This window comes from Epinephelus fuscoguttatus, linkage group LG8, assembly GCF_011397635.1.
Source record: "Epinephelus fuscoguttatus linkage group LG8, E.fuscoguttatus.final_Chr_v1".
In the NCBI taxonomy this organism is placed as follows: domain Eukaryota; kingdom Metazoa; phylum Chordata; class Actinopteri; order Perciformes; family Serranidae; genus Epinephelus; species Epinephelus fuscoguttatus.
The window spans coordinates 28,163,083-28,307,261 of record NC_064759.1 but is presented as its reverse complement, the minus strand read 5'-3'; the positions used below and the strand labels follow the sequence as shown (position 1 = coordinate 28,307,261).

Genomic DNA, 144,179 nt, shown 5'->3' with positions numbered 1-144,179 from the left:
ATGAAGGCAAAAATGTCAATTTATATATATATATATATATATATATATATAAATTAAAAATAAAAAAAAGAACTGGCGTCCATCTATTCAAGTAGGCTAATAGAGGAGAGGGTCAAAATGTACTGCAAAGTAGATTGCATTATCCACAAGGGCTGTATCTGTATCTCCCTTGTGGACGTGTGTGTGTGTGTGTGTGTGTGTGTGTGTATGACTGAGTGGATGTAGTGTTCCAGTATTTTTTATTCTGAGATGTTGCCCTGGATGTAATGTGAGGATTTTACCACTAGAGGGAGGCATATAATCAGTTATCAAGAGACATTCAATCCAAACCAGACACAATACTAAAAATGAGTAACATGTCAGAACGTATCAGGTCTCTGTATGAGATGAGTGCACATTGTCAAGTTTCCTATACACTATATGTAATATATTAATCAATCAGTCATATAGTACTGAATGCATCCATACTTTCATAAAGCTTAGATTAAAGTTTCAGGGATAGTTTTTTTTTTTTTTTTTTTTTTTTTTGCTGTGAAACATTTATGCAAAAGACCAAAGTGAAATGCCCTCATATTTGGACTTACTTATTTCTCTTTAAGTTTACAGGTTTCATTTAATAATTGAAAAAAAGAGGGGTTTCCTCCAGTGCGGCTATAACTTCATTACTCCCAGGGCCCATATCAATTAAAAATAAAGGGACATGGATCTGTATTAATTGAGATTAAAATAAGAAACATTTGGACATAATAAAATGTATATTGCCTACTGTCACTTACATCGTTGACTGCTAACTTAGCATCCGTCTACAATTTATAGCTCCACACAATTATGCAATGATAACACATAATTATATATGATCTTTGAATATATTATTCATGATGTCATGTTGCATCTGGTTGTTGTGAGTCATTTCACAGAGCCTGTGACTGCACTCAGCGCATTACACCCACTCAATTACTTATGTGTGCGTTCACACACACACACACACACACACACACACACACACACTAGGGGCAGATATAGCTCTTGTTGACCATACAACCCACTTTATAGCACATTTACACCTGGCCATCCAATAATAGACACTAACTTTTATGACTCCCACTCATCTGCTCCATGAAAGCCAGTTCTAGTTCACTAATAATAGGTCTGACTTTTCCTTTGGTCCTAAGTTAAGCAGACAGTACTGCCTCCTCATTAACAGCATCAGCCAAGAATAGTAATTGAGTAGATAGATAGATAGATAGATAGATAGATAGATTCACAAATGTATGGACGAATATATATAATTATGAAATACTTACTTTTTATCTTATTGTCTGATTCAAGTTATATTTCAATTGGTGCAATGGGGGAGGTTTTAATTAATTCAATTTATTTATTTATTTTTATCAAAAACACTGCTCAAAAATATTTTAAACATAAGCTTTGCATATGTGTTCATTACAGGGCTATTGTTTTGGTTTACATAAGCCTATCTGTTCATGAGTTGCTTCTGTCTTGTCCATGCCCCCAGCCAGAAGTAGGAAAGAATTCCAAATCTAAGTTGCAATCTTAAAATTACGATATTTTGGAGTTTTCTGAAGGCACCATCACATCTTTGTAAGGACAATACGAAGGATGTGCTGCGCATGCGCCCTGTCCGCAGAGCGGAATCGTGGCTCCGTTAGCATCCAGAGCTAGCGGACTGGTTGGGGGGAACGCGGTGTGGAGGAAGGCGTCCTGCGCACTGTAGGCAGAAAGATATCGGCGACTTCAAATATCCCCAGCTAATCCTCGAGCTAACCATTATCCCTCCATGCTGTCCGCGAAAGGAAGATAACGGTAATAACCCTGCACTGCCACCAAAATTAGCCACCGTGCGAGACAGATTAAGGGGAAACTGCGTTTTGCGCGAGGAGTCTTCCTTTGAAGCAGCAGCAGTTTTCTGCTCGGAATATTAACAAAATATAGCTTCAACCTCAACCAACGTGACTTACTGTGAGAATGAGGTTACCGAGGCATTTTGCGATGGAGGGAGACGGGAAGAAGATGGACCAAGCGCCTCCGTTCAGAAACCCTTTTGTGCACGTCTTGAAATTCACCCCTCTGGAGAAGGCAAAGGTAACGTTAATGTTTAAATTACGCTCACAGGCAAATGCTTTTCTCTGGTACACATACGTTAACATGCTGTTCTAGTAGTTTCTAGTACGTTAACACTCCGGTGCGACACAGTGGAGAGGCTGTCACCATCATTTAACTTGGTTTTTCCTGACTGCATGTAGTCAGCTGAGCTAGTGTTAGCTAGCCAGCTAACTGTAACGTTAGCCATATACATGTTGCTTTCTTCCTCCTGTCTTGCTGCCTTTACTGCCTCGCTTTCATGCCGCTGGAGAGGGATGAGTCCCTTTTAAATAGATGCTTTGCTCCAGCTATGAAGTGCATTTCACATACGAGTGTGTAAAACATATACATCAACACCTCTCACTGAGGAATCCGCTAACAAACCATAAGGATTGAATAGCGTTACAGCAATTTGAGCATGGCCGCCTGTCTAGGATGGGCCTATAGCTTGTTGCTCTTTAATTGTCATCAGTAGCTTTCAGAGACGATCATGTTGTGTGGTAGCTGTTACGAAGATGTCATTTGGTAGAAACATGCCTGTAGCAGCACACATGGTACCGTTTACTGGCTTCCCTTGCATTTTTTTTCATGCTTTATTGCTTATCACTGTGCGTCCCTCTCAACCAGCAACCAACACGTGTGGCTGAGGAGGCTGGAGGATGGCATGGAAAACTGACAGTCATGTCCTCCTCCCATCTATAACTTAGATGTATTTCCCCCAGCTGTTAGAGTTCACAGGTTTCTGCTATTAATTGGCTGTTAAGATTTTATGGTTCTGCAGCATAAAGTAGACAAGCAGACCAGTTACCCATCACTGCTACTGATGATCAGATTTGCTTCAACCTTCCAGCCATTGGTTTTATATCATTGAGCTTCATTGCTCCAAAACTGTTAAAATGCATAATTGGGGATGCAGCCTGCAGAGACGTAACAAGACAGCAATTTAAAAGGCTTCTTAATCTCATTGTTATTGTACACCTGACATTTAAAATTGTCTTTTCGTGCAAATTTTGCAGCATGTGGCAGCGGGCACTGATGAAGGAAACCCCAAGTCATGTGTTCTTGTGAGCATAATATTATCTGGGGCTGCTTATAAATTTGGAGGCACATGTGGGACCTATGCAGTTCACCTCACATGACCTCTCTGAATACCTTAAATAGTTTGGTGTGTGTGTGCGCGCGTGTCAGCCCTGAGCCATGGGTTTGCATTAATCAGTGCACTGAGTAATAGATCCTGCTGTGTTGAAAGAAACATACATTGATACAGCAACATAGGGATTTAGATGAGGTTTAAGAGACTTTTAGAAGCTGTGTCCCTGTTGAAAAAAGTATAATATTTCATATCATGTTTAAGTACGAGGTAGCTGACATTCACACTGGAGAATAGTCTAATATGAAAGTATAAAAAAGCCAGCATGCATTCTAAAATTGTTCGATACAAGGGTATTGTTTGTGTACTCTTATCACCCATAGCTCCAAGATAAACAAATAAATTATTAAATCTTGGCAAAACTAGTTTGCTTCCTCTTTGTAAAGCTTCCAGATTTGAAATTGGCAGCAGCTCCCTAAAGTTTGATTGACGTCCAGTTGTGTTTTTTTTGTTTTTTCCCTGTAAGAACAAAACAGTAAAGCACATTAATTTCTTGCTCAGGCTATTAAATGGTTATCATATAGATTGTTACATAGGGTATACCGTAAAGTATTAGTAAACATTGTGGAATTGGGACACAGCTGTGAGGTATTTTCAGTAACAGAGTTCAGTCCGATGGGAGAGCCTCAGTTTTATGAATGGCGCTACTCTGGCATAGCAGGCATAAGCGAGTATCTTGTTACAAGTAAGAATAGTGACCGAGGGAGGTTCACACGTGTTCTTCCTGGCTCTTTTGATAGAACAGATAAAGGGAGAGTGTCAGGCGGATGCAAGCCAAGTGAATAAGCAGGTTATCACTTTCTTTTAAAGCTAACATAATATCATATACGCTTGGCATATATTTAGATCACCATACGTGGTGATTATGCGCAAATTACAGTAGCAGTTGCAAAATAATTAATTTTGACACGCTGTGCCAAAAATAAAAAGCCATATACTGCACACAACTCTCTTATTTTTCCCTTCAGTGGCACGTGCTTGGTAACAGATCCTTTTCTTGCATAAGTAAACACTAAATTCTGTAACAAAAGTGGGCCATTAAATGATGAAAATGAGTTTCGTAGTTGTTCTGATGTAACTGAGAACAACTGTTTTCGGCATGTTGCCCTGGTCTTGCTTTCACATCCGCAGAAACATGAGGAAGACACAACCTGAACTGAAAAATTGAAGACTAGAGCAAAAAGCCACAGTTCTCTCTACCAGTTAACTAGCTGACAGGTAGATGGTCTCACAGAATCCTTTTATGGGTTCAAGTAGAAAAGGGATTGTTGTACGTGCCCCTTGTCTATTGTGAAATTACAGTGATGAATAACAGGCCGTTACTGAATAGCATGAGATGACTCAGGATTGTTTTCACTAGCATCATAATTACTGTAATGACACCTTTGCCAATAAGGTTTTTTGTGTGTGTTGCAGTAGTTGGTTGGAGGTGGATAGCATTGTCTTTTGATGAGCAAATCGGTTTTGGCATTTAGAAGATCCTCCATATTGCCCACTGATGGGGATTACAGATTATAATAGGAACAGATGAGTTTTCTTTGATTAACCCATGCCACAAGAATATGGTTGGTGTTAGACCATAAAGCTACATTACTGCCTGTAAGAGCAGGCTAAAGGCCTGAAAGCTAATTGGCTGTACCTGAATTAAAAGCGATCCTGTTTGCAACAAGCCAAATTGGCATTGTTGCTCACGGTTTAAGTTTGTGCAGTGTAACCCTACAACTGAGAGGAGCTGGGGACGTCTTTGCTAATCTGCGAGTTTTAGTTCTTCTGTGACAAAAAGGGTTGCTGTCCAGAAAAGGCCGCACAAGTGACTGACTAGCTCTCAAATCTTGTAGCAACTGTGGAGACAGTAGGCTATACTGTAATTCAGTGGCATGACCTTTCAATCCATATAAAGATGCTCTTGCAGTTTTGCACCTTGGTGAGCTCATTAATCGATCTACAGAGCTGATTGGTTTACACCTAATGTGAGAACTCATTGCAGTGTTTTTGTTACAGAGTTTAGAAGCATCAGCAAACATTCCAACCGTAAAGCCTAAATGTTGGTATGGTGTTAGAAGACAAGCTACTAATGTTAAAGTTGATTTAATTCCAGGCTTAGGTTTGACACGCCCAGTTTCTTTGTGTGATTCACTGGGGAACCCCACAAAGACCCAAATCTGTTTTTGATCCTGCCAAAGCAGCCATGAGTCAATAGCTTATTCCCACACTATATAGATCAGTAATTCCGTGGATTGGCGTCATAAGTGGGCAACCGATTTGTTCCTCACCAGAATAGTCATGCATATTTATCAGGCCGAATTTTAAGGCTCAGTTGGCTTAGTGTAAGGCCCAAGGTTGAAAAGGTTAACTCCCAATACAGCAATTATAAGTATTTCTTGTTATTGAGACCTGAGGATGAGGTTAAAGCGAAGCCTAAAAGGTCTCCTATGAATTTGTCTCTTCTATTGTGTTGTATTAATTTTCATCATCCATTCCATACTCTTTCAAAGTCATGAATGTATTACTATTTTTCCCCCACCGCTACCTGAAGCAACGCCCACACCAACACAGATCCTTGCTTTTTTTTTTTTTTAACAAAGTGCTATTTTTGGTCTGAGTGCCCACTAACAGTGGAGTGACTGGCATTGATCAGTAACTGTTGTGAACCCCTGCCCACAAACAACAATTATTCTTTGCAAAAGCACAGAAAAACATCACTAATGGCCCTCTTAAGTGGCCAGAATGAGGGGGGCATTCCACACTGTTGTTTTTCTATGTATATGGGCAAAATCTGTGTTTATATGGCCCACCACCACCACACACAACAACCTTACCAATGAGCTTGAGAAACTAAACACTGTCCTGCCGCTTCTCTCTGACCTTAAACTGACTACAATGATTGAAGAAGTGAAACATCTGCATTATAAAAACAGAAAGCTTGTACACAGGTAGATCTTCTTTGCTTTTGTTAACATGACTTCCTGTCAAGTCAAAGTGTGAATCAAGTCAAGAAAAGACAATAGCTCCTTTTACACTGCTAGATGTTTCTGCGAATGTTGGGCCGCGAGCTGCGAGTGTTTATACACACAGTGGCGGAATGGCGAGTTGATCCACGGGCGCCCTTTCCGCCTTGTAGGGTAGTCATATTGGCGGAACCTTTTGAGTTTAAACAGACCGAGGTGGCCTTCCACAACGGGAGGGGCTGTTGAAGACTTGTGGGAGGAGCTGTTGATGACGCCGCATGTCTGACCCACTGGCGGTGGATAAACAGGAAACAGCTGATAGCAGGAATTAGCGAGCAGCTAGTAGCAAGAGGGAAACACAAACCTGACAGACACTGTAAAGATGAGCAACTGGGGAGACAAGGAATTGCACGCCCTCCTTGCCCTCGCAAGCGAAGAGGCCATGAACCGTGAGATGACAGGGACGGTGAAGAACGGGTCGATATACAAAAGAATTGCCAAAGGACTGACCAGCCGCGACTTCCCTCCCACGTCACTGTTTACGTCACACGCTGAGCTACGGGTTTTGTTACTTGCTCACGCCCCCCATTGCCCCGAAAAAGGCACATTCTGTAAAAACAAAAGTAGGCACTCCCCGATTTTGTTTTTATACTGCCAATGCTGAAAAAAGACTGATTGGGCTTTCCTGCAAATGTGCACAATTCCTGTTTAAAAAAAGGCTATTGAGACATAGATCTGGTCACACTTTAAAGAGGGGGGGGGGGTAAATGGCTATCAGCTACATGATGGGTCTATGAGTCAGAATTAAAGAATACACCTTTTATAGTACTTAAGTTAGTGTGAAACTCCAATGAAATGGTTGCTTGTGTTTGCACACACACAGTCCACTTTCCCAGTGTTTGGTTGCGTATTAATGGTTACAACTGCAGACAGGTTTCAACCTTGCAGGATCTTCTTCATCAGTGCAGAGATAATAACACCAGACTGGTAACATCTGGTTTACAATCCACTGCAATCGCTGGTTTGCATTTTGATTCTAATATGGCTACACTGTGAGCACAAAGTAGAGTTCTGCTGTTTTAGACCAGTCCTTGATTGTGATACGAAGAAGCCCAAGTTAATTTAGTATATTTACAGTGTTTTTACAATGTGGACCACTCTTGGCAGCTCCAATATAATTCCCAACTTGCATCAGCCCAAATGAATGTTTATTTTGTTCTCACATCCCCCTTTAAAGACTGAGACAAGCCTTTATTGCATGAATTTAAAGATGCCTTAGCACAATGCCTGAATTCACTCTAAACCCTTAATGCCTTTACTTTAACTCTAAGTGACATTCATGCATTCTCATGCTTTGGGTCTGAATAAATCTTTTAACAAATGCATTATACAGTGGCTCTCAAGCATTCCTGGCAGGGCCCCTTTTATTATAGGGAAAAAGTACCAGTTGTTTGTTCTTTCGTGTGCAAAACTGTATGCTTAGTATTTGTATAAAAAGAGAACTGTGTGGTAGACATATTTAATTAATTCATGTATCTTCAGAGGATCTTGGGAAAGTAAACAGTTTGGAAGACTGTGAAAAGAGAAATAGAAATGAGGCTGGTGTGTCAATGTGATAACAGTGGTGGGATTAGTTTGTCATGTAATTTTTCAACTCACTGAAAACGGAGCAAAACAGATCTATAATGTAGATAATACCATCATAATGTAGACGCGAATATTTCTCCGATCAGTGTTATGTTTTTGGGAAAGAAAAAATGACTAACGAGTCTCCATTTAGACTCCAACATTTGATTGCTGCTCACTGTCCGTAATTAAACAGGCAAGTTTTAAAATGATTGATTTAATCTGACCAAGCTGTCAGACAAGAACTCTCCCCAGATAAGATAGCGCAGACAGACTCCATGCTCCTGAGTTGTGGTTTGCTATCAAGACAAATATTGACAGAAGATAAGCGCTGCTATCAGGGAGTCATTAGAGGCTGTAAACAGTCACCATTACAAACTATGTAAGGTTTTGTCAGAACCTTTAAGAATCAAGAACATGTGTTACATGTAGCATTTTCATGATTAGGATGTAAGCATATAAATAAGGGCCATATTGTGACCTGAGGGCAGACACAACATCTGATTTAAATTGTCTAACATAACACAGAGCTCTTTATGCAGGATCACTGGTGTTTCAGATTGCTAAGTTGCCATTGACCACTATGATCAGAGGCTGTGCTTCAGGCATGCTGCCCTGTGTACTGAATAGGAAGGGACAAACAGCTCTCAGCTTCATAATACATTGGATGTTAAACTACATATGCTTTTTTTCCCTTTACACCAGATGTTAACAGTTAATTGGTTCTCATAAATTGAAGGCATCATTGTTTTCTGATGGGCTGTCTTTTATTTTGCTTCGGCAAAGAAGTAATATAATCAATTATGTTCTTGTCTCTTCCCTCCTGACAAAAAGTGCCAACCCGTCAGGCTGTTTTTAGAGTAAACTTTTTTTTAAACTTTTGATTTTTGGCTCTGACTTGCAGACAAAGCATTTATCGTAAAGCAAATGGAAAAAAGTTGTTGAGTTGGCATTAACAAAGGCTAAATACTGCATAGACTTGGGTCCAGCTGAGACGTTAATGGTACCGAGATGACTGACAAAACATTACGGGTGTAAATCACAAGCAACAGCACAACTTGATATAGCGATTCTTCGGACAACAGTACGCTTCAGTTCAGGGTCCTGCAATCATTATTAGTTGCTAACAGTCTTGTCTTTTTCCTGGTTGCTTGCCATTGTCTGCCTGGTGCTAGACTGTTAGCACTGTTTGAATGTTTCGGAAAGAGGTGTGCTTGAACAGAGGTGGTGACACAAAGGTATCTTAAAGGTGATGATACATATTGATGCTTTCACTTTACAGTGATCATATTTGTTCTATGATTCAGTGTATTGTTGCACTCGTGTATAACATGTTGTTGTTTGATCTGTTTCTTTAACCCTTGTCCTTTTCTCTTGTCCCAAATCTCTTCCAGATTGCATTAATGACAGTCACACTGTTCCCCATCCGTCTACTCATAGCTGCATTCATGATGCTGTTGGCTTGGCCTTTTGCCTTCCTGGCCTCAGTAGGGCGCTCAGAGACCACCGTCGAACCCCAGTGCCTCTGGAGGAGGTGGGTGCTTTGTCACGCACTTGTGTGTCTGTCTGTTTGATGGTGAATTTCAGGAAGCACTATAATTCTTACAAACATGTTATTTACCACATCAGCAACAGTAGAATGCTATGGGCAGGGCATTCAGTATGAAGAAAATCACAAGGGTTGAAAATGCTACTTCAGTCAAGTTTTCAAACAGTTACACTAAAATGCCTTTTGCCTTTTTTGTGCAGGAGCATCTATTGATAAATTAATTGTAGCATTGGTTTCTAGTAGTCCTTCACGCCTATCTCACTTTATTCTGAGTAACTCTTAAGATTTGATAGTTCAGATGGCCCACCCTCTATGTCAGTCTTACTTTCATTGCTCCTTGATTGTGCAGTAGTTTGTCAGATAAACCTCTGCAGAAACTGCAGGACTCCTTTTTAACCACTTGTCTAAAACTAAAGACTGAAAATACCACCTCAAAGGTTAATTAACACGCAGTAGGGTTTCCCACACATTGATTTATTTATGGTGTACTGCCATAATATGAGCATTCGCCGCCACATATAAATTTTCTGTTTTTGGAGCTGCGTCTCTCTCGTAGCCGAGAATACTCTGGCCACAGACAGAGTAGCAGAGCAGAGAGTGCAGTGAAAGTGAAACTTAACTGTCCGTCAATTTATATAGTTTTAGTTTAGTCTATTAATTTTCCAGCCCTACTTTTAGATGAAACTGGCTAAGTTCCCACGGAACAGAAAGTTTGCTTTCACTCACGTCTGCAGCAACTACTTTTTATATCCACTGATGTGATTTGATCAGGTTTGATCGCTGCGACCACAGACTGATTGAAAGGAAGTCTAGAGTGTTATGGTCAAACAGTATGTTCCTCACTTCTCCATCTCACAACTCAAACTCAGCAAACTGCTCCTGAGAAAGAGAAAATCGTTTGTGAAGTGGTCTGTCTATGCTGCGTTCATGGACCCGCAAAAACCAGAATGAACACAAAGGGACACTCGCGCACACAGGGGAAAAAGGAAAGAAATAAAACAATAAACAGAAGGTTTGCTGATCAAGTGTAGCTCAAATGTGGCCATAAAGAAAGAGGAGTGTTCAGTGGGCTAGAGGCAGAACAGGGTAATCTACACTTATTCTACGTATGCACTGGAGAAATGCCTCACAGGGTGTAACCAGGGTTATTTTTGCCATTAAATAGTGCTGTTTTCACTCTTGTCACTACTCACTTACCCTATTTAATTCCTACCACATCAAAGTTCTAAAACTACAGAGCCTTAATCATTTATGTGAACTTTGTCATGTCATTGGACATATGCATCTGTCACATTTTCCAGTGTTATAGATTTTATGTCCATTTGCAGTTTCAAGGAAAAGTGCCCCTCACACTTGCATGCTCTTGTTTCCAGAGTGGTGGACATAATTCTGAAGATCATCATGCGGGTCATGTGGTTTGCGGGGGGTTTCCATTGGATGACCGTGAAAGGACGAAGGGCACTGCCCGCAGAGGCACCCATCCTCACCCTGGCGCCCCACTCGTCTTACTTTGACGCCATCCCAGTCACTATGACAATGGCCTCAATTGTCATGAAGGCCGAGAGCAAGGATATACCTCTCTGGGGCAGTAAGTTACAAACACATACCAGGATGTATTATCGTTGTTACATCTATGACTATGGCCTAAATTGGAAGCGAGAGAACAGGTGCTCTAAGGAAATCTGGAAAAAAGTCATCTCATTCTCCATGACAGCGTTACAGAATCTTTTTCGACAAAGTACAGAGTCTCCATGCAAAGGCTCAGTTGTTACCCAAACTTGTTCAGTCACATGTGGGTACCAGGGGAAGGTATATACAGTTACAGTATGCGCCTTGTGTTGTGATGTGCTACTTTGTAAAGGGCAGGTCACAACAGCTTCTATGATTTGCAGAGAGGATTGCCCAATCCACTTTGCAGTGTTGAAGTTCAGTACAGTTTAGCTAATGTTCACACAGCAGTGGTATACCATAAACATACATGCCAAAAATACACATGCCATGCTGTAGTATATATCCAAACATAGAAACATTGACTTGTCAACACTGACTCAGAGTTACTTCTGTAAATCATTATGACTTTTCAGTCTTATGAGTCCTTATGACAATGTTAAACTCATAAAACTGTCCATGACACAAGGAAGCAAAAATTGAACTTTCTTGTCCAGATAAATGACCACACTCAGACTAGGAAAGGAAACAACACTTAATGCTATGGATCTGAAGACTTATGGTTCGTCTATTCGACACAGTAGCCAATAATAACCATGAATGATTTTTGGTTTCAACCTGCTCTCAGTTCTTACTTTCAATGAATAATTTTTGGGAATAGATATGTCAAATGAAATCATTCACCTGCTGTTAAAGGAGGACTTTATTATGACTTTGTTGTAACACTACTGCCAGTGATGGATCCCACAAAGCAGCAGGACCATCCAGATAGCTAACTGGAGCACCAAACAATACTGACTGCTCAGTTGCAGTCAGGACACACAAGTGTAACAGCAGATCCCATTAACTAGCTTATAAGTTCAGTTACCTTTCCAGTTGCCAGTTTAGGCATTTGTTCTCATGCCCCTGGCAGCAGTACATGCAGTAAAAGGCCTAGGTGTGTGTTATTTTAGCCGCACTCTCTCCTCCTCCTGCTCTGCCTACAAAGTTGGTAATTAGCCACTTAGCTACCTCCAGACTGAGCGCAGCTCGCCAAGTTACTGCAGCCTTACTTGATTGTATTACAGGAATGAAACCTTAATGTGAACACCTTTGCTCATAAGCAAAGTGTCATTATTTGTAGCATGATGTTTGGAAGAAGCCTGAGTAGCATTAGCAATGGTTAACATTTCAGGTTTCATTTATAGTATTATTTTTGGTTAAAGGTATCTGCTAATGGTTCAACTGTAGTTTGACTAGTCATGCTGGCCTTGTGGTAGAAACCAGGCACCAATGCCTGGCCAAGCAAGTGGAATCCAGAATAGGCATTAAGACCTGATCAGCCATGGTGACGTGTGTAGAGTGACTCTCTGGGTACCAGCTAGAGGCCTAATCCCTTCCTGTCGGCAGACAGCTCACAGTTGGAATCAATTTCTTCTCCTCATGGCCTCACTTCATTCGTTCCTCATGTTGAGTTAACCCCACTCCCTGACTTGTGTGTTTCTCTTTCTATTTGACTCTGTCTCAGGGCTACTGGAAAACATTGCTTTTGCTAACTTTTGTATTTTGGGTATTATTAGAGATGGGATGTAAAGGAAAATGCTTCCACCATCTACCCACCCCCTTGCAAATCTAACTTAGAATGTTACCACCCAGTTTTTGTCTGATCACAGTTCCTCTTTCATTTCCTTCTACAGTCTTCTTTTGTAGTTCATCTATGCTTTACAGTTTTCACATGATGGGGACACCCGCAATCTTTGCTCTGCAAATTGTACACTATGCAAATATATTTCAGTTGAGTTCTCCCCTCATCATACACAGCTTTCTGTTAACTGCATTACATTCTGTGTGACCTTTAAGACTGTTCTCTCGGTCTCAATTAAGTCGCTGTGCTACAGGAAGTGAAATTGACAGTAGTGGTGTCACCTTGGTGAGAAACCTTTTCTCAGGTTGCTACATTGTTCTTCAGAAAAATGGAGGTTGAATAGTGGTGAATGGACTATGGTGTGTAAGGTTATTTTCAACATTCAGAGTTAGAAATCTGATGTAAAATAGTCAGACTTTTTGAAGCAAACACAGTTTGGCTGTGTGGCAAATATCACAATACAAATCATGTTTTTGTCGTGTCAGTATCAATCATGCTTTTTGAAATAACACTGTAGCTGCCACTACGTCACACCTCGCCTGTAATCAGATAGGGAAGCCAGAGTCTGTCTTGCATTCATGATTAACATGTGAGACTCATCTGACTTATGAAACCAGCATCAAGGAACACATGATTCTGTGTCAAGTGTAGAAAATACAGCATTTTTGTTAACATTTGTGGTGAGGCTTTGCCTTCACCGACAGAAGTTTCTGGTAGCTATACAGATAACAGGCTTTTTATTCATCTGTGTTTTACAGTCACATGGATGTCACAGAAACAGAGAGGAATGTTTCAGGACAATCACATTCCTCCACTCTTCACCACTGTGCATCACTGTTGAAAAGTGATTTGGATTTAAGTGCTGTGTTTATGGACACCATTAGAGTTGTGGTTGATGTAAGGAGGAACTACGCTCTCTTCCCTTGCTGGCTTTTCTTAGCCTGTACAGTCAAGTGTTTGTGCCACCAGGTGTAGCAGATTGTTTTAAGGATGTGATCATGATGTAAAAAGCAAAACTATCTACCATATTAGGCAATACAGACATATCCTGTATTGTAGGGGTTAAGTGAAAATGATGGTGTGACTGACTTCTTGCACATTTTACAAATTCCAGTTAGAACCACAACTCATAGTTCCTCTTTCTCACCCCACTAAACACCTAAATGCAGTAGATACAGATAATGCAGAGGAGCTTTAGTTGCTCAGCTGTCAGAGGAAATAAAAAAGAATAACTGTTTCTGTACTCATTTGCATTTTCTCCACTCTGTGTCTGCTTTCTTGCTCCCAGCTTTGATTAAGTACATCAGGCCAGTGTTTGTATCACGGTCAGACCAGGACTCAAGAAAAAAGACTGTGGAGGAGATCAAACGCAGAGCCCACTCTGGAGGGGAATGGCCTCAGGTAAACGGATGGAAAGTCTTGCGCACACTTTGTGAGCTACATACATAACAGCACCTGATTTTAACTATAACAGACTTTATTTGGAATTTTTTCTCACATCTGTGCCTAATGGCGAATGGCAATATCAGGCAACAGTTATTGTGGCCATTTTAAACTTAAATGATTTACTGACTTTAATGAATCCAAGTTTAAAAACAAATATGTCTGTAGAAAAATACAGTTTATCTACAAAAACACCCTTAAGTTTACAACTGTAACCTCCATTCTCTGATAGCATGACTGACATAGGATATACTCCATGGTGAAATACTGAGCGAATACTTCAAAATAAGATGGACATCACTGAAAAACACAGAAAATGGCCGTTTGGCCAGTAAAATCTAGCGTTACAGAAAACACAGCTATAACTAACTTCCTATCTGCCTTACAGCAACTTCAATATAATGCATGCTAATGTTTCTCCTTTGTAACATTTCCAAAATGCTTCTCCTTGCTGTTTAGGATATGTCCGCTTTTTATAATGTGTGAACCATTTCTTCTTTCCTACAGATTATGATATTTCCAGAGGGAACATGCACCAATAGATCCTGCTTAATCACCTTTAAGCCAGGTAAAGCTCTCCCGTCATCATTTTTTTTTTCTTATTCAGCTTTCCTTCCCTTTTTACCTTCCCTTCCTTTGAAGTCATGCTGCCAGCTCGTGTGAATGCGCTAATATTTCATACTTAACCGAGTGGGCATATTGACACATTATTTAAATTAAATTACACATTGAATTAATGTCCGGTTTAGCTTTAAGTGTGATGTGTGGTCTCAGTCGTCGAGGAACAAGGCTGGGATTTGAATTATGGTGTGAAAGTGTAAAGGTTGTGTATGCAACAGAGCATTAATATGGCTGCACACCACTATGTGCTATGTGCATTTGTAGTGGAGTAATGGCATCCTGAGCAGAGAATTAAGTCACACTACCTCTCTGTGTGTTGTAATCTGAGTTTCACCATGCTTTGTTTTGGGAGATGATTTGGCTGTGCATTCATGTAAGAGCATGTGTGTATCCCACTGGCAAACTCATTGCTTGCTGCTTCGAACTGTGCTTATTCAGCGGTTGCGGCTGATATCAGGGTGGCAATGTCATGGAGTGAGTAGCACCCACCCTCTGGTTCCCCCTTAATTAACACTGTTGGCTCTGTCAGCTCTGTTGATATTGTTTAGCTCTGTTTATGAAGTTAGCACTGTCAGTTGCTACCTGCTGGCTCTGCCTCCTCTATGTTGAGATTCATGTCCAGACAACTCATACACTCGGAACGTTGCAGAGAGCCCATTTGAATCTAACTTTAACCCTGACATTTGCCTTGCGACTGTGATTTTCTGGAAAACAAACATCTCTGATATGCAAATAAGTAATATTTTTGAAATAGGATTGGGTAATTGGCTGTATCTGTGGCTGATGGACTTAACTTGGCAGATGGTTAAATCGCCAAATTATGTATATTTCTGCATTTGTCACTGTGGTGTTTTTGTAATTATCAAGTGCACTTTTTCAAACATACTACTGATATTCTAATGTGTATGTGCCCTTGTTTTCTACCCAATGAATTGTTTATGCAGATCTGTCAAATTGAAATCTTTCTTACTCTTGCAGGGGCCTTCATCCCAGCTGTACCAGTGCAACCTGTCGTGATTCGTTACCCTAACAAACTGGTAAGATTATTTATAGATACATTACTTACACAGCTTAGTGGCACGGTTATTTTTACAAAAAAGATTGTGAGTGACTCTCCACCTATCTCCTTAATCACAGCTTAGCATTGTGATAAATTGCAAACATGATCGGTCTAACGCTGGTTTCTCTGAACATCAATCAGTGACCTGCTCACCTCATCTATTCCCATCAGCAATCTTATGAAGTCTATTCTTCAAGTACATGTAGCAGATAGTAGTACTAAGAGATTGTATCAGGTATCTCAACTGTGTCAACATACGATAAGTGCATGTTATTTAAAGTATAAAGTAAAAGCATAATTGTGGCAGTGGTAAGATTTAAATTACATGAAATGCTTGCAATGCTAAAATCTTAGCGCTCTGTGTTAGCTCTATGAGGCATTTGCATGGCCCATATTGTGTGTGACTGTATGTATACTATGTATGCCCTGTAGCCGGCTTGGCACTTTACCAGAGTCTCACTCAGTAGGTAGGTAAAGATCTTGCCGGTCACGTGGTGGGAAGAAAGATATTGTAGATATATATAGTATCATGAAGGAGAAAATGTTCTGTGTAATGCAGAAAGATTAGCAAACTCAGCAGAATCCTGCATGGTGCTGTGAAATTATCCTCAAGTCAGTGCTTGATGTCATGGTCATATAGTGTAATTTTTTGAGATTGTTATGCTCAACAGAGCTAGTTCCTATAATGTGTTATCTTACCTTGTCAGAAATCATAAGTGCAATGCTCCACGGCTACAGTCCACAGATGTTATGTGGGTCTGTCTTAAAGGCAACGTGCTGAGGGCATATGGGACTCGCAGCCACGACGGCAATGACTTTATTATTTCGTTTTATTTGTGAATCAGTAATTTACATCTGTTTATTTAATTTATGATTCAAATTTACACAACATTGTGCTTTACAAACAGCCCATGGCAATAATGATATAAGCTTTCATTGGGAAAGAAGTGAGTTTGCCCTGTTTAAGTTCTTGATGCTAAGATGAGTTTGTCAATTAACTAATTTGTGGCTGACTCTGTTGAATAATGGACTCTTGACAGTCCAAAGAGGCTGATTTAGCTGAAGTCTTTTAAGTCAGGTTATGAGAAGGAGTCGGTGAAGCATGCAGAGCCACTGAAAGCTTCACTGGGAATCTGGCTAATCACGATATGACTCAGAAGGCAAATCCAATGCATTGCTCAGGCTTGTTGTTAGTGAGGCTGCATGAGGAAAACTAACTGAGGACATTGTTGGAAGGAGTTGTTAGGGGATCTCATAAATCCAGTAAACCTGCACTGTCTTCTGCAGAAGGAGGTAATAGTTAGATGTTCTGCAATATTTGAGGTCAGTTGCAGAAATCACGAATGTATTTGCAGAACTTAGGTGTTGTCAGTTCTGTAAGTGTGGTTAGACTATTGTAATCAAAGGAGTCACATGGTTAACACATTGAGTGTGTAAAAAAAAAAAGAAATAAGATTTTGCTGAGTCACTGTATTAACATGCTTTTAGTAACTTCTCGCTTTTTGCAGTAACTTGATTTTGGAAACGTCTGTGTAAGCGGGACATTTAAACCTGGTTAACCCAAGTACATCCCTGTTTAGGAAACCTGAGTAGAGTTTGGCCATGTCCACCCTGGGCTTGGATTTTTCATGTCCACATTTGTATTTGAAATAACTCAAAGATGAACAACTCATTTTCAGAATACATCCATGTTTTTCCAATGGTCCAAAAATATTAGCATACATGATCAAGTCTCTCTGTAAATCCAAAAACTAGAGTGCTAAAACTCCAGCTTTGTGATGTCATAGGGTATAAAGTCTGTAACTGCTCCAATCAGACAATTGGGTAGGATGTTATAGATGACATTAAGAGCACCCAGGGGATTATTCTGAGTATATGGGTACATTGTCTGTCTTAGAATGAAGGACACTTGAACAGAATAAAGCTCATTTGCGTATAAAAAAAGATAACAAACATTCTGTGGGTCTGAAACATCAGGCGCTCATCCATTTGTCAATGACAATGGATGTCAATTGTCACGCTTTCTACTTGATGACATCACAAGTTGGAGACTTAAGCTGCGTTCAGAGGGCTTGGAGGTTTCCGAGGACGTGACGTGAAAAGCCCGGAAAAGCCCCTACTTCCGCAAAAAGTGCATTCATCGCCTCACATCGGACCTTGGACGTAAACAAACACAGCTGTACAAGGCTATCTTTGCTGTAGCCCAATGGTGCTGGGCTGGTGTTGTTAGCCTTTTTGTCTAAATGAAGAGGTCAAAGACGTTTTGCTAATGTATGGTGTTGGCAATGTTACCAATTCTGCGTATAATTATACACGGAATGTTCAAATTATGTGTAGCAGTGGAGAATTTGCTTAAAGACGTCTTTGAGATGTATTTTTTTTTTTACCTAAGAAAATTATCTGACTTGCCGGTAGCAAAGGGGGCCGCTATTGCTGTAATGTCATGCCACGTCAACTCAGGGACCTCGGGTTGCTACACTTCCGCATGATGTTCCAAGCGAAAAATTCTGTTCCGATCACGTGTTCAAAGCACTTTTCCCCCAAGTTATTGGTCGGGACCTCGGACCTTATGAACACCGCTAAACTTCTCTGGTTTCTGGCTTTGAGAGAGAGCAGCTCGTGTTCATAAAATATTGATTGAATTGTCCCAGGCCCTGGAAATAACATCATAATTCTTCATTTAGGTGGTGTTCCCCTTTTAAATACCTTAAATATACCAAAAATGGTATAACGTTTTCATAGGTGGCTGAGGAATGTGATTGTCCAGACTACATGTAAAGCAGTGTTTTTAATGGATCAGACAAAGGAAGTAATGGGAAGTGATTTTGTGGCGTAACCTGATTAGGGCTGCAGCTATCGATTATTTTAGTGATCAAGTATTCTACTAATTTTTCTATCGATGAATTGAGTGATCGGATAAGAGACTACTTAACCAGGTGGAGAGTGAGTTGTAGCTCTGGTGACAGACCTTCAGTTAGCAGCTGTAGCAATTCCTATTCAGCAGGTGCAAACCCTAGCGCTGGGCAGCCTTCATCTCAGCTAGCAATCATATCCATTTACGTTTAATATTCGCAATAATGTGGTTAGCTAGTTAGGTTTTATAGTAGGGGCACTGTACAGAGTTCGCGTTGTGTTTCAGCTTGAAATGAAACCTCTTCCTCCATTTTGCACCACTAAATCACGTCTTCTTCACGTCACCTGTCCACAGTGTAAGCGTGTTGTGTGATAGTTATGCATATTGAACGAAACTACATTGATGAGTTGTAGTTATCACGGTAACTCAAGTTTCTTTGATAAGTCGTTTCAGCCCTAAACATGATTATACAATAATCTGTTTTTGGTCTGCAAATAGGATAAACAGTTTAGTGCAAGAACAGCTGCAGGAAAGAAGTCAACAATTTGTCTTAAAATGCACGCAGAAAATATTGTAATTGGTTTTTAATAATGTATTTGCTTCATGTACTTTTTACAGGACTCAATCACATGGACGTGGCAAGGACCTGGAGCGTAAGTACAGTTTCTTCATCTCACATATGCTGCGACTTGCTGTTAAAGTACAGAAGAAAATGTGTTTACTTTTTTAAAGTAAAAGTTAAAGTGTTAGTAAACAAACCTCTATATAAGTTCAAATATACAGAAATTGTCTAAACTACTACTACTGCTACTACTACTACTGTTTTGTGTTCCTCCAGACAGAAAAAAAACACCAAAATTATTGTAAAAAAGACCTTATTTTAACCAAAGCACAATATATGATTCTAAAATTACACTGACTGTCATGTATCACAGTAAAGCTTGTCATTTATTACTCTCTAAAACTGAAGTGCAGGCTACTATTTTGGAGATGAAAATTATAGTCTGAACCAGAATCTCTGCAATGAGATCTCAGTGGAGGCAGATTAGTTATGGCTAGAGGAAAAAGACTGCCCTTGTTATCCGTCTCTGTAGCGTCCTCAGAATACCATGTCCTGTTTTGGTTCAGCTTCCATCAATATGGTGTGTCTTTGAATGTAGTTGGCTGTCTTCCCAGCTCATCTGAGCAGAACTACGCTATAGATTATTTGACTTAATCTCTTAACACACACACAACCTTGAACGTATGCACAGAAAGTATTAAGTGACATTTCCCTCCAAACATGTCATAGTAAGTTTAAGAGTAATACCACATTTACATATGTAGTCGTACTACTTGGAAATATCTTGTTCTTAATTTATTGGACACATAAAAATACCTGGAGATCTCTGTCTAGATCCAGATGTGCACAGCTGTAAGAAACACTGCCCTAAAAGATCAGCATGTATTCACAGGGGCAGTTTTGGTTGTGAAAGTAATAAATTAACGATGTGAATAATTATGCAAAACTGTTTCATCTAAATTTGCAGAAAACAAATATTTGTTGCTGATGATGCCCTCTTATCATCTAGGTTTGAAATCTTGTGGCTGACACTCTGCCAGTTGCACAACGAGTTTGAGGTCGAGGTAAGCATGAAATTATCTCTCCATAGTGCTGTCCTTCATGTTGTGAAGATGTTGCCTGTACAACAGTACAACAGCACAGACGGTACAGATTCTGTTTCTCCTTTCTGTGTTTTATGATGATATAGTTTTCTTTTCAGTTGTCCACAATAAATGAGAATGTTTTTGTGAATGCTTACTCACATACAATAATAAAATCTCTTGTGATGTCTGAGATTTGGCTAATTAGTCTTTTCTGCCTCTCTCTGCAGTTCCTCCCCATCTACACACCCTCAGAGGAGGAGAAAAAGAACCCTGCTCTCTTTGCTATTAACGTGAGGCGTGTCATGGCCAAGTAAGTAAAAATGTATTGTTCACTAGGGCTGGGCAATATATGTTCAATATATTTCTATATTTTCAAGCAAGATATAGATTTAGACAACACAGTTTATATCATTTATATCCATATAGGCTCAAGTTACTTTACATAACACATACCAGTGTGCAATCTCTCCTCACTCACTCACTCACTCACTCACTTGGGAGACACAGAGCTGCTACTCTGTTTAATCTGTCTGTTAATTAGTTAATCGATCTATAAATTGCAGGTGCTACGCTAAATCAGTCTTGAGGCCAATGAAATGAGTGCAGTAGCACACGTGCAGTACAGCGGTGCACTGCATATGCGTGAGACCGAGCTGCTTGATTGTGTCAAGTGAGCGTTTGTTTGCTAGTTTGTGTGTGAGCTGGATCATAGCGCATCGTCGTTTTTCTTGGTAGTTGTAGTCTATTGTGTGACACTGAGACAGTGTCTGGATGCAGGCTAGAGATGTGTTTTTAAAAATGCAGCAACAGCACAGACATTTCATATAAAAACATATATATCCGGGACAGTGTCTCTCGTTCCTGGCCGTCCTTCGCCATAGATTAATAGCCTAAGTAAAGCCACGGAAAATGACTTTAACACAACCACAAAAATATTTATTTGTTTCACACAACATGGATTTAGGCCTACTTGATACTAATATTACAGTTTTGTGTCCTGTGCTGCAAACCTTTAAACCTCTGTAGCCCCAGTGCTACATGCAAAAACGTTAATGTACAGTCCGGTTATTTATTTTATGTAGTTTATTTCATTTACATGTTGTGCAGCTGTATATTTTTAAACAGAAAAAAAAATCCCTGTCTTTGCATTTTATTTTGATCAGCCTGTTTTTAGAAAAGTGCTTGTAACATCTTAAATGTGACTTTGACTTGCAACTGAAAATTAGAAAATACCGAGATATATTTTGTATCACCATTTGGCCTGAAAATACAGAAATATACATTTTTGTCCACATCGCCCAGCCCTATTGTTTACATAATGTGTGGCAGTTCATCCTTTGAATGTACAAAAAGCAAAGTTAACCAAAATAAATGAGTTATCAAATAATAACTCTCAACAGTTGTTATTAACTTAGTCGCTTTGTCTTGCTGGCCATCTGCCAAATGAAGTGAAGGGGGTGAGCCATGAAGTTAGAGAGCAAGGTTAGCCTTCCTTAAGGGCTGGTAAGGTGGACCAGCTGTTCTAATTGTAGTGAGCCTCTCCGAAGCAGATGATTGAGGAATGTTTCTCCTGATTTAACGAAAAAATGATATTGATCTGAACTCCAACTTTATACATTTATATCAAATATTTGCTGTTATTTAATGTTCAGTTATCTCAGTTTAACTCTGATACCAGAAAAAAAAAAAAACGAACAAGACCGAAGTGCTCAGGTTTTACCGGCTATACTTGCAACTTGTGTCCTCATTCACTCCCACACTGTGTGCTTCACTTCTTGAAGCCAGAGATGGGAGACGTAAGTTTTGCAGATGGACAAAAAAACCTGTACACATTGTTCTCAACATCAAAGTCGCCATATCGGCTACTACATTGGCCTTTATGAGCCTCCAGCAAAGTTCGTATTGATTTGCACACACTGATGTCCCGTCATTGTCTCCTCTGTGCCACGCTCAGAGCCCTGGGGGTACCCATCACAGACTATTCATTTGAAGACTGCCAGCTGGCCATGGCAGAAGGCCAGCTGAGACTGCCAGTCGACACCTGTCTGCTGGAGTTTGCCAAGCTCGTCAGGAGACTGGGGTGAGTCACTCAAACCTTCCTATGCAATGCTCCCATCAAAGACAACCAAGTAAGGGGCAAAAGGGTGAGACAGGGGCAAAATACTCACCACGCGCCGCAGGGATCCGGATTCAATTTCTGGCGGTGGTACCTTCTGCATGGCTTGCATTCCAGCAAACGCAACTGGTCATGTGCACAGGTGGGAAGGCAGTTTGGGATTGTGTCCTTGTCGCTGTGCTGTTGACTCCCATTGGTTGGTCTGGTGCCTGCGCAGGAGGGGATCTGGAGGGGGTTAGTGTCATTTCTACACAGGGTCTGGTTTTGTGGTGAAAACTCCTCTGGCAGGTGAAGGGAAGCAATTGGCAGCACCATGCGTATTGGTGGAGGCTCATGATTACCTACTCCCTCCCCAGTCCAATAGTTGGCAGCAACAAGGACCACTGACAGTGCAGGCTAGAGAAAAGGGAGAGTGGTAAAAACAGGGGAGGGTAACATGTAAATAATTTGGACAAAATATTGGAAACAAATGGAATGCATCCCAGCAAACTACAGATAAAAGAGTCAAAGGAGTGGACACAACTCCATGGTACAGTCTTTGTTTGGATCATACAAATACATTGCATATTTTTTACCATATTTTCAAAAAATAGGCAAAAGAAAATGCTAGTTTATGTGCTTTTTTATCTACTACTTTCCACCTTCCTTTAAGCGTAAAAACATATTTGCGATATATTTTAAGATTTTATCGATTATAAGTTGTTTACATTAAGGTTTTTTTAATGCACAAATTGAAAATGCACATATAAACAGATGACTGGAAATGCACCTAGTGTCTCTGCTGTACTGACTGTACTATTTGATTCTTGTTTTTCTTTATGACTGTGGTTTTTCTAAATGACCTGGTTCACACTATTGCCAAGTTATTAATTAACATAATATTTCCTCCTCTTCCTGCCTCAGGCTGAAACCCAGGAACACTGAGAAGGTTCTGCAGGATTATGGAAACAGAGCCAGGAAGCTGGAAGGTCAGAAGCTGGACTTGGACGCCTTTGCTCAGTTCCTCGATGTGCCAGTGTCAGAGATGCTGCGAGACATGTTCGCTCTTTTTGATGAGGTAGAGACTGTGGAGATTTCTCATTCACAACCATGATAGCGCTACACACTTCCTCAGTGGCCACTAATACATAACCTCTTGCATTTAGTCTGATGATTATGAACTGCAATACAATAATATAGTTACAATATATTACTACAAATGTGATATGTGTGTAGTAAGCAACATATTATTCAGTTTAGGGCATGGACGAACTCCAAGCGTTCAGTTAACAAAGTGCTTCTGTAAAAACACAGCTAAGACCGGAGGCTGGATCCAGTGCCAGATGTTTTTTTGAAACTAACCACAGCACCTTGGTTTCCATCCGAGGATACATTTGCAGTATAGTACCCAAACAAACAATAAAGGTTTTATTGCAGCAATGTGTTCACGGCCTTAACAACAATCACCCGCAGCTACTCGTGTGAAATAAATAAACAAGTAGCCTTGCTCACATCCTCTGTCTTCATCTTTTGCAATGCATTGTTTTCTCTCGTTTTCCCCAGCACGAAGATAACTGCATGGATATCAGAGAATACGTGATAGCCTTATCTGTCGTATGCAGACCTGCCAAAACTCTGGAAACGATGAAATTGGCCTTCAAGGTACGTTCTTGTTTCAAGCTCTCCGCTTATCTAACCAGCAGGCAGAATAGAGTTCTCTGTGCTCGCTTAGGATCAGCATGACATTTGCAATGTTAAAATGCCACTTATACTGTAGGTCGTCTTGTGTTTGGGTTACAGAGTAATGAAATGGCTCTTGCATACTGAGATGTTTACACTGTTTACCTCCCCATGTTCAAGCTCAGATCTGTGTTTCGCAACCTCAGATGAAATCTGCAATAAGGGGTTATCATTATGACCGATCTATTGCTGCAACTGCACGGAAACTAAATGGCTTGAGTTTCAGTCATCTTAATGATTTCACTTGAATTGCTTTTCATAAGTCTTGAAGTTGACCACGTTCTGTGACCTTCGGGCTCATGAAAGCCATTGAGTATAGTTTTAATATTTACAGTATCATCAGTTATTTAAGAAAAAGGGAACTCACTTAATGAACAGTGTCACTGGCTCCTAATCTGACAACCCCGTCAGAGTGGCATGCCTAAGAGAGATGACACCTGCATTTCTCCCATTGCTTCTTCTCCAGATGTTTGAGGCAGAGGAGGACGGCGCCATCACAGAGATGGAGTTGGCAGTTATCCTGAAGACAGCTTTAGGGGTGACTCACCTCAGCGTGTCACGTCTGTTTACCGCCATCGATCCTGAAGACAAAGGGAAGATCACATTCGGTAAGAGACTGGTAAAAATAAACCACTCCTGGTCAGCAATTGGTCTAAAAATCTTGTCATCAAATCTTTGTTTTAACGTTGCTTGGTTATCAAAGCAGTGTTCTTCGTCTCAGGTTTTTTTCCACCCTCCTGTGAGCAGTAGACTCAACAACCAGGCCACTTGAGTTTAAATGCAGTCTGGCTCTGGGCTTTTTTTTAGGCCCTTGTCTCATGTTGTCTTTGTCTCTGGTGCCCTCCTGTGGTCTCTTTACAGATAACTTCAGATGCTTCGTGGAGCAGCACCCAGACTTTGCTAAAGAGTACCTGTACACAGAAAACGCAGGCCTCCACAGTCACCAGACAAATCCCAGCCTGTCTTCCCAGGACCTGCAAGGCACTGCCACCACCAAAACAGCTAACGGTATCTGCCCCGACTTCAGCCCCAACGACCATGACGGCACAATAGATGGACTCCTCAAGAAACACAACTGAAAGGGTTTAAAATTATAGAGGGAGGAAACTAACATCTCTCCTGGTGAGAGTGTGTTGTGCGTTAGGGCAGAGGGTAGTTGTAAGGAACTTGTTTGAACAGTAAGGGACTACATTTCAGTAACCACAACTACAAAAATGAAGAAGTTTACCTTACCCTTTTTTTATTAGTATTGTATCCATGAAATTTTTGAGGTTATTTTCAGCCCGGTAACGAGTTTATTTTATTATTAATTCCTATTTCTTTTTTTTTTTTTTTCTTTTTTCATAGCAAGGATCGTCAAAATGCCAAACTTGGCCGTTTCAGAAATAATGCTTGAATACTCGAAGGGCAAGCACTTGTGTAAATTCCTGGGGCAAATTTTATTTTCTTTTATTTTTCTTTTCTCTCCAACATAGTGCTAAATGTGCATGTTTTTAACATGAGGTAAGCAAGACAAAAACAAAAGCCCTGGACAGTCAAGTGAACTAATTTTTAGTGAAATCAGTGTTGGATTTTCTTTTCTTTGTAACTTTTATTTGTTTCCTCTCTTTAATGGTAGCTGCCTTTTTAACTGAAAGTGCAGAATGCATGGGCTCATGTTATTTTGAGCAGTAGCCTACTGAGGATTATTTATCTAAAGAAGGGAGGCCTGAAGGTACCGGTGACAATTGTGTGACTGCTTGAAGCGTAACACTCCAGCAGCCACGTTTGAGGTGAACTCGGGCCTCTTGTGAGTTGACGGTCATAATTGCTATGAGCCTGTTACATATACAATGATATATTTGATTTAGCTCAGGGTTCAGTGACAAAAATGAAAAATTTAACTCGTATGATGTCATCATTTTTGGCACTCACTGGGTTACGTGCATGTCTTCGTTTCTTACGACATCAGTACTCTTCTGCCCAGTCATTCCTCACTCACATCAACGTCACATTTCTTTCAGGTCGGCAAATTCAAGTGTCTTTTTTTTATTGTTGAAATTACACAACGTGGACCAAAAATACATTTGGGTGATTTAACGTCACCTGTCATGTTTTGTACTGTCCTTTTCAGTCAGTGGTGTAATGGCTGTAAGCAGGCGGGATTCACAATGTGTGGCCAGTGAAAGCACATTCAGTTAGGTGGCTTTGTTGGATTTTCTAAAGGCAAGGTCATACTACTTCCCTCTCTATCATACACTGCAACATTGTTATTCATTCCCACTGTTTTCACAGCATATCCTCAGCCGGTCTGAAACTCCTACTGTTGAGATGTTAAAGGATTTAATAATTAAACATTCATCATTCACTGTCAGTGATGGTTTAAAAGAGACCCAAGCGTCTTTGCATATAATCACAGTCAAGGGACCAGTAGAATTGGAAACTATCGACCTTTAGTAATATGTACGCCTTGTTGTTTTCTCTAATGGTTGTCGAATTGGCACACAGATATTTAGTCACTGACAGTGATTTAAACTTCTCAGTGCATTGATACACCTATAATCACAGGTCAGGTAGGCCTGTTTAAGATTACAAATTTTTATCGTAAATTGGTAAACTAATGGAGTTGTTCATTAGCCCTTTGTGGTCTTAATATTGCAACCCTGATTCCAAAAAAAGTTTGGACGCTGGGTAAAACATACATATAAACAGAATGCAATGATTTGCAAATCCTTTCAACCCACAGTGGGGGAAATTATTCAACAAGTCTTTTATTTTTTTATTAAACACGTTTTTAATGCAGCTATAATACCAGACAATGGTATTAAGTCAATAAAACTATACCAATAAAGAAATTGTAACATTTCAATCCACAAAAAATTATGTGCAATAAAGTGGAATGATGCAGGAAAAAAGTTTTGAACGCACTAACTGAAATTTATTTAATACTCTGAGAACGTTTCCTGTATGGAAAAACTAATCTCTCACATTGTATAGGATATTTGGCCAATTCTTCCACACGGGCAGTCTTCAAGTCAAGATTTTGAGGGGCCCTCTTGTCAATCTTAAAGAAATGTCACTTTTAAAATGGCAACAATTATCGTCCTTAGTCCCCGAACACAAAGGAAATGTGCTGCAACACAGCGATAAACAGTGTGTTGCAGCATTAATTTCAGAATTATTGCATACTTATAAAAACAAAAGTTCATCAGTTTGATCACTAAATAGCTTGTCTTTCAAAAAGGGATTTGCAAATCATTACATTCACTTCTTATCTACGTTTTACAAAGCATCCCGACTTTTTACAGTATCTGGTTTGTCTTAATATTTTAGGACACAGTTATCTTGATTATTACTGGAAAGAAAGTCGTATTAAAACCTTGCAACACCCCCCTAACATTTTTGAATTTGTCATATAAATATATATATTTGTAACTTATTTCAAGAAACTATCTAATTACAATCAAGCTTTGGATGTATCAGCAAAATCTTCACACAATGATGCTCATTTCAATCATTTGCCAACAATTAATTGGCTGTCTCTAGAAACATGCAAAATAACCAAACTTAAAAAAAAACACACAAAAAATTAAAGTTACATTATGCTGCAGCGTCGTACGTCATGTCATTTTTACAGCACAATTGTTAAAGGGAATACCTCTCGTGAGCAGATGAAATGGAACACATTGGAATCTGTTTGTGGCCAGTTACACTTGGGATCTTTGCATTCATGGTTCGATTCTGTTGACTCTTTGTTTATGGATATCACACAAACACGTACTACTTTCTAAGTGTTTTTTTGTTTTCCTCAAATCCCGTAAGTTCATCGTGTCGGTGAGCCTCACATTCCCATCACATCCACGACCATACTGCAAACTGTACATGTGTATTTCCATTACGGCTTTCGGTGAAGCAATATTTCACATCTCTTAAGCCTTCTCAAGATGTATGCTTTTGAAGAGTTCTGATATGTATTTTGAATATTCCAAATGCAGGACATTTTGTGAATTTTTGATATACGTATATGAATGATTTTTATTTTCACTGCCATGACAAAGATCTGTGATCTTCTCTCCTCTGCAGATTGTATTGATGGTGAAAAATGAGCCACATTTTTCTTTTTTTGTTCCTTTGTATAATACTGCAGTTGTTTTGTGCTGTATTCCTCCTACACAGTGTAAAGTTTTATTGTTGTTATATTATTACTATTATCGCTGAGTTGACTGCTTAGAAACAAAAATGCAGATTTCTTATGGAAACCGATAGCCTTGAATCTATAGAATTTTTATGCGAAAAAAGAGAATGTATAGACAATCTTGTCACAATCAGAAGCTCCTCAAAGAGCTGATCTCCAGTGGACATTTTCCGAAGAAATCATGGTTTTCAGATGTACACTTTTTATCCTGTTTGAGCCCTCTCTCCATTGACTTTTTTATGTTTTCTGTTTAAGGCATGCAGGTTGAAATAAGCAAAGTGGGAGTGTGTAAGCGCGCCAGGCCTTGAGGTGATGTCTGCCACCACATGACGGGCCACATGGCACAAACACTCCAGACTGTGTACGCACATATAAACTAACATTATGTCAAATTACAATCTTTTAGTATTTCCCCCTTACTACTTTGTCCTTTTTAAATTATACGTATTTGTGCTTGCACTTTAGATTATTTTCTTTATTTTTTAAGAAATATCACATTGCTGTAAAGCATGATAAGTTTGTAGGTTACAGTATTGTAGCTCAAATTTTGTTAATATGAACAGTTTTGGCATTCATATATTTGCTGCAATAATGGGAGCACAGAGGAAATTAGGGATCACACATTAAAGGAAGCTGTCCCTTGTCCCACATTTCGTTTTTGTACTGTAAGAAAGAGCTGGGTTAGTTTAAACATCCGAAACACTTTTTAGACCTACTTTTCTGCCTTTTCTCAGGATTGTGGAAATTTTGTAGCTTGAAACAACTTTGTAAACTTGTAAGACTTGGCAGCAACGTACTGATTTGAATGACTGTAAAACTGCACGGTGGAATGGATAAGTATTAAATGTACTCCTAAGTGATGTGAATTTACAGCAGGTGGATGGTTATACAGTTCACTCTGCGTGTATGAGGGAAACCATACTGTTTTTGTACATAGGTGGAGAATTTGATTGTGAATTTCAACTGAGACAAAGCATTGATATTTAAGACTTGATCCAGAATGAAATGTATTGAGCCACTGTAACCCCTCATGCATTTTTGTTTGTTTATTTTAAACCAATATTTCCATGTGAACATCTAAAGGATGATACTGTATTTCATCAGCAAGTCAGATATGTACATTTATATTTAATAGTTACATCCAAAACGATTTGGCATTGGGGCTATTTGGCAAAAAAAGATGGGTCCATTTCTTTTCACACTTGTTTCACTTCCCTTTATTTCAAATACCTCTGCAGAGGTGAATTTCCATCTTTTCTACTTGCTATCAATCTGATAAAAATGTAAACCTGCAAGAGATAAACTTGTATTTATGCTACTGCTGCCTGCTTACCACAGTTTGTCCAGCAGTGAGCCTAAGACGAAAGACTTGTGTACTCCGATGGAGCGATAGTGTCTTTCTGATGGCTTATTGTCGTGTGGACCAAGAAACTGAACTCTGTTTTCTCTGTAGCTTTACTTCCTGTCTTTTTCTATACTGAACAGGTTTTATTTTATTAATGCATTTTGATGATGAAGAGTCATTACCGCAAGCTACTTTGAAATCGTCTGTTCAGGACTGCTATGATATAACTTGTTAATGTGACTCTTGGATTGAATTAAAAAAAGAAATGTTAACACACAGTTGTGTCGCTGTTACAGTGGTAATTGATGATGTGTGTGTGTTTGGTTGAATGTATGTGCATATGAGTGTGCTGCATGTGAACGAGTCCGTACTGCATCCTCAGTTTTTCCCCCCTCATTTGCTGCCTTATTGTAGAAATGTCTCCCTCTTGAAGTAACTTAGGGGCAGTGCAGTCTTGAGTGCACTTGCTTGTGTGTTCACGTTTGTCGCAGGAGTCATATCCAAATTATTAGTGTTATTCCTGTTTCACAAGACCCTTGCAGCAGGACTCCACCTCATCAATATTAGTGGACGTGACAGTCAATACCATTTTTATATACAGTCTGTGGTCAATACCTTTTACATAAAATGTCGATGATATATGATGTGGACCTCAATAGTCAGGTCGAGTTAACCGTCATTAAAGCTCTCCTTTACTAGCACTGTGTTTGCTGTCACTGATTACATGTTGATGTCAATAGATGATTAGTCTCACTGGCGTGCAGAAGACTACTGTGTGGATTTATTTTATGACAGTGACTTAAAGTGATTTTTCAACTGGCTATGTAGTATATTATTTCTCTTTTGTGTTGGTCTCTTGCATGCCTGGCTGTTTTTCATTTGTGTTACACTCCTATTTCTCTCCCTGCAGGTTTGAGTGACTGGCAGACTACATGGCAATATATTCTGGTCCTTTCATTAGCTGTGCTACCTCGGGGCAGCTGGTCCACCACTTTGGTCCAGACTGTCTCAACAACTACTTGATGGTTTGTCATTAAATTTTGTCCAAGCATTCATGGTCCCCAGAGGAGGACTGTGGTAAACCCCTGACTTTTCCTTTTGTGCCATCAGCAGGCTAGAGTTTTCATTTATCCTGGGAAATATCTACACATTTACCCCATAGATTGTTACAACATTGTGTACAAATATTCAATTTGTGGTTCCGAGATGATGTATCTTAACAACTTGGACAGGACAACAGGGGAGATACCCGCACACCAATGCAACTGGGCTGGACAGCCACAAAAAAAGTCCACAGCCTGAGATCAATGCAAAAAATAGTCAATTTATGTAGGACATCAGTGCAGAAAATAATGAAAAGTGAATAAAAACAGCAAACATTTCAGTCCTTGGCTATCAGTGCTTCTGACATGAGTGCTTCACAGAACAGACATAGACACAGACAGATTCCTACCAGGTGTGATGAATAAATCAGCTGGTGCCACTAATTAGGTGAGATCAACTCTGAGGAGCAGCCCAACTGCAATGGTGTGTGGGTATCTCCTCTGCTGTCCTTTCTTGTCTATTGTATCAACACATCCAAGACAAACTTCCATGTTGTCCTTAGTAGGTGCAGTTTCACAACAGCCCTAAGTCCCAACAACTTTGGTCATCACCTGCGCTACAATTAGTGTTCCTATTTGTTGTCCATTTGAAATATCTCTACAATTATTTGTTTGTTGTATAGCCATTCATGGCCTCCAGAGGATGACACCTGATGAACCCCTGACTTTTCCCTCAGTGCCATCAGCAGGTCAATTTTGTTTTCACTAATCCTGAGAAATATCTAAACATTTGCTACATGGATTGTTACAATATTTTGTAGAGACACTGAAGGTTCCCAAATGATGTATCCTAATAAATTTGGCCATCACCTGACTTTTCCTGTACCGCTACAATTAGTGTTCCTGTTTGTTGTTGAATTGAAATTTCTCTACAATTACTTGATTGTCATGATATGTTTGACAGCCATTCATGGTCCCCAGAGGATTACTCTTATTGACCATTGCAATCCCCTGACTTTTCCTCCTGTGCCACCAGCAGGTCAGAGTTTTCACTTATCCTGAGAAATATCTGCTCATCTATGACATGGATTGTTACAACACAGACATTCATGGTTCCCAGATGATGTATCCTGACAACTTTGGTCATCACCTGACTTTTCCTCCAGTGCTACAAGTAGTGTTCCTATTTGTTGTTCATTTGAAATATCTCTAAAATTATTTGATTGTTTGTCACGAACTGTTGCACAACCATTGATGGTCCCCAGAGGATGACTCCTGGTGAACCCTTGACTTTTCCTCCTGTGCCATCAGCAAGTCAGAGTTTTCAATTATCCTGAAAAAATGTCTACATATGTACTACATGGATTGTTACATTTTGTACAGCCATTCATGGTCCCCAGAGAATGACTTCTATTGACCTTTGTGATCCCTTTCTTTTCCTCATGTGCCACCAGCAGATCAAAGTTTTCACTTATTCTGAGAAATATCTGCTCATCTGCTACATGGATTCATTCATTCATTCATCTTCTAACCACTTCATCCTCTTGAGGGTCGCGGGGGGGCTGGAGCCTATCCCAGCTACATCGGGCGAGAGGCAGGGTACACCCTGGACAGGTCGCCAGACTATCGCAGGGCTGACACATAGAGACAAACAACCATTCACGCTCACATTCACACCTATGGACAATTTAGAGTTATCAATTAACCAAGTCCCCAATCTGCATGTCTTTGGACTGTGGGAGGAAGCCGGAGTGCCCGGAGAGAACCCACGCTGACACGGGGAGAACATGCAAACTCCGCACAGAAGGGCTCCCACGCCCGGGATCGAACCGGCAACCCTCTTGCTGTGAGAGTGCTAACCACCACACCACCGTGCCGCCCTGCTACATGGATTGCTAAAAGTAATTTTTTAGAGCCATTCATGGTTCCCAGATGATGTATCCTAACAACTTTGATCATCACCTTGCCCTCTAGCGCTACAATGAGAGAAAACATTCTAATCAGTAGCCTCACAGAGCTGTATGCATAAGATGTATACAGGTGGAGGGTGATTACCCTCCTGAGACCTTAGCTGTTGTTTGGTATGCATTTTTAATTTCTCCTGGCTATTTAGGATTAGTAGGATCTGGATTGTATAAAAAACTAAACATTGTCAATAGTAATAAAGTCCCCATATCCTCAAACCCGATGATAATAAATTCCCAATGTCTTCAAATGACTACTTTTTAATCAATAGTAACATTTGTTGGCATATCAAACTACTATCAACTATTAATCACAAATAAACAAGTTTGAACTATTTAATGTGATCAGGTTATGTGCCTTGCGCATGGGCGGATCTACCGGGGTGGCATAGGGTGGCAACTGCCACCCTAAAAGAAAGCCATGCCACCCCTGCTGCCACCCCAGTTGGCAGCAATGAATTCAAAGAAAAGTTATGGCCAATTTGTCTTTTTACGAGCGCGAATCTCCAATGTCCGACTGCAGTGAATGCAGCACGAGATAACGCCAGAGCGGCAAGCGACTGCTTTGTTTGGAAAACTGAGTGCAGCCAGAGGCGCAGCCTATTCCAGAAAGCGGGTTTAGTGAAAACTCTGAGTATGTTAACCCTGAAATGAGGGAAACTCTGGGTCTTCAGTTCCAGAAAGAGAGGTAAATCAAACTCTGAGTCAATCACCATGGCAACTGAGTCTGTGAACAGGTTAGGTTTTTCTCTGTCTCCTCCCTCTTACACGCTGTTTCATTTCCTCATTCATTCAGTCCGTGTCAAAGCGCATTAATTAGCGGAGATTTACCGTCTGTCACAGTCTAAATCCTGCTGGATATTAGTTTGTTACTCAGGACTGTCTGAAGTTACTGAATTTATGCACATCAATCACTTCTTTGGACACCAGTTTTTGTCTTTACATTCAAATATTACACAGCGAGGATTCATCCTCAGCCCAGAATCAAACCTGTCTTTTTTATATTCATTATTTTTTATAACACTGTGCACAAGGATCAGACTGTCAGTCTGTTAGAGCAGCTCCCAAATGTTTATTGCACATAATGTGTAGGCCTAATTATTTAAATTTTAAAAATCGGTATGAAGCTTTAGACACGTAGTATCAATGACTAATGATCTCTATCACTGATGTCATTGGTCGCACCGATGGAACATAATTCCTATAGCCTAATATTGGGGATTATATGTTCATATTTCTGAGTGAGCAATGGTGCAGCATTTCAGTGTCTTTAAATTTACTACATTTGTAGCTGAAATAAAGTCACTGAATGCTGTTGAGTCAAGATACAAATAGATGTGCAGCATTTTAAAATCTACTGTATTTTAACCTCAACGTCTTTTCAAGTGCAAATCACCAAACATATTATTACTGGGTCAGACTGTGAGTTTACAGTCATGTCTTTATGTCTTTGATCTATAGCCTAGCCTATATGTTTTAAATCTTCTGCCTCCTGTGTTTTTCCCCATCAGATTCAATCTGAACAAATATATTATTATATATTATTAATATAATGTAATGTATCTACAGCCTGATACACAGTCAGATTCCACCACTTTATCTTCATTAAGGAAATGTAAGTCTGATAAATGATGAATAAACGGACAACACTGAATAAAACTTTTTTATTAACTTTATGGTTAACTTATTTACACTTTCCTCGCTCTGACTCAGGCTCTTCTTTTAAAGATAAACATGCACCGTCTGCTACACATGCATTAATATCTCTGCATCCACTGGATTAAAATGGAGGCGCTGTCTTTTATTTGTGAGTGAACATACTCAGAGTTGACTAACTCAGATCAGCTGTTCTGGAACCGCTAACTCAGAGTTTCCCATCTCAGGGTAAATCAACTCAGAGTTCAGGGTTAGACTCAGAGTTTGTTGAACCTCCTTCAACACTTATTCCTAATATGAACTGTATCACATGAAACCTCAAACGCAAGACATTGATTGCATGAGATTAAGTTTGTCTGTATGAGTTTGTAAATGGCAGCCCGTGCCCTTATGTAGTGTGAACATACTATTTCTCATCAAACTGTGATAACTGTGATTAATGGTGCGTTCCAGGCAGGCTTCTGAACTCGTAAGTCAGGACTTCAAGTCACGAGTTACGACTTTGTAGCGTTCCAGGAAAGTTACGGCAAACTGCCAGTTACTTCCTGTTTAACGTTGAACATATTATGTTAACATATTATGATTGCAACATGCGAATTTATTTTATATTGTCCTAAAGTCTATTTTTCACCGTGTATCAGACGCAGCATCACCGCATCCACAGGGGCTGCCACATTTGTTTGTGGGTTATGTGACGTCAGAGGTCGGAACTGGGAGTACATCGATTTGGTACGAGTTCACGGGTGGGAAGTTACGGGTTTGGCTGCCGTTCCAGTGCACTTTCACGGGTTACAGGTTGTGAAAACACAAGTTACGGGTTGCCTGGAATGCACCATAAATACGTCTGCCATATGTTGCCACCCCTCAAAAATTCCTGCCCCCCTCTTGCCACCCCATAAATATTTTTCTAGATCCGCCCCTGGCCTTGCCCACTTATATTTTGGGGTTGGCTTCAGACTGACTTGGCAGTGATGTCTGCCATCTTGTTTTTATATGGATTTGTGTATTGTGGTCTTACTACCACTAGATGGCACAAAGAAGTGTCCATGAACGAGGACAACAGGTCTAAGTTAAGCAGAATGGAGTATAAGATGCAGTAAACCCCAAATGTATTGTCCTCACATGAGGACCCAGGGTCTCATGAGGTTACTGATATTGCCTTGTGTGCAATGGGGTCTTCGCTGCTCTTATTCTTGGTATGTAACTTCAAACAAAGTATTTTCTCATTACCTCCACAGATGATGTAGTGAGCACCAATGAAATGTTTTCCTCTAATCAAGAAATATTCTCTCTTGCAGATCGTATTATGCATCATTTATGACTGAATGAGACTTCATTAATAGTCCCCACTGCGTTGCTCAGCAGGTAAAATGGTCATCTGTGTTTGGGGGGTAAGTTCTAATTGTCTAGAATCACTGGTTATGGTCATGACTCAATAGACAAAGAATTTGCCCTCATTCCTCCTTTGTGTCTTTTTTTCTTCCTGCAGGAGTAACCTCACACACAAAGCAAGACAAGTGGAAGGAAACCATGTGGTACACTGATTCTTAAAGTATATGTTCTGCCTTATAAGATTCAGATCCAACAGCTTCAACAGAGCAGAGCAGCAGAACATTCTTGTTGCCAGCTAGTATGCAGTGTGTGTGCATTTCCCTTCTATCTCAGGACAGCAGGTATTAGAGGAGGTATTATATGAGCAAGCTAGAGCAACTGTTAGTTATTCACATTAATTACAGCAGCTTTCATTTAGAAAGACAGGTGATCCTTAAAGGCCCAGGGTTACATAATATGCACAATATACAATGCATTCACTTTTGCCACCACTTTTTGTCCTCCCCTTTGTTTCCCCTTGCACCATTCCTCCACCCTCTCCTATCTCTCTTCCTCCCCTGCCTCACCCATCTCCTGCTCTTCCCCCCTCCTCCTCTTTACCCTTCTCCTCTGGGTCTCAGCTGTTGCATTTATGAAAACAAGACACTCGATTATGTTCACCTCATCGTTGTCCAAGCTCCATCGGAAACCTCATACATTCAGCGCGGCCTACATCGACCCAACAGTTTCTGATATGTGGCCCAAGGCTTGATGGATGATTGCACTTTAGAGGTGTGTGTGTGTGTGTGTGTTGTGGTGCCGGCGTTGGTGTTTGGGATTAGTGGCCGATTGATTGCTACGATTGGCTTGCAAACAACAAGCTGTCATTCTGGACACGAGGGTCATAAATCTGTCCGTGGGGAGCGGGCTGATTGGGTTATTTAAAGCCCCGGCCCTGTTTTGGTTGAGTTGAAATGGGAGAGGTCTGGGTGACAGGGTGATTATGTTTAGGCCTGTTGGACATTACAGGTAATGAGATTTCGGCCTATTGACAAGGTGGGCTGGTGGGTCATTGGGGTCTATTGAGGGGTGGGAAAAGAAGCAAGGAAAAGAAAAAGGATAAGGTGGCAGGGAGGGATTTGTTTTTGTTTTATAGAGTTAACACTGAAATTAGAGGCCCTGGAAACTTATTTGCTCAGTCAGCGCCTACTACTGGTGATGGCGTTCTACTGAACTGCCACAGCTCAGGCTTTTTCTTTTTCAATTGAGAGAGTTCTGCATTTGTGTTCGAATTAGGGCTTTTCTGGGCTTGGCGGGAAAATGTTGATGTCACTTGATCCTATGAAATAATCGAGATTTAACCATATGTGAATCAGACCCTGATCATAGTTGGGATCAAGTTGCTAGGACATAGTCAGCCAAATCCTAGCACACCATACTCAAACAATCCAGATCCATATTTTTATGTTAAATGACTGAACTTGCTTTTTTTTTTAACCCCAACTGTGATCATTAGTCAGAAATGTATAGAGCTATTGAGAACAGCTTAAGACAGGGATGTCAAACATAGGTGGGGGGCCAAAGGGTCCAATCCGGCACACGGCCTCAGAGGCTTTTCCACCCTGCTTGGGAAAACAGTTCTCTAAAATAACAATGAATGCTGACTGTGGTTGTATCTAAACGATACTAAACATTGTGCAAAATATGTCAACCAGCAGCTTCAGTACAAAAGAATCTGGATCAGACTTCTATCTTAAAGCAATATGGGTGAAACCCCATTGCTAAGGCACTGAAAAAACTTCAGATTTGTTCATGAAATTTGCACATATTTTTCTTCACGTATCATCGTTTGTTTTGTAAATGGATGAAAGTTTTTATAATGCACTTGAACATCTTTCAATGGTGGATTGGCCATCGGGAAGTTCGCGACGAATCCCGCGTCCCTCCCATGTTGTTTGACTGCTGTGAGATATTCAGAGGGAACGTAGATGTCAATCTTGCTTGAAGGAGGGGATAAAAGCGGTCTCCTCCAATAGGAAAGAGGCCCTCGTTTTTCTTGAAATCTGATTGGCTCAGCCGCTGTGATCAATTATTACTCACGGCAGACCAGGCTAGTGTGACCGTTAGTGCTAGCTACTGAGAAAAGAGAAAGAGAAACAACATGGATAAAGCCGGTGAAAAAAACTCCAATAAAAAAAAACATAAATCTTTACAAGAACAGGCAGTAAAGTGCTCCAACATTACCGACCTATTTGGTTGGTTGACGGGCTGCTGGATGGAGCTGGAGCCGACGGCGCTATTATAGCAGGTGCATTAATGTTAGCTAATGTTCCTGAGTGTGTAGGTTGCAAGGTTAGCTTTGGCAAATTACTATTTCTTCTAGGTGTCTACTATTATTAGCCTACTAGGTATTGCATTAAGTCATTATAAATATAATTTAAACCTGAACTAAAAGAAAATATGTGCTTGCTTTTTTTCCCTGTGGATGCATGCAATTGTCCTTAGGTGGTGCTCCCAGTCCTAAGGACAATGAAGCTGAGGGACAGACTAACCCCAGCCGTGATGAGGAGGAGGGTAAGACCAGAAATATGACAGGTGCAATGTGAAGGCATAGCTTAAGCCTACTATGCATTACATTTTAGCCAGAGGAAAACCTTTTTAGTAGTATTAAGTGGGATTTGTTTGTTGTGGTAATAACTTGACTTAAAGTCGACTATAGGGCCTATTGCCCAATTTATATCTCCTTAGTTCACGGCTGTGAGCCATGGAGATATAAATTGGGCTTATGTAATACAAGAGCAGGGCTGGGCAGGGCAGGGCAGGGCAGACAATTATATTGTGCATAAAATTAGATGCATTAGGATAGAGTCATATGCTCTTATTTTCAGTTAAATAATAAGCACATAGCCACTTGTGGCCAATTCATTATTGCATTTACTTTATAGTCTGGAATTAAACAATAACTGCTGATTTTCTTATGCAGTTGATTCTGAGGACAGTGTTTGTGTAGTGTGTACAAGCATATAGAGGATTATAGGTAGAAACGTGTGGGCCGGTGCTGAATTTGTGTCCCAGTCCACCTCTGACTTCTTTACACTATAAAGGGGGAATATTTTGAAGGGATTGTTATTTATAGGTTATTATGCAGTGGTTTTACTGGTTTGGCCCACTTGAGATCAAACTGGGCTGTATATGGCCCAAATGAGTTTGACACCCCTGGTGTAAGATTTCAGACCAAGTTCTCAGGGGCTTTAAACAGTGTTCACATCTTTTCTTGCAGACATAACTTATCACAAACAACATCCTGCTGCACTGATTACTGGTTGAGGAGTTTACAATGATTTACTGCCAACCCTGCTACAGTTACACACATTACTTAAGTTACTTTAACATAATAACAAGAAGCTTTAGCCACAACTGTCACACTGTTGCACCACCCTCAGGGTTAATTGGAGAACGGATGCAGAGTTAAGATCTCCATTCGAATCAATAAGACAATTAATAATAACTTTAAAAAAAAAATTCACATGTTTGAATCAAAATACAGAAACAAATGTCACTATCTTTTTATTTGGGATGATTTTAGAGGTGAAAGAAATGCAGTAACAATCACAGTTTGTATTTGCATAGGGACAGTGCAAGATTTATTTATTTATCTTTCATCTTCCCAGAGGCAAACTCTACAGGTATCACTTTTATTTATTTATTTATTTATTTATTTAACATAACGTGGTTCATTTTCATGTCATGCCTTGTTGTGACAACCTTCAGCTGCTCTTTATGTTATGACTTGGAATCCTCAGTCCAATGAAGACTAGATCATACTGGAGGTCAACTACCTTAAAGCTACTGCCTCAGCAGTTGTATTCTTGGGCGATGGAAGATCCATAATGTTCTTACATTATATACCAGTTACTTTAGCATCAGGTGGATGATAGTCAAGGCAGACACAATATTTCAAATATGGCACTTACAAGAAATTTCATTGTATCTGTGTGTTCATGTTGCAATATTTAATTTGTTTATGTTTGTGTTTACTTAACAGATTAACATTCAAAAAGACATCCGGAAAAATGCTTAAATCAAGTGAGAAAAAAATGCAATGACTGGAGAGAGAGGAGGAGGAACAGACCAAGCTTGGGTGAGGTGGGAGGGAGGAGAATGACGGCGATGGGGGGGAGTTGTTGATTGATTCTCATACAAGAGTGGTAACGCAGACAGATCTCCATACCAGACCACAGGGTACTCTGGGCTCTGTGTGTCTGTCACTGGTGCCAAGGAGGGTGGGAGGGTTTTCTTCTACTCCTCTTAGATTACCAGTTCCTCTCATCTTTTTCTGTTTTACTGTGACTCCATCTCTTAATATCTTTTTTTGTTCTGTCAGCTTCCCTCAATATTTTTGCCTCAGTCTGGATCCGAGTCCAACTTGTCAAGGACGGTCTGCGTAAATATGATCAGCACCAGTTTGCAGCGCAGTGAAGACTATCAGCGCGACTGGAATTAAATTGTCCAAACTGAAAACAAGAGGAGCTTTCACCTGTCATATTTCAAAGGTGAGTGTTTTATTCCCTAGAAACAGTTTTTTTTCTTTTATGAAATGTTCCTTGAGTCATTTTATTTCTAATAATGTAGCATTTGACCTTAAACTACGGTGTTATCTCTTATCTTATGCTGACAGGAAATTTACAGAATACATTATTTGCAATTTGCCATCATCTCTAGCAGTTCAGTGGAGTAAGAGAGGTTTAAATTATATTGAAATGCTCACATAAGCCTTGCAAAATCAGATGGATATTCAGTTTTCAAAACAAATTTTAGACTAAGTCAAAAAAACAAACAAACAGAAATATGTTACAGCAAAAAAAACATATTTTCAGTTGTAGAATTTTAAAACAGTGTTTTTATGATCACTTTCTTACAGTTGAAAAAGGAATAGGGCCTAATACTGGTACTTTTTCTACTAAAGATCAATTTAGTGAAAAGTTTGGAGTGGGAATCTGAACAAAATGTGGTGGACAACATGTTGCGGGGAGATGGGGTTAGTAGACACTGGGCCAAATCTGTGTGCAAAATGGCGATCAACAAGTGTGAAATTAAATGAGCACATTGCGATCGCGTGGTGGAGACACTACCCCCGACGCTCTCCTGTTGCCGTCAGCCTGGATCCCACTTTCTGTTGCCTTTTCTGTATTTTATATAGCAACCTGAAATCTTGATATGAAGTAATATATTTAATGACCCATAATCCTTGTGTATTTATCTCCCATACAGTCTGCTTAACATGTTGAAAGATTAATCAGATTTTTTAACAGTTTTTAGTGCTGAATTTCTCCCTTACTGTTGTGTAGAGCCCCATTAAGTCTGATTATATTTGCATAATAACCCATTTCCCAAACAGGGAATAATAAAGTTCCACCTTGTGTTTTCTCCAGACTCTACAGCTGCACTTACTGTCATCTCTCCTCCATAACTGCCGGCATTTCACTCCCGAAGGCTGTGCACCCCTCCATGCTGACAGAGAGAGTCCCTGTCGGCCTCATGTCCTCGGTTGTAGCCCCAGAGAAGCCCACCTCCAACACCATGGGCCCCAAAGAGGTAAGTGCAGATCTGACACACATGTAGTGGATTAATGGAATACAATTCAGTCTGATTAGGAAAACCCAATTGAATCACAGCACGGGGCGAGCTTCTTAATTAAGAGCATTTCTTTCTGATTTGGTGTGTCTGACTCAATTTATGCAGACCTAAAAAGCATTGGGTTGAAAAAGAACCATAATCGTAAAGAAATTTGAATTTCCTGGAGACTAAAATGAACTTAGTGACTTCTTGAAGATAATTCTTAAAATCTACATTTAACTTTGTCAGAGGACAGAATATAAAGCCTCGACTATTGCATGAAGAATTGATGAAATGAAGGTGACTGTCTCCATCTGTCATGTGTGGGTAGCAGGAGAATGAGACTTTGGCCACTAAATGAGTTTTTAAATCACCCTAGTGTGTATTCAGCTCCTACTGCATCTGATTGAGTATTAGCTCCATGACTTCTAACTCATTAGGTGGAGCTGATCCTGGTGAAAGAGCAGAATGGGGTCCAGTTCACCTCAACCACCATAGTGGCTCCGACTCCTCCTCAGACCAACCAAGAGGAGGAGAGGGAGACCTGGGGGAAGAAAATCGACTTCCTCCTGTCTGTGATTGGGTTCGCAGTGGACCTCGCCAATGTCTGGAGATTCCCCTACCTCTGCTATAAGAATGGAGGAGGTGAGCTAGATTGAAGGGGTGAGGGGAAGAAGCTAATGTTGGCCCATGTCTAAAGATGGTGGGTGGATGGTGAAGGGAGTAAGAAAGTAAAGGAAGGATGTAGGATGTGCTTTATGTGAGAACAATATCATCCTCCTCTCCTACAAAAGTACTGAAGGAATGGTTAAAGGAGTGTGTGTGCATGGTATGTTGAAAAGAAGGTGAAATGAAGGTGGAATTTATTCACACATGTTTGCATGCTTTATATTTTCAACTGCATGTATACGTGCATTCATGTGCATACACATTACTTGCACATGTACACAGGTGTTTGTGTGTGTGTGTGTGTGTGTGTGTGTGTGTGTGTGTGTGTGTGTGTGTGTGTGTGTGTGTTTTTCAGCTCCATGTGCTCACTGGTTGTTGTTTGAGATTTTTTTTCAGCCCCTTCACAGAGATCAAAATAGGGGAAAAACCACCACAGCTGTTCCGAATAGATTAGCTCTAACAATCACTGCCACTAATTATGGCTGTTTAACATAGAGCTCTCATTATGTTTAAGAGCTATAAATGACACTGTGGCCTCCGTCGAGGCTGACCGTATGTCCCTATATTTCACAGAATGTCGCATGTTGTCATACCTGTATGTAGGGAAAATATTACTGAGTTAACCCACAATATTATTTTTACTTGGCGGGGGGGCATTTTCTGCTTATATTGATAGCTGACAGCAGAAATGACTGTAAATTAAAGGAGAGAGATACAGGGAATGACATGCAACAAAGGTCCCTGGTTGGATGTAAACCAGCGGTGTTTTGGTTCATGGTCAGCACCTTAAAGCTGTAGTTGGTAACTTTTATGAAAAATAGCTTTTATTTTATTTGCTGCAACTGTTTCAGTATTCACACAGCACTAAATGAGACTGATAATTTGTCAAAACAAATAAAAAAATCATATTTATATATATATATATATATATTTTAGTGTACTGTTCAGCTGTAGAATGAGAATGTTGGTCCAGCTGGTGAGCTGTGCTTGGTACTTTCCAACATGGTGGGCAGGTCACAAAAGTTCTCATTTTACAGCTAAACAGTACACTAAAATATGTTTCTGAAAAGATTTAAGGTGAGATTTAGGCAATGCAGTAACGGAATCTTGATTCAAATTTGATCAGCGCTCCTTGGTTTGACAGTTTGACCACACAAGAGTAGTACAGCTGCGTTAGAGACTCCTCGGCTCTGATTGGCTGTTGTTAGTGTGCTGCGGTAAATTCCAGCAAAATTCACTAGAGGCAGTAGGAAGAAGGGGAAGGGCATTAACCTCCAAGCCACCAAGGTGCTCTGAACCCAAACTATTTTTAAGAGTGTTGATAATCACCATATTCCCTACCCAATGACTGTACAGGTGCTCTGTAAGCCTATCATTTTTGGTAGATTATAATATCTCCAAAAACCTTGCAAAGGCTGTTTATACCTTATTTACAAAAGGGCCCTAAACAAATGTCACTAAAGTACTATCCACTTGCATACTTTATAATTGATATGGAGTCATTAAACTTTTCATTTTCTCCTGAATGTAATTTTTCATCTCCAGATGAAGTTTTACTTGTCTCTTTATGTGTGCAGGTGCGTTCCTGGTGCCATACCTGTTCTTCATGGTGATAGCAGGCATGCCTCTCTTCTACATGGAACTGGCTGTGGGACAGTATAACAGAGAGGGGGCTGCAGGCGTGTGGAAGATCTGTCCTATATTTAAAGGTAGGGAGGACACATATTCAGATATCAGGGTTTCTGGAAAAGTTTTGAATGTATATTGTTTTGTCCATTGTTTAAAACATGTTTATAAAAATCCCAAAACATGTCGAATGTTACATAAAATATGTTACTTGTTTTACTAATGTAAAATCTAGTGCTGCGTGACCATTGAGATGTAACCGGTATCAAGTAATACACACATGGCATCATAGTCAAGGCCAATGCCCCCTTTCGGGGGAAAGAAACACGCTGTCACATCAGGACTGAAACATGACAATTCTTAAAGCTGTTATGTAGCAAGTTAACCAAGGCTTCATACTGAGATGCGACCCACTTAAGATTCGTGAATATCCACTGTCAGTGTAGTAAATGGCTAAATGATGCTGCTGACAGATACTACTGATGGATAGCTAATGCTAGTCTGTGTGGGAGGCTGCTGCAGTACAGTCATGCAGTGTAGCAACATCAGACTGTCATCTCCAACTAAATCTTAACTTAGATCAAACAGTTGGCTGTTAAGAGTCGACAATACCTGGTGATTCAATCAAATATAGGCTGCATATTTGATTGAATCACCAGGTATCTTGATTCATGAAATATCCACCCACTGTGTTGGGTCATTGATCCACTTGGATGGGGGAAGACAGACGAGAATGATGGTGGTCCATTCATTGAGGTATTGCGAACACTCAGGCTCAGGCAAGGCCGCAAAACAGTCATTAGACATGCCTGTAAAACAAATGTTTGTTTAACAAGAAATAAGTGCAAACAGACATGCCAAATTTATAATCCAAACATGTCAAATTGCATTGACATTTACACGATCTTCAGTTTTATATCCCCTAAAAAGAAGCACAGCCTTGATATTTTGTGAGGTACCCTCATGTGGCGGTCTTCCCTATTTGCAGCTAGCTGGCAGCGGTTATGTCTAATGAGGGAGTAAAGTTATTAAACACTCGCAGTTTTCTTCAGAAATGAGTGTGTGTTTCATAAAGTATGGCTGTATCACGATGTAGGTTGCCTAAACTACTTAAATAAAGTTGTGGAAATGGTAAAACATTATGCAAAGTTACGGCAAAGTTCTGAAAGTTCTTTGGTTGACATGTGTGGGAACCTTGACATATACAGACAGACACATGCCCACCCCGGGGGGACGTACACATGCAAATTCTTGACCGCAAATGCTTTACATATTTGAAATCTGTCCGTCATGGTATGTACATGCCTGTCTGTCTGTCTGATGATAGACCTTTAATATCTACATGTCTTTCTATCTGCTTGTCTGCCCACATTGCCTGTCTGTCCACATGCCAGTCTCCTTTGTCTGCTCATCTCCCGTGTTGAGCGGTGCGACAGGCATTGTTTATCCTCCCCAGAACATCAGGTTCTGTTGGCACTCAGATGGAAAGCAAATGAAAATTGGGCTTTTAGACTCTTGTCCTGATTGTCCAAATCCTTCTGTCAAACACTCTGTGAGGGTACTTTTCAACACATCGATAAGCAAAGCGCAGTTTGTCATCCAAACGTACGCTAATGGAGGAACAAACATTAAAAGCAATTCACATTTTGGAGCAAAGTCATTGCTTGAAAAATACACCTTGCTTGGTTCAACTTCTTATTCTCTACACACAATTTACAAGCTCTTGTGTGTATTCATCTGTCTCTGTCTCTGTGCTGTATATCCTCTTGTAAAGTTATAGTTTCACTTAAATCCATATTTAACTCCTCACTATGAATCTAAAGATGCAACAGAAACACAACCTCAAATACCATTATTATCAGCAGACCAGCTGTTGCTTCCCAGTATGATGCCATAGTGCTGCCTTTTGTTAGATTATGTCCTTGTTTGTCTGAAGGTGGCCCGCAGTGTGTACTGTACTGTGCTCTTTTAGGGTGTGTGTGTGTGTGTGTGTGTATGTGTGTGTGTGTGTGTGTGTGTCTGAGCGTGTGCCTCCTGCGTGCGAACATGTGCCGTCTGTCAGGGACCACACTGAGTAGGTTGACGGTCTAATCACACGCTTCACTCTCTCTCTGTCTCTCAGCGGGGGGATAACAGTAATTATTCAAACACACACACACACACGCACACACACACACACACATGCCCATATTGACAGTAATTATTCTGATCAACAAGCTGGTTTCCTCCTCAGGATCAATGCATTTGAAGAAAATGACTGAGAAAGGCAGACTTGAAAGGGAGAGATGGCACACGGCCGCATGTGGCGCTAATAAGAGGCATCACTCCCTGTTCAAATATCACATCCACATTACAGAAGGAATCAATAAGGCACACTTGTGGTCATGGCTTTCACCAAAGGTCAACAATCAAAGTCAGTCTTAGAAGAGTGGACATTGTTTTAGATTTATAGAAAGGGTAGATGTGTTGATAATTAAGGCATGAAGAGGCAATCTTTAGAAGTTTCGGTGAGGCCGCCGCAGGCATGTTACATAGGCTACTACTCGCTGGTTGGCACTTCAGTGGTGGGATCTGTCAGGAGTCACTGTTCACACAACTTTGAAGTGTGTGTGGAACATTGTACTTTTTCTGCTGATTCACAATGGTTCCTCATGACCAAATACCTAAAAATCACTCATGACTTGATAACCTTTAAAACATTCCTGCAACTGAAAGACAGATAGGAGCATTAACACCTGCACTGCCATTGTTAAGGGTTTGTATGTCATTTGGTTCACTGTATGTGTATGACAAAAGCATACAGTATGTAAGACTGCTCTGGTAAACTGTTGTAGGACAGTGTGAAAAGGCGACTCATCCAAAAGTATTTAGAGGTTTGGTTTCTTCAGCAAGACAGTACATTATTTCCTAACAGCTAACATTCAATAAAATAAGGGTTACAATGCTAATTTGTAATATTTTTTTGATTGCATTTTTATGTGCATCTTCTTACCCGGACATCCTCAATAGGGAATACATATTTAGGCCTTTAACTGAAGTCAAAGTACCAATATAACCATATATGAGTACTCCATTACAAGTAAAAATCCTGCATTGAAATCCTACTCGAGTAAAAGCACAGCAGTATTATCAGCTAAATGTACTTAAAGTATCAAATATAAAGGTGCAGACTAATTGTGACTGATTTCTGGTTGTGTATAACAGTATTAGTGTTACTGATGTTTCAGTGTGCATCAGCAGTTTACTATTGTAGCTGCTCAGTGATTAGCTATTTTTAACTACTTTATCTGTAGTAAACTAGTCCGGTGGTTACCAATATACCAAAGGGGGCTGCCTGCTTTCCCCACAGGGTGACGAGATATCAGAGGAGGCCAGAAGTGACCATAATTAGACAAGAAGCTGGAGCTGTGGAGGAAGTGAGGGGTTGATCTGACTCATAGACTGTAGCGACACCCTGCAGACAGCCTGTCACTCAAGCGGTCCCATCCTTAAAAAATGTATGCATAACTTTAGGCCTTAATAAAATGCAAATGGTTAAGTTATATATACAAAATTCACATCCCACACAACTGTTTTTTGCACCAGGCTGTAAACATGTTTATTTCTGCTATAACATTGAGCTTTTTAACATGGGGGTCTGAGGGGACTGACACTGTTTTGGAGACAGCCTCAAGTGGCCATTCAGTGAACTGCAGGTTTGAGGACTTTTGGATTGGCCCCTCAGCCCCGGAGATTGCTGTTTGGTCAGAACTTGAACAGTTATTTAAATGCAACCATCTGCAAATGAATTATGTTTTTTTGTGGGTGTTTTATGCCTTTATTTGACTTGAAAACTTTGCCAAAAAAAGGTTGAAATTCACTGGTTTAATATTTAACAGTGCATTATATTTTATAAGATTATCATACCTTAATCTGAAAAGTAACAGTGACTATAGCTGCATGTCCCTTTGAAATGTGGAGTAGAAGTATACATCAGCAGAAAATGGAAATACTCAAGTGAAGTAGAAGTACCGAACAATTGTACTTCCTACTACTGAGTGTCTTTGCAGCCATGGAAAGCAGTACTCTGTAATTCAGAAAAAAAACATGTGGGCTGTTAGATTCCACTGAGGTGCCCATTTCGATATCTAAGGTCCTAATTTTTTGCAGTGAGCATAGCCTGTTTCCCCTTCTTCCTATCTATGTATCTCTGTCTTTAATAGCTATGAAGATTAATCATTTGTTTCCCCCTAACAGGTGTGGGTTTCACAGTGATCCTCATCTCCCTCTATGTTGGTTTCTACTATAACGTCATAATCTCCTGGGCGCTGTTCTACCTCTTCTCCTCGTTCACCAGCGAGCTGCCATGGGTCCACTGCAACAACACTTGGAACAGTCCTAACTGCTCCGACCGGGCTGACAACAGCTCAGCCAGTGACATTTACAAGCCCACGCCTGCTCATGAGTACTTTGAGTAAGTTGGCCTGAACTAAGGCTCTAATATTTATTTATTAACATTTGTTTAGTATCGTTAATTCTATTTGAGGAAATACAGTTACATAGATATGTAGTCACATTAGAGGCCAATCACGCTCTTGAAAATTCTTATGCCATTGTCAATGATATGTGACACATTGGTGCAAAACTGTACTGTATATCACCCACACATTTGCTCTGCCAGAAGTGCACAAGACAAAACTTCAATGCTATGCAGTTATGGTGTTAAATGGAGTGGAGCTGTCTACAGAATAACTGAAGTTACTGTAGTTACTTTGCCTAGATTTAGAAATGTCATAGACTGTCTAATTATGGATACTTCAAACATGATAACATGTTCAAAAATGAACATTAGGAATGTTTTCCTCAAAATGGTTCAGTTTGGCTGCATTTGGCCAATGCAGCTTCCCAGCCTGTGAAGCTGACCAGGTGTCTCCTCTTCCAACAAGTGAGGGGTTGTTCTGTTGTGACAGTTGAGACATTTGATCCATGCTAGTTGAAATGGCAGTGTGCTATTTACACAGAACCACCTGCAGACAATTGGACCACATCGGTTGATCTTTTTCAGTCTCATCTGTAAGGCTGTCTCTGAAATTATCTGAATCAAGGCATCAACAATGTTCAGTCTTTCAGGTGACACATGTAATTCAACTTTGCAGGATGTCAAATGAAAGTAAGCTTTTAAATCTGCTACCTTTTATTGCCAGCGCAGTTTTCCCGTCTTGGCAGGCTGACATAATCTCTGAGACCTTTTAATTTGCTATAATGAAACTTTTGCTGCAACAGATGTACCAGCACTTCATGTATCATCCATCTGGCCAGATTGCCTTGGGGTTTACATGTCTCCTGTCACTGATGAACCCCCAGGTACTGAGCTTCCAACAAGGCCAGGCGTTTATTGTTAAGCCAATTTTATGCAGAATGTCAAGAACCAGATCCAGGTGTTGTGATGTTGTGAATAATAATGTTGTAGGAACACTTGTTATTCCATGTACATACTATGATACTTTTATTGTAGCACAATGCAATGGGGAAATTATTGGTACCCCATGGCTTCAAGGACAATATCCACCATCCCTTTGATTGCTGTCCATGCGTAGGTTTAAAGAATCAACCTTGAACTCTGGTGAACACTAAACTGTATGTGCCTCAGAGACAAAATAGTTGTCACCATGTACTGTATGCCTCATACTGTACATTTGGAAGTAGGATGACTATTACTACCATGGCAGGAACCAATATGTTTCGGGGTAGTCCAACTGTTCGTACGTACGTCCTCTTCTCATGAATGCAAAATCTCAAGAACGTCTGTGGGAAGTTCTTCAGAGTTGGAACATATGTCCACTTGGACTTAACAATGAAATGATGAGTATTTGGTGGTCATAGGTCAGAGGTCAAGGTCACTGTGACCTTGTTTGTCTCATTGTCGCGAATGTAGTGTATCAAGAATGCCTTGAGGGAATTTTCCTCAAATTTTGCACAAACATCCTCTTTGATCCTCTTTGATCAGAATTTGGTGATCAAAGGTCAAAATCACTGTGACCTCATCTGTCTCATTGTCACGAATGCTGTATCTCAACTACACCTTGAGGGAATTTCTTTAAATGTGGCACATATGTCCACTTGGACTCAATAATGAGCCAACTATTTTTTGTTGGCCAAAGGTCAAAGTCACTATGATCTCATTTGTCTCATTCTCACAAAAGTGATACGTGAAGAATTTTTGAGTGAATCTTTTTCATTTTAATTTGACAGAAATGTCCACTTAGACTCAAGGATGAACTGATTAGATTGTGGTAGTCAAAGGTTAAGGTCACTGTGACCTTGCATCTGTCTCATTCTTGTGAATGTGATATCTCAAGAACACCTTGAGAGAATTTCATCAAATTTGGCGCAAACACTCTGAGTCAAGGTTCAGGGTCATTGTGACCTGGTCTATTGCATTCTAAATGTAGTATCTCAAGATGCAGCAGCACGGTGATGCAGTGGTTGGCATTGTCACCTCACAGCAAGAGGGTTCCTGGTTGGAACCCAGGGTGGGGGAGCCCTGCTGTGCAGAGTTTGCATGTTTTCCCCATGTCAGTGTAGGTTTTCTCAGGGTACTCCAGCTTCCTCCCACAGTCCAAAGACATGCAGGTTAGGTTAATTGGTGACTCTAAATTGCCCGTAGGTGTGAATGTGAGCATGAATGGTTGTCTGTCTCTATGTGCCAGCCCTGCGATAGTCTGGCAGTCCAGGGTGTACCCTGCCCTCGCCCAGTGTCAGCTGGGATAGGCTCCAGCCCCCCAGCACCCCAAAGAGCACAGCTACAGAAAATGAATGAATGAATCTTTGCTTCCCACCTTGAAACCGTTCTGATTCTAAATGATCCTCTGAGTTGTCGGTCGGATATTTGTAATGCATCCGTGTTTTTGCAACTTAATGGGTTGGCAGAGGTGCACAATTGCAAGGTGATAATTCTAGTTTGTACACTGTAAATGGAGACCTAGGATTGGTCAGGGTTCTTACCACAATATTCTTTTTCTTTAGACGAGGGGTGCTCCACATCCAGGACAGTAGAGGTATTGGTGATCTGGGCCGTCCACGCTGGCAGTTGACTTCCTGTCTTGCTGTAGTGATTGTTCTGCTCTACTTCAGTCTCTGGAAGGGAGTCAAGACCTCTGGAAAGGTGGGGAATGACACACTAGCCATGTTTCTTATGTGAAAACCACAAAAGAACTACAATTCATATCCGAGCATCTCTAAATAACTCAATTTATGCTATGGAATCATGTTTAGGAAATGCTGCTCCTTCTAGTCCTGTTAAACGCACTCAACAGTTTAAGACGACTTTATGTTAATACGTACAGACATTTTCACTTTCTTGCGTGCATGCATATGTTTGAATCTCATTGTGTGTGTGTGTGTGTGTGTGTGTGTGGCCGTTTTTCTGTTTAAATGTGGGACTGTTCGTTTGTGTGTCTGTGTGTTTGTACCTTGTGCGACCCTTTCAGGTTGTGTGGATCACAGCCACAATGCCCTATGTGGTCTTGACTGTGCTGCTGCTCCGCGGAGTCACCCTGCCTGGAGCCATCGATGGCATTAAGGCTTACCTCTCCGTGGACTTCCTGAGACTGTGTGACGCCAAGGTGAGTGTCGATGGGAGAGACGGGGGGACACGAGTGAGGTGAGAGTGGTGGGGGTGCAGGAGAAGAAGAAAAGGAGGCACGGGGAGGTAAATGGGGGCTGATAAACACTATAAAGGAATGTTTTGGCATTTTAAGTTTTAGTTTTATGTTTTATCTGAAACTAAAACTGTGTAAAGAAAACTGCAAAAAGGCTTGGCTTGTATCCTATCTCGACCAAATATGCTACAAGACACAATTATAGATTAAAGCTAGTCTTGACAATGGTACATAGTAACGTTACATTATTAGCTGTGCACATTACATACCAGTAATAACAGCAGTAGAAAGCAAGCATAAAGGTTAGCATTAGCTCATTACAAATCCATATTCACAGCAGGATAGGGTACATTTTACAGAATGGTTTTGTGTTTATCATCATAAACTCTTTAGATTTGCATACTTAAAACTTTAGCCTATGTAACACTCATGATAGATTTATTTATTTATTTATTACTATTATTTTTTTTTTTTTCACTTTTTGACATATTTCAAATTAGTGAAATAGCACAGTCTTTGTCATTGATTGTACCGACACCCAGCAGTCAGGCAATGGCTTCTGCTGGGGTACGACAAACCACATGCAGAACTGTATTACACCACAGTACTAGAACTGGTAGTAATAATAATGCCAGTTTAAACAAATCAAATCCCACCTAGGTCTTAAGCCTATTTCTCGTGCTCTTCCCATCACAACACTTGTATCCCATCCATTCTAGATAAAACCTTCTGTACATGGAGTGACTTAGGATTACACAGTGTCAAAGATCTATATAGCAGGTACATTTGCCACCTTTGCACAACTACAAAAGAACTTCAATCTTTTAAACAATAATTATTTCAGACACTTACATATTAGAGATTACGTATATACAAAAACATCTAATAGGATTTGAAATTGAGAGTACTGACGATAGACAACTGTCTTAAAACGTCACCAATCTGAGATAACTTCATCTACCACCCTGCTATCAATAGTCTGTCCATCTTCTGAAAATTCCAAAGCCAGTTGGGAAAAAGAAATAGGTATTAAAATGTCAGATGACATATGGGAAGAAAGCCTTGAACACATAACGCTCAAACAACACCATACACAGACTCCACAACTCCAAGGCCAATACACAACATATCCAAACATGTCACCAACTTGTGATAAATGTCATTCCTCAGAAGCAATTCTTTCTCACAGCTTTGTCTTGTGCCCTAAGGTTTCATCTTTTTGGTCCGATGTCTTCAACAGCATCACAGAAATTAGTAATATTTCACTAGAACGGGAACCTATATTAATCATTCTGGGTGTATCTGAATCATTAAGACAACTCTCCATTGCCTAACAAAAATTCTTCTCCTACTGTAACATTATGGCAAAAAGCTATTTCTTATATCAAGGAAATGGACAGCAGTTTCATCCTACAATGTGTGGCTACATGGCCTAACCAGCACACACTGGGAAAGGATAAGATACATCTTAAAGGGCTTTGGCTCAATAAAAATAAAAAAATTATTTTGCATTTGCTTATAATTATTTTGGACAACACTGTGCAGTTTGCTTGCTGTAGCATAGAATTTTTTAATCAATCTAGGATATGGACCTTTAGAAGATAGGACACAGCGGGACTAAGTTTAAAGGACAGAGATGAAGGCAGGGCTGGGGTGAGAAACAGTAGAAAAGTTGTATTAGGTGAGACACAACAAAGCCACAAACATCACACACTATACAACTGTTCTCTGGCAAAATGTACCATCTTTAATGTTGATCTACAGGGGTGACAAAAGCCTTAATGTGGAGCTATTCTTGTGAGCTCAAATCACAAACTGTTATGTTCAAGCATAAAATCTGAGAGATGTTAACTGTCAGTTTCCTCTCATTGTACGCTGCAGACCAAAGAATTAAGCACTGGTTTACAATGTGAAGTATCATTTGACTGGGATTTCCTCGAGGAAAAAAAGAAGCGAGAAAACTGTTTGTCTAACCTGTTTCTAATATTTTCCCTCCCTGTGAAAGCTGCTGTCATAGCACTGAGAGGCTCAACAAGTAAGCGAGCAGGACTAAAGGGCTCAGTTATGGAGAATGAGAGAGAAAGCAAGAAGGAGAGCGAAAGAGACATGCACGGCCGCAATTGGAGAATTAGATTAGATAGATTCATGGAGCAGTAATTTGCAAAATTACCCCCTGTATTCACTAGCGTCTTTCATCTACTGCCGTTGAATGAGTTTCCTGCAATTATCCCTAATAATGGCTTTTTTCCTCTCCTGTGCCTTTTGTTTGCCGCTTCACACAAGTGCGCTTGTTCTGTCGCTCCCCCAGGTCTGGATCGAGGCAGCGACACAGATCTGTTTCTCTCTGGGAGTGGGGTTTGGTGTGCTAATTGCCTTTTCCAGCTACAACAAATTCAGCAACAACTGTTACAGGTAAAGACACACAAGGGGAAGAAGGAGGGGATTCACAGAGGCAGACAAGGGATGGGTGGAGAGTTGCTTCTGCACACACACAGGCACACACACGCAACATAAGCAGGTGAATTACAATAACCTTTGAAGCTCCTCGAAACCCGCCATGTCTTTGACACCATGCTGTGCAACAGACAGCCGTAACACCAATCAAAACTGTCGCCCTCTTTGAAAATCATCAGCGTCCCACAGGAGGCTTTTATCTGCCTTTTTTACCCTTTTTAATGTTTATGATAACTGACACATGACACTGTCCACCTTGAGGATTCCTCGTGAGCATAACACTAAATCGAATAGTTATGCGGGGTTGCACATTTACTGTAAGACAAAGCTGTTAACTTCTTCATGTGTAAATCACACATCCTGTTGTAATTTAACACTAACCAACTCAGTTATTTATCAATTTTCTCTACTTACTTTATCATTTTTGCAAATGAAGGGGTTTTAACTCTTATCAGAAGGCAGGAAGTCGACTTGCTAGTCTGTAACATCATGGACAAATCATTGACTACCTGTCAGCAGTCTCTAAACTATTCTGCAACCCAGACTCATTACGGCAAGCCAGCATTCTATCCATCCTTGACCCATCCTTGACCCACTCATGACGCACTCTCTAGTTGACTGGCTGCCAGTTATGCTGATATTGACTTCATACTGTTTTTCATGTCATTTGTTATTATTGATCCAGAGACGCCATCATCACCAGCTCCATCAACTCTTTAACCAGTTTCTTCTCCGGCTTTGTGGTCTTCTCCTTCCTCGGGTACATGTCCCAGAAACACAACATAGCCCTGGACAAAGTTGCCACAGATGGTATGGTTTTATTTTACTGTGTTTGTAATGTTGTGTTTCAATACAGTAATAGTAGTAGTATTAAATGACACTGCGAACAGTTCAGTAGAAGCAGGATAATGTGCCTTCTTTGATTATGTCACGAATCAATGATAATTCTAATTTGTGTGTATTTTGTGCTGCTTTGTATTTTCCTTGCTTGAATTTGTTGCCCTGTAGGTGCTGGTTTGGTGTTTGTCATTTACCCAGAAGCCATTGCAACATTACCTGGATCGTCGGTGTGGGCAGTTATCTTCTTCATCATGCTGTTAACACTGGGCATTGATAGTGCTGTGAGTATGCATTCATACATCCAAAAACACACACTCACACACAGACACATTATTTCAGATGCGCCTTTTTCTTATTTGTGATATAAATATGTAAATAAAGGTGTTGTTGTATAATCTCTGCTGTTTATGGGTATTTTAGTTCATGTGCTGTAATGTTAAATGAAATAACAGCATGCTTTATGTAAAATAAACAGTTTTCCTTTGCAGTTTTCATGTTTTTGAGCTCTAGTGCAGCAATTATGCAATAAAAAGGACATATACAGGGACTTGCTGACTTTGTGATTTATTCTAATGTCTTCTGTCGTAGATGGGTGGGATGGAATCGGTGATCACAGGGCTGATTGATGAGTTTAAATTCCTCCACAAGCACAGAGAGTTGTTCACCCTCTTCATTGTGGTTGCCACCTTCCTTATATCTCTCTTCTGTGTTACAAATGTAAGTATCACACTGGGCAGACAGACGCACAGTTTCATACGTACATTTTATAAGTATCTGCAAAAGCCATGAACTGAATCATTAGAATTTTTTTTTTTTTTTTAGTTTGTTCATACTGTAACCTGTGTGATAAAGCTTATTAAAACAACACAATTATTACACATTCATTATGTTTACTGTCTCTCTCCAGGGTGGGATGTATGTGTTCACTCTGCTGGACAATTTTGCGGCAGGAACATCGATTCTCTTTGGAGTGCTCATTGAAGCCATTGGCATCGCATGGTTTTACGGTGAGAAAGATGGACACAAGGAAAAACAGATGATTCATGTTTTCATGGTCAGCAAAGCTGATGCTATATTAAGGGTCTGATGACAAATCTTTTGTTAGAGGTGTGCTGTGCCTCAGTGCAACATAGTTCCATTAGATGCTGCAGCTTTAAGGGTTGTTCTCATTAATGGTTTTGGCCTCTTCAGCCTCTGTGCATGTGTTGTTAAGGTACAAGGATAAACTGTAGCTTTGGTGCTCTTAAGAGCTCAGGGGGGTTAAATGGCCTGCGTTTTAAACGCTGGCAGTGTTACCTGTCTGTTCACTTGACAGTGGTGAGCCACCACATGAAGAGAATTGCAGCTGAGGAACACACATCTCCCATTTGTCATTGACAGGAGTCACACAATTTTGACATCATCTCTCGAATGCATTATGTTTTACGTGTACCACACCTCCAACACACCACTGCAAATCACTGTTTGCCTCTGCTTGAAATACAGTAGAGAGTAGAGTGGAGTGGAGTGGAGTGAATGACATGTATCCTGGCTGAATATTTATGTATCTTTCAAGCACTCTATCAGCACGATAGAGTAGAAATACTTGATGTGATGTGGGTGCATGTTAGGGCCCCAGAATTCAACCCCTTCTGAGCTGATTAGTGACCTATAGTTCTGTAGATAATCACAGTATAGTTAGCCATTTTGGGTTTACTCCATTTCCTTCTTCTCTGGTTCATTTGTAAATTAATAGCTAAAGACCAACTGTTTAATGATGGATGCTTGCCTTTGCATATATTTTTACCGACAGCAATACCACCTGAAAACAAGAAAAACTGGCTTTTCATAGAGTGTGAAAAAGCCCGTTCTGAATCTCCAGAAGGCACAAAATATTATAAAAACAATCTAAAGGTTGGGGAAAATGGCTGACCTGAACTTCCGTATTGAGTTTCTTGTCTCATGTCTACTGAATCTGACTGTGGAGGGATCTATAAAGGGCTAAATACTAACCAGGCCCCAGGTGGTGGGGTCAGCATATTGCCCCACTTTGGTGGGTCCCGACCTTGGCAAGCCAGATAAATCAAGCCTAAGGCTTCAGTGGGCTTTTTTTTCCCATCCTCATAACTGCTGACAGGAACCCTTGACCCCTGGCCACTGTGGTCTTTCGTTCTGCTGTCCACTACGTAAGTACATTTAGCTGTGCTGAATACCTGGTCGTCAGCCCGGATATAGTCCTCTGCAGTGAGAGATGCCTTCCAGGCAGGTAGAAAAAGAAAAAAACAGTACAGCCAGGTTTGTGAGAGACAAAAAATCTCTCACAAACCTTGCTTTTGATTTACATTCATGCATGAGGACCATATACAAATGCACCTACTGCCTTGATAATATTTTGATATTCAATTTTAGCAAAGGCCGAATGTAGCCATGGGTTGGAAGTAATACAAAGTATTTCCATGTGTTTCAGGAGTGGACCGATTCAGTGATGACATCGAAGAGATGATTGGCCAGCGACCAGGCAGGTACTGGAGACTGTGCTGGAAGTTTGTCAGCCCCTGCTTCCTCCTGGTGAGCCTCTATATGGACTTATTGTACATTGGAAACCAAACCAAGGCAAGGGTTAAAAATAAATAGCAGGACTGTGAGTTTACAGCAAGAGGGTTCCTGGTTCGAACTTGGGGTGAGCCCCCGTGCTGAGCTTGCATGTTCTCCCTGTGTCAGCATGGGTTTTTTCTGGGTAAAAAACAGCTGGGATGGGCCCAGTGACCCCAAAGAGGATAAGCGGTAATGGAAGTGAATGACGGATGAGTAAACATAGTCAGATAAAGTAAAAAAAAAAAAGTTGAGATAAATGAATTTAGAATAGCTGTTTATGTGTATTTTTGCAGTTAATTTCCCTGGAAAGGCTGAGAGGTGTGATTTAATGATAGCTGGAACACATGGCTTGGCACTCAACACACCCACTACCTTTTACTATGCACTGTGGATAATTATAATGGTTTAACAACAGAAATATTGTCACTGTTTTTACTGCTAGTAGAGTAACATCCTGTATCAGAAAATTACACTGGACCACTGCATTAATTTGCTTTAAAGAGAACTTAAAATGATCTTTTGAAGTTATGGTTCTTAAGTTAAGTCTTGTGTATTCACATTATTTTCTTCAATAGTTTATGGTGGTGGTGAGCTTTGCCACATTCCACCCTCCAACCTACGGCACCTACATGTTTCCTCCATGGGCTAACATGGTGGGGTGGTGTCTGGCCATTTCCTCAATGTCCATGGTGCCTCTCTACGCCATCTACAAACTCTGCACACTGCCTGGAAAGTTCTGTGATGTAAGTCAGAAAATAGAGTGAGGGGAAATGATATATATTGTCATTTATGGTATAACTGGACCTTTGATGAAATATGGAGGATTCTTTTTAAATAATGATTTAGAACTTTTTTTTGAATATGTCAGTTGTTTTCCTCCTTTTTTCCTGAAACAGCGACTGGCTTATGCCATCACCCCAGAGACAGAACATCACTTGGTAGACAATGGGGAGGTTCGGCAGTTCACAGTGAGTGTTGTCTTAATTATGATTGAGTTTTATTGTTATCAGAATTGTTTACTGCTGTTGTAAGCTCACATGTCTGCAGGCTTTAGATAAGTAATTATATTAATGATATTACTGATATTAAGCCCATTTTAATTGAGGCTGGAGTGCGGGACTTTTACATATAAATGAACGTCTGTGATATTCAAGCCCTTGCCAAATAAGTTCACACAATGTGACAAAGTCAGAGTTGTCAGGGTCGTGGTGTCTGGTGTCTGTGGCGACTTTCCCTCAGTGGCACACCAGAAATTATGCGTATTATGCCTACCAGCCAAACTTAAAGGGGGCTGGAAGGGATGAGAAGCCACAGCAACAGAGCAGCAGCTAGGTTTATGGTGCATGCTATGGCAGAAAAGTGTCCAAGTAATGCGCACTGGAGTGGATGCTCTACCTCGGCATATGGAGGAAGGACATAAGTTTAAAAAAAGAAAGAAAAGAAAGCGATAATGGTGACGGCGAACACGGAACACCATCTGTATGGCTTATAGCCCCTTTTACACAGAGATTACACTATGGGGCCACTATGAAGTCCCTTCGTTACACCACTTTTGTATTTTTACACAGAACCAAACAACAGCAGCATCATGTCACACCCGTGTGTGATTTTAGAAAGCATGCTGGCATCCTGAAAGCAAATCAGGCGTGATGGGAATACTGTCTATTACATCAACATTGGCCTCTATTGTGACATATAACACACGTGTCTCAGCACTTTCTAAGGACACATTCACACTGACACTATTTGGTCCGCTTTAAACGAACCCTGGTCCGCTTCCGCAGATAGTTCGGTTCGTTTGGAGTGGTGTGAACGCTCATTTGAACTCTGGTGCGGACAAGCAAACCCTGGTCCACTTGAAAACTGGGGGTCTTGGTTCACTTGCAAGTCAACCCTGGTGCGGTTCGCTTACAGTGGGAAACACAAACAGACTATTCAGCGAAGCAAAGAGAGGAAGCGAACCAAAGAGAGGACGTGATGTAGAGTGCAATGCATTTTGGGTAGAAAAATATCAGAAGCAGAGGTAAAAAAAAAAAAAGAAAAAGAAAAAGTTGGAAAATGTCTTGTGGCAGACATGGAGTTGTGAGGAGGTGCAGGCGCTTACCTCAAGTCTGTATAAATTTGGTGTTGCTCCATTGTTTTTGTAGTGACCAAGCCAGCTGAAGGGGATGGTTCCGTTTTTCGGTCCTGGCCAATCGTTGAGCCGGGGTTTCCTCTTCCTCATGCTTTTTGTTCTTCCTGGTCAGTGGTCGTTTTGGGCAATTCCACCCCCAAACGAGCACCTGTTGTAACTGCGTGACGTTGTCCAGGCGGTTTGGTCTGCTTTAAAAAGTGCAGTGTGAAAGTGAATCAAACCAAATGAACGTGTGAAATTTTTCGGCATTCCCCGCCCAATCGAACTGAGTCCCCCAGACTATCCTGGTGTGAATGCGCCCTAAACAAAAACAGTAGTTACATGTCAATAATAACCGTTCATGTTGCTACCCAGCTTGTGAAGGGGAGGCAGAATAAAACCACATGTTTTGGGTGAAAATAAAGTTATTCATGAACAAAAGGTGTTGAGGATTATTGTTACAAACAAAAGTGAGGCAAACTACAATGGAAAAAGGGCTCATGGCTGCTGCTTAATACAAAGACAGAATTATAACCAAAAGAGGACTCTTGAAAACAAGAGTTATTAATCTTATCTACTAAAATCAAAAGCAGAAAAAAATCCTTTCTATCCCTAATTGCTGAGTGAAAACGAAAACACAAATTAAACAGCAGCCCTGCACCTAGTGACTAACAAAAGAAATGCTGATATGTAAGTGCACAGTCAGTTTTGAGTTCTATAAACCTGGCCCAGTCCCCAAAACGGCTACATTAGTGCCTCCTAACAGTTCAGTTCAACAAACTACGAATCTACTTCATAGCAATATCACCACATACAGTAAGTAGACTCTTGGTCCCCACTGCACCCATAGAATTGGAGATGCCAGATAGGTTGCCACTCCAATCACAATCTCCACCCCCAGGAGAAGGCGGCACCTTATTGTTACCTTAACAATTTATCATTCCTGTTATGAGGGCGCTGATCTGATCTTTCTCCTCTAAGGGTAAAGAGCTCCCAGACCTCACTGTCTCCTCAGTTTGTGGACATTTAGGCTGTTGTTCTTCTTCTTTGAGTTAGTTGCTAACTGCTATTAGCCACTTTTTTAATCTCCTGGTGGTGGATGACACACATAACATGTTGTCAAAATGTCACCCCTGCCCCGCATATGTTCCCATCCTGTCAGCTGTCCCTAATACGTAGGAGTTGATTCGATATTGTTACTACCTCTACTGCTAGGTTAAAGGCGAGACAACTCTGTCCCCCCAGTCCGCGATTGTACCTTTTCTACACAATGTCGAGGTGGAATAACGGCATGATATTCCCACCTTGAACAGGCAGTGTAAAAGGGGCTTCAGACAACATTTCGGGCATAGATGATTACCTCATCTGATGACTCCATCACTTGGCCTTTTCTTTCCCTCTGCCCTTATTTGCACAGGAAGACTTAAAGAGAGCACACCCAGGGGTGGAGGGGGTGGTGGGATGAGCTCACCTGCAGGCATACCACAGAGGCACTTTCAAAGTGTAGTTACTCTCACTGCCAGAGGGGGGAGACAAAAGTCTCGCACTGCAGGTTTAAGCAGTAAAACAATACTGTGTTTTATTTCATGGGCGTTTTCCATTTTTCCCACAGCTGCATCACTGGTTGGTGGTCTGAAAAGTACAGAGAGATAAAAAGAGTGAAAGAGTGTGTGTGTGTGTGTGTGTGTGTGTGTGTGTGTGTGTGAGTGTGTGAGAGACAGAGAGGGAGAGAGAGAGAGATAGAGAAAGAGAAATAAAATGGAGTGTGGGCATTGGGTGGATGAATGAATGCACAGCAAAGGTCTGAAGAACTACAAAGAAGAAAGCTATGGCCATTTAAATCGATCACGATGGCGGCGGTGGTGGGAGCAGTATAAAAGTGCCGACACAAAAAAAACATAGACATTGTAGTGTGCTTTAATTTCAACAGTGGATGTGTGAAGCTGTGCATTGACCCTCTCCACTATTGTGTTGACACTGGTGAATGGGATTCAGTCAAACATGTAACGTGGTGTTCAAACTGCTTCTTCCATAAATACAAAATTCTTCCTTAAAGAAACAATAAAAAGATTCAAAATTTTGTTTATATTTAATGGGGTGAAGATGTTGAGTAAAACATATTTTTAAACTGTATTTGGAAATGACTTTTTTTTAAGATCATTTGTATTTATTCTATATTTTCTCAGTCAGTTATTGTTAGCAGTAGGTGTCATTTTTTAATTTAATTTTCAATTTGTCATTCTGCATTACAACAATAAACAGTATCGATACAAATAAACTTTTTTTAGCAGTCAAATGTAATGAATGCCACAGGTTTTTACTGAATCCCACTTGTTTATTACTATCATTTATTTGCTTGCTCCTCTTTAAGACTGTTATGATATACACAATTCATACAGAGGAAAAGACACCTACTTTTGTTTACATCTAAACAGTTTATACATATTTATACAATCATATAAGAGCTGCTACAACAACAGACCAAAATAACATCATCTGAAAATCGTCTGAATAAACATTACTTGAGCTTTCTCACTACACAAAAATGAATCATCAGTTACAAATCAATAGAATTGATCGTCTGAAAATTGAAGTCACTTCCTCTCACCATGTTCCTGCTTTTTAGTCATGTTGGATGGACCGACAAAAAGTGTCATTCTAACACATGGTTGAATATATTCTAAAAAAATAAATATTAAAACTGTCTGTAATCAGACTTAAACTGGTTTATACATCTCTGAAGGCCTATCAGCCTAATAAGTGAACAAACACTCCAAACTTGCCAACTTCCAAATAATTGTCACTGACACACAAAAACACCATCAGCCACACTGCTGACTTAATCAACCAAAGACTGAAATCAATCTGTTTCTTTTAACCAATAGACCATTTGATTGTTAACTTATTGTACCGAGTCAATCTCTCTTTCCCCATTATAACAAATTATCGCTAATGCACATTTCATTTTTATTCAATTAACCATTTGTTGTGTTTTTATCCCCACAAAGTTTCCAGTGGTGATTCAAAAGCTCAGACTGTCACAATTCCAGAAAGCATAAAGCTTTAATTTTATCGTTTACAGAATCGTATTAGGTGTTTCAAAAATACTGTTTAAAAAGCTGCTTTTTATTGAACTGCAAATGAATAGTGTGTAATGTAATATATAAAGTAATTTAAGTTATATATCTGTGTAAGTAAATGTAATGTAGAGGGGCTTGTATCGTATTGTACTGTATGATATTGAATAACAAGACCACTACTGTATATATATGGGTTATTGCTTTGTTACCGTGAAGTTGATAAATATTACGAATCTTGATGAGAATTACATGGCATGGATAAATCCATATACACTTCCTCCTTATAAACTCTCTCTGTTAAATCAGAGAGCATAAGACGTTTTTTCAAACTGGTCAGCGATGACCGGTTGTCACTTTGTGGTACATGTAACACATTGAAGGGTAAATTATGTCCCAAATTGTATGCCTGTGCTGCTGTACTGTGCCTTGTGGTGTTTCTGACTGTATGACTTTGTTTTGTACTGTCAAATAAAGTATAATTAATTAAATTATTACATTTAAAATGTTAAAAAAAAGTTGCCATTTTCTTTATTTAATGTTGTGATTACATTAAAATTAGCAGCGGGTTTTCTGTAGAAGCAAAAGAAATATACTCAAAAGTCTTAAAATATTGTCTTCATTAGTCACAAAAGTGTCAGGGTTTCTCTTTAACGAGTGTACAGCACAACGTGATCCATCATAATGTTGTGTTCGATATTCTAAAATGAGATACTGGTCGTGAAGCCTCCAAACAGAAGTTTATGCATGTCTCCCATCCGAGCAGAGTGAGCACAAATAGGGAAACACAAGGAGAACATTATTGTAGTGAAGTGTGCATATAATCGTTGTGAGCTTTTTCCAAGATTGGTCAGCATGACCCTGAATCAACAGTGTTCATTACAGTAACCAGAGAGTCAAAACACACTGTCTCAGGGACAATCCACACTGACAGAGGACCCAATATACACAGCAGACAACATTTGGGGATGATTAGTGTCTAAAAAGCTTTCAGATATATTGACATCTGCTCCATTCTGCGTGTGGCCTGGGTATCATTCTTGAGTCAGGTATTTTAAAGGTTAACACTATTGACCTTGTGCACAAAGGGAATCAGTCATTTATTTAGGGCAGGTCAGTCTGGCCTCCTGTTGTGTGTGTAGGTGTAGTGTCCTATAAATACAATCTTTCTCAGTTGTTACTTACAGGTTTTTTTATTGGACACTTAAAAGAGGAAAAGACAGAAATAAATAAAATGTGTCATCATTGTCATTTCACCCTATTTCATCCCTGACCGAGCGCAAAATCACTCCCACACCATTTGTCACTGTGTGACTACGTTTGCTTGATATCTTTGCAGTACCCTAAAACAAGCTGCAGCTGGGCAGAAGGAATTACCGCTGCAGCAAATACATATATTTGTTTTTGATTTTTAATTGTGTCCCTATTAATGAGAGGGTTTTTAAATGTAAATATTCACTTTGTAATTGTTCTCTGTAATCTACAGTAATTACCCACTCAGCATGTCTCTAATGTTGGCACACTGCAGCTTTCATAGAAGAGATCAGATGAACTGGAAATGGCACATTAGCATTAAGCTACATTCATACAGGGGAAATATTGTTGTAACCACTGACTCCAACTCCAGTTACATGTGTGCAAGTAAACCTCTTGATGTCACTCATAACATCTTATATTCTATATGTCATGGAAGAGGGTCCTTAATGAATCTACATGTGCTTTTATGTCACCTTTCCTCCGTTTGTTGACACTGGTAAAGGGCTGTGATAGCTGTGGTTTCTCCAAATGTTGTCAGGCAAGGACAATTGCAAAGCAATTTTGGCCATGTAAGGGTGGGATTTAAAAGGTGCCATTATCACATCCAATAAACAACAGCAATTATGTATAATTTCATGTCTTGCCACAGAAGTTGAAACTGGAAGGATACACACAAGGAGAGGTGGAAGCAAATGGGATTTTCTTATTTAGGTGACACTGCACTGTATGATATTGGCCTTGTTTTAACATTCGCCAGGTTTCCATCCAAACTAAATTCAGAAAGCTAGTAAAAGAAAAAAACACATGATTGCAGAAAAAGAGGGTGCAGATATAATTTTTAAAAAAAAAGCATCAGTCTCCCATCACACCACATATACTTTAATCTGCCATTTTTTTAATCTCTTCAGAGGAAGCTTCAGTGGACATTAAAGTTTCAGTCACATGCTTGATGCATGTCATGGCTTTCTCACATTTCACACCGACTTTACCACCTCATCATTTGTTTCTCCTTCCGGGCGCAATTGAAACTCAACACTCTTTGTCGTGACATACTACTATTCTAAACTGTAGACAGTAGACACTGATGACTTGTAAGAAAGTGAGAGACAAACGAGCATTTTCAAACCAATTCAAGCCAAATTTACTGATATAGAGCCAAATCATGATTTAAAAAAAAATACAGAGCAGGGCGGATGTCTCTGCATGGGGAAGTGAAATGAGTTTCTCTGTTAGAAAATTTAGGGAGATGGAATTGTCCTCCCAGCCCTTAATCAGCTCCTGGAAGTTAAGTCCAACAGGACCTGCAGAAAAAGCACAAAGAGTTTGCACTTTACACATTATTTTTAGATATTCAATTACAGATATATAGCATCCCCGTTTCCACTGGAAAACTTCTACAGGTTTAATAACTTCTAACATGCATTCAAAAATCAGGTTAAATGGAAATTCATGGTTTAGACACTAAGACATTACCAAATATCCCACAGTGTTATGCACCAGCCTGATCCACAGGACCATGAGCTCACACCAGTTGGCAGAAGAAAAGCTCTTTCTGGTGGATGAAGTTCAACATCTCGGCATGTCAGAGTTATGTTGATGGCTGTGCTCTTTCACACAACATCTGGAAATACCTGTTAGAGGAAGAAGATGATGTAAACTGAATGTAACATAAAGGTGGCTTTAATTTATCAGCCCAGGTTTGCTATTATTACACAGTTATGATTGTCTATCTTACCTGAAAGGTTATATTTATGAGTGCATCTCTGCTCTTTGGTCCCTGGTGCATCTCTGCTCCCTGGTCAGCTGAGGTCTCCACATGGCTGTAGGCTGTAGATGGAGGCTTGGCTGGGCTCTCTGTTAGAATATGAAGGCGAAGACCGCATCTGCATGTTGCTGACAGAGGCTTGGTTTGAGGTTTTGCCAAGCTGTCTCTCAGAATCTGCAGGGAGAGGTGGCGGCTGCAGGTTCCTGACAGTTACTCTAGATGCAGGCTGCAGAGGCTGTAGATGGAGGTACTGAGCTGTCTGCCAGAATCTGCAGGTGGGGGCGGTGGCTGCAGGTTGATGGCAGAGGCTTTAGTTGAGGTTTGGATAAGCTGTTTGTCAGAATTTGCAGGTGGAGGCTGCAGGTTCCTGACAGAGGCTGTAGATGGAGGAGCTGAGCTGTCTGCCAGAATCTGCCAGTGTGGAAATACCTGTTAGAGGAAGAAGATGATGTAAACTGAATGTAACATAAAGGTGGCTTTAATTTATCAGCCCAGGTATGCTATTATTACACAGTTATGATTGTCTATCTTACCTGAAAGGTTATATTTATGAGCGCATCTCTGCTCTTTGGTCCCTGGTGCATCTCTGGTCCCTGGTCAGCTGAGGTCACCACATGGCAAGGGGACAGAATTCAGCAGAGGCTGTACATGAAGGCTTGGCTAAGCTCTCTGCCTAAGTATGCAGGCGGAGGCAGCAGCTGCGTGTTGCTGTCCAAGGCTTAGTTATAGGTTTGGCCAAGCTGTCTGACAGAATCTGCAGGTGGGGGCGGTGGCTGCAGGTTGATGGCAGAGGCTTTAGTTGCACGTTTGACCAAGCTTTTGCAAGAATTTGCAGTTGGAGGCTGCAGCTGCATCCTGCTGGAAAAGGCTTAGTTTTGAGGTTTGTCCAAGCTGTCTGTCAGAATCTGAAGGTGGAGGTGGGTGCTGCAAGTTCTTAACAGAGGCTGTAGATGGAGGAGCTGAGCCGTCTGTCGGAATCTGAAGGTGGAGGTGGCAGCTGCAGTTGATGGCAGAGGCTGTTGTTGGAGGTTTGCAAGAACCTGCAGGTGACACCTGCAGATTTAGACAGACAGTTTGGCCAAACCTCTAATTAGAGCCTCTGTCTGCAGTGTGCTGTGGATGCAGGTTTGACCAATTCGTCATTTACAGCACCATCCGGAAATCTACGCCCCTGAATCTTGTCGTGCCATGTGAAGACCTCAGCTGACCAGGGACCAGAGATGCACCAGGGACCAAAGAGCAGAGATGCGCTCATAAATATAACCTTTCAGGTATGATAGACAATAATGACTGTGTAATAACAGCATACCTGGGCTGATAGATTAAAGCCATCTTCTTCCTCTAACAGATATTTCCACACTGGCAGATTGTGGCAGACAGCTCAGCTCCTCCATCTACAGCCTTTGTCAGGAACCTGCAGCCACCGTGTCCAACTGCATGTTTCTGACAGACAGCTAAGCTAAACCTCCATCTACAGCCTCTGCAAGCAACCTGCAGCACTGACACCTCCATCTGCAGGTTCTTGCAGACAGCTGTGACCAGACCTCCAACAACACCTTGGACAAACCTCAAACAACAGCCTCTGCCATCAGCCTGCAGCCGCTGCCTCCACCTGCAGATTCTGCCAGTGTGGAAATACCTGTTAGAGGAAGATGATGATGTAAACTGAATGTAACAGAAAGGTGGCTTTAATTTATCAGCCCAGGTATGCTATTATTATACAGTTATGATTGTCTATCTTACCTGAAAGGTTATATTTATGAGTGTATCTTTGATCTTTGGTCCCTGGTGCATCTCTGGTCCCTGGTCAGCTGAGGTCTTCACATGGCACGACAAGATTCAGGGGCGTAGATTTCCAGATGATGCTGTAAATGAATAATTGGCCAAACCTGCAACAACAGCAGTCTGTCGACAGAGGCTCTAGTCGAGGTTTGTCAAGCTGTCTGTCAGAATCTGCAGGTGGAGGCAGCGGCTGCAGGTTGCTGACTGAGGCTGTTGTTGCAGATCTGGCCACAGCTGTCTGCATGAACCTGCAGGTGGAGGCGGTGGCTGTAGGTTGCTGACAGAGGCTGTTGTTGGAGGTTTGGCCAAGCTGTTGCTGCAGGTCTGGCCACAGCTGTCTGCAAGAACCTGCAGGTGGAGGTGTCAGTGCTGCAGGCTGCTTGCAGAGGCTGTAGATGGTGGTTTGGTAACGCTGTCTGCCAGAACATGCAGGTGAAGGCGGCGGCTGCAGGGTTCTGGCAGAGGCTGTTGTTGGAGGTTTGGTAACGCTGTCTGTCACAATCTGCAGGTGGAGGCAGCAGCTGCAGATTGCTGACAGAGGCTTAGATGGAGGTTGACAGAGGTGTGAATGGAACATTGGTCTTCAGCACTCTGACATGGTGGAACTGATGGAGACGGCTGCTGTAGTTTGAATGCAGTTTTAATTTAAAGTTGCTGGAGAGGTCATTGATGTAGGGTGGAGCAGGACACTTTTAGAGGCGGTAGTTGGAAGCATGGTCGCAGCTGTCTACCAGAATCTGCAGTTGGAGGCGGCAGCTGCAGGTTGCTGGCAGAGGCTGTTGTTGGAGGTTTGGCCACGCTTTCTGCCACAATATGCAGGTGGAAGCGGCAGCTACATGTTGCAGGCAGAAGCTTACGGTGGAGGATCATTGAGGTGCAGATAGAATATTGGTCTTCAGGACTTTGATGAAAATTGCTGGTGGAGGAGGGTCAGACAGCAGACGACTGCTGCAGTTTGAACACAGAATTTAAAACTGAAAGTGAATCTAAGAAGCTAGTATTGTCACGTGGAGCAGGACACTTTACAGGCAGTAGATGGAGGTTGCTGGTAGACGGTGTCGATGGAAGTTTCAGTGAAAAGCATGCAATTCAAAAAAATCTAACTAAATCTCAATAAATGCGATAATGATAATGAGAAAGCGCTTACCTGAAGACTCACCTTCAGGTTTAGCTGTCCTCTTCCGCCACTGGCTGCCAGTCTGTTTCCTCAATCTAAAAACATTCTGTACCCACCTTGGCTTAGGGCCCTTTGGCAATGACTTGCCTGGCTTACCTGGAGCCACAGGTCCTTTAGAGGGGCCGGCTTCCACAGGCTTACCTGGTGCTGGAGGTGGGTCAGAGGGACTCACCTCAGGGTCACAGCCACATGGGGGGACTGGGGCAGGGACCCTCTGGGGGTTGAGCTGCGGGCTGATGGGCCGGTCCGGGACTGGAACAAGGAGGCTGGCCCACGGGTCGTCCTCGTCCATCTGAAGGTCACAACAAATACAGCCATCAGACTACTGCTCCGCATCATGTGAACAACTTTAATTTGTCCATTGTTTCAGTTTCTAACACTATGTGTTATGACTGTGCACTGACAACACATTTTCTTTTTATCTGCATGTTAGACAATAGACCATATCAGGTCAGAATACAGTGTCTTACAGTGTTTCCCAGCAGACTGGACGTGTCTGAGTCTCTGGTTGGGGAGCCAGATGGTGAGCCAATGGGGGAGGTCGGTGCTGGGACCCTCCGGAGGATGAGCCGCGGGCTGTCAGGCCGGTCAGGGTTTGGAACCAGGAGGCTGGTCCATGTGTAGCCCTTGTCCATCTAAGGGTAACAACAAACACAGCCGTCAGACTACTGCTCCACATCATGTTAACAACTTCAGTTTGGCTCCATTGTTTCAGTTTCTAACACTTTGTTTCATGATTGTGCACTGACTACACATTTTCGTTATATCTGCATGTTAGACAATAGACTATATGAGGTCAGAATACAGTTTCTTACAGTGTCTCCCAGGAGACTGGACGTATCCGAGTCACTGGTGTCGGAGTCAGATATGAAGCCAATGGGGCTGGCACACGTGTAGTTCTGGTCTATCTGAAGGTAACAACAAATACAGCCATCAGACTACTGCTTCACATCATGTTAACAACTTCAGTTTGACTCCAGTGTTTCAGTTTCTAACACTATGTGTCATGATTGTGCACTGACAACACATTTTCTTTTTATCTGCATGTTAGACAATAGACTAGATTCGGTCAGAATACAGTTTCTTACAGTGTCTCCCAGGAGACTGGACGTATCCGAGCCAGATGATGAGTCACTGGAGGAGCTCCACGGGATTGGAGTGACGCTGTCCCAATTGTAGCCCTGGGCCATCTGATGGAAAACAATAATCAAACCATGAGACCACAAATTTATCACATCACGTATTTAATTGGCCCATTAGCACACAGTCAGCACTGCTAAAAATTGAGTGTACAGAGTACAATTAAATGTAAGATTTCTGACTGCAAGTTAATGCCAAACTCAAAAAAATTCAGTCACAATCACTTTTGAAAACTAATTCAAACTGAAGCCTTTCTTTTAGTCACAAAAAATTGTTATTTCTAAACCCAGTTTGTCCCTCTAAGAGTATGAAAGCTTTCTGACAGCATACTTCTTGTCACGGATGGATTACTAAATGGACCTACTGGGCACAGGCCCAGGGACCTACAGTGTCAGGGGCCCCGCAAAATGTTACTCAAATTAACACGTACTGAAGAGGGAGACACTCAAAATGACCACAAAAAGATGCTAAGGAACTGAAAAGACACAAAAACACTACAAAATAGACAACTATTAGACACAAAAAAGAAAAAAGACACTAATTGACCTCAAAGAGACACAAAATTACCCCAAAGAGACACCAGATTACCTCAGAGAGACAAAAAAATACCTCAGAGAGACACAAAATAACCCTAAAAAAGCAAAAAAATGAGCACAAAATTAGTAAAATGGCACAAATATACCTCAGAGACATACAAAATTGCATCAAAGAGACAAAAAATAACTACAATGACACAAAATGGCTTAAAAAAAAAGACAAAATGGCGGAAAATAACCACAAAAGGATCCTAAAGAGAAAAGTTCCTCAGCCAGACACAACGTGACCTTAAAAGACACAACATGACCCCAAAGAGACACAAATGACCTTCAAGGGACACACAATGGCCAAAAAAGATACAAAACGACCTCAAAGACACACAAGATGACCTCAGAGAGATACAACATGACTAAAAAAGATACAACATGAACTCAAAGAGACACAGATGACCTTAAGGGACACACAACAGCCAACAAAGACCTAAAATAACCAAAAACGACACAAAACGACCTCAAAGACACACAAAATGGCTTAAAAAAAAGACAAAATGGAGGAAAAAAACACAAAATTATCCTAAAGAGAAAAGTTCCTCAGCCAGACACAACATGACCTTAAAAGACACAACATGACCTTTAAGAGACACACAATGGCCAAAAAAGATGCAAAGCAGCACAAAACGACCTCAAAGACACACAAGATGACCTCAGAGAGATGCAACATGACTAAAAAAGATACAACATGAACTCAAAGAGACACAAATGACCTTAAGGGACACACAACGGCAAACAAAGACCTAATATAACCAAAAACGACACAAAACGACCTCAAAGACACACAAGATGACCTCAGAGAGATGCAACATGACTAAAAAAAGACACAACGTGACCTCAAAGAGACACATAACCGCCAATAAGGATGCAAAACAAAACAAAACATCCTCAAAGACACACAAGATGACCTCAAAGAGACACACAACCGCCAACAAAGATGCAAAACAACACAAAACGACCTCAAAGACACACAAGATGACCTCAGAGAGATGCAACATGACTTACAAAGACACAACATGACCTCAGAGATATACAAATGACCTTAAGGGACACACAACGGCAAACAAAGACCTAAAATAACCAAAAACGACACAAAATGACCTGAGAGACACACAAGATGACCTCAGAGAGATGCAAACAACAAAAAGAGTCAAAACCAGCACAAACTCTGTGTGTCCTGACCCTGTGTAGGAGAGCTGGTGGGGCCTTTTGCATATATCTGTGCCCAGGGGCCCATTGTCTCATAATCTGCCCATGCATACAGTAGACATAGCTGACTGTTACAGAGCAACATTTTGCCAGATATTCAACAACATGCCAATTTTAAGCTCTCTTGCTGAATGAGAAAAAGCAAGTGCCCTATCAACATTTTTTTTTCTAGAAAAATCTCCTTGATACACACCTCTCTGTTGCTCTCACAGTATGATGACATAGTATTTAAATTATGCATATAATAATAGCAAATGATTGAGGGATGCACAGGAAGCAAGTGATCACTGTGGGGGCAGATGTAACATTTGACTTCTACTGTTTCAAAAATGTGGCTCTAACATGGCTTATAAACTGAAACTAAACAACTGATGACTGTCAACAAGTAGAGCACAGATACAGAGTCTTTTGTACTGAAGCTTCTGGTTGACAATATTTTGCACAATGTTTAATATCTTTACATATGACCACAAATAAGTATTCATTGTATTTCAGAGAACTGTGTTCAAATACTGATGCTTGGTCAATGGTCCTCTGTGTCTCATACTGAAATATTAGAGGCACTCTTAGGGTGCGTTCTGAATCGCATACTTTTGTACTGCAGCTGCTGCTAAAAGTGGGTCCTGTTGCATGCAGTATGCACACAATCGATACATACTACTGTCTCATAACGTTATGCACTAAACTTTGCCAAGAGGTTCAGCGCTGATGATCAGAGGAGCTGGTAGCAGAGTCTTGTTCTCTGATAGGTTCAGTGTCCTCCTCCAGAGCAGACTCCTCATTCACACTTCCAGAAGTGGTTTCAGCCTCTGTACCATCCACCATGTCTGCTGGCTGGCTGTAGTCCCTGTTGGTGTCCATATCAACAGACACTTCTGTGAGAGTCTAAGGCTGAAACACTGCACAGATCTCTCCTGCTGCAACATCAGCGATGGTGTTTAGCACTTTTGCTCCAAAGCATTTGGGCTTCTTCACCAGGACGTCCTGAGTGTAACCCTGTCTAACTTTCTCCAGGATACACAGGACCATGTTGGCTCTGGTGACCTGAACGAGCAAAGTGGACAGAGCAGCGAAGACACGGTCCACAGCGGCTTTTGTTGAAGGTGATGTTTTTAGGAAGCAACCAGAAGCCCTGCGGGACATTTGGAATGACCTCCATCACCACCTCCTGTGGACCAAGCAGTTTAAGGCTGGGGGCCCCCTGGTGCTGCTCTGTCAGCCTCCTGGCGTACTTCTGAGCCTGGTTGATGATCTTGGGATGTCTGTAGGATGCAGTCATTCAAAGTCTGTCTTAAAAAGAGACATCACTACCACTGTGCTCTAACTGAGAGTAAGTGTATGTAAAATATGACTCACTGAAACTGAGGAGGGACGGCTTCTGGACAGCTGAGCAGCCTTCTGGCTTCAAACTCAGCGTCTCTCATCTTCATGCTCGTGTTCCCCTCCACACCTGAAACACGAAGAGAGATATGATGGGTAGACTTAACATATTACATACATGTATACCAACCACAGATATGTTACATTTTGTGTTCAGGCTTAGGCACAAAAAACACTGTTCTGTGGTTTGGAAAAGAACATGGTTTGGTTGAAATATCTTGTTTGGGGGCCACAATCCCTGCAGGAAAAGCAGCGATGTCTCAGTAAAAACAACGGCTCTTTGTGACACTATCCCTGCCAATGGGTCGCTACAAAACACCACATTTGAAGCTTAACAAGCTAATGACAAAAACACCTGCAGGTTGCTACAAAATAACCCATAAGCCCAAAAAGCTGGTGGAAAAACCCCCATGGGTCACTGCAAAACACCCATGTTTGCAGTCCAAACCTTCAGACAGACCTTTAAAGGCCTGTTTAAGGGTTCACACTTGATTTCATGGTCCAGGTTAGGTAAGGGGCAGGGGAAAGCGTTACATTACTGAGAGTCATCACGAGTATAGAAGCACATGGTATGCTTTGACCGAGTATGAGAAACCTTTGTTGTTGTCCTACACCGCCCTCTACTGACAAAACACCTGCATTATACATCACTCATTTAGAATATTTTTGCAGTCATCACACATAACAGTTAACAAGTTTATGCAACACCCCAGCCTGAGTCAAAATAAAGAGCACATCTTTGGCCTATCTTTCGCAAATGAGCCATGAATAGAAAATATTTGTCAAGCAACTGGGTAATATCAAATTGTAATCAATTCATGACCAACAGAAACTACAACATTTACATTTGAACCTACATGTGTTTCAGGATAAGGATAATATTCTGGGGTAGGTGCCAGTTTATTGTTCTATATCTTGGTATACACTCACCAACCACTTTTTTAGGCACACCTTGCCAGTACAGGGTTGGACCCCATTTGCCTTCAGAACTGTCTTAATTCTTTGTGGCATAGATTTAACAAGGCGCTTAAAACATTCCTTAGAGATTTTGGCTCATATTGACATGATAGCATGTCTGTTGTCGGCTGTACATCCATGATGTGAATCTCCCGTTCCACCACATCCCAAAGGTGCTCTATTGGATTGAGATCTGGTGACTGTGGAGGCCATTGGAGTACAGTGAACTCATTGTCATGTTCAAGAAACCAGTTTGAGATGATTTGAGCTTTGAAACACGGCGTGTTATCCTGCTGGAAGTAGCCATCGGAGGATGGATATACTGTGGTCATAAAGGGATGAACAGATTCAGCAACAATACTCAGGTAGGCTGTGGCATTTAAACGATGCTCAATTGGTACTAAGGGACCCAAAGTGTGCCAAGAAAATATCCCCCACACCATTACACCACCAGCAGCCTGAACCGTTGATACAAGGCAAGATGGATCCATGCTTTCATGTTGTTTACAATAAATTCAGACCCTACCAGCAGAAATCCAGACTCATCAGACCAGGCAACATGTTACTAATCTTCCATTGTCCAGTTTTGGTGAGCCTTTGTCAACTGTAGCCTCAGTTTCCTGTTGTTAGCTGACAGGAGTGGCACTCCGTGTGGTCTTCTACTGCTGCAGCCCATCTAATTCAAGGTTCGATGTGTTCGTTCAGCATACCTTGGTTGTAACGAGAGGTTATTAGAGTTACTGTTGCCTTTCTATCATTTGAACCAGTCTGGCCATTCTCTGACCTCTGGCATCAACAAAGCATTTTTCCCCAGAGAACTGCCGCTCACTGGATCTTTTCTCTTTTTCAGACCATCCTCTGTAAACCCTAGAGATGGTTGTGTGTGAAATCCCCGTAAATCAGCAGTTTCTGAAACACTCAGACCAGCCCGTCTGGCACCAACAACCATGTCATGTTCAAAGTCACTTAAATCACCTATCCTGCCCATTCTGATACTCGGTTTGAACTTCAGCAGGTCGTCTTGACCATATATGCATGCCTAAATGCATTCAATTGCTGCTCCGTGGTTGGCTGATTAGCTACTTGCATATATGAGCAGTTGAACAGGTGTACCTAAGAAAGTGGCCGATGAGTGTATTTGAACATGTAGTCAACATTCCTGTATGATTTTCTGCAGCTACTCTCCTGCTCAACATGTTTTCTAATCCTTGCACTATAGCACCACCATGTGGGCTCAATAGAGAAACGCAACAGAGGGAGTATATTGTGGAACTAATAGCTAAGTGGTGCAGCTGTGCGGTTTTATCCACATTGTTGATGCTGGCAGAGCTGCTGTATATTACAACAAGTCACATAATTATTGTGCACCCTATGCATTAGCCTATATAGTGTATTGCCTCATCTGCTATATGATATTTAAGCTCAAGCCTTACTTTACTGTTAGGCCATCCACAACACTTCCCATTGGAGCAGTATGTTTGCTGATTGCTGCTGCTGATGACAAAGATCATGAAGCCTATAAGGTGAAGGAGGAGGGAACAAATGAAGAGGTTTTGGTGATGATTTGCTCTCTGGCACCATACAGCTGCCCTGCTTAAAGAAATCATGGAAATAAACTGTATAGGCTGTGCCACAATCTTATGGTAGGCTGTATGGTTTGAATAAATAAATAAATAAATAAATATAATGTTGACATATTAACATGCACAAACACCTAGGAAAATGGATTTAAAAAACAAATTTCAGTAATTAATCCAGACATTTACATCATGAATCCATCTGGCTTTTAATTGCTGTGACAGGAAACGCGCACCTTGACAATAATGTGTAAAAGGACACAGAGTACAGATCTCCCTGTTGTTACGCAACACAATAATAGTACACAAAACAAACATGTTTTTGGTCCCACTTTTGGGATGTCACCGCCGGGTTTCCAATTGGTCTCTTGATGCCCAATTAACTTTCTCACGTTGCTGCTGGTGAGATTCACACCATCTAGGTCAGATGTGTTTTCGTTTTATTTTATCTCTGCTCACAGAGCTCCTTGTGCATCTTTGAGTATGTTCCTGCTTTACATGTTTTTAATAAAATATGCGTATTGTTTCTGTTCATGAGTTAATGATTGACTACCTGTTGATGCGGCTGTGTGAGGTTCTTGGTAATCGGTGAGAGAACTGTGACGTGTTCCCATAGATACATCCCAACACATGAGCTCCCGTGATACCCAGCCTTCATCGTGGGAAAACTACAGAGACCCGTTTGGCTCTTTCACCATCACCTGCTGCGTAGCGGTGCACACGGGGCCGACAACTCTGCGACGTTTCCTCTATAGCGAATTGAGATTCTGCAAAACGTATGGATATCTGATATTAACAAAGCCGGGACACATCAACAGCTTAATGCACGTGCTCATATTTTGATTCAGCAACTTCTCCAACATTGCGAGTAGCCGTTGACCCTGAACGCCTCCGTGCCCAAACTGCTGTCCTCCTCGAAGATCTGCGTGCCGTGATCAACCCCACTCAACCCTAAACATTTGGCCAGGATGGAGCAGGTCTAATGTAATTATAATGGCCTGTAAGCTTTTGTCTCGCAAGTGGGATCAACCTGTTGTACGTTTATTATAACATAGATCTCTTCTCCGCCGCGCGCCAGCCTGCTTTTACGCGCAACGATGAGCTCGGAGAAGCCAAACTTTCTGGCACAGCCCGTAGTGAAGAGCATTTTCATGTACCGAAATGGCGACCCTTACTACGAGGCACGACGGATTGTGATAAACCAAAAGAGGGTGTCCAACTTTGAGACTTTGCTGAGAGAGGTGACCGGCGGGATACAAGCCCCGTTTGGAGCGGTGAGAAACATCTACACACCGAGGGGAGGACACAAGGTGGACTGCTTGGAGAGCCTGCAGAGCGGGGAGCAGTACGTCGCTGCTGGGAGGGAGAGATTCAAAAGGCTGGAGTAAGAATGACATTAAAAATAACTACTTTCGAATTGTTTTCTCAGTGACTAAGCCTAAATAACACTTAATGCAGACATAAATACTACCGTTTTACATGCATACAATTATGGTTGGCCAGGTTTAACCCACAATACGGTAATACCTGCAGGAAGGCATGCTGGTCAGTTGTAATTACTGTCAATAATCTCAGTTGAAAAACACTGCACACACTAACTGGGTCCAGTGTTGTCAATCAGCCATTATCCACACGTTTATGAACTCACTGAGCATCACACCTGTTGACTTTTAAAGTTTATCTGACTCAGCAGCTCTGCACCAGTGTTGAATCCCAGCATGAGGCAGATGAGATCAGCACTGTAGGTTAAGTGTGATCTCTGCTCCGGCCTAAAAATAAGTGGACTTATACTGCAGATAATGAGATTTGTGCAGCAAGTTATTGATAGAATGTGGTGGAGAAGGAGTTAAGTGGGGAGGTATTCTGGGGCCATGGAGATTGTTTACTGTCATAGTGATCTCTGACATAGGTATTTTTAAATTGCCAGGGTGAAGATGTGGGTGCTGTAGATACAGTATCATCTGCTGCAGAGCTGATAAAATATATAATGCACTTCCATGTTATCCCTTTCTTCTGCATACCATATTGCTGCTTCAATACCCAGAGGAACTGGGAGGCAAATTAGAGATGTTAAATACATGAATGATTCACTTACAAACCATTTAGTTAGGGTAAATATGGGTGTGCTTATTATGCTTAATGAGGAGCTCCACTCTACATACTCAGCTTTGACTGTTTTATGGCAGCACAACTAGCAGCCACAAAAACCCAAGAAAATGGGTATCTTATACTATAACTTAACATGTCACCACATTCACATTCCTAATGGAATATTGTTTGATTTATTAGTGTTGTGTATGATAAACCTAGACTAACTCCAACTCTATGTTTTGTCTGTAGTTACCTACATATTGGCTCCAGAAGGAAGAGGATGATGCAGACTCTTCCAGCGCAGGTAAGGCAGAAGTGCTGCTAATGTAAGCATGCCCTCTTTCGTTTAATCAGAAACTCATTCATGTGTCAAGTAGGGCTGCAACTAACAATTATTTCCATTGTCGACTAATCTGTCGATTATTTCATCGATTAGTCGACTAATCATTTTATCGAAAAATGTGTTAAAATGTTGAAAAATGTCGGCCTGTCTCTCCCAAACTCCAAAATTATGTCATCTAATATCTTGTTTCATACTCATGCCAAAGGGTTTTAGTTCACGACACCATCATGGTGTGTAAAGCTGCCAATACCTGAACATAAGAAGCTGCAATAAGAGGATTTTGGGGTACTTTTATAGTATTTTCTATGACAAATGACTCAAACCGATTAGTCGACTGCTTAAATAGTCACTGATTGTTTTAATAGTCGATTAGTCATCGATTAGTCGACTAATCGTTGCAGCCCTAGTTCAAGTCAGTCAAGAGAGGTATGTCTTAAAGTTCCCCTCAGCTTAAACATCTCTTTTTCTTATGTTTATGTCCTCTAAAATGTCTAAACTTGAATATACTGATTCGTATGTCTGTAAAGTTTTCACTAGAGAGGTTTTTTTACATTTCTCTATTGAAGAAAAAAAATTGCGATTCAATTGTTCACCGGGCCATGTAAGCCAGTTGTAGTCCAATATGGGAAACACATATTGACTGTGGAAAAGACTTGAAAGACCTGAAACCTCCAGTGCAGAATGGACTTGTCAGTAGGCTACAGAGAGCAGAGTTAGCATAGTGAACGTTTTGACAGCAAACATGGTGGAACCTGAAGCTTCCTTCCACTCTCTACCCATAACTCCATCGTAGTAGATATCATTGTATGTTTCACAACCACTAACACTGATTCAGCCACTGCCATTTAGCCTACAAGCTAACAAACAACATAAACAAAAGATGCTAACAACACTTAGCATTCTGATATGTGTGCTAGTCGCTGATTTTGGTGCACAAGACACTCCTCAGCTGACTCTGGGTCTGAATGAGGCTGAGTATGGCTAAATCTCTCCGTTGTTTCCACTTACACTAACGCTAGCCATCATGATGCGCGCTGGTCTTTTACTGGTCAACCTAGCATGGGCGGTGCTGAGGAAAGCATAAGCAAAACCTATATCAAGCGGCGGTGGTGGGTGGGGCAGAGGCCAAATCTAGAATTTTCCATTGAGGGAGAAAAAGTAGATGTTTTCAGAGTTTCATTTAACTTTTATGTAGGAAAACTATGTTTAACAAAATATTAGCAGGCTATTAGTATACATATTAATAGTACTTTAAATTAAGAAGTGTAGTAGCTGCATTTGCTATAAAACTTGACTTTAGCTTTAAACAGATGAATTCATCCAGATCCAAGATCCAAGTGTAATAAAAGAGAAGTGTAGTAACAGAAAGTAATGCCTAGTTTTTAATGCCTGAAATTTCTAATCTGTATAATTTTTATATATGCATTTCATATAATCACAATCTGCAGAGTTGACACCTTTTATCATACTTCACATCATCTTGTCAATAACCCAGACAATCTCGGGGTGTGGTGCCTCCCCACATCTTGCGGGTAAAGATCCTCAGGTTCCACTCCACCTCCTGGTTCTTTTAGTTTTAGCAGTTAAAACCACTGTTGGCCTCACATGACTGAGTCTGTCAGTCCCTCACTCACTCACTCACTCACTCACTATAGACCGGACAACATTTTTAAGCCAGTACACGCTTGACCGGAATCCTGGACACAAAAACTCAGATCACACTGAACGTGTTTCTTTGGTGTTAACATCCAGCTCAGTTGAGGTTTAGTAGCCACATGAGATTGAATACCTTCATTAGACACACTGTTCAAATTGCTTTTCTGTTATTGCATTACATCATATGTTCTTTCAGAGATTAATAAAACCCTTCACAGGCTGGGGTTTCAGTCACAATATCCTCACTTAATCCAACTTCTTAACATTTGAAACTGCCACTAACTGCAAGATACATGAGGATTCGCCTGTGCACTCCTGCCCCCACCCACAGTGTAAAGGTTTTAGAAAGATCATTTAAGCAAGGTGTTATGTTTAGCATCCCCCTCTATTGTTCTCTGTGAAGAATCACTTTGTTGTTGTCTCAATGGCCATGCATTATTGATTTATGGATCATAATCATCCCTTCTTTCAATGCATCTTTAATCACCAGCTATGAAGTCACAGCCAAAACAAGAGCAGCTTAAAGCCCTGATCCAGGGTGTATTGTTTCTTTTTTGAAAGTCAACTGCAGGTCCTCTTTCCAAAGTAGAGTTACTTTTTTTTCATACTATTTCTTTTTCCTTGTGAAAGCACAGATATCTGTACTGGCAACCGTTACTAAACCGAATGAACTCCATTCATGTTTTGGGGACAAAATGGAAAAACAAAAAACAGAGGTGCAAAGGTTTGACATGCTGATTTTAGTCAGAGAAAACAGTGCATGTTTAAACACAAGGTCTTTGTCAGGATCATCTGCTTTACAAATGTGCAGCCAATTTCATTCTTTGACTTTGACCTTTGTCTCTGGCCACACACAGCATTAGTTCTGTGTGCCCTGCCTCTCTCCACTGTAACATGTTAATCATACAAAGTGAATCAGGAACTGCTCTCTTGATTTCGTCTTATCGCCCCACTATAAGCTCATTCATCACAGATAACCTTGAGGGCTTGTTGTTGCTGCTGTGATTACGTGGCGAGCATAAAAAGAGCCAATTAACTTACAAGGACCTTGCTTCCCCCTCACTACCCCTCTTAACCTGCCTGATTGTGTTGATTAATGATGAGAACTCTTAGCCGGCTGGATTGTTTGCAAGTTTGTTTCTTGTCCTTACTCATTTCGGAGCATTATAGGAAGTGCTAATTATAGGAACCCACTTGAAGTTGTGCTCTGGCCTGCTGGTTACAATAATGTTGGTAGACATATGTAGTGTTTAAGTGCAGTGACCAATCACCAGTCAAGATCATAGACTGTACAAAAATAAAAGACAGCCAACTTCAATTAAAAGCCCAGGCTATCATTTGCTTAAATCACGAACTCCACAGGCTTATATTGGGGACAGGCCTTCAATTCCTTTGACACAGAACTGTTCCTCAGCAAAGATGGGAAAAGCGATCACATTGTTTATTTGAGCCAGTATGAATATTGCTCGTACAAAAATGAGGCTACGAATAACGTATTAACGTAACACACAACTTTGTGTTATAGTAAGATTTTCTCGGCACCCGGCATACCTACGCAACACCACTTTATCCTGTTGAAACAATATTCATAACTTGGATGAATTTTCATTAAAAAAAACAAACACTTTTGATTAATTTGATTGGTGTACCCTTACCGACTAAAAGAATATAAATAAGTTACCAGGTAATCAAGGAATGGACACATATTCTGACTTTATGACAGCTTCAGAAAAAGGGAGTCACCACTTGTTTTTTCATCGTGCTGGTAAATCTAAGTGACTTACGGACTTCTCTGGTGCTCATGGTTTCAGTAAAATGAAATCAACCAAGCTAACAATGTGTAGCATCTCCATATTGACAAAAGTTTAAATGTTTATATTAGTATGTGCGATCTTAACAGCTAGTTCAAGTCTGTAGTCAATAATCCAGTTTTATACATCCGAAGAACTTCTATAAAAATGAACTGGTTAGAAAAAAAAACAGGCTTCTAATTGCAGCATTTATTTGTCAAAATGTGTAGCTACACTGGGCTAGTAAAAGGGACTGGGCGTCTAATTGGGACCACACTTTTAATTTAAGTTTTACGGTAATTTTGAATGGGTTAAGTGGGCTATATAAAAATTCAGACCTCCCCGTGCAGTTGTCACGTACGGAGAAATTAGCTATGGAGACCAAAACTGTCTTTTGTACCAGGCTGTTTATTTCTGCTGTGAAGTTGTTATTTTAACACATCTGTGGGGACTGACTCACACTAGAGCCAGCCTCTAGTGGTTTGCTGCTTGGTTAAGATGGAGTAGCCTAACTTGTGATACATGCAATCCTTACATCATAAATTAGTGCTCTCTTTGCTTATTAATTAGCAGCTGCACACTCTGGATTGAATCGAGTGGGTGTGAGATGTATCAAAGTGTATGACCAGCACTGAAAGTACAAGGTGTTTTCTTGATCTCATGGTTTCCCTTCAAAGGCACCTGCTTACAGTACAAAGTGATGTTTATTTATTTATTTATTTTTTTACCATCCGTGATGTGTACATGCACACTAAAATGAGCCAGGAGGACTTCTCCTGCTGTGCAATCAAAGGTCATGTGCTTATAAAAATGATTGTCAATAGAAACCAGATCTAGTGCTTCTAATAGCTCCCCAAAGAGTGAGTCATGCCTCGCCCTGACTGTTTCTGTTTATTCCTAGCTTGCATTGGTTACTAGCTAACTGGTTTATACTAGCCTGTGTGGTTTGTAGTACATTTTAAAGTGTAATGGTTAAAATGCAAATGCAGTTGTATTGCTTTCCAATGAGCAGCATTGCTTTTTTTAGCAGTTATGCAATATTAAATACATTTCATTATACACTAGTATTTTATGCTGTCAGCATATGTGTCCTGTTCTCATGCCTTCTTACCGGTATACCTCTGAATGCATCCCAAGCCTTGTTTTTATGAAGCAAGTTTTTTAAATTCTACTTCTGCCCTTCACGTCTCTGTTGCCAGGGTGCACTCACATGCCCCCAGAAGACTTTTAATATACCTCCTCCCTTATTTCTCTGTCTCTGAGGATCCAGATCTTAGTCTTAGAGTCACAGTGGGTTAGGTGTTATGGGATGAGACCTGCAGTGCTCGCTCTTTGCAACCTCACAACCTCAAAGGATTACAGAGGGCTCATTCTTTTGCTGTCACAGAGATGAGAGACAGATTCTTTTAGTGTCTACAAAAGCTCTTTCTCTTTTGCCATCAGGGGTAAAAGGTTTTGATGTCAGGCAGTCTTGTTTTTTATACCTTGTACTAAAATCTCTCGCGTCAGAGGCAAGGAAAAAAAAAATCCCCAAAAGAATTTGAGAAGTGGATGGATTTTTAAAATGAATACATATATTGTTGTCTACATTTAACACATTATGATACATCTGCCTGTTGCCATTCTCGGTGAGGACAAACAATAGTAGCCCTGTTGACTGCCCTGACATGGAAAGCTACATTTAGGACTAAACTAAACTAAACATCAAAAACAACTAAAACATCAAGAGTGACCCCAGTGTTAGCACTGGTCCCGAATGCAAAAGTCCCTAAAGTTTGCACAGGTCTGTTGTTCTGAGTCTCCACTTGGAAACCAGAGCTGTCCTGAAATCCCAGCTGGACACACTGATCTGCTAACAAGCTTTCAAAGTAGTCTTCACTTCCCTATTTTAGGACTCATATATAAATATATATATATGCACACTATTGGTCATATATAGTAGGAGTGGGGGAAAAATTGATTCAGCATTGTATTGCAGTATTTTTGTGTGGCAATGTCGTATCGTCACACAGTGCCAAACATCAATTTTTTGAATATAAATTATTAATATTACAAATTCAAAAATAAACTTTAGGTACCCCACGAGAATGATATAATTAATTGCTTTTTCAGCCCACTTGAGATATTTTGCTGCAAAACAAAAAATGGCTGAGGTGAGATGAACAGACTGAAAACTTTATCTTATTATATAATGACAAAAACTCTGTCTGTGTGTGTGTCTGTTCCACGTTTTTCTCCTCACTGACTTGGTCAATCCATGTGAAATTTGGCACAGTGGTAGAGGGTCATGGGAGGATGCGAATGGTGCTATTTTTTAATTTAATTTAATTTTATATACTTTATTAATCCCCGAGGGGAAATTCAATTTTTCACTCTGTTTGTCAATTACACACAGGTACGAACACACACGCACAAACTGGACCTATACATGCACTAAGTGGAGAGATGTCAGAGTGGGCTGCCCGTGACAGGCGCTTCGAGCGGTTGGAGGGTTCGGTGCCTTGCTCAGGGGCACCTCGGCAGTGCCCAGGAGGTGAACTGGCACCTCTCCAGCTACCAGTCCATGATCCATATTTTGGTCCGGATGGGGACTTGAACAGGCGACCCTCCGGTTCCCAACCCAAGTCCCTATGGACTGAGCTATTGCTGCCCCACTATTACATCAATTGGCCAAAGGGGGCGCAATAGCAACGGTTTGAAATTTCAAACTTTGAATGGGCATATCTCATGCCCTGTATGTCATTGACACATGAAACTTTGCACAGAGATGCCTCTCCTCATGAGGAACAAATTTGCCTCAAGAACCCTTAACTTCCGGTTATATAGATTTTCCGCCATTTTGAATTTTTTTGAAAACACTTAAAATCGATCTCTTCCTAGGAAGTTTGACCGATCTGCATGAAACTTGGTGAACATAATCTAGGGACCAATATCTAAAGTTCCCTCTTGGCAAAAGTTGGAAAACTTACTAAAACTGAGCTTCTATAAGGCAATGAATATTGTGGAGGGCATGGCTCATCACATAAAGGTGTATAACATCTCAAGGGTTTCACCGATCACCACGCAACTTTGTAGGCATATGACCACACATGATCTGAGGGACCCCTCCATTATTGACCCCATCAAACAAAATGGGGGCGCTAGAGAGCTAATTTCTTATCTAGGCCTAACTGCCATATCGATTTTTACTAAACTTGGTAGATATATAGAACAGGACGCCTCAAGGTGACTGAAGAAATGTAACTCTAATTGGCAACTGGGTGGCGCTATAACAACAGAAAAATGCTTAAAAATGGCTAAAAATGTGACCGATCGCGGTGGCTCCCCCTTGTAGCCCAATGTTTTGGGTTTTTTTTCTTTCTAATTTTTGGTATGACTAAGTCATGGTATGGTATGCTGTACATAATCACAGAAACTGTCAGTGTGTCATTCTGTCAGTCAGTCATTCTGTCTGTCCCATGTTTTTCTACTCACTGACGTGGTCAATCTATGTGAAACTGCACATAGGCATTGAGGATTGGCATAGGTAGAAGGTGACAAAGCTACCAATGGGTATGGACTAGTCTAACTAGATAAAACAGATGTTGACAAAGTTTACTTTTGAGGACATAATTTACAGTTGAAAAAAGGTAATAAATCAAAATATATCGCAATATATTTTATCGCAATACTTAGCATATCACAACATATTTAAAATCGCAATAATATTGTATCGTGATAATATCGCATCATGGATCCTCTGGTGATTCTCACCCCTAATATGTAGTAAATGAACCAAGCATTATTCCATGTACTTTCATCTTCAATGCCCATATCAGATGCATCCATGTGTCAAAAAATCTCGAAAGATATAATATGCAGGATTAAAAAAAACCAAAATCATACAGAAGTATTCCCTCTCAATTATGACTTACAGTCCACTCGGGGTGTGTCACAGTGTGTTTTACTGCAGAGACTCTACCTGTATTTTCTTAATTTCTATGTTAGAGACCTTTGTGAGCATGTACCTCACAGTGCTCAGGTCAGGTTGCAACACACTGCAACAAAAACTGCAAATAGGCAAGGGGAATGCCAAACGACAGTCAATCTGGGGTTGGCTTTTACTTTCGCTCCTGCTCGGAAGCGAATTAACAAACAATCTAGTATGTATCTTAGTCTGCCTTTAATGATTTTTAAGGAGCTGACATATTGTACTCTTTTCATCCTTCTTTTCCAGGCAAAGCCACTGCCACCGAATCGAATCATTGTGTCAGCTCGATTCCTGAAACCTCTTAAGGAGCCATGTACAATATTGTAAGTTCAATATTCCCTGTCTACATGAACCATTTTATGCAGTTTTAATTGAGTTATTATTATATTTTTTTATGCCATACACTGCTGATTCCTGATACACTTTAACTTAAATGGATACTTTTAACTTTACTGAACTCAGAGGGGATTCCTGACAAGTCTGTGTCAGTGTTTGCTGTAACCAAGTGTGTTTTATCTACTAAGCGTGGTAGCAAATGGGGATGTCTTGAACCCTGCCATGAGGCTGTTGATCCACCAGAGGATGCTCGGACAGTTTGACAGAATACTAGAGATGATCACAGAGAAGATGGGTATGAGAGTCCTTGGGGGTGCCCGAAGGTACGACTAAAAAAAAAAACAAAAAAACCCCCAAAACTTCACATATGGACTACGTTCTTCCTACATTGTGATATAATTTCTGTCTTTACTAGATAACTCAAGAACACTACATAACAGCAGTTTCACTTTTCTTTGTAAATATGCATACTGAAAAAGTCATTAACGTTAGCATGGATGCTTTTTAATATCTTTGCTGTGGTATATGAACACATTATGTTGACACGTGAAAACAGTATGTGCTTGTCAATGCTTTTACTATCCTAATTAATGACCACATGGTGATTATGAGAGGATATTTGGCAACTCAAGTGTGTCTTGATTTGACCAACTGGTACAAACACATTATGGAAACCTTAAAGCTTTTGACTTTGTGTGTGTTTTCCAGTCTCTACACCTATGAAGGCCACCAGGTGACTGACGGGAATCAGCTGGAAAGTGGTCAGCTGTACGTGGCTGTGGGAAGAGAAAGGTTTAAGAAGCTGCCCTACAGTGATCTTCTCTTTACTAAACCCAGAGGAACAAGGAGGGTCAATGGGTAAGCACTGCACTATAGAAAATACACTAGAGTAGTGGTCCCCAACTGGTGGGAACGCGGGTCCATTCTGAATGGATCACAAGGTTGTTAAAAGCACATTTTATTTTTAAGCATAGTGAATTTCCAGCACAGAGCTTTTATTTTGAAGTGCTGTTTCCTGCTGTAGAGTGAGTGACTAACAGACAGCTGCTTGATAGACAGCAAACTAGTTTGACAACATGGCCAAACACAAATATGACCCCAGACGTATTAAACTGTGTGAACCTTGACCTAATGACTAAGGAGAAATCTGGACCCCGTGGCTGGACCTGTTGGGAACCACTGCACTACAGTAACATGTTGTCAGTCACAACTGCAATTTTGTGTCATTCGCCTATCAAGAAAAAAGCTTAAACTCACTTTAACAACATCTTTGAATGTAAAAATTCCTTAATCAGTTACTTTATATTGAGCAAGCTATCTTAACTTATTAATGTAAACAACACTGACCAATAATACACATTATTACCACCCATCAGCATGTAGATACATGGGTCCTTTGTAAGGAGATGGGGAAATTTAAAACTACAATACTATGGCTACCAGTGTTGGTTCTTGGAGACCCTTCAGTTTGTGTTTGTCTGTGTTCCAATGTGAAAACTAATTACTCCTCCAGGGCTAAATTCTGCTTTCTCTTGGAACATAATAATCTTAGTGCCAATATTATTTTAAAGATGGATAACTTGCTGCATGTGAATGAGTGTTGCCTTTCTTATTGTAATGTAAAAAAAAAGTATATTAACCATTTCACATGCACATACACAAAGCTACAGTGTCTTAAACACATTAAACTAATATCAAACAGTCCAATGTTCAACCATCCAATTTTTTATTTTCAGATTGTACATAAATCAGTGTTTTAAGAAAAGCACTTAGTATGATGTATGTTAATAAGATTATTTTTTGTCTGCCCTGTTTACAGAATGAAAGCTTACTCTCTACCACCTATCTACAGATTCTCCAAGCAAAATGGAAATGTAAGAATCACGTGTGCCTTTTGCATTAATTACTTTGATGAGTTTAGTTTTGTGTCAAATCAAGAACAACAAATTCAACATTTTAATAGCTTGCACATATACATTGCTTAATTAAACTTTTTACTTGCGTGAAAATAATTAGCACCTCATTTATGAACATACACATAAAAGAGGAAGTGTTTGATTTTCTTTTATGATTTAGTGGCTATTAGTTCATTTAATGAGGGTCAAAACTCAATGGTTTCATCCCAGAGTATATTATTTTGCTCTGTTGAATACTGAGACGACACAGTTCTTATTTCTCCAGTCCTTAAAATACTACTATAGTACAATACACTTGTAAAATAAAAGCATCCATGCCAGGTGATAAACTTAGTTAAAGAGAAGCAGATAGTTATGCACATTTTGTTATATTCCAAAACTGCATATACAGTGGCATGCAAAAGTTTGGGCACTCATGGTCAAAATTTATTTTACTGTGAATAATTATGTGAGTAGAAGATGAACTGATCTCCAGAAGGGCATGGAGGATGAAACATGGTTTTCAACATTTTAAGCAAAATTAATGTATTATTTTTTGTTTTGTACAATTTTAGAATGAATTAAAGGAAAGTTTGGGCACCCCATGACATTTGGGCTTTTAGACAACTTATTCCAGGCTCTCAGACCATAATTAGATTTTAAGGACTATGGCTTGTATACAGTCATTGTTAGGAAAGGCCACGTGATGCAAATTTCGAAGCTTTATTATACTCTGAGTCCTGATACCTTGTCCCAATAACAGCAGCCATGGGCTCATCCAGACAGTTGCCTAGCACACTGAAAACTAAAATAATTGATGTCCACAAAGCAGGACGAGACTATAAGAAGATAGCAAAGTGTTTTCAGATAGCCGTTTCCCCAGTTTGTAATGTAATCGACAAATGTCAGTTAACAGGAAGCGTCACACCATCTGTAAAAAAGCTGAAGATGAAGAGAGGGTGGCCTCTGCAACAGGATAATGATCCTTAACACATCTCGAAATCCATAATGTACTATCTTAAGAGGTGCAAGCTGCAGGTTTTGCCCTCAGATCCCCCCAACCTAAACATCATTAAAAATAGATAGATAGATAGATAGATATAGCACTGCATGCAAGACAGCCCAAGAATCTTTTGCAGGAAGAATGGGTGAAGGTCCCCAAAACAAGAACTGAAAGACTCTTAGCTGAATACAAAAAGCGTTTAGAAGCTGTTATACTTGCCAAAGGGGGCACTACTGACACTGACCATGCAGGGTGCTCAAACTTTTGCTTCAGGCCCTTTTAATATTTTGTTATTTTGCAAATGTTAAAGATTGAAATAAAAAAAGTAATCTTGCTTAAAATACTGAAGAAATTATCTTTAACTTTTTGCCTTTTGGAAATCAGCTCATCTTTTACTTGCATAGCTATACACAGTAAACCAACTTTTGACCAGGGGTGCCCAGACTTTTGCATGCAGCGGCACTTTTTATTGTTGATCATGTTTTCCACAAGTTTCTCATCAACTAAACCAGACTTGTATTTCCTTCAGAGTAAGTCCATGGTCCGATGCAGTGATAGCGGAGGTGGAGACTCCAAGGCCTCTCCTCCAGCCCACAGCGGCAGCAACAAGGATCACCTGTCCTCCATCGTCAGAGAGATCTCTCAGGCCAGACTCATGACCCTCAGGAAGAAGAGGAGTGGACAAAGCATGACCCTTGGCATCTCTGATAACGGTAGTGCAGACACAACTACAGTAGGATGGTATGGAAGAGAGTGGAGTATGTTTATACCTGCTAATTCCAAACAGGCCAGGCAAGAACAATGGGGCTGTGGCTTTGGAGCACTGTAGCTCCTATAATTGTGTATTTTGGTTTGATATATATGAGAGATTTGTTGGATAACACTGTGAACAAAAAATGACTTTTTTAATAGTTAATTAGCTGACTTGCCTATTGCCTTATTTTTATTAATCAATTAATTATATTAATATTACACAGTATTAATAATTACATCCTGCTGCTCTTTGCATTCATCCGACATAAGGGTACATTAGTACATTTTTAAAAAGGGGCCACCAAAGTAAAAAGGGGTTAAAAATGAAAACTATTGTATTCTCATTATCCTTGACATTCATGGTCACCATTTACTAGTTTCAACATATGTATGTGTGTTTCTGTTTATAGATCCATAATAAGTGAATACCCACAACAGTGTGCGCTTACTGTCTGGTTGCATGTGCTGGTGCAATAAAGAAGATGAGTGCCTGGTTTAACCCTTTAAATCCTGTGCAAATTTTCTTGGTTCCTTTCAAAAGCATGGGAAGAAAGCAGAGAGCAATGGAAGAAGAAATTACCCCCCCAGAATTAGCAATATATTAGTAAAAAAGAGAAGATTGAAAATAAGAAAATTTTAAAAAAGAAAAAAAGAAACTAAAAACAATGAAGGAAATGACCTTGAAAAAAAGCTTAAAAAATAACATAAAATAATTCTGTCACATTATTTTAAATATAAAATGCTGATAATTATAAATACAGTTTTTCCTTAGCTTTTTTAAAAATAATTTTCTACATCTATTATTTTTTTTTTGCAATTTGTGGAACATTGCTTAGCAAGTTGCTCATTGCCTTTTTCCCCCCATTTTTTTTTATAATAAATTGTACCAATTTGCTCAGGGTTTAAAGGTTTAAATACTTGCGAAAGGCATCTGAAAGCAGCATAAGAAAAGTGATGTCGCTCCAGGTTTCAAAGGGTTAAGGACACCTCTCACAAGAAGGTCACACTATTACAAGTGCTACCTTGCCTTCTAATCTCTGTCTGTCTGTATTACCTTCTCCCATAAATCATTTCCATAACATGCACAAATAGGGCTTATTTACACTGAGGATGAAGAGACATACAGACATATGATGTAATGTATGGCCTTTGGAATCTTATGTAACCTGCTATATTCTTAAATGCCCACATAGTGGCACTGTTGCTCTGCAAAAAAAATATAACAAGAAATATTGAAAGTAGGTCTAGCATGATGACATTAACCGCTATTACAAGAAACACATTACGTCACCCTCTGGGCTTGTGATCAGTATATTAAAATGTCCTGCAGAAACTCCAGTTACTCTTTCCTCAATGGCAGCTGGCACTCCTCTGAACATTAAGATATTTTGTTGCTCTGGGACCCTAACAGATGTTTTCTGTGAATGATATATGCATTGTATGTAACACTGTGAGAGGGAAGTGAGAGCAGTATTTCTATTTCTTTTATAAATATTTTAAAGTAAAAGGGATTTTGATTTTCTGCAGACTGCTGCTGACCTTATTATAACTCCTACTGCGGTACGAACCACATTACGTCATCTCGTCATGATAGATGTTGCCTGTTTGCTCCTCTGGCAGGAGAGTTGACAGCAGAAGCCCAAAGGAGCGTGGAGAATTGTGTCCGTGGTTCAGGGGAGCTGGCATTTTGCATCAAAAGAGAGAGGGATGAGGAATGTGTGTGCGGGTGTCTTTTGTCTAGCGCGTGTGCGTTTGAGACCTGTAATGTCACCCTCAAAATCCACCGTGCGTCACATTGTGTGGCATGTCGTGTTATTATAGGCAGAGAGAACCATGTTGCATTATTGGTCCCCTTGGGTGACATTGACCAAAGATTAAATTAACAGACAGACAGCTCGGAAAACAAGATCAGGCATTAGAAAAGATCGTTGGAATGGCCTGGAGAGCATATTGCATTCTCATGCACCCTTCACAGTTTGACCTATAAAGTCTTTTTCAAGTGCTGTCATGTTTATAAGAAACATTTCTTTATTTGTCTGGCTAAGGTGGCTCTGCATGGCACTTAGTCCGTCTCTGTCCGTGGTGCTGAACAGACTTTTTGTAAGATACATCAGGCTGAGGTTTCCCAAATGCATCTTTAGCCTTTTTGTTCATCCTTTCTCCCACAGCAAATCAATGCTAAAATGTTATTTGTGCATTTGGTTTCTCAAAAGCAAATGAGCTGAAATCACTGCTGCCCATCGCTACCAACACCAAATTACGTCTGTACCCATTAGCCGCTAAGTTAAGTAATGTGGTCCTGTTCAGCCTCTCAGTGGGAACACAGTGTTCATATCACCTTTTGTTTAGTGATTCACATCAGCACAGGAGTGTTTCGTGGTGTTATCATCCCTTTGGGAAACCCTGCCCTGGCTGGGTATGAGGTAAACACATCTGATTCTGTTGCCAAAAGGAACACAGCCAAAAAGTTGGCTGACTGGCAGAGGCTGTGGAAAGAACACAGCATGAAAGCCACACTTCAGATCTCTGGTGTGCTGGAACATTGGAATGAAAACAAAAAGGATTATTGCACAGGTGTCATGTCATTATCAATGTATTTTTTTCAGAGAGGGAGGGAGAGAAAAAAAGATGTAATGATGTACAGACTGAAAGGCTTTGAAACGAGCAAGTGATAGAGAGAACGAAAGAGAGAGACAAATGAGACAGAGTGACCCCGTAACTCGAGATTCTCCCTCTGTTCTGCGCTGGCTCTGTTGTGACAGGGAGGTTAGATTTTGTGTGTGTGTGTCCATGTGTGTGTGTCGGTACGCCAGTCCCCATTATTCACTGTCTATCAGCTGCTGGGATCCAGACTGAGTTTAACTCCAGCAGTTTCTGTCTGGTGTATTGTAAAGCTTCTGACTTTTCTGCTTCATTAGAGTGAACACAGCGGTGAGTGACAGCAGAGGCGAGGGGGAGGCGGTGCGACAACTCATGCAGCAAAGGTCACAGAATGAATTTGAACTTTCTATAACAAAGACATTTGGCTTAAAAGACTTAACCAACAAGACGCATTGCCTGTCGTACGCTCAGCCCGACATAGTTATATTTTATGGAAGCTCTTTTAAGTGAAGTAAATTATTGATCCAATTTGGCCAGTGATCAAAAACGCATTCATGTTCAGCTTGTATATAACCAATCAGCTGTTGTTGCTAACCTCGAAATAGAAATAGGATGTTTATCAGTGTTCTCCTTCTTAAAGGGCCTTTGTGACCAGTTCAGTTAATGGCTCCCCTGAGAAGAGAGGAGAGAAGAAGAGGAAGTAGAAAGAGAATCAGCAGGAGAGGGAGAATAAAAGATAATAGAAAGAGAAAAGACGTGTTTTGACAGGTGAGGGGAGATGGGATGTAAAGAAAAGGGATGATAAAGGAAAAAGGAGTGAATCAAAGGTTGAGATGATGAAGGGAGGAGGACATTATGAGGAAGAGGAAGAGAAAAAAAGAGTACAGGTGGAATCAAATAGTGAGTATGATGAATAGCCTAAGATGGTGGAGCATGAGCATTGAGTGGAGGGGGAAAAAAGAGGCACAGAGATATTGAAGGGTAGAGGGATGGGTGGGGTTTGGATAATTGCCTTTCATTTGGGTAATCTCTCCATTTAGAGTCATCAAAGCAGAATTTTACTTGCCTCTGCCCCTTGCTGGGGCCAAATTGCTGTTCTGAAAATCAACAAAAGAGCCTTGCACTTCAGGAGAGATGGACAGACTGAAAGGTATGGATAAGAGGAGAGAGAGAGAGAGGGAAGGCAAATAGAGAGAGGAAGCAAAGGAGAAGGGGAAGGAGAAGGGGGTCTACTGATTATCCGGACTCTTACATGCGTTTTATATGCCTCTGTGCATGCATTAGTGAGGGGGCTTTGATTTGCAAAATGATGTGTGTGCGTGTCCTTTCCGGGTCTATTCTGAGCATGATTGATATCTGCCAAAATAAGCCCTCTTTAGATAATGGTGAGAATCCGGCCAAGAACTGTACAGCATTGATATATGACGTACAGTTGCTGCTTTACAACCTGTAACAGTGTAGTTCGACTTTCGGCACAGATAAGCATGCATTGGACTGAATAATGATTCCTGAGGCTTGAGGCACAATGCAACCAATACAATCAACATATAACATTACTACAGGTATACCTTTTTTTGGTGATGGTTGCAGAGCTGTGCACAGTGCAGTGATTAGTGTTGGAATAATACTTCCATACAAGGGGCTGATGATACCGGGGATATGGTGTCTCTATTTAAAACACAAAACACACAAAACACAACTTTTTTTTTTTTGTAGAGTTACAGACCTGTGTGTTAATGACAAAAAGAGTGAAAAAATTGAATTTCCCCTCAGGGGGATTAATAAAGTATATAAAATTAAAAATTTAAAAATTTAATTAAAAAACAAAACAAAACAAAAAAACATACGGAAGCCCAGAGGGCGAGAAAGAAGAAGAAGAAGAAGAAGAAAAGAAACAGCTGAAAAGAAAAGGCCAGAATAATCTTTCTAAGTTACCTATTTTAATTTTAATTTTATTTTTTATTTTTATTTTAATCTATGGAACAGATAAAAAAAAAGTTTAGCCAGGAAATTTCTCTACCTTCTTTATTTATTTATTTTTATTTATCTGTGAAAACAAGTGAAAAAAAGTTTGGGCAGGTAAAAACATTTTTGTCCAGTGAATTTTAATGTCTCCAAAACCCACACTGATGCGGGGAGAACATGCAAACTCCACACAGAAGGTCTCCCCCACCCCAGGGTCCGAATCAGGAACCTTCTTTAAATGATTCTGGCAAAGTTGATATTTTTACCTAGTGATTTTTTATCCACCCATTTAATAAATTTGAGGAGGGGGGGGGGGGGGGGGGGGCAAACAAAAAAAAAAAAACTATTCTTAAGTCATAACACAGCAGAGTAAACAATTTAGATCCGACTTAGAAAATGGATCATCAGAATTTTTTCTTTTCTCACTTGCCTCTTGGGGCTTTTGTACAATTGCCACTAGTAGGTGACAAAAATGTTTCTTCAAAGGAAGAAACTTCTAGCTAAGCAAAATCATGTCGTACTCTGTAGTGATTTACAGTGCTGTAAATCAAACAATTTTTCACATGTATAGTTATGCTATATATGCTGTAAGAAATCTTTTGGAAGCTATGGTTTCTACACAGTCTCACCTGCCATGAAACTCTGCAACATGGTAAAAAGAAACAACTGGAGAGACACGCTCTGAGGCCCTATTCCTGTGCTCTTTTACACACAAAAACTCACAGAGCAGTTTTGTGATCTTCAGTTGTTCAGTCTCAATAGTCTCAATTCATCTTGTCTTTTGTTAGACTTCTCTAAGTTTGGAGACAGTGAGTTCCAAATAACCCAGGTGAGCTTGCATTGAAAGCACAAGGACATCTACTTTACACAGTGTCTTATGTTCTGTGTAGCCTGCCACTTCCTTTTCATGTACAAGGCTGCATCTTTTAATGTAGCAGGAGCAAATTCAATTTGTGCCACACTATGGACACATATTATGTCCATTCCTATTATTTTCCTTGAAGGGACTTTGATTTGAAGTCAAGGGAGCTTTAAGTTGAAGTATTTTTCAGAAAAACTAATTTCTTAAACCTCAAAATGGAAAAATTCTTGGTATTATTTGCAAGTTGAATGAAGAGGAAGTAAGATTGCTGCATGTAAGCATGGCACGTGAGCGTGTCTTTGTGTTTACACGTGCATTTCCACATGCACGAGCCATCCGAGCCAGATCAACCTTCTGCCTCTGGTGTCATAAAATGTGATGCTGCCTTGGGGAATTAGCCCTGTTAGCATATGTATCTATAATGCCTGTCAGAGTGAAATAGGGTTCAAAACAGCATAGGGAGGCAGGAGACATGCACACAAAGACTGTGTGTCGAAAAATTGTGTGTCTGTGTCAAAAAAAAGAGGCTCAGCAGCGAAGGATGAGAGATGGCAACATTTAAAGGAAGTTTTTTTTCTTCTTGCCAAGTTCTTAGAAAGTGTGGTTTGCGAGCGCTGTGTTAAAAGTATTTATGTGTGTGTTATGTGCGTGACTGTTTTTATGTGCGCACGCTTGCATGTCACATTTCAGACAACACGGCCATCCTTCCCAATCCCCTCCTTCATTCTTCCTCTACTTTCATCTCTCCCTTTTCACTACAGCAGGAAAAAGGTTCTTCATGACCCTTTGATGCAGGATTACTGGATTAAAGTGCAGGGTAGCTGTACTAATCTGCCACATTAATCTGTTAACAAGTGTTTCAGCTGTGACATACAACAGAGCCGGCTGTGACACGTAAAGTATAGGGTTAGGGTAATGTGTGACACTTTCAATGACACACATTTTCTTAATTTCAGTCACTTCTAATCTAGCCTGCTTTGCGTGTTCTAGCATTTTTTTCTTTTTAGGTTTAGCAAGTAGACGCACATCTGGAGTAGCTGTGATAGGAACACAAGCATCTGCAGGATTTGTATCAGCCCCAGACACTGACACAGTTTGACATTCAACCCAAATGGCAAGAGTAAATATCTGACATTTGTGGAGATCTGAAGTTTACATGTGTTGGAGCTGGGCTTCAGAAGTTGCTGTGTTGCCGGAGCGAAGAGCTCTGTGTCCTTGTAATGCAGCTGCACACACATTTTCAAATATTGTAAAATTTATATCATCTGTCAGTGAAATATGATGCGATATAGGGCTGAGCAATATGACCAAAATCTTATATCCCGATATAGGTCATTTCATATCCTGATAATGATACCTATCCCGAGCACACACATTTTAATCCAATGAAGAAAAAGTAGCCCCATCACAGCGTTAAGTGCCGCAAAAGCTTCGCGAATTAAAAAGCCAAGAAGAGTAATGTATCAATTTGATCCGTGCAGAAGATGGACAGACTCCAAATGACGAAAAATATTGCGTAAAAAGCGTAATTTGCATCACAACGATTTAAACGATAGAGCAAAATATGAAACGATAGACATTTTTCTCTCGTCACACGATGTATATCGTCATATCGCACAGCCCTAATACGATACGATATGGTACGATACGATACGATATGATACAATACCATATGATACAATACAATACAATACAATGCAATGTACTTTATTGTCCCCACAGGGAAATTTGTCTTGGACCCAGGAGCTGCACAGGTATCGCTGCTTTACAATAATAGTCCAGAAGAAATTGTGCATGCACCATAAAAACATAAAAACACATACTACACATAACAGTATTGCACATCAGCCATAGCACCAGCACACATCACAACACCATAAGCAAAACACAGCACAACCCCTAAGTATCAAGTTATATTATTTAAAATCTTAATTGAGATTTTCACAAATTAATTTAAAAAAATAAAATAAAATAATGCAGTTTAGGGTGCAAAGAAACAGCAAGACATATTGCCCAAAAAAATGAAAAAATATATATATAAAATTTACTTCAACACAATGTATTTTTTAGATGATAAATGAGAAAATTCTTTCTAGTTGACAGAGGGCTCTGCTTGTGTTCATAAAAACTTAGTCCCATTTTCATGACCTATATTATTTGGGTGAGTATGTTCCAACATCAATTATTCTGATTCTGAATGCTGAATGTTATCAAAGTTATTGGTTAGTAAGGCTTTTATGACATTTGCATATATAATAGCTGTGTCTGAAAGCATGCAATCATGTTTTTTTGCCTTAAAAAAGAAAAATCTTATTTTAATATTCACTCGTATTACACTGATTAGACGGAAGCCATTTGGAACGAACCTTTCATATGATGAAAACACTGGATGGTAAGGTTTCAGGCAACTGTGAGAAAAATGAGAAAGAGAACAAACTCCATGAATTATTAAAATATTTAACTGAAGCCATGACCTTTATAAATATTACTCTGCCTGTCTGACTGCAACATTGTTAAGCAGCTCTTTCCTCTGATTTAATGTCAAAGGTATCTGAGCACACGGCTGCACACTGCTGTAGATTAGAGGCATTTTCTACTCTACTAAAAAAGTTCACTCTACAGATAATAATGCACAGTGTTCATTTCTTCAGATGCATCTTGAGAACAAACCTTTGAGTATGTTATACACTAGAAATCCTTCGTATTATTACTGTGAAAAATAAAATAAAATGGTAGATTGATTACACTGGAGGGCTCGGGTAAAGAGGCAATAGGGGGGTTTCCTGGCAACAATAAAAGGGTGCAGCAAGCTGTTTTTTTAATGGTGGCAATTGATTAAATTAAAGGTAGTTTGGCGCACCTCGCGTTTTACAGTTTCTGTGTGATCAGGGGCTAACGCAACCCATGCCTCCAATCTTAGTGATCACAATGCTTTCTCATCCTTTAGTTAGTTACTTCACCTTTCATAGTTAGTCTTGTACATACTGTAGGGTTAATAGTACTCACCGTTCATTTTTGTGTAGTCTTTTTGATCATCTTGATAATCACCCGAGTGTCGTTAAATAGCAAGTTTAGCCAGTCAGCTAACCTAGCTAGCTGCTAAAATAAAGAAAAGCACCTCAGGTTTATGAGGAGGGCATTTAGCTCTATGGAACTTTACTGCTTGATTTTGCAAGAAGGTGTAGGTCCGTCATTAACTGCTCTGAAAATGTTTTGTGCTGCACTGAGTGACTAGCTAATGTTGCTAACAGTTAGCTAAGACACAGGTGATTCTCAAAAGGGTCACATACAATACATACAAAAAACAATATTATAAATGAATGCTTTAAACAATATGTTAAAAGTAACTGTGAAAATTTAAGTAACTACCTTAAGGGTGACAGGGCGCTGTAAATAACACATTCTCACTCAGACCTCGTCACATATAGCCACGTGGTCGTGGACTTTTCACATCAACATGCGGAGCCTGGGTGTATCTGTTGTTGACAATCTGGGACACCGTGTCAGGTTCAGCCTATTACATGCATTGTGTCTTTTCAAAATACACTTCCATTTTCACAGAAACTGAACAATTTACATACAGTCAGTACAAAACTCTGAATTGACTTGGCTAGGTTTAGAAAAAAATAACAGGTTTTGGCTCTACATGCATAAGGGACTTTCACCCTGCCTCCTGGGCAAAAGTCTGCAATTGTTGGATGCATCCAACCCCCCTCCCGCCCATCCTAGACAGACTTTTCATCCCCATAACTTAGGTTGTTGTCTGGACGCGTTTCACCCTGACGCCATCGGGTGCCATTACATGCAGATGGAAGTCACTGCTCAAGTGCCAGTATTGACGACTTCAGAATGAGCCCGGGTTGCTGTAAACACTAAGGTTGGTTGTGATGATAATGTTACTGTAGAGCTGACAGAAAGTCATAAAACAGATATATGCCACACTACATGGTACAAGTAGAGAATAAAAAAGCATCTGTCAATAGAAAGACTTCTTCCAGTTCAGGTAAACTTGAACTTCACTTGTAAAATCAATGGCATGCATCTCTAAATGAAGTTGTTGTTGTGACCCCTGAGCCACAAATGTAGCATCTACAAAGCATTGCAAATAAGATAAGTTTGATGTGCAAGTGTGATGCGCCAGATTGCTGATCACAAAACATGCATCACCCTAACCTTAATGACTCTCCTGCTATCTTCACAGTTTGCTATTTTGTCTCATAAACCTATGCATTACATTAAAATATATTGTCTGTATGCATGAGAGAGAGGGAGAAACAGATGATCAGGCAAAATGTGCAGTCATCAGAACTTAGAAAGCAGCTTGGTTGTTTTTTTCTGTGTCACATCACTATAAACCCAACACCAACTGGGCCTTTCTATTGGTGGCCGGCCATACAGTCATTAAATGTTTTAACAGGACCCAGGCCAGTGACTGGAGCACACTTGCTGAGTGGCAACATTTCATAATTACTATTCAGAGTTACTACCCATGTTGTTTTACACCCCTCCATAACTCAGCCATGTGCTGAGTGGGTTAAATCAGCTGGGTGTAAATAAGCAATATACTGTACTATATGGTGATATACAGGGGGTGTTGTGTGGAGTGATTTAGGTACATTAAGTAGTACGTCAGGTGTTTATTTAACACTGCAGAGCTAATCCACTGAAAGTGGAATTGGCTTGTGGAGACCATGTCAACAATTTTTCCTTGCTGTGGTTTATAAGCAAAAATACAGTTTATTTATTAAAATTACAACCTCTGCTACTTAAGGATTGATTTTTCAGAAGTGGCTTTACAAGACTAAGGATTCTGCTCTCCTGCACACAAGAAAAAAAAAAACACAAAGTAGCACTACCATGGCATCCAAAGCATGTCCCAGTGTGCTTATGAGGCAGCTGTCATGGTGCATCAGCAGCAAGAAGGATACAATAAGTGTGTGTATTCCAGTGAAGGAATACCGTGTTGATTTTCCACCAGATTTGTGTCAACAATGTAGGTAGTATGTGTAAATGACCTATGGTAAACTTTCCTCTATCCTACCAGCGCCCAACTCTCCATGCTCATCTCCCAGCTCAAGTCTGCTTAATGATGCATTTTGCATCATCCAATAGATTTTTGCTGGCTCTAAGGCTGCTGCTCGAACTACAACTCTCTTTTATTCAGCATACCGTTAGTTCAAGCAGGACACAATGTCAAGCTCAGCTCACCTCAAAGCTACATCAGCTGATCTCAAACAGCCCAATAAACAGGTGGATCATCTGATTGTTGGATGGGAGTCAGCTAATAGATCACATGATTATTTTCTATGTAACCAATTGGTGAATCTCAGGGCCCCCTATTTAACCTACTCTGGCCTGCCTACTATTGCTGCTCCCTCTGCAAGCTGCTTTGCAACCCACCTCCACCCCAGCTCCTCCTTTTCATGTTGTGTCTGACTTATCAATGTCTTTTCTGTTTGTCACTGGTGCTGGCGCTGTTCTGTTGCCAGGAGGTCTTTGCCACTGCTCTCTCTGCCTTAGGCTTTCCATGTAGGCGCATGGAAGGGCAGGGAGGTGTGCTCTCTCTGCCTCAGGCTCTCCTTGTTTGCATGTGGAAGGGCCGAGAGGTGTGCTCTCTCTGCCTCAGGCTTTCCTTGTTTGCATGTGGAAGGGCAGAGAGGTGTGCTCTCTTTGCCTTAGGCTTCCCGTGTAGCCGCATTGAAGGGCAGAGAGGTGTGTTCTCTCCGCATTAGGATTTCTACATAGGCACGTGGAAGAGGCTTTCTGCGTAGGCCTAGTAAAGGCAGAGAGGCCCCAGAACAGAGCCATATCACCAAATATAATACTGCAAACACAAATAAAGGTTTCCTTGACTCAAATGTTCCTGACTGAGCCACACTGCATATGCCTGCCACCATAGACACAAAGAGTTAAGAAGCAGATTGAGAGAGAGAGAGAGAGCTGCCACGAGAATTGGTGCACATAAAGCAGACTCCTTACTGTTTCCTGTATTATAAAAATGGAGTTTAAAAACACTGAGATTAAACCTTGAAACTAAAGGCCAAAACACACCGGCGCCATATGACATGCGTCAAAACAGCCGCCCCCATTATTTTCTATTTACAAACCCACACCGGCGGCGGCCCGATGCGCTTCGACGTGCCGCACTGCGGCACTTTGCGCTATTGTCCTATTTTTCCAGCATCGCCGCCCTTGAAAAAGTGCTATTTTGTACTTCCAGCTCCTGCGGACTGGAGTGTGCAATAGAAATCCGGTTGACGCCCCGTAGCGCAACGCTTTTTGTGTGTGTTGGGGGCGGCATTTGACTCGCATCAGTGACGCCGGTGTCAATGACGCCACCGGTGTGTTTTGCCCTTAAGCAGTGTTGATCAAATATGAACCAACATTTTCTTACTGCATCGCCTATTTCCAACCTAAAATGTTTTCAGAAACAGACTTTAGTGTACTGTTTAGCTGTTATTCGAGATTGTTTGTTACTACTACTGTGACCTACTGTGATTAACCTACTGTGGATGTTGGAAACACGTTTGCACAGTAAATGCTTTTTTCGAATTATTCTTTAAAATCACTGCAATAACAGGAATACATACAAAAGAGGCAATGTTTTTTATGATTTGATGTTTTGTTGTTGACATTTGCAATACTCTTTCTGAGCTGAAAACCCTCACTAATGTGGTTTTCCAGCAGCGACTCCAGACTAAGAAAAGCTTTATTTAGTTCAATAGGTTTTCCCAGAAGTGTCAGAGCACTGAGAGCATCTTATAATCCCAGAGAAAAAGAATGACAATTTGACTTCTGGTGAAAGAGGGATAAATTATTTGCACAACATTAAAATAAAACAGAAGGTTTCTCCAGGATAGTGACTTCACAGCTGTTAAAAGTAACATACATCCTCGACAGACCTATTTGCAGTTCCATTTGCAATGAAAAATAAAAGTATTCATGCCGTGGTCTCTTACAGATTTCCTGTGGAGTCAAGAACTTGATTGCACTGTGGGTTTTACTCAGAATTCTTCCTGGAGGAGTGGAAAAGCTTTTAAACATGATATTAGACCCTGCGAGTCTCTGCGAGACATTATTGCCCACTCCAACTCCTCAGTGGAGGACTGGAGAAAACACTGATGTAATGTACTACATCCATATTGTCTCATTTGCCTGCAGAATTACAAGTTTTTCATGAAAAGAATACACAGTGTAGCTCTTTCATTTCGTCCAACAACAAAAAAAAAAGCTTTATTCACACGTTGGTTCATTACCCGAACCCCCTGCTGAGTTTAAAGTCATTGCTAAAACTTCTGTAAACAAGAGAAGATTGGCAACGATCTCTTATACCCAGTGGGGAGAAAATGAGACAATGCATCTGTTTGCTTAGACTGTGTTGAGACTTGGATTTGAAATAAATAAAAAATCTAGTTCAGGTTCAGGGTTCATCTGAGTACAGGAAACCACGGGGGGTTGTTTCTGCTGTGATACATATTGTTGTTTTATTAATTGAGTTGATGAATATAATCCATACATATTTCATGGAATAGTATTTACATCATGTTACCTGGTGTAAACTGCACACTGGATTCCCCCAGTGTGTTATGGGGCTACTAGAATTGGATGAGCACATCAAATGGAAACACAGATCAAAGCAATGCTGCACAATGTAACTGTATGCAGCTGAGGTGTGGAGACAGGGATCACGAAAGTCCTGTCTTTTTATTTTTTCTTTTTTTCTTTTACAAACCAGTCTCCTAAAACTAAAATCCAACAGCAGTAAGGCATAATGTGTGTGTGTGTGTGTGTGTGTGTGTGTGTGTGTGTGTGTGTGTGTAAAGAGAGAGATGGAGTTTGCTTGTCGAGGAGTGGGAGGTTATTGTAGTTTACTACCTGCTATCACTTCATCTTCAGTTGTGCTTTATTACATTTCTCTGAAGCAACAGTCATTTATAACTTTACCTTTCATAAGAATGGCGGCTAGAGCCATTCTTATGAGTAATTATACACACTTACAGTTGCATCCTTGTTTTACCTCACACTGATGGATGACATGTAGCATTACCTCGGAAGTGTGGGTGTGCTCTGTCGGAGTTTGTGTGCCAATAGTGTGTAAGGGGGGGATGTGTGTTTGCCAGATTATAAAAAAAATGACAGACACAAATTCACATTTATACACACTTGCACACACACACACACACACACACACACACACACACACACTGTCAAGCCATTCCCAACACCACAACCCAAATCTAGCGGATTTAATGAAGAGCAAGGAGGGGAGATTCTAAATATTGTGTTTAATTTGATTTAGCATTTTCATGAGCCCGCGCCTCATCCTCAAATCACGTTAAGATGTTTAGAGTCGCGGCGGCTCATCCACTGCTTGCTGCTTACACTCAATCGTCCGGCCCTTGCTGTTAATGAATGCGGCGATTTCCATAAAATATTCTTAAAGAGGTTCGTTATTATTACCATAACGTTTCATCTCCCACCATAGCTAAACTTCAATCAGTTTTGCATTTGAAATGCATTAAATGTCTCCATAAACTCTTCTAATCTCTACCCGAGTCATTTTTCTTCTTTAACTGGTGTGTGTAGAAAGGGAAACTAATATTAAAGACATTAATTACACTGTTCCTTTCTCTCTCTCTCTCTTTTTTTTTCTCCCCACTCTTTTTGCCGCTTATTTCTGATTGGAAATTTCAGTCTCATCCAGTGTTTCAAAACAAGTGTGTAATTATGTTGTTTATCAGAGCGTATAGTTGTATTCCTCTTATGATGTTTAGGGTTAATTACTCCAAGGCCTTTGATGCACATGCTCACATGAAAACTGAAAAAAGCCGTATTAATTTTGCACTCCAACAAACCTGCCTTGCTGAGCTGATTGCTTCAGTAGAAATGAGTGGAGCTGGTATTGGACTGTGGTATGATGTCTTCATTTAAACACCAAAATCCACAGCATCGCGATGCAGCGATTTAGACAGTAAATGATGACAGGTGATTCCTCAGGGGGACTGGACAATATATGTTCTTGTAATCTTGCAGACTATTATTATGACAGATTTTTTTTTACTGTGTCCAATCTACTACCCTTTAGGTGTTTTATTCAGTCCGCTTTACACAGTGGAAAAATGTTCAGTGCAGATTGCAACAACACTGATAAAAAAAATATCGAAGAATAAAAAAGCTTCCACAGACTAAACCAGTGAGTTCTACAAATTAAAAAGAAAATGTGGGACCTATTTCTCCCTTCAAGTTGAGTGCCTACATTGAAAGCCAGTGTCAGGGACAGGCATCAGCACTGGTGGTAGGAACCTAAAGGAATCTCTTTAATGTTTGTGTGTGTAAAACAACATCTACCTTAATACCCATGGGGATTATTAGGATGAATGCTGCAGTGGTGATAATCATGATGAAGATAATTTGATGCAACATTTGTATTCTGAATCTTCTCATGACCTTAGACCTCCCTAATGTGCTCTTTTCCCTTCCTGAGTGTGTAAAATGTTTTCTGTCTCTCTGCTACACTTCCATTGTCTGGGGAAGTTGTTTACTTCCCTGGAAATAGTCTCGGGTGTTTTTCCTCTTTACCACCTGGTGTCACTCTTGTGTCGTGTTTTGCTCAAGAGCGACTGGAAACACAGCTGTGGTATAAAAGATGTATAATTTCAACAAGTCACTTACCAGAGAATGAATAAAAGCTCCCTTATTTATAGGAGAGGTTTTTTATGGATTTGTGAAATGATGTAATGGAATCTGACTGGGTTTAGGGTCTTGAAAAGTCGTCAGCAATATTCTTTATATTAAACCTGTAAAATTACATTAGAGAATGAGAAACAAACTATGTGGGATGAGGATTTTTACAGAACAAGAGTGGCAATAAATTTATCTGAATTGGGATTGTGTGTGTCAGACACAGTGCTGTGATGTGTTACTTAGGATTCTGCTTTATTTAGTCTCCTTGAGCTTCTATAAAACAGAATGTTGTATCAAAGCATTATGTCTTTGATGTAATTCATATGATTTTATCACCTCTCCATCTAGATACATCCTTTTAAACCTGTGTGAGATAGAAGAAATGATGTATATACACTAGGATAACACCTATCACCCACCTCCATGTTATATTGCCCCTAACAAGCCCATTCAGGACACACTATCTCACATTAGATGAAACACTTTGAATTCTGTATGTCATGATACCACTTTTTTGTTTATTTTAAAGAAACAGAGGCATTTTCTGGCATGTCTGAGATGTCATTTGCTCAGTGAGTATAACTGTGTTTTCTCTCTATTTCCAGATGACCTGGAATCAAAGGCTGATGATGGAAACACTGAGGACAAAACACCCCAAGACCAGCCAGCTAATGAGGTATAAATTGACAACAGTGTACATAACAGACTATTACAGGAGCAAGTAATGGGTCCTTGTAAGAAGATATACTTAGATCCTGTTGGATGCGACCTCTCAGTAGGGCACACAGCAGGCACTTGTTCTGACATAATGTTGTGCTTTGTCACGTGATGCCAGTAGAATGAGAGTAGTTTTTGAGATTAATATATATCTATATATATATGAGCTAATACATCTTCTCAACTTTATCTTGTTAATGCTTTTAAGCAGTCCTATTATCTTTTCCCTTACACTCATCAGCCACTTTATTAGGTACACCTTGCTGGTACCAGGTGGGACGCCGTTTTGCCTTTAGAGCTGCCTAAAATCTGGCAGATTTAACAAGGTGCTGGAAACATTCCTCAGAGATTTTGGTCCACATTGACTTGACAGCCTGAACCGTTGATACAAGGCAGGATGGATCCATGCTTTCATGTTGTTTACCCCAAATTCTGACCCCACCATCTGAATGTTGCAGCAGAAATCAAGACTCATCAGTTTTCCAATCTTCTATTGTCCAGTTTTGGTGAGCCTGTGTGAACTGTAGCCTCAGTTTCCTGTTGTTAGCTGACAGCAGTGGCACCTGGTGTGGTCTTCCGCTGCTGTAGCCCATCTGCTTCAAGGTTCGATGTGTTGTTGGTTCAGAGATGGTCTTCTGCATGCCTTGGTTGTAACCAGTGCTTATTTGAGTAGCTCTTGCCTTTCTGTCATCTTGAACCAGTCTAGCCATTAACCTCTGACCTCTGGCATCAACAAGGCATTTTCACCCAGAGATTTGACGCTCACTGGATATTTTCTCTTTTTCAGACCATCCTCTGTAAACCCTAGAGATGGTTTGTGTGAGCGTGAAAATCCCAGTAGATCAGCAGTTTCTGAAATACTCAGACCAGCCCGTCTGGCACCAACAACCATGCCACGTTCAAAGTCACTTAAATCACCTTTCTTCCCCATTCTGATGCTCGGTTTGAACTTCAGCAGGTCGTCTTGACCATGTCTGCACAAATAAATGCATTGAGTTGCTGATTGGCTGATTAATAAACCTAACCTAATAAAGTGGCTTGTGAGTGTATATTCTGTCATATTTATAATGGTAAAATGTCAAATCGTAAATATGGCCGAAGTTTCAAATAATGAGGTCAATGTATGTAAAAGTAACCCAGACGAGCAAAAACCTCAGGCTTCACAGTACTCTGAATACTCTGTTTCCAACATTTTTTTTTTCTACTTACTTTCTTTCTACTAAACAAGCCAATGTCAGCTTGTGACACATTTCTTTATATGGTCATCTGCTTTAGGCATGCTACTGCAACTGTTAACATAAGGAAACCTACACTGCTACATGTAGCCACTGGCTAACACCAGGAAAACAAGTAATTATGGTTGCCAATGCTGTTATTTTCTCTGCATATTCATATTCCTGTTGGAACATGCCCTGCTGTGAAAATTTTGGTTTTGCAATTTTTATTTGTGATTTTTAAGTGTAGAAAGTGCAGACATACTGCATTTAGTCCTTCTAAAGGTGCGGACACACCAAACCAACATCAAAGAAATAGTGGCGACAAAAGTCGACTGTTGCATCCCCTCATGTAGAAAAAAATTGCACATGAACACACTGCAGAGACTACTGCTGATGGCCAACTAGCATGTGTGTTCTTCACCTGTGTGAGAGGAAATAACTCTTCACACATGTGGACGGAGATAGTCTGTAATCTTCGTTAAATAAAGGGAAGCCTGAAGACCGTTATGATGCTAGTTAGCCAGTTAGCACATAAACAACACAATCAAATGCTGAAAGAACAAAGCACCAGTGAACAATAACACAAACCATCACAAAATGTCTCTGCTAAAGAGCTCAGTGGCTAAAGAAAAATAATCTTACCTTATTTGACAAGTTTGTTTTGATCTCACTCCCTTTTGACTTTAGCTGTTTGTTTACTTTCCTCACCTCCATTTCTCTTCTCATGCACTGAGCTGAACCATGTGATTTCATTTACCAATGGGCTCCGCCATTTCCAACGCCAATTAAACATGCTGAATTGGCTGAAAAGACGCTGACAAGGGCAGAGGAGGGCCAACAGTGGGGGACAGCCCGCAAAGACTAAGATAAGAATAGACTGGGCTTTTTGGGGAGGGGGGCGCTAAACGGAGCGTTTCAGGCAGAGGATGAAAACAGGTGTTCCAGCAAAGACAGTATTAAAAAAATAACGTGTTCTTTGAACATTAAAGCATGTAAACATGTTTTAGTAGAAACCAAAAATACAAGTATGAAGCTGAAAATACTCACAATAGGTCTCCTTTGAGATACAGCATTCTGTTTATCGCTAACATGTTATGTGATTAGTTTGAACCATATTTGCCAACTAATGTATTACGCCAATATGTGTTGCATATTGATTGACATGCCATAAAGGGTTTTGAAAAAGAAAAAAGAAACATAATGCTTTGGCTCCATTTGATTTGTAAGTGCTCCTGACTCAACAGTGCTGCCACTCTCTTTCAGGAAAGTGTAGGTCACATGGAGAGTTATTGTAAACAATCCAATTACACTGTGTGCCTGTTAAAATATTTAAAGCTATGAATTGTTTCTTTGTTTTAATTGCATTACAGAAACCTGCAGACGATGATACACAAGCAGCAGAGGAGAATGGTGATGAGGCGGGAGAGAAGGAAAAGGCTCCTGCTGATGAAAACACCACAGAAGAAGACACTTCTGCTAGCAAAGAAGAAGCAGAGGAAAACCCGGAGACGAGTGGTGAAAAAGAGGGAGGGGAAGAGAAGAAGGAAAATGAGGAGCAGAAGGATCAAAAAGAGGGAGAAGCAACAGCAGGATCTGAGGAGAAGGAGGAGGAGGTAAAAGAAGAAGTAAAGGAGGAGATCACGGATGAGACTAAGGAGGAGGTTAAGAGTGAGGAGCAGGGGTCCAGCAGTAGCAACAGTGATAAGACACAGGACAGTAAAGAGAAAGAGGATGGAAGCCATCCATCTTCTGAGGGTGAAAAGGATGAGGGAGACAAAAACACAGAAGACGAGAAGCAAGATAAAGACAGTGGAAAGGGGGAGAAAAGCAGTGAGAGCCACGCTAATGATGTAGACACGGGGGAGAAACAGAGAGAGACAGAAAACAGCAGTGACCCGGGGAAGACTCAGTCAGATAACGAGACAAAAGAGAACGATAACGGCAGAAGCAGCACTAGAGGCAGTAACCAGGAAGAAGATGTGAGCAAAACAAAAGAGGGAGCCACCAAAGAGTCAGGAGAAGAGGAGAGAAAGGTGAACGGAGAGGTCAGCGGAGAAGATGATGAGGTGGAAAGCGGAGCAGAGCCGGACGGGAACGAGAAATCAGCCAAAGATGCTGCGGCGAATGGAGAGAAAGGGGAGGATGATGATAAAGATGATCAAGACAAAAAGAAGAAAAGGGAGAAAGAGAAGGATTAGGAAAGTTATTTAATAATCAGTTGGGCAAACAGTGAGCAAAAGTTTAAAATGCAGTCTAAAAAGTCATGTAGGTGGCAGGGGGAATTCACAGCCAGCAAAAGCAAGAAATGTTTTACAAGACAGCCATGCACCCAAATGTCAAGCAATTAATAGAAGCTTTGAATGTCTGCTTAATGATGTCAGGTACAGAAACATCATCAAAATTTCAGGTATGTATTCAAAAGCTATTTATCAAAACATTCATAACCATCATGCCTGAAACAGTCAAATAAAAGCCAGAGTAATATATTCTTATTTTTTGTTAAAGTCTTACCTCTTTGGCTGCTTTATCAGTTCAGTACACACTGTCTGTGAGCACTGTAGTGAATGATGCAGGGGATTTGCAATAATCTTACAGGCATACATTAAAGAAAACAAATGTATTTATTTTTCACAGGTATGGTAATAATAGTTGCTTGTTTTTAAAGATGGTTTTGTATGTCGGGTATTTTTGTCTATTTCCCAAAGCAAGTGATGCATATGAACTTTTTTTTAAGTAAGTACAATAAGCTATGTGTAACAGTGTAATCATACTGTATATGTCTGAATGTTATTTCAGTCCAAATCATAATCCTTTATTACGTAGTCATTATGTCTAATGCGTATTTGTTTATTTACAGCTATCTTCTACCATAAAGAGAAAAGAGAAAATGACACTGATGCTTTAACCAAACAGCTTTGTTTGCTGTCACTGTAAAATGACTGTAATCAAATTTGTCAGAATATAATAAAAGTAATGCTGAAAGTGTGATCATGCTAAGTTTTTGCTGCTGTGGATATGCTCAGAATTGACTTTACTATAGACAGTGTCAGTGTAGGTACAATATGTGTGAAATGGATGAGATGCAAATATTGATGTTCACTTCAGCCACTACTATGAGAGATTTCTTAATACTTCGTTGGAAAGTCCTTTCAGTAACACTTTACTTGAAGGTATCTACATAAGGGTGACATGACACTGTCATAACTATGACATGACACGGTCATGAACTTGTCATAAACATTATGTACATGTCATAAACGTTTATGACTGCTGTCATTAAGTGTCATTTGGTTTTTGTAATGACAAGTTGACATTGTTTGGGTTGTCTTGATTATGACAACTTGACATTAATTAAAGTGACATTACCAGAAGTTGTCTTTGTCATGACAAGTTGACATTGAATTTGTTTGGGATGTCCTTATAATGACAACTTGACATTAACCAAGATGACGTTACCAGAAGTTGTCTTTGTCATAACAACTTGACATTGAATTTGTTTGGGATGTCCTTATTATGACAACTTGACATTAACCGGGATGACATTACCAGAAGATGTCTTTATGTTAATGTCAAGTTGTCATTACTTGACATTAACCAGGATGACATAACCAGAAGATGTCTTTGTCATAGCATCTTGACATTAACAAGAAATGCATCTATTTTTGTATTTATGACAAGTTGACATAGTGAGAGTGACAAAGACAACTTCTGATAATGTCACTAATGTCAAGTTGTCATAATCAAGACAACGCAAACAGTGTCAACTTGTCATTACAAAAACCAAATGACACTTAATGACAGCAGTCATAAATGTTTATGACATGTACATAGTGTTTATGACAGTGTATATATTATATTCCGACAATTTGGGAGTTATGCCCCCCAATTTGGGAGTTATGCCCTTTCTCTATCATTTTCATAGTGAGCCAACATGATCGATATCTTTTTTGTGTCTGTACGTCCAGTGGCTGGGTCTCAGCGGTTAGCATTGCGGCTTAGGTTAGCGAATACAATTGAAGTCTATATGGGGTCAGTAGCCTACGGTAAAAGTGAACAAATAAACATAACAGAAACCCTGAAGCTGGCATTTCTGCACGTGCATTTAAAACAAACATGTTTAAATGTTAATTAGAAAAACGAGAGTCAATTGTCAATTGTATTCGCTAAGCTAAGCCAAACCAAACCGCAATGCTAACCGCTGAGACCCAGCCACTGGACGTACAGACTCAAAAAAGATATCGATCATGTTGTCTCACTACGAAAATGATAGAGAAAGGGCATAACTCCCAAATTGTCGGAATATTCCTTTAAGCTTATACTCACACTACAGCTGGTTTATTTGAATTACATACTTTTGCTTTCATTTTGGGTAAGTTTAAAGGAACATTTCACCTTAAAAAAAAAAGAATCAATTTCTCCTCTCACCTGTAGTTCTGTTTATCGGTCTTGATTGCTTTGGTGTGAGTTGCAAAGTGTTGCAGATATCAGCCCTCGTAATGTCTGCCTGCTCTCCAGTGTAATTGAACTAGATGACACCTAGCTTGTAGTGCTCAGAAAATCCATGGATGTCGTGAGCAGTTTTATTTAGGAACTATTTTCTTTCTACCAAATTACACCTGCCAACACACCTCCACATAGAAAGAAACAATGTAGTTTTTGGTGCTTTAAGTACCACTTGCTGAGTGTGAGTTTTATTGAGTTGAGTTTATTCCACAGAATGCGAACATCTCTATGACTGATGTCTCCAACATTCAGTAACTCAAAACAAAGCAATCATGATATACGCAGCATAGGTAGCACTTATGGTAAGAGGAAAAATGTTTTCCCTACTGTACTTACTAATGTTGTGAAAGACGTACACTGCTCACAAAAATTAAGGGAACACTTTACCACACATCAGATCTTGATGAAAGATTTATTAAAGGTGTAAAACATATAATTTGCTGAGAACAAAATGGCGTAATAACTATCATCCACCCACTGAGACCTGGATTCAACACACTGACAATCAAAGTAAAAAATTGAAATCAGTGGCTGATCCAACTTGTGGGAATTTTATCAACTCATAATGTGACTCAGTAGTGTGTATGGCCCTGTGTGCCTGTATGCACTCTTTGCCACCCTCATGGAGTCTGTTTCTGACAGTTTGGTCAGAAACATGCACAACAGTAGCCTGCTGGAGGTCATTTTGTAGAACTCTGGCAGTGCTCTTCCTGTTGCTCCTTGTACAAAGGAGCAGATAGTGGTCCCGGTGCTGGGTTGATGCCTCTCTACAGCCCTGTCCAGTTGTCCTTGTGTAATAGCTGGTCTCATGGTGTCTTCTCCATGCTCTTGAGACTGTGCTGAGAGACACAGCAAACCTTCTGGCTACCACACATATGGATGTGCCATCCTGAAGGAGCTGGACTACCTGTGCAACCTGATTGGGCTGTAAGTACTGCCTCATACCTCATACCCCATACCTCGAACCAGTAGTGACAAGGACACTAGCAGAACACAAACCAAAAAAGAAAGCAGCTGTCTGTGGCCACCATATGTAAAACCATTCCCTTTTTTGGGGCTTGTCTTGCTTTTGCCTCTCCATTGCACCTGTTGTCACATTCATTTACACCAAAGCAGGTGGAACTTAGTCACAATCACTCGAACTTCCTAAATGGATAGATTGATATCCTTGAAAGTCTTACATTCATAATTTTACTCCACAAGTCATATCAAAATCAAAGGTATTTGTTAAGTGTTTCAATATCGTAGGTTATTGATAGGCTCCCTTTATGTACTGCTGCAGCTAAATGGTAGAACAGTTTTTGCATGGTCATTATAGGTTTTCAAAATATAAATCTGCAAAGTAACCAGTGACATGATTATCCGTCAAACACTGGCTCCAAATCCAGCACAAACAGCAACCATGATGGTGCCCATGTTGCTACGACAACTAATCCTCAGAGCAAAAGGCAAGTACATGTTAAGTAGATGATGCTGGAGTTAACATGACAACATGTTTCTGTCTTTCTTTTGTCAGTCAGAAGAATACATCTCCAGTAGCTACTCTTATAAGCCACTCTTTTCATGCAAAGCAGTCATTTGTTGAGTTGTGTGTGAGATGATAATGTCTGCACAAAAACCTGAGTGCTCACAGTAATACAGTAACATTTGGGACTACTTATTGTACCAATATAACAATAATGTGTATTAGCCATCTATTTAGGCCTGCAATTCAATGAGGAATGAGGATGCAAAGGTTTTTAACAAACGGTCTTGAGTGTTGAACAGCTATACTAACAAAGACAAAAGAATGTGATGTATGTAACACCTCTCTAACACATCTCAGTCATTTTGCCTTGCTGTTCTCCAATGAAACAAGGTTGCATAAAGCCACTATAAAGAGCCTCCCACAGACAGGAAACTATAGTGTGAACTGTAATCTAATGCAGTGTCCAGGACGGCCTCGCTGCCTTCTCATCCCTGCAGCTGTTCTAATTGGGATTCATGGAGTCAATGTGTTTCTGAGTCACCATCCCACGAGAGAGAGAGAGAGACATGGGTGAGAGAAAGGGTGAGGTAGAAGGAGAGAGCAAAGAGCAAGAGATGCAGAGAGAGGCAGAGGAGGCGTGTGTGTGTGTGTGTGTGTGTGTGTGTGTGTGTGTGTGTGCGCCTCAGAGTGTGTGTGAGTCATACGGCCTGACTGGTCGAGGTGATGATCCTCGAGATGCTATTTCTGGAGTTACCATCAATTTTGTCTTATCTCCTCCTCTGGCTCCTTTTAGTGTGTGAGTGTGTGTGTGTGTGTGTGTGTGTGTGTGTGTGTGTGTGCATGTGGGTGTGTTAATAAGCCCCTGAGCACCCCCCTGCGCCTCCCTTACCTCAATGACTTCACTGATTGATTACTGTAAGAGCTTCTACACAATGTAATGAGGGCTCAGTATGTTGGAACACCATTGACAGTTTGAAGTGTTTCATTAATGTAAAGCCAAATCCTATAATGACTCATTCTGTCTCTTGTTTCTCTCTGTGACATGATGGGGGCACACTGTATCCTTAAGAACAAATAAATAATTAAAGAAAAAAAAAAGACTTGTTTAAACATGACAGAATCAGCCCTGTATTTCAGGGGCCCATTGCACAAAACACCTTAAGTTAAGATTTATTTAAGGTTTCTTCAAAATAAAATCAGCTTCACAAAACACCCTTAAGTTTTCTCCTTAAGGTTTCCTTAAAATGTTCACTTAAGTATTTATGGTTTTCTCCTCATCTTGGACTTATGCTTGAGGAATCTGAAGACCATTGCACAAAAGACCTTAGCAACCACAGCAAGGTAAAAAAAGAAAAAAAAGAAACAATTTTGATTTTACATTCTAGATTTGACGGAATTTGTTTTTGTTGCTTCTTCTTCTGACCATTATGGCTTTCTTGTCTTCTTTCCTTCTGCCATAGCTAACTTTGTGAGACGAAAACAGGCATTACATGGGCCCATTGCACAAAACACCTTAAGTTAAGATTTTCCTTAAAGTCCTAGTTAAGGTTTCCTTCTCCTTCTGTCCATTCGTCTGCCATTGTATCTAACTATAAACTAACTATGTGAAATGAAAACAAGCATTACGAGCATGAGTCCAAGCAAACAAACAATCTCCATGGAAACTTTTACTGCCGTAAAATCTCTTTCATCACAGTAAATAAGTTCACATTTTTCCTTAACTATGGAAACCTTTTAAGGGATTATGTGCAACTGTGTAAGTCATTCAGCTAAGGAGAAATTAAGATTTAAGTGTCATACTCAAGGTTTTGTGCAACTGGTCCCAGGTACTTAAAGAGTTAAAAGAGAATGAAAAGTCTAAGTTGTTTGGCACACATACAAACAGAAGGCAGTGATGTAACAGTGAACAACATATATAAACACAGCACTTTTGTTTTTGCTCTCACTTTTCATGAATTGAAGTAAGAGATCTGAAACTTTTTCTTTGCACACAAAATACATAGTTTTCTCAAGATTTGTTCACAGATTTGTTCAAATCTGTGTTTGATTTGCCAACATAACCCATCCACCTGACAGGTGTGGCATATCAAGATGTTGTTTAAACAGCATCATTACTACACAGGTGTTCCTTGAGCTGCTCACAATAAAAGGCCACTCTAAAATGTGCAGTTTCATCACACAGCACAATGCCACAGATGTCACAAGTTCTTTGAGAGAGTGCTATTGGCATGCTGACTGAATATCTACAAGAGCTGTTGCCTGTGAAGTGAGTGTTCATTTCACCACCATAAGCCGTCTCAGATTTCGCAGTATATCCATCCAGCCTAGTGAGCCAGTCCAGAACCTTCACACTGGCCTGTTCACCTGCAAGATGGTCTGAGACCAGGCATTGGGATAAGCTTCCCTGAGGCAGTTTCTGAAGGTTTGCGGAGAAATTCTTTTGGCTGAGGAAACCAACTGTTGCATCACCTGTTTGGGTGGCTGGACTCAGATGATCTTGCAAGTGAGGACGCTGGAGGTGGAGATACTGGGCTGGCTCACTAGACTGATTGAATATACTGCCAGAATTCTCAGATTCTTAAATTACATTGGAAATGAACTTTCAGTGAATAGACAACAGCTCTGGTGGATATTCCTGCAGTCAGCATGCCAATGGTGTGCTCCCTTAAAACGTGTGACATCTGTGCCATTGTGTTGTGTGACACAGCTTTTTAATGTGACCATCTCAAGGCACTTGTGTAATAATCATGCTGTTTAATCAGCATCTTGACATGTCACACCTGTCAGGTGGACGGATTATGTTGCCGAAGTGCTCACCAGCAGATTTAAACAGATTTGCAAACAAAATTAGAGAGAACAAAGTCTTTTTGTGCACAGAAAATCCTAAATCTTTTACTTCAACTCGTGAAAAATGTCAGCAAAAACAAAGTGTTGCCTTTATATTTTTGTCCAGTGCATAATCACAACAAGGTTGACAGAGCAGTACAGAGGTACAAGAATAAAACTTTATGAAACTGAGATATATTTCCAATAAATAAATACATTTGAGACATCCAGATGGCCTTATGGCCCATGTGATAACTGCTTAAAAACTCTTATTTCTGTTCTCAGCTTTGTTGGGTATTAAGTTTTATCAGTTTTGCAGATATACCCACCATATTATGTGTACCCAGCATACATGATGATGAAAAGATTGTTTGAATTAAAAAGATAAATACAATCTTCACACATTTTGAGCTGCGATATTTCAATTTTATTGTGTTCTTTGAAAAATAGACATACTGTATATAGTTACTGATATATATATTTGTTCTTTATCCAATCCAACCTCCAATAAGTACGGTACATATTTTTTTAATTCACTGGGAGAATCCACTGTTACATCGGGAGACACTTAAACTGGGACGTGGTATCATTAAGAGCAGGAAAAAAAATATCTTTTGGGGATTTTAATGCAGAACTCAACTTTGGTCAATGTAAGGATACAAAATAAACTCACAATTCACAGCATGGAACTACAAGTCAGCACATTTATTGATCACTTAAGAACGCTTTGACCACACTGGAGGGCTTGTTTATAATAAATTGTTGAACAGCTTAGTTTTTCTTCTTGTACTGTAGGTTTGCAGCTTAACAGTGGTTGAGTAAGTTCCTTGGAAATGAAATTGTTCTTCATAGCTACAGCTACATGTTTGTGTTGTATCAGAGACCAAATGTGTTAAAGTAACATCACAGAATAGAGGGGGGGTTGTTGGAATAATATGAAAAGGTCAACTTACATGAACATACAGGTAGCCAGCATAACAATAGCTCATATAATATATTTTTATATAAACAGTATATAAGAATATATTATTTTTTACAGTATGCATCTGGCGTTGTCTTTGCAGGGATTCGACGAGGATAAATTGTTTGGAAAGACCTGCAGCATTGACGCACAGCAGGAGGCATGTAGCTTGATGGCACTTGGATTGCGACTACCACAATAAAAAAAAAAAAATAATAATAATTGTTATCACTAAGTACAGTAAAATGCTATATTTTTTACAGTATATGTTCTGTCTATGTGCAATGACTTCAAAAGATAAACAAGCAAACAAAACAACAAACTGACATTTAAAGTGGCATGGTCACAATATTTAAAAATATATTTAAAATACATTTAGACAGTTCTTCATAGAGCAGCAAAACATGACCATTAACAGCTTATTGTGCTTGTAAGTTACAGTTACAGCGCATGTGAGTGCCAAGACATAACTTCTGTTTCTCATGTAGGATGCAACTGAATATGCAACCAACTAAATAATCAATACAGAAATAAAATAAACAAGCTTGGTGATACATACTTATTGTATGCTGTTCACCTTAGTTACAAATGTAGCTTCAAGTTTTGAGTGTGAGCACAGGAAGGCAGTTATTGTGTTGAAAGCATCCGTGGACCCAGGCGGACTGTAAACAATGAGCGCTGTCAAACACGATGTAGCTGATGTGATCTCACTGGAGAGCTGAATGCGCTCTCCTCATCCCCCCCTGTTATGTAACATAATCTGTCACGTTGTTTGCCTCGCTTGACGCGCCCTTGCTCCGGCTTCACTTTGACACACAGCACCTGCATTGCTCCATCTTCATTTCGGCACGCAGCGCTTTTTTCTTTAACCAGCTCATGACTGCTAGCTGCAAAATGTTCATGCTTGGATTGATAGTGGTGTGTCTATGTGCTTGGGTTTGTCACAGGGAGAGGAGGAGATGAAGAAAGGAAGAGCAAAAAGTGTAGTGGAAATTGTTTTTTGCTTCAACTTATCATTATGAAATGCTGATTGCACAATGTAATGGCTATGGAATAATGACATCATCTGCGTTTAGACTGGTTTCCTAAAAGCCTCGCTTTCACTATGCAATGTTGTCTGCCATCGGGTACGATCTCTCGGGAAAACCAAGGCTTGATTTACATCACACAGGAAGTGTGTGAGCCAATCAAAACAGGAAGAGGATAGTACTTTTGTTGTCCCTGGTAGCTATCGGCAGCTATCCCCAGTTACCAAATAGAATACATGTAAGTTCTTTACGGTTTCTGCCCCCAGTAACATCAATGGAGGATGGTGGAAACTGTGGTAGTTAGGCTCGAAAGCGATCCGGTTGTCAGAGATGCCAACAATAATACCACTATGACAGGTCTGCTTCCAATTTAAGTGACAGACTATTTTGTTCTGCATGTCCTGTCTGGTTCAGTGTACCTCTCATCAATCTGGTCTCGGCTATCGATCCCGTCTGAAGATTCATTGAAGGAGACAAGGTCAGGGGCCTATTAAGACAGAGGAAAATGTCAGTGTGAAATCTAGCCTGAAGGTCTGTTCTAATCTGTGTTTATCTCTAATCTGTTCTGATGATGTGTGAAAGCCTAGCAAAGTATCCGTCAAGACTTCTCTCGGCTTGTTGTTGCACGCAGCATAAAAGAAGTATTCAGCAGACGTAACTGCATTGTGTGTATGCGATTGCCAGCTCTCACTGAGTGTTGTAATGAAGTAGCACTACGCACTGCACACACAAAGTATTCTGCACATAGAAACACTCGTCCACTGATGTCCCTTTAGACACCAGGCAGAGATAATGGTTGTTATGTTCCGTGCTTCTTTTGATCATTTTCAGGCAATGGGGGGGCAATCACCAATAACTTCAAACAACACTGCATCTGCTGCTCTACACCCTCCAGCAGTAACACCATCCTCTTTTACAAAATGTGAATCCCCTCGACAGAAAAACACTCAGTGGAAGCAACGGTGCTGTTGTTGTTCAGTGGCTGCGTTCTATTGATTTGTTTCTGTGGTTTGTTTTCTGGGTAGGGCTCAAGACCTGCATGTGCTTCGTCAGATTGGTATGAACGTCATGCAAGTGATGTTCAAGCAGAAGGCTTAAACTTTGCACCTGTGTAACCTTAAAACAAAGCTTTAATGTCAAACATGGCAAATAAAGATGAAGAACCAATACTATCAGTCATGTAAGCTGACCTTTCGAAGAAAATGCACACGCAAATTTGACACACACACACACACACACACACACACACACACACACACACACACACACGTTCGTACTCGCACACAGCCTGCACATCAGTCAATCAATCAATCAATCAATCATCACACACACTTCTTCACTGTATGCCTTCTTCTGGACTTCATCATCTGTCAGGTCTCTGACTTCACTGGCTGGATGTTCTGGACTTTGGAGAGTGTGACTGGCACCTTTCCCTCACCGGGGGTCGGTGCTCTCATTATGGGGGTACCTGTGGCAAAAGCAGTTCTGCTATGTGGTATATTCACACTAAACAGTTTGAGAACAGTATAACAATAAAAAAAACAACCCTTTCACTTTTTGGCATGTATTTTCTAACATCCATTCCACAATGTGTCATAACAACATAGAAGAGGGCGAAACCTTACCAACTGTTGCGTGCAGATCCGCCAACCTCTCCTTAAACTTCTGCTGCAGGTACAGTTCTTCTTTGGAGTAGCTTTTGGCAAAGGCAGACAGCAGGAGACCCACGGCCATGGATGTGCCTCCCACGCAGAACAACACAGCACCAGTCAGCTTACAAACATCCAGCGCACGGTTGAAACTGACAGCATGGCTGTTCAAGGAAAAGACAGCATCAATTAGAAGTCCAACGTCAACCTGTATTTAAACAATAACTGTGAACCAGAAGAGGTCTGGATCCAATAAAATCACCTGGTGGAAAACCCCGGCTACCTTCAAATGTCAACTCTTTGCTCAGTTATTGCAATTTGTTGCCCTATATAGAAACAACTGGGTGTGCAATCCACTTAAACAATGTGCCCTCGAATCCAGAACATACCCATCAACTGCCTCCCTTTAATATTATGCATTGTTGCTATACCTGTCAACAAAAAGGAGATCATCCTCGCCAAAGGCTTCGATCCTGGATGGAGTGGCGTAACCCACCAAAACAACAATGAGGCCCGCAAACAAGATCAAGGTCCCGAACGCAAGACAGACCTGGCGTGGAGAAAACAAAAGAGGACCTTATGCATCATCTAAATAACAGCAGGTGAGACTGTAGTTTGGTTTGAGCTAGCTGAAGGTTACCCTCACCTTCCAGAGTAAAGAGCTCCACCTGCTCGGCGATCTCTGAATCTGAAAATCTTCATCACGTTCCCAGATAGAAGCTGTGCACTCCTCATAAAACTGGAGAAGAGATGAGAGAGGTTTTTTTTTTAACATTCCAAACATGGAAACCGAACCCCAAGAGGGAGCGAGATCTAAAAACCCTCAAGTTTCAAGTGATTACAAGGTGAGACTGTGAAACTGAAGATGAAGGTTTGTGATAGAAGAGAATAGTTGATATTTGCAGAAGGTATTGCGTGTGTTGTACCTGGTGTAGGTAGGAGCGGACTCCATACTGCTGGCAGTTCCCACTGGCTTGAGCTTGCTCACCATACTCCGACCCACAGATCTCTGAGCAAGAAGTCATCCTTCACATCCGTCTACCTGCTTGAGAACACACACACACACACACACACACACACACACACACACACACACACACACACACGCATGAATGCACGGCTGCACCCTCGCCTTAAGAAGCAACCCACCAACAGGTTTGAGGACAAACTCTCTCTGGCATGTTCACCATACATAAACATAACATAACATAAACATAAGCACACAGATATATTTAAACACACAAGCATGTACCCTCACACACACACACCAGCAGAAAGTTATGTAACATTGTACTGAATGCATGGGTGCCTCGGTACATTGAGATTAATGATGCATTCTCCTTGTCTGCTGTCATGAAATAAGCCATGAAATGCCCTCTCTTTCATTTTAATATAGTGCCGGCTGAATGCAGAGAGTGCTGACATGCAGAGAATTAACCTTCTTCTCTTTTTATTTTGTGTTTCATGCAACAATCAGAACATCGAAATTCTCTTTTTGTGCTGAGCAGCAAAACTAAAATATATTAATCATGCTGCACTTGAAAGCTTGTGTAGAAGATACATAAAGGACATGGCTCTTACAGTTCGTTTTGCCTTACAAGAGATAATATCAGCTTTGCCACTCACATAACAAGCATAATAAAAGTAGCAATTACTTTTTTAATTAAAGCATACTCACTCTCCCAGTGCATGTGATGGATCCATAGAAAGTAATTTGCCCAAATCCATGTGTTTTTGCAGGACTCAAATACTTTCAGGGAATCTGACCAGCTATTTTATCACAGCTGACATTTCATCATATATAATGCCTGTCATCCTTTCCTTTGTTTTGCTGCTACAAAATAAAACTCTTGCATCCTGATTTACAAAAAAGACAGTTGCTCTAAGAAGTGATATTTTACACACTTGCAATTCCCTCAGTATCCATTTGAGATCCAGAGGCATTTCACAGCTCAGTGCCTCTGCACAAACACACATAACAATGTTTCAAGTTTCTGTCAGCCAGCACTAAATCTCAGCTGCTATTTATGTTCCCCCACAACAGCAATAAGACTGGGGAACAAATTTGGTACTGAAATACCGATCCCAGTGTTGGCAATGCTTCTTAAAAATGCCAAAAGAAAATGAAGACACACATCAGTTCACCATATCTTATGGTTCCTGAGCAGAGTATGTGATATTATGATACGTGTGACAAATGGACAAAGAAACTGTCCCGAAACAAACAAGCAACATTTGTCACTGATATAACTTAATGAGCTTCCTAGTTCATTAAGATAGTAAATGAACTAGATCTGAGTGGGTGAGGTAAAAACATGACATCCCAGAAATGTTGTTGACTTAAATACTGCAGGGAATAAATTCTCTCTTCCATCTCTAGGCACTTTCTAGTAAACTAATCAAGGAAGAATTTACCCAGTTGTATGTAAGTGAGTTTAGTTAGAGTATCACAATATTAGTGATATTTACAGATACCAGCACTTTAGTGATAATAGTTAAAAAAACAAACAAACAAACAAAAAACCAAATTGAGGGACCTAAGCAAAAAAGAGCATCTTTGACCCTTACTAAGGGCATGGGTTATGCTTCAACATTTTTTTGGAAGGGGGCAGAATTATGGAGAATATTTATGCACCAATTTCTGTCTTTTCTGCATCAATTTATGGTGTAAGTGCCTTTAATTTTATCCATGTATTAATTGCACCTATGACCTCTAGCCTACCTTGCAATCAATGTCATTATGCAATCAGGGTGTGCTTACACTGACTGTGGAGGAAATTTAGGCCCTAATATTTATCAATCTACAAGGGACATCACCAGTGCCGTGCTTACTTTTTGGTTTTCATTGACAGTCAAATGTGATGCAACAGTCACGTCAAGTCTATTACATTTATATCCCAAAAAAATCAAATGAAATGTCAGTCAACACAAAGGTAAAATCAGTTTTGGTGAGTTATTGTGAAATGTAAACATTTTGAAGGAGTTGTTTAAAAGACAACAGGACATAGCTATTGTGTTGTCATTCCACTGCTTTTGTTAACTGAACATCCTTAACGATAATACAGATGACAGGTTTTCGGAGACGTGTAAAGGACATAGGCTACTACAAATAGCCGACCATGAATTCACACAGTATATGGGCGATATCAGGGTTCCAGTCAGATAACAAACTGAGTGCGATGAGTGAAATGCTGCATTAAGATGAGACACGCTGTTCCCTGGTACCTTGTGTTAATCATATTACTGCTTAATTTGTACCTGCTGAGGACTGTCATGAACATCTGGCTCTGCCCAGATGTTGTCAACTCTCTCTGCACCCACATCTGCATGTATTCAAGAAAGTTTGAATATTCATCACCCAGACAAATAATGATTATGAACTGCATGTTTTGGAGACTCCATTGGGGCTTAATCTATATTCATTCAAACACCAAACTTGAGTGGGAAACACATGTAATTAGGAATTTTCATTACTGTAAATTTACATGTATATTTTATATTGCTCTACTTCTCATATATTTACCAGATTCAGGCAGTGCCCTTGATTTTATGTAATCCAAGAACAATCAAGCATATGAAACTCACATGCATGTGTTTAAATGGCCCAGACCGACTTACAGATAAGGTAACTTTACTGACTCAAGGCAGTACATTAATTAAAATTATAAGGTAGTGCTGTCTAAAATAACCGCTTTTAACCGTGCTAAAACAGCCAGACATTGAAATAAAGGATTCATCCAGTCATTGTAATCATAGTCATATATAAACTTGAAAAAAATCCCATTATTATCACTGGCTAACAGTTCTGGTTTTATAGTATACTGCAGTTCTGTGTACTGATAACTGTACTTGCTTATGATAATTAATATAACAGTAATAGGATCATAATATGAAAAAATTTCAAGATTCTATTATAATTATAATTATAATTATAATAATAATTATATTATTATTATTTTATTTTCGAATATATTATGCATTTATTATTTTACATATAATAGCAATAATAATACTAATTAATAATAATAATATAATAATAATAATAATAATAATAATAATAATTATTATTATTATTATTATTTCATTTTTATTTTTTATTTTTTATTTTTATCTTTATTTTTATCAGATAGCTCTCAGATGCACAGTGTGTCTCATCCAGGTGCATCCTCTCGTGCTTTCACATTTCCCCTCATCCACATCACACCAACCAAACACATCTCGACCTATGTTGACCTAAGCTTAGGCAGGTTTTGACAAATCAGATCAGAATATGTAAATAACACTATCAAAATGAAAACATAACCGCGCACATGCAGCGGTAACCCTGCCTACAACATGTCCTTTGAGCCGTTGAACCGGGAGCTGGCCGTGGTGCTGAGCGCCATTATTACCATCCAGCCCTCAGCCCAGCAGGAAAACACATAGACGTCATATGTGACGCCAGTCTGAAAACAGACCTCATCCCAACCCCCCGGTGAGACGCAAATAGACACAAAGCACGCTTTTCCATTAAACTTACAGACTTTGCATTAAAGCATTTGCACTAAATCAGACCGTCTTAACCACCTGAAACATGTCACCTCGAAATAAAACATCTGCAGGTACGAGCTTAAGGTAGAAGTTTTGTTTCATCTGATACCATCTGATAATATAGAAACCAGCAGCATGAGGTAAAAGGCGACAACACGAACTTTAAAGCAACATTTTTTTTTTCCTCCCACATGATCGCTTCCTCCAGATGTGCAACATGATATCACGCGCAAGGATGACACCATTGAAGGAGTCCATGCAGGAAATATAATTTCCCGACATGCTATTTTTCAAAATCAACAACCCAACACAGCCCTTATGATTGCAGAAATATTGTGCTTAATATCATTCAAATCCTCATTTACCTGTCATTACCAGCTCGGAGAGTGATCGCGCGCTGCTGTTCCCTCAGCCGGGTCCCATCACTCTACAGTCACCTCTGTCTCTCTCTCTCTCTCTCTCTCTCTTTCCATCGATGATTCAGATTTTCACGCTGTCCACTGCGCAGGCGTCACATCCATGACAACATATGATTCAATGGCGAATATAAATAACCAGGCAGGATGGTTGGAAGGAAGGGGTAGGTGAACAAAAAGACATTCATTCAAGATTCAGCATTCATGCCTAGATGGATGAATGGGAAGATAGATAGATAGATAGATAGATAGATAGATAGATAGACAGGAGGTCAGTGGAAAGTCAAAGGACAGCCCTAGAACTCTATCATATTTTATAACATTTACCATATGTATGTTGAAACAGTCACTAGCTGAACATACAGTAACATGCACGTAAAGCCTGACTCATCACAGTGACACAAATGAAGACGTACAGATCCAGGAAAGGCATCTGAGTCATGCATCAAAATCCACAGCAGGTACCCAATAATTCAAAGCCCTCACACCCACACACACACACACACACACACACATACACACACACACCATTTTCCAGAATTCCAGTCACACTCCAGTACAGTCTATTTTTAGAGCCATCAGTGACGTACACTCCTGAAGGAAGTGTTAGTCACCATCTCAGCGCTCTTCTCGAGGAAGGTACATCTAAACTTCGTCACGACTCTAGTACGACATTCCTGCACAATAAAGATGATTTATTCAGTCAGAGACAGCACATCAAAGGGAGAGGAACTTTTTACTTTTCAGGTTTGTTTCATTTTTGCCTTACTGTAATAACAGATGATAATAACAATTTTTATTGGGAGTGCAACGTTTATTTCTTAAAACTGACCAACCATTACATTAATAGAATTGTGGTGTAGAACGAGCCTTACATTATGTCTATAACTTTGCACACTGTATACAGTAAGATGGGTTGTTTGAATTGAAGCTTTGACATAAGTTCAGTGAGGAAGACAATACTTTTAACGCTCATTAAGTTTCTTTTCACCCTGTCATTCACTTCTTGCAGGTATGCTCAAAGTCTCGCGTGACTAGCCTGCTTTACTTCGGAATGGGAGTCTGGGGACATTCATCTTTCATTTTGTAATAGAAATGGGCGGGGATATCCAGACCACGTGACGGCGTTGCCATAGGTGCGGCACGAAAAGATGTTGCAGCGCTGCAATATAGCTGAATCAAATGAAATCATATCCATTTTAATCTCATCTTGTGATGCACTGAACACTTCCCTTTCTGTTGTACTACGGACAACAATTCGGGGAACAGCAATTCCGGTGTAGGCAGGTGTAAGGCAATGCTAATCAGCCGTTGGTCGAGGAAGTACGGAAGTACACAGATTTGGATCCAATCACATCACTGCCGCTAGAAGCCAGCGCTAGTTCTATCACAACTTTTCTATGGGAATGTCCACAGCCAGTGTGCTGATGCTGATGCTGATGTCATCGGCGTGTGTGTAAGAGACTAGTATGCTCACAGTCATTGTCTGGGTCTGTCCATTGAGTCATCAGCAGATTCACAATCAACCAATAGCACAGTGACACACCTTCTCTGTCAGCCTATCATCTCACTGCTCCTCATTTTAAATCTGGTTCTTCCTCTGCTGTAGATCTATCTTGCTGCCTTTCCGCCCCATCACATCCCAGTCTTAAATCTTGATCAGAATCACTCATATTCTGTATTGAATATTATCTTTACTTCGTTCTTCTGTCCAAAGAAAGAAAGCATCTACACAACAACACAGTATGGAACAAATGCAAATAGTGCTAGCCTCAAAGAAACACCTGAACTCACTTTTGTATTCTGCCCAAATGAATTGCCGCATGGGATCCCACTATAAGAAGATCACTTTGTTGTGACAATTTATTTTGGAAAACTCTTTTGTTTCTGGCTTTGGAATTTAATGTAACTAATATAAACAGGGCTGAGATTAATTAGCACTCCCTCTCTGAGGTTTAAGTCAGTGACAGTCCTACTGGCACCTCTGCGACATCAATCAACATTTATTAAATTTCAAAGGCTTTTGAGGGAGAGGAAATATTATTATACAAAACTGAATTACAGATCTGGCACTCACAATTTACACTAAGGAGGCAGAACAACTTTTGTGAAGTCAGTCAGACAGAATTTCAGCCAGCACTTCAAACAATATTCAGAGTGCTAACACAGGCAGGTAGGCTATAATAAATGCCGGACCTCTGAGGCAACAGTTTGGATGGACAGGTGCAGGTGCAGAATAGCATGTCTCTGTTATCAGGCAAGTTGGGAGAGGTGCGTATTCACACAACATTAGCTGAACAAGAGGCAGTAAAGAAAGGTGACGAGAAGGTGGGAGCAGCTGTCACCTTGACAATGATTCTAAGGTGAAGAGAAGCTGCTATGTCTCAAAGGAGAGGTCATGTTGCTTATGCTTCAAATGAGCATTTCATTGGGAGCTTGTATGATACAGGTGCTTGTTTGCTTGTATGAGAACAGTGTGGTATTGAGGTTAGGTTAGTTGTGTCATATCGTCACTTTGTGTTGCTTTTTATAGCTGTTTATTATAGAGTTGAGATCAGCTTAGAAATCCTTATCGATTTTTGAGTATGTCAGAGATGAGTTTGCAGACATTAGTCTTCAAAAAAGATATTTTCTTAAGATGTAAGGTTAATATAGGGAATTGTATTTACTTTAAGTGTATACCAACTGTATTCTGTAGGATATATGGAGATTTTGCATCACCCACAACCATCTCAAGGGTTTAAAGAGGATGGTCTGAAAAAGAGAAAAGATCCAGTGAGCGGCAGTTCTCTGAGTGAAAATGTCTTGTCGATGCCAGAGGTCAGAGGTTAATGGCCAGACTGGTTCAAGATGACAGAAAGGCAACAGTAACTCAAATAACCACTTGTTACAACTAAGGTATGCTGAACGAACACATCGAACCTTGAAGCAGATGGGCTGCAGCAGTAGAAGACCACACGAGGTGCCACTACTGTCAGCTAACAACAGGAAACTGAGGCTACAGTTCACACAGGCTCACCAAAACTGGACAAAAGATTAGTAACATGTTGCCTGGTCTGATGAGTCTCAATTTCTGCTGCAACATTCAGATGGTAGGGTCAGAATTTGGTGTAAACAACATGAAAGCATAGATCCATCCTGCCTTGTATCAACGGTTCAGGCTGGTGCTGGTGGTGTAATGGTGTGGGGGATATTTTCTTGGCACACTTTGGGTCCCTTAGTACCAACTGAGCATCATTTAAACACCACAGCCTACCTGAGTATTGTTTCTGACCGTGTCCATCCCTTTATGACCACAGTGTACCCATCTTCTGATGGCTACTTTCAGCAGGATAACGCACCATGTCACAAAGCTCAAATCATCTCAAACTGGTTTCTTGAACATGACAATGAGTTCACTGTACTCCAATGGCCTCCACAGTCACCAGATCTCAATCTAATTGAGCAACTTTGGGATGTGGTGGAACAGGAGATTCGCATCATGGATGTGCAGCAACTGTGTGATGCTATCATGTCAATATGGAGTGTTTCCAGCACATTGTTGAATCTATGACACAAAGAATTAAGGCAATTCTAAAGGCACAAGAGGATCTGACCCGATACTAGCAAGGTGTACCTAATAAAGTGGCCAGTGATTGTATTTCAAAGCCCTTGTGGTGTATTGTTTCTTGCGTTGTTTCAGAGTGTATTTTTAGACCTCCCAGAATACCTCTCACAGTATCCACTTACTGTAGCTAACACTTGACACGTCGCGTGCATTTCTGTGTTCAATTACACAAAGTAGTGCATACACACATAGACAGTTTGTTTCACTGAGGCCTTTGAGGCTTACCTTATTATTAGTTATAATATTTTTTTTTCTTTCTTTTTTTGAAGTCCAATCCACTTCAAAAAGTAGGTTTAAATCCGCTCATGCAGGAGTGACTGTGTTTGTGAGAACTGCTTTCAGGCCACAGGAGCTAATAGACCTTTACAGTCCAATTTTTAAGATAAATTAGATGCAATAATGTATGAGAAATTGAAGCTTTTCGGTGCTCTATGTTTAAAAATAGGTGAGCTCTATCTATTTATCATTGGTTAACAAAATAATCTGCGCTGCCACATGATAAAATGACTTGTGCGTGTGCTATCACACTGCAGCATACTAATGCACTTTTGTTTGGAAGAAAATGTTCCGTCATCTCTCTTTTTCTCTGTCTCTGTCTCTCTCTCTCTCTCTATGTGCGTGCGTGCGTGTGTGTGTGTGTGTGTGTGTACAAGCTGAGCATCTCAGAGCGGAGAGAGGCGGTTTCTATGGCGACGTGAAAAGGTCACCTTCAGGAAGTTCTCTGTGAGCGTGTGCAGAATGCCAGTTGGATAATCAGGCTTCCTGTAATGACTGATAACAGACCACAGCTCATTAGAGAGAAAGAGAGCGATGTGGTGGGGAGGATCGGGAGAGATTATTAGTCATAGAGCAAAGAAACAATGGGACATTTATACTAATGGTATGCCACAGCTTTAATGTGAAATGCAGTGTAGCGTGCACACTTTATTCATACATAAAATGAGATAAATAGGAGACATGGTGAAACAGCCAAGCAAACATGACCATAACTTTGGACTGAGATACTGAGTGTTTACTGTCCCCTTTATTTCAGGTGGGTGATTATACTGTGGACATGTTGCTAACTTGGTAGCATTAAATAATGACACATTTTTCTACTGAGATTTCTGTAATGTAGGCCATATTTGCCTGGTTGACAGAAATAAGAGGACAACTGCCATGTAGGGCAATGCTACCTGGCAGCCTGGCAGGACACTATGACCTATATTAGCAGCCAGGCTGCAGCTACATTGCGACATGAGACACCACCTCTGTAGAGTGGTATGGCAAGAGCTGATTACAACGGCAATGATAATCATAACCACCTGTGGTAACCTGGTCAGAGCAGTTAAACAATAATTACAATGAACTGCACAAATCAAGATCCTTTGTTTGCACTTCACCGTGCTTCTTCTAATCTATTGTTTCAAAGTGTCATCCCCCCTACACTGAATGCTTTTTCACAAAAAAGTACAGATTTGTGTCTATTTAAATCATTACTTAGAAGAAGTGTAACCTTGGTTTCCACATGCATCTGTGACAGAAAACATGTTTTTCATCACTACAGTATGAGTTTAAGACGAGCTTGTATTATCATCAGTTACCTTGAATTAAATAAGGACCTTTTGTTCCTTAAGTGTGTATGATTTGTTTTCTCTCTTCACCCATGACATCACAAAGTGCATACCAGATTACCTGTAGACACATAATAGACACAAGATGGTCTTATTTATGCCTCAGCATGTCAATCAAATATACATCATGTTTGTTTGTGTTTTCATACATGTCCTAACCTCAGGCAAATTTGTACATCGTGAGCCAGTAATTTGTGCATAACCCGTGTATTTCGGAAGGCCGCGATCACATGGCCAATGCGCTGATGGGTTTATTCTAGAAGCAGTCCCGACTGGTCCAGTGACGAGGCAGGTTGGGGTGGTGGATGGATCACAAAACACAGGACTTCCCCCGGGAGTCCGGTTTTCCTAATTGTCACCATGTTTCTTTTCCTAAACCTACTCAGAGTAATTTTATTTACCCAAACCTTACCTTTGTAACTTTATATCTGTAACATAACTTTACTTTTAGGACGTAACGTTATTCGTGGGGTGCTAATTCGTAGGATGGCACAGTGGCTTCCAATTGGTGGGCCACTGTCCAAAAGTGGGTCATGGGTTCATTCTGACAGAACTGCAAGTGACTTGTGAACTTGTCAAGTTTTTTTTTTTTTAAAAAAATATATATTTTGAAGTAAAGAAAATTTCTGGCACAGAGCTTTTATTTTGAAGTGCAGTTTCCTGCTGTAGAGTGAGTGACTAACAATCAGCAACTTGACAGAGACAGCAAACTAACGATATGGCCGAACGCAAGTATGGTGCTGGATATATTAAACTGTGAGGACCTTGAACTAACGACTAAGGAGATATCTGGATCCTGTGGCTGGACCCGTTGGAACCACTGGGATATCATATAAACCATTGTATGAGGATATGTTGCTCACCTTTATTCTAGGGACTTAGACCTAGAACCTTGATGTAATCACTGATGACATTTTTCAAAACTCAGTGACCACATTTAAGCTATGACAAAATCACCATTCTGGCATCTTAAAAGCAAAACTAAAACGAAACACTTTGTGTCTGAGCAAGACTGATAAGAAGATCATTCTTGTTTTTCTTGTAGGGTGGGCTACTGTAATGCACTCTTTACTGACTTCTCCAATAAGACCACCAGACAGTTACAACTCATCAAAAATGTTGCTGCTAGAATACTGACAAACTCCAATAAAAGGCATTTCTCCAATTCTAATAACCTTGCAAAGGCTTATTAAATTCAAGGCCCTATTAAATATCTGTAAGCCACTCAATGGTCAGGACCCAAAATATATTGTAGATATGTTTGCTGAGAGCAAGCTGGAAAGATCTGCAGAGACTGGTCAGTTAGTGGTGCCCAGATGATTCAATCCAGATGTCGTGAAAGAGCTATTCTTGCTGGAATCAGCTTGACACTAAGATATGCCCTGACTGTAGCCATTTTTGAAACTAAAGACTTTTTTCCTTTCAACAACTTTGAATTAACCAGTTTTAAGGTACTTTTATTTATTTTATTAATTTTGTTTTAAACTTGTCTGTACTTTATTGCACCTGCCTGTACGTTTGCTGTGTTTATCTAATTTTTCAAGTCTAATTTCATACATAATAGTATAAAATATAATTTAGAACATGGGACAGGTTCTTTGTCTCAGTATTAGTTGAACTGTCTTACATTTCGTCCCCTATATTCTCTGTACAGTCTTGTTATGATTATGTGTCCTTTGATAATGGATCCAATAGGCACACTGTAATAATAGTATTGATCTTGCTACAAATGAGATTAACTGATAATCAGTTGAAGCAGTTCAACACAGCACATATCTGGAAATTTATACTATGTACCACTGTAAGCGCCTGCACTGGAGTTAGTAATTACTTCCTATTAACAAGGCTGACATCTACTGGGCATCATGGGTTCTGCAGCGACACTGAATAAATGCTGTGTGGATTTGGAATTAGTTTAGCCACATCAGAACTCCTTACTGTCTAGGTTTAGCATCATATACGTCACAGATGTTTAACCCAGGGCCTTGGGCTTAGTCTGTTGTATGTTTCAATTATGTGTCAGTTATTTTTAATATAAGATTGTGGTGTTATTATTAAAAAATCTTAAAAACTACGTTCGTCTAACTTTCATAACTCAGTTCGTTGGACATTCTGTGCAATGAGTGCTTGGCGTAAAATTAACACAGACCATAACTGGAGCTTTCTTCCTGTAGGTCCAGGCTTGTGCAGGAGTCCTCTCAAACTCCATCAGATTTATGTCACATAATTAATTTCTGTTCACAATATAATGAGAATGAAAGACATGGAGGGAATGACAGTATGTTTTAGTTACATGGTGCGCATCTAAAGCTAGTGAAAGATTTCTTTCACTCAAACCGGCAATAAATAATGTTTTTTGGGCATTTTTCAAATGTGATAAAACTTTTATAAAATGTTGTACTCCAACGCAAGTACACATCATTTTAGCTGTATTACATCAGCCCTTCCTGCCTCCCTTATATTTCATGATAGATGAGAGGGAGGGACACCTGATATATTCATCTCAGGAACCTTAGCCTTGGTGTTGTTGTCCATTCTTCATCTTATTGATTCCTCTGTCATTCTGCCATACCAGGGCTGGGAGCTCGGACTTTCCACTTTGGCCTTGCTGTATTTCATAAACCATTGACTGGAGGGGCAAAAAAGGTGTCGCTCTGATGGAAGTGATCTTTCTCTGTGGGACAAAGCTGTCATAGTTATAGCCATACTGACATTAGAGTGTGGTAACATTTATGCAGTCTCAAAGAATGGTGGCACATGAGAGGAAAAACCTCTGTTGCGTAATTTGGATAACTGAGATAATAGGATTCCTTTAGTAAAATTCATTGGTTTAAATTCATCTTTATCCTTGCCTAGTGCCCTGTATTAGAATAATGGAGACATGATCACACCAAAGAGCATTGAGATAACACAATTATTAAGATCTTACTAAAGATAACCTGGAACCAGTTCCCTAATTTGACAATAATTAAGTCCTTTAAGCAAATGAGAGCTCCATTTTCTTTTTTATTCACAAAAAACAACCAAACAAACAAAAGCAAAACAAATGCAAATGTTACTGTAAACCTACCACATCATCATTAATAATATCCATATATTAAAACCGTGGCCAAAGGCTATCCGTTTACTTGGCCTTCAACAAATCTAGTTATGAGAACACATTGCTCATTTTTCCTGTAATCATTTATTAACACACTGAGAAGCTTCAGGGGGGATGCACACAATCAGGTTAGGACGGTAAAGCCACGGTTGAGGATTTATAAACAGATCAGTCACAAAAATACTCAAAGGTAGGCGTAGAGCTATATGGGCAAAATGTAATTTCAGAATATTTTTCTTTATAATGAAACTATAACAGCATTAGACACTTGGGCTTCTGATACAAATTCAACTTAGATCTCTTTTGTTATAAAACTGCCTAGATCCAATTTCATCATCCATACATAAAATCACACATAAATCCTCATTCTCAGTGTGCAGCAAGTGTTTATGTAAATTACAGTTACGTTTGTCCGTGTTAAGTACCTAATTTTTTTGTCTCCTTATTTACAAAACGAAAATGTCTCCTTTTAAAATGTGATGGTAGATTGATGTTAATCATAATCATGCATCATTCATAAAGCGATTTGTATAAGCTTTGTGACAAGTCTTTACCTACAGGCCCCACCACACATGTGCACACACACTTTCTGGGGCTATAGCCCTGTGTTCCTCCAGTGATCCTCAGCTACCCCCGTATTTTAATTGTACCATTTCAAACATTTGCACTGAGCGCTCATCAGTCACTGGTCTATGGGAGTTGATGTATGAGTCTGAGCTGTAATAGTCTCTGCTTTGCTCTCCAGGCACAACATCACTTATGAGAGACACACTTAATAGCAATTAATCATGCTGGATCACACCCTACAGACTCTCGCACACACGCCCACACACACACACACACACACACACACACACACACACACACACACACCCTGTCCTATGCTTTTTTAGAGCCATTTATGTGAGAACAGCCAAAAAAGTAAATACTGGGCACAATACTGCATAACATAGTTCACTGGGGAAGCTTCTCACAGGTCAAGCTGATATCCAGCAAGTCCGAAGAACAGTCGGCTTTAGGTAAGAGACTGGGTCTAGGTTAACCTTAGATGGTTGGGTACTGATGAAGTTTGGAATATCATCAGTAGTGTTAGAGTCTCTGGATAAGCAGCAGAATCTGTAAGAAGGCAGTCTTTTCTCAGTGCCTATGATTAGTAGTTGTATGATTTTCTGTGGCCTTTACTGGCATTCAAGCTCCTTTTGCTGCCATCATGGCAACTGAATGTCAGAAAATGCCACTACTACCACTAGTTTTAGGTGTATATATATTTTAGCAACAGTGTGTCTTACTGCTGCTTTTACATTACATCCACATGCAGATACTTGCTATTGGACACATTAACATACATATTACACAACAATCATCATTACATATCTGTATAAGACAAATCTGCAAAAAGAAAATAGGAAATTATTAGTTTAACTTGAAAGTTTTTTATTGGTAAATTATAGTTTTTTAAATAGTTTATATAGAATACGTTTATAATTTGTTATAGATTGACACTGTTTTACAAAACCAGAAAACTATGATGGAGATGGGTTTGCTTTATTTAGGGCATGTATGGAAAATAGCACCATTTTTGTTTGAATGTGAGTTCTTCTTTGAACTTGGGCGTATTTCCAGGTGGCAGTCGGGGCCCCTCCACCCCATGGGCCCCAGTGTGACCGCACTGCCTGCACTGTCTATATTTATGCCCCTGATCACCAGAATAACTGGCATTGTATGTTTCCGCAAACCATGGCTAGAGTTAGTTTTAGAGGAAACTAATAAATGATTCAACCATACATGTTTGAGCCTCAGACTCAGATGAAGAGTCTGTTGTGCACCAAAATTGGCGACTAACAGACGTATCATAAGGTGAGTGTAGTTAGCATCTTTCATTTATGTTGCTCGTTAGCTTGTTAGCTTGTAGGCTAACTGTGAGTAGTGGAAAAGCAGCTCGCTGACATCAAACATACCTTAATTTCTGGGGTTTTTGGTTGCTCTCTTTACTGACAAGTCTGCTCTGCACTGAGGTTTCAGGTCTCTTTGTTGGTATTGACAAAGTCTGATCCCCTGCCCATGTGCATTTCCTGTATTAGACAGCAACTGTTTTTTTGCATTACTGATGTACCTAATGTAGCTTACCCTGTGTGCGTTTAATCTCAGATTCTAGGGAAATGCACAGATATTGCTCCCTTCACTACAGGAATGCGAAAACATCTTTCTGGTGACAAACTCTGCACAGATACAAGTCAGAATGGTCAAGGTCAGACATTCTAGGGGCGTAAACATAAGAAAAGCTGATTTCTTAATAGAGGGGGACTTCAATATGCCTCAATCAAGGCCAAGGGCACAATCACGCCTGGAAATGCCACAATGGCAGATAAAAAAAAAAAACCCTTGCTCATTGTTTGTTGGTCTCGAACAGTGGTCTGCAGTGGTCTGTAGCTTGGCAGCCATCTGGTACCATGCCATAACCCATCCCCAGTACCTCACAATGACAAAATCAGCTCACATCAAAACTACGTTAGAAATGCCGATATGTGTAGAGAATGTACAAATGTAATGTATGCATTGTTTGCAGAAACGTACAATTCTTCTGACAACTTGACTATCTAAACATCAACTGTATCAAGTTTTCAATCCTTGAATTAAACTTACGAACCTGGCTGCTTGGTGCCAGGTTGCACCTGCCTCACAGTCAGTGAGACAGGTTTGGGTCCAGCACCTCTCCCATCTACTGCTCTTTTTGTAGTCTGTCGATCCATCTGCCGTTCAGTTTACTCTCCTCCTCAACCCCCTCTGCTTTGGTTCTCTGCCCCTGTCCTTCTCCCTCTGTAATTGGTCATTTAAATGAAAAAGCCTTAAATTGGAGGATTAGAGGTGCATGTCTCTCTCTCCTCCAGAGTGAGTCAGAAGGAGAGAGAGACAGTCCCATGGTGATACGGCAGACTGTCTCCAAGGGATGTCCTTAAGAACAAAAGCATCTGGAAGAGGCCTCCTTTGCTCTCTCGGTTACCGTGGTTACAGCCTGGCAGCTTGTGTGTGTTTGTATAGTGTGTGAGTCTGCAATGTAAGTATTTACTATCTTGTGCAGTTGAAATATCCTGACTGGAAAATCCATGAAAGATTCATGATGAAATTTTAATTTTCGGAGATGAGGTTGAGAATCACATTTTAAGTTATGATGAATGTACAGTAACAACTGATGTAGGGACAATCAGGCACGGATTAGAACAAATGTTAGTCAATGGAAGGCACTCAGAAGTTTAAACGTCTGCCCGAGTGTGTATTTGTGTGTGTATGAATGTGTGTGTGTGTGTGTGTGTGCCGGCTGGCAAGCAACTGTCACCACGTGGCAACAGCCAACCACGCTTCACTGCTGGCCACGCCAAGCTCTCCAATTACAGAGGGCAGCTCTGCCAAAAGCCTTCTCTTTTCCTCTCAATAGATGGGATGACTGGGCTGCATCCTCTGACACACACACACACACACACACACACACACACACACACACACACCGCTCTCCCCTCCTCTCTTCTCGTGGTGCACCTGCCTCCCTGCTCTCCAGGCCAGCTCAACTCCTATCAAAGGAGCTGAGCTCTTTTCTTCCAGAAAGCTAATCCAACACCTGTCTCTGGGCTTTATACTGGGAATAGAGGACTGTGTGCTCTGTGAGTGTGAATGCAAGAGTACAGTGTGTGGACGAGAGAGAGAGAGAGAGAGAGAGAGAGAGAGAGAGAGAGTGTGTGTGTGTGTGTGTGTGTGTGTGTGTGTGTTTTCTCTTTTTTGTGGGGAGGGAGACAGTTTGTGTTTCTGCTAGATCAAGAGCGAAAAAGAAATAGTGTGTGCGTGGCTCTTTTATGTGAGAATTTGAGAATGGACATATGGAGACTACAAGGCAGACTGTATTCTTCTCAGTAGTAATGGAGTATCAAAGGGCATTTTGGGAATAGATGGGGTTTTATTTTGCAGGGGGTCAGATTAGCAGTAACACAGAGACCAAGAGAGCTTTCATTGTGCTGTGAATGAATGCTCACTGTAACTGTTGAACGTCTGTTTTTGGCAGAGACTGAAGATATATGTCCCAGACACATTATCCAACAAATAATGTTACACAGAAGGCGTTCATCAAGTATATAAAGTTGCATATAGACAGACCAAACTCTAAATCTTACACTCTATCCTAACATCCTATTTAAGTGATTTGCTTGTCGCACAAGGGTTGTTCAGTTTGAGGCAGGGTCTTTCATGACTTTTTAGCTCAGGGCCTATTTCTGCCTCAGCCTGGGTTTAGCCTCTTTGAGTCATGTTACCTCTCATGCCATCTGGGAACCCGTAGCCCTAGAAACCACGATGCTAAGCGATGCAGACTGCTCTGTGTACAGAACATGGATGGTGTTCTGGTCTCGTTGCTCTATAAACATGGGGAGCCATTGAAATATTTTGCCATTTTTTACAGACTTTAATTTAACAGGACGACTCACATCAGGCCCTCTGAAGATTCGCCTCCAGCAGCAGGGGTCTCTCAAATTGGAAATTGGAGGTAAAATAAATCTAAGATTGCTTCCCTCCCTGTAGAGTCCCGAAAATGGCTGCAGGGGAGATATTAGAGAGAGGGCTGAGAAGGAGAGTTAGATGGATAGAAGGCGGGGGCAAGGAAGAAAAGAGAAAGAGAGAGAGAGGAAGAAAAAAAGGCATGACAGGAAATAAACAGAGGAGGTGAGAGAAAAACAGAGAGAGAAATAGAGAGTTAATGGAGCCTTATTCACTTTAGCCATCGGGGCCTGAAATAGTCATTTTACCAGTAAAGGGTTCTGAAACCTCTGGTGCATGTCAGGAAACACGCATGAGTCTTGGTGCATGTCTGTGCTTGCAGATGTGTCATGGATTTCACAGCATGTGGGCATGTACATACTGTTATATATTCCTCCAGTCGCTGAGGGAGTGCGATGATTGGACATGCTTAATTGTAGCATGCCAAAGTCCCACGAACATGTATCACCGAAAACGAAACAAGGTTTATTCGAATCAGAGGTGCCGATGTGGCCGCAGGTGATCGGTCTCACTGCACACACATGTGAATGCAGCACTGACAGTTTGTCTCTGCCTCGACACGTCCTTACATGAAAAGTGCTGGATAGATTATGATCTAAATGTGTTACTAGGTCAAGTCTCAGAGATAGCAAGATGCATGTCCAATTGATTGGCCACAAGAATGGAAGATAAACTCATGGCCATGTGATATGAAATTACAGTGTCTATGGGTTGTCAGATATTAAAGTTCTGATATGTATGGAACTCTTTAAGGCTATTTTACCAAGGGTTATGCCTAATATTTGACACAAAACATGAGTTGTCTAACATTCAGATCACTTATAGGAGACACTGACTGGCTTTGTTGAACAGGTATTTATACGTTGCTCACACACAGGCAACATTTAACTGATTTCCCAGTAGTATAAAAGAGGAAGCTCAAGTGGTTGAGTACATGCAAGCACAGATACAAGATAATTATTGATCAAGTTTTTTATCTGTGTAATTATTGTATGTAATCAGACTGTGTGTAGCTTTGTCGTTCTAGCAAAACCCAGGGGAAGAAAGATGAAGAAATCCCGCTTCCCTGAGGACCATGCTCTATCCCAGTGGACACTGAGATGCAGATTACTGCACCAACCTTGGAGAGGGATGCTGGAGGATCTCACATGAGACAGGAATCGGGCATACAGGCTACAATCATGATCCCCAGAGGATGAACCATGAACACTTTTTGCACCACCTTAACTATCAGACTTTTGACACAAAAGGCACATCATAATCTAATCCAAATTGCCATTCATGCTCCAGACAGGATAAACCCTTCTACGGCCTTTCCTCTAAAGCAGTGGGTCCCAACTGGTCCAGCCATCGGGTCCAGATTTGTCCTTAGTCATTAGTTCAAGCTCCACACAGTTTGAAATATTCAGCGTCATTCTTGCATTTGGTCATGTTATAAAGCTAGTTTGCTGTCTCTTTTAAGTAGCTGCCTGCTATCCACTCACTCTACAGTAGGAAATGGCACTTAAAAATGAAAGCTCTGTGCCAGATATTCACTGTACTTCAAAATAAAGTGTGTTTTTACAAACTTGACACATTTGCGAGTCACTTACGGTCCATTCAGATTTAACTTTGACTTATTTTCGGACCGCGATCCACCAGTTGGGAACCACTGCTCTAAAGCCACCCTTATGACACACTTTACAGATTTAGAGTTTTTGGTTCACTATTGGTTGGGTACAATGGCAAAGTTGTTTTTAGTTCTCATTTGAGATTTTAAATATTTATTCATTCATTTTCTGTAGCTGCTTATCCCGTTAGGGGCCGCAGGGGCTGGAGCCTATCCCAGCTGACACTGGGCGAGAGGCGGGGTACACCCTGGACAGGTCGCAAGACTATTGCAGGGCTGACACATAGAGACAGACAACCATTCACACTCATATTTACACCTATGGCTAATTTAGAGTCACCAATTAATCTGACGTGCATGTCTTTGGATTGTGGGAGGAAGCCGGAGTACCCAAAGAAAACCAGCGCTGACACAGGGAGAACATGCAAACTTCGCACAGAAAGCATTTGTGCCACTCCAAGCCAGGTGTTTTTCAGTGATACACCGCTGCCACTTAAAGCCAGGTGTTGTTTAGCAACATCCACAGTAGATTTGTTGCCTAAACCTAATTGCAGATGCCTTCTGTGTCAAGATACAATGCAAAAGGCTGTCCTTGGTGTCATTTTAGTAACACCCTTGGCTTCTGCCAAAACGCCAAAACACAAAGTATGAATAGGGATGGGATCATGCTGAAATAACACTGTAGCCTGTAGAACTATAGGCTTAGCATGTGCCTCTCATGCAGTTCTCTGATGAACTCTCAAGACTTTACAGTAGAAATAGGCGACAAAAGAGATTTGTTTCACAGAAATGCAAAATAATTTCAGTTTTGCTGCTCATAAACGTGTCATTTCAACAAACAAAATGGCTGCTGTTGTTTTGGTATGCACATGCTCATCAAATGAGCCAAAAACAATGTTCTCACATTTTATCTAGCCAGGTAAAAATGTGCCATGAGAAAATAACATACAACAGTATCTGCACTGCTTTCAGATGTCCATGCATCACTGCTTCACAGCAAGCACAATTGTTAAAATGAAATAGTATTTTGCATTTTAATCCATCTAAATGCTTGAAAAATGATGCTGAATTTCAGTGTCCGCACCATCGCATCAAACAATAATGTCAAGAGCAAGAGGCTAAATATTTCACTTGGAACAAACTAATCTAAATGTATTAGTGTTGGTAAAGCAACACCTTTGCCTCCATGACATAGGAATATATTCAAGAATAAATGACCTTGCCCTCCAGCTCCACATATGTATATTTGCCAATTGTTGCGTTGCGTCTTTTCCCTCTCACATATTCACATAAATGCACACACACATTAATCCCTTCCTCCATGAACCAAACACACTGCTACTGTTTTTAACCTACTTCCGCGCACACACATGAACACAAGTCCCATCCTCACACACACTGCACTCATATTTACTCTTTACTTTAACACACACACACACACACACACACACACACACACACACACACACAGTTACATTTTGCTGAGTGCCTTAGAGGTAATTTATACTCACTTTTCCATTGCAATGAGATTATAACTGTGTCATCCAGTACTGGCTAAGCAGAGCTGGTGTAACTGGAAGCATGATGAAAAAGGACAACTGGGTCTTTCCTCACAGTGAAGCTCACAGACAGGCACATACACACACACACACACACACACACACACACACACACACACACACACACACACACACACACACACACACACACACCAGCCAGGCTGTTAAACTCATATCAGCAGAGGCTCACTGGATTAGCATATCTGGGTGAGATAAAGAAGCAGACGATGGTTACTTAACTTTGACTTAATGTCCCCCATCTGCCTCTTTCTATCTCTTGCTCCTGCTGTCTGACTGTCTTTGTCGTCCCTTCTTTCTGTTTTAAATGAATGGGTTTTTATTCTTGCCCGTGCTCATTTTGTCTCATTTTATGACTAATTGTCTTAGTGCCTGTCTTTCTCTCTGTTTCTTTGGGCCGCTCTACTTCTCCCTCGTTTTTCGCCTCTCTCCCTCATCCTCTCTGCTTTGGCAGATGATGATATCAATGAAAGCACATTCGTATGACAATAAACTCCTTATCATATTGCATCCACTGCCAGGCTGGGGATTATCAATTTGTGCATTAAACTGGTCTGTCTCTCAATGCACGCCACTGACACTGCAAATCAAGGACATCTACCAAAAAGTACATTTAAAAAGTCCACCTGCACACATAGACACACACAAAACATGTGCACAATGGAGGACATATGCACAATAAACACATAAGATTGCATGCACAACACACACAACGACACAGGGATAAACAAAGTTTATACCCCATGCTCAACAAATGTCACGGGTATGTACATGAGATAGAGGGCCGTGACATTTTATTCCCATTTTTGGAATTTGGGATTATCCAGATAAGGATGAGATGGAAAACGTTGCATGGTGTCTACACAGCATATCAGCATGGTTTAAATGGGATATTCCTTAGTCCCCCAGTTTCCATGCATGAGTAAAATACCAATTGCTTTGCTAAGGTTATATACTGCAACATGGAAAAGTGCAGTGTGCTTTAGTCTGTATACAAATTGTATTCTGGTGAAATAGAAATAAATATCCTTTAAAGGTTTGACAGTTTGCAATGAAATAAACACATTAATACATGCGTTACAATACTTATCATCATACCCATTGTGTGACACTGTATTCTTTGTTAAAGTATGATAAAATATACATGGAAAAAAACCCTGTAACCTGTGGATGTATTTGAAATTGGCAATTATGTAGTACAATTTAGCCCCGTTTCCACCAAACACTGTCAGTATGGTACCTTTGGAACCAAAAGTAACCCTTCAGACATGTTACCTAGACCCTAGGTCCACTTAGCGTTTCCACAGCAAACAGTGCTTTTTCATGTAGGCAGGGTTGTTGTCACTCACTGCTCCGTGCAGCACTCACTGCATTTCCTCCTTTATCAGTCTGCACCTCAATTATCATCCACAGAATGGAGTTACACGCCGATATTTTCAGAACAATATAGAACAGGCTGCAGAGAGAGTCTCTTTCAATAGGATATTTAAAAATAACGGGTTTGCGCAATTCATCCTTCGAAGGCAAGCTCAGGGGTTTTGTGTTGCTTGAGCCCACAGGAATGACGCTCTGCAATGCTGTTTATTTTCCAAGTGAGGATTAGAATACATGCAGTTCACATTATCCAGTCGAAATTAAAACCGTCCACCTTAAAAGTCACTGGTGGACGACCCAGTGAATGAAATCATTTTTTTCTGACTCCAGCTGCTGCAAGAGGCAGCAAAACATCCTTTCGTGGTTACAGTCTACTAATATATGTAAAACTCTCCATGGTATGAACAGAGGTTACGTGAGCCTTAAAACCAGCCACAACTCAGCCCTGAGAAAGAGTGGCTGACTGCTATTGACCAATCAAAAGACTGCAGTGTTCACAGCTCCACCTTTTAGTACCAGATCTGTGTGCTAGGTACCCCAACAGAAGGGTGACCAAAAATGGGGACAGTATGGAATGATTCCATTGGTACCATCCACAACTTTACACAGTGGAAATGGAAAAAACGCATACCAAACTGAACCGTCTGTGGATGCAGGGCTTATGGGACAGTTGCTCTGATGGTACCAACTTCTCCTATGTCTTTGAATCAAAGTGCCCATCTTAATAATGTTAAGCATGTGTGTCATTTTGAGTTTAGTCCAATCAGATTACGTCTATCATAGCTTAACAAAATATTGGTCCAAGTCAGTGCAGAATTAACCTTCCCTGATTGCCTGATCTGAGCTGACTTTCTTCTGTATCAGAGCTGGACATCACCAATCACCTAGGATAATAAAATCAGCCCACATTACCCTCCACTATTCCACCTCTTGTACAATCTGAATAACAGTGATCCATGGACATGAATGTTCCATTTGAATCAATGGCAGTTCAAAATGTCACAGCCATACATAATCATAAGGTTGACCCAGGAGTGATGGTTAAGAAACCAACTGCACCGAAACATATGAATCTCCATTTTGGAGTAAGTTAGTGTTTCCATTTGTCAGAGCCTAATGGTGCTATTAGGCAGCTCATTGGCATTTGCTGCCCCACAGAATGAATTCATGCATATGGCTGTTCGTCCCACAAGGGGACGCATGTGTACAGGCACCCACGCAGACATATACACAGACACACATACAGTCAGTAATACATTTGGCTGTACTTTGTAGACATAATGATAATTTATTCAGTTCACTGTCACCTGTCAGTGTAATTGAGATTTGCTTGCTACTGACCACCCATACTGTCTGTCTGACTAAGCCCCTGGGGTAAACTAGTGATTGTGGATGCAGCCAGATACAGTAATTCAAATAGATAGCTACTTATTAAAAAGGCTATACAGGCATGTTCTGTACACGCATACAAGAATGTGTTTCCAGGCACACATTAATGAGTGTGGATGCTGCAATGACACAATCATTTCACTGGATGGCTGCAGAGAAAATGTGCACGAGTACAAACATGATTACATCAACAAAAAAATGTACACATTTATACATACACACCTACGCACACACACAGAGGAAAAAAATAATGACTAGAATTTAATAATTCTGTTGGATAGCTGCACAGTGACACAAATATAAATTGACACACTTTATGCAAATGCATCAAAAACACTTTCATTCACCGTCACATGCACACATATAAACATGGCAACCTCCATGGCAACACGGGGAAGTCACAGTTGGCAATGTGAAATGATCTACAGTAATTTCACCAATAATGTAATCCCCAGTGCAGTATAGGAAATGCAAAATGGAAAGCACTGCATTACACATTATGACGGAGCTCATTCTTTAAGGTGATTTGCAATTATCTTTAATATAAGATATGCTCAACATATGTGTCGCTCCACCTGTCTTGCCACTGTTATTATGCAGATGACTGTCTTAACATCTTTACTTCCTATCTTGACTTGGCCCCTCTCAGCCTACTTTTCTCCAATTTCAAGATACTGGTACCTCTCTTTCTTCTCTCGTTCTCCTCCTTTCCCTATCACTCCTTTTCTCTCCCTTCTCTCATTTACCTCAATGACGGATCCCCCACCTGCCTCAGATAATAAGATACTCCCACTGGCCTGCGAGACTCATTCCCCCAGCATCCATCACTCCCTGAGTCACATTACTGCCCTTTACAAGCACCAGGATGTTTTTCTCCTTAATTGTAGCCGTATACATACCTCACCCCCTAGTAATAATAAATGGTCTTGTCCTCCATTATGGCCATTAGGGAACTCACACTGAGAGTAGCATGCCGCCCACAGTGAGGACGCCTTGTTTGGAGTCGGGTCCTGTAGCCAAGGAGTGGAAGAATGTCCCTGCGTTCTGGAAACGCATGTTAGGGCATTCAGTATCTTGACTAAGACTCTGTCTCTCTCAGTTTCTCTCTTGCTTTGTCTCTTGCTCTTGTTCCAGACAAACACACAAGTAAATAGAAACACCAGGTTGGATAGGATACGAGCAAAGGAAAGACTAAGTCTCCAGGGATTGAGCTACATTAAATGTCTGGAACCAGATGTCTCAGACAGCGAGCCAATTTCTATCCAAGGATATGACAGTAGCCACTATGGCCAGGAGATGGCAGTATGTTCCCATCGTATTGCAAACACCATGCCTTATACTGTAGTCTCAGAAAAGCAGCACACAAACGAAAAAAGAAACAGTTAAGATTGTATGCACAGTTGGGCTTGAATGAAAAGGTAGAGGTTGAATGACTGACTGTCTCAAAGTCTATGATTTTTACTGTTCTGGCATTTATATAGTGTTGGTACTCTGATCATGCACACATTTTGAAATGCCAAAACAGTTAACTAATGCTTGATTTTTAGGTGGTGATGTTGCATTTGGGATAGATACAGAAAGACTATATGTGTGGGTTTTTGTTTGGTTTTTTGCTCAACTCATTTACTTAGCGTTAAGTCAACAATTGAAAATGTTATTTCAAAAGCTGAAAATGCACAGCAGGGTGTATCTGTAAATTTGATTTATTTCTTTTTCTATTTCTGTCTCTGTGGGCACAGCTCACTTTAGTGTATGCAACACTCACATTACAAGCATTAGTGGTTTACAGACCTGACGCAATTTTTAGTTATGGTTATTGATGTTAGTGAGCTGCGCCCATGGGTCACTCTGTCTGTTGGTCAGCTGGTCAGCCTCAAAAATTTCCCCACCCTTTGGCAGACACAGTTTTTGCTCCAGGAGGCTAAAATTTGGCGTGGAGGTCAAGTGTGTGGGGGCAGTGGGAGTGGCTTATATCAAAAGTGCTTGTTACTCCTCAATAGATTCACGTAACATGACCAAATTTTGTGGAAACACACACACACATAT

General features: G+C 40.4%; 4 protein-coding genes across 6 annotated transcripts; 3 read left to right on the top strand and 1 right to left on the bottom strand.

Annotated features, from left to right (window-relative positions):
- Nucleotides 1-1,646: 1,646 nt before the first annotated feature.
- LOC125893431 (lysophosphatidylcholine acyltransferase 1) lies at nucleotides 1,647-29,919 on the top strand. The gene is made up of 14 exons (XM_049584095.1): nucleotides 1,647-2,103; nucleotides 9,222-9,361; nucleotides 10,750-10,964; nucleotides 13,957-14,069; nucleotides 14,619-14,679; nucleotides 15,711-15,769; nucleotides 19,265-19,299; nucleotides 20,218-20,272; nucleotides 20,521-20,603; nucleotides 22,248-22,373; nucleotides 23,313-23,466; nucleotides 23,952-24,050; nucleotides 24,595-24,736; nucleotides 24,990-29,919. Exons 1-14 carry the CDS (start codon nucleotides 1,987-1,989, stop codon nucleotides 25,205-25,207), a joined length of 1,617 nt encoding a protein of 538 aa, XP_049440052.1. The 5' UTR covers nucleotides 1,647-1,986; the 3' UTR covers nucleotides 25,208-29,919.
- A 7,838-nt stretch (nucleotides 29,920-37,757) lies between these two features.
- Nucleotides 37,758-62,624, top strand: slc6a3 (solute carrier family 6 member 3). 2 transcript variants are annotated; one of them, XM_049584788.1, is made up of 19 exons: nucleotides 37,758-37,929; nucleotides 38,127-38,216; nucleotides 39,667-39,762; nucleotides 40,006-40,174; nucleotides 41,054-41,216; nucleotides 41,678-41,882; nucleotides 43,484-43,615; nucleotides 47,769-47,985; nucleotides 50,538-50,676; nucleotides 51,002-51,136; nucleotides 53,481-53,584; nucleotides 54,312-54,436; nucleotides 54,635-54,747; nucleotides 55,055-55,183; nucleotides 55,374-55,473; nucleotides 56,913-57,013; nucleotides 57,616-57,783; nucleotides 57,937-58,008; nucleotides 60,766-62,624. In XM_049584788.1, the coding sequence occupies exons 5-19, from the start codon at nucleotides 41,130-41,132 to the stop codon at nucleotides 60,787-60,789; spliced, it is 1,851 nt and encodes a 616-aa protein (XP_049440745.1). In that variant the 5' UTR covers nucleotides 37,758-37,929; nucleotides 38,127-38,216; nucleotides 39,667-39,762; nucleotides 40,006-40,174; nucleotides 41,054-41,129; the 3' UTR covers nucleotides 60,790-62,624. The 2 variants fall into 2 exon arrangements, with proteins under 2 accessions (XP_049440745.1, XP_049440746.1); XM_049584789.1 differs by lacking the exons at nucleotides 37,758-37,929; nucleotides 38,127-38,216; nucleotides 39,667-39,762; nucleotides 40,006-40,174; nucleotides 41,678-41,882 and having other exon boundaries at nucleotides 41,106-41,216.
- A 13,105-nt stretch (nucleotides 62,625-75,729) lies between these two features.
- Nucleotides 75,730-108,795, top strand: LOC125893260 (doublecortin domain-containing protein 2-like). Its single transcript, XM_049583824.1, has 9 exons — nucleotides 75,730-76,445; nucleotides 77,402-77,456; nucleotides 85,158-85,234; nucleotides 85,436-85,570; nucleotides 85,956-86,105; nucleotides 87,067-87,121; nucleotides 88,675-88,858; nucleotides 104,616-104,686; nucleotides 107,315-108,795. The coding sequence occupies exons 1-9, from the start codon at nucleotides 76,159-76,161 to the stop codon at nucleotides 108,140-108,142; spliced, it is 1,842 nt and encodes a 613-aa protein (XP_049439781.1). The 5' UTR covers nucleotides 75,730-76,158; the 3' UTR covers nucleotides 108,143-108,795.
- A 6,777-nt stretch (nucleotides 108,796-115,572) lies between these two features.
- nrsn1 (neurensin 1) lies at nucleotides 115,573-123,379 on the bottom strand. Of its 2 annotated transcripts, none has more exons than XM_049584815.1 (6): nucleotides 123,275-123,379; nucleotides 119,306-119,421; nucleotides 119,026-119,118; nucleotides 118,811-118,929; nucleotides 118,356-118,543; nucleotides 115,573-118,198 (listed from the first exon to the last, which is right to left on the bottom strand). In XM_049584815.1, exons 2-6 carry the CDS (start codon nucleotides 119,402-119,404, stop codon nucleotides 118,101-118,103), a joined length of 597 nt encoding a protein of 198 aa, XP_049440772.1. In that variant the 5' UTR covers nucleotides 119,405-119,421; nucleotides 123,275-123,379; the 3' UTR covers nucleotides 115,573-118,100. The 2 variants fall into 2 exon arrangements, with proteins under 2 accessions (XP_049440772.1, XP_049440771.1); XM_049584814.1 differs by having other exon boundaries at nucleotides 119,306-119,424; nucleotides 123,275-123,377.
- Nucleotides 123,380-144,179: the final 20,800 nt, after the last annotated feature.

Bases quoted from the DNA above. Each gene is read 5' to 3' on its own strand.
- LOC125893431 (XM_049584095.1), top strand. From the start codon at position 1,987: ATGAGGTTACCGAGGCATTTTGCGATGGAGGGAGACGGGAAGAAGATG. The intron at 2,104-9,221 runs GTAACGTTAATG...AATCTCTTCCAG, and splicing joins CCCCTCTGGAGAAGGCAAAG to ATTGCATTAATGACAGTCAC. The intron at 23,467-23,951 runs GTAGAGACTGTG...CGTTTTCCCCAG, and splicing joins TGTTCGCTCTTTTTGATGAG to CACGAAGATAACTGCATGGA.
- slc6a3 (XM_049584788.1), top strand. From the start codon at position 41,130: ATGCTGACAGAGAGAGTCCCTGTCGGCCTCATGTCCTCGGTTGTAGCC. The intron at 47,986-50,537 runs GTAAGTTGGCCT...CTTTTTCTTTAG, and splicing joins CCTGCTCATGAGTACTTTGA to ACGAGGGGTGCTCCACATCC. The intron at 54,437-54,634 runs GTATGGTTTTAT...GTTGCCCTGTAG, and splicing joins GGACAAAGTTGCCACAGATG to GTGCTGGTTTGGTGTTTGTC.
- LOC125893260 (XM_049583824.1), top strand. From the start codon at position 76,159: ATGAGCTCGGAGAAGCCAAACTTTCTGGCACAGCCCGTAGTGAAGAGC. The intron at 77,457-85,157 runs GTAAGGCAGAAG...CTTCTTTTCCAG, and splicing joins TGCAGACTCTTCCAGCGCAG to GCAAAGCCACTGCCACCGAA. The intron at 86,106-87,066 runs GTAAGCACTGCA...CCCTGTTTACAG, and splicing joins GGAACAAGGAGGGTCAATGG to AATGAAAGCTTACTCTCTAC.
- nrsn1 (XM_049584815.1), bottom strand. From the start codon at position 119,404: ATGACTTCTTGCTCAGAGATCTGTGGGTCGGAGTATGGTGAGCAAGCT. The intron at 119,119-119,305 runs GTACAACACACG...TCTCTTCTCCAG, and splicing joins TCCGCTCCTACCTACACCAG to TTTTATGAGGAGTGCACAGC. The intron at 118,199-118,355 runs GTAAGGTTTCGC...CTTTTGCCACAG, and splicing joins GGATCTGCACGCAACAGTTG to GTACCCCCATAATGAGAGCA.